Source organism: Coturnix japonica, chromosome 2 (assembly GCF_001577835.2).
Source record: "Coturnix japonica isolate 7356 chromosome 2, Coturnix japonica 2.1, whole genome shotgun sequence".
Lineage (NCBI taxonomy): Eukaryota > Metazoa > Chordata > Aves > Galliformes > Phasianidae > Coturnix > Coturnix japonica.
Genome location: NC_029517.1, coordinates 91,906,214 through 92,050,392, shown reverse-complemented (window position 1 = coordinate 92,050,392; position 144,179 = coordinate 91,906,214). Strand labels below are relative to the sequence as shown.

Sequence of the window (144,179 nt, the reverse complement as noted above, 5' to 3'; positions counted from 1 at the left end):
TTCTTTTCTCCTGCTGTTGCTTGTAGCCTGTGATCAAGGGTATGTTGTGGCTGAATATCTTTAACTGTTACATACACTGTCAGCAGCTGATGTCTAATGGCACATCCAAGCCTAGGCAGATGTGCAGACAGAGTAGGACCAGGGAGATCAAGGATCACAGATAAAGAGCTCCTGCATGGTCTGATGTGCTAACTATTCTGTGGGAATTAATTGGTCATGCAACCCATAGAATTGCCAATGTTTTTCTTGGCAAGAGTATACCGACATGGTTTGTATGTAATTACACAGTTTCACTTTGATTTCGACGTCCCAGTTATGCCAATGGGCAGCATTTTCGGCTATTAAGGAATCTATATATAATTTAACACCATATATAGTGATGATATATGAATTGTTATTGGAACAATGGCTGAATTCCTTCATGGTTTATTAATACCATTCCAAATTCAAGCAGTTTTGATTGAACGCTTGCTCAGACGCACGCTGTTTTATAGCCATGTGGTGCTTTTTGCAAAGAGGAATTTTCTTCTGACTTGTTTGTGCAAATACCAGTCCTGGTCAAAACATGGAATTTATGCATTTATGATTTATTTTTTTTTTCCATTGCAAATGTGTTTTTATTCTGAATCAAATGAGAGATTAACTTGAAACCTATTTTCTCAACATCCTGCGGCTGTTACAGAAATCAGAATGTTCATTTCGATTTTTAAGATATTTTCTGTGTTTTTTGTTTTATGTTTTCACTTTCTTATATTGATAATCCCATTTTTAGTACTTTGAAATCAGATTATGACTTCAGTGCTACTGTATCTTATTAAAAAGATTTTTTTAAATGGTTGGTATCAGCTCCTGTCTACCTTTCACTGAAGATTTTTATCTTGTAGACGTAGATATCTCCTATTTCTGTCATCTTGAAACAGTCTATCAGCCTGTTCAGTTCCAACACAAACAGGAAATGCTCGTAGGGACGTGACACGCCACTTCTCTGCCACAACAAGTAGACGCTGTGATCAAGGAGAAATGCTTAATTCAGTATTAAATGGCAGTTCACAATAATAATTCAAAAAGACGACATCACCCAATAATTGAATGTAATATCTCAACCAACCGCGATGTTCATTTCTACAGCATTGTATTTTGCTCTCCAGCCAACTGCAGCAGTGTATAACATGCCATACTTCAGAGAAACATTTAAAAATGAATGAAAGACAAATAGCATTATCATTTTGGAATGCCAAAATGAAGTTTGGTAATGTATGATGAATTTTATGTCCCTGAAATAGTGTTGGTGCTGAAAGCCTTTGTGTGTATGTGTGGTGGTGGGGGGGGAGTTCATTTATATCAACATGTTTTTAAATGTTTCCATTTTGATGAAAAATTCACTGCTGCAAAGGAAAACATTTCAATGGAAAAAACAGGGAATATTTTATGTACTGTTCGAAGACAGGATGGCAGTTTATTACAACCTGTGGATGAAGGGAACAAACTTATTTCAAAGATGTTTGCAGATGTAAGTACGGATACAGCTGCTTGTTTCCTGAGAGACAGAGCGAGCCACCATTAAAGTGAATGGAAAAGATACTACATATTTTTTTTGGTCTCTTATAGGACTTTGTGTTGTTTAGTCCTTTAAAAGCTATTAAATATTTAGTTCAGCTGCTCTTTGAAGAGGCCCTTTTAGAACGCTTTTACTACTTTTCCTCTTTCCGATGGTGGTTTGCCATCAGAAACCTCCTTGAGCTGTAGAGAGCTGTAGAGAGACCAGTAAGGCAGCATCTTTATGCTTTATCCTTTGCTTTAAACTTTCATGTTCAGCAGCTTCAAAGACAGAAGCCAAATCAAAATCCTGGACCTACTGAAGTCAATGGGATATTTGCCACTGGTTTTAGTGCAGCCAAGATTTCTCTGCGTGTTGAGAGGATTACCTGTTTTTTGTTTTGGTTTGGTGTGGGGTTTTTTTTGCATTTCACTGTCTAAAAGGAAAGCTGTGCAAATCCAATACAGTTAAACAAACATATGGTGGGTTTGGATATAGAACTCCTCCCTGTATCTGTATTTGAGGCAAGTTATGTTGGAACCTGCCTGTGTTCATTACAAACAGGTGGCAGAGTGATGCTGATTCATAGCATCATTGCAAATTTGTTCAAAAGTCAGAGTTTCCCACATATCTGCAGGAAATAAAGCTCCAACATTAGCAATGATATAGCAGAGATCAAAGCAAGACTACATAGAGGGAAAGTTGATTTTGTATGAAAGTTTGAATACATTTCAATTATACTCACACTTGAGTCCACTTACGCCTACAAACAGCAGGAGAGTATACACACTCAAATTGTCTGTCTAGCACACAAGCTTCCAAATGTGAGTATCTAGGTGGTCTGATCAGGACTCCCTGGCAGTTAGAACAAGGGATGTCACCTATGAAGTCTTTTCCATGTCTTGTGGCTTCTTTTTGGCTTAGTAACAGTGATCTGGTTTTCAGTGTGCCTCTGTCATACCGCCTAGGAGTTGAGAATAATTCATTACAACAGCCCTGCTCACTTTTGTGTCTCACTGTCTTGAGAAGCATCTTGGGATCCTCATGGATGGCTAATTCAGGCATGTTGTTCTTACAAACCTTGCCCTGTTGCTCCGCATATGGTCGCCCATCTTCACCTTCCCATTCCTTTCCTTTCAAACCACTTATACTGCCGTTCTCTACACACTGATGCAAAATTCAGCAGACTTCCTTTGTATGAAACATTTTGAAGCTCTATACAAATTCGAGCTGATTGTAAACAAATATAGCCCCCCCACCTCCACCCCCCACCTCTTATCCCTTTTTTAACTTTTCCTTCTCATGAAAAAAAAACAAACCAAAACAACAAAACATCATAATGAATAGTTTCTCACGATTGCAAAACTTCACAGAATAATTCCTGTGTTTATATATATTTTGTGTATTACATCATACTGAGAGGCCTCCACAAGACATATTTCTGCGTACTTATGTTAAAAAGAATCATCTTTTTCAGCTTAACTGTTCAGCTCTGTGATTAAGAGACATCCATTTGGTGGGGCCCTGGGTGCTAAGCCCCGTAAGATGCATAAAAGATCTGATTTTCCATCAAACTGTAAACATCGCATTCTTTTAAAAAGATCTTGGATTAAGAGACAAGAGAGCAAAGAGGTATATTAAATCTCTTGTTTAACAGTTAGTGCAGTTTTTGCTTTTTATAGATTATCGCATGTGAAGCACAGTGAAGTTGACCAAATTAGAAACAAAACATTGCTTACCATTGCAAAAATGAATCAAGGCTTTAAAATGAAATGAAAGAACAACCTTCCGCCCACAGAAACCAGTCCAAAAGTAAGATTTTGATTTATTTGATTCTACACATATTTTTGTCATTAAGCTTTGTAGCATATTCTAAACTTTTGCTGTACTGTTATGCATACTAAGCCACTGATTCCCACGTGGCAAGCTAACAGCAAAGAAAACACTTGTGTCACCACAGCTGTGGAAAAGAGAAAGTCCAAGGCAGAGACACAGATTTCAGTGCTCTGACAGACACTTTAACCTACAAGAAAACACCACTGTACAGGGCAGTTTTGCAAGAAATGAGTCAAAATTGCAGATGGCCATGAAAAAGAAGAAGCAAAGCTGTTGTTAGTAGCACTGAAGCTGCATCAGCAGAGTGTGCTTACAAGCAAATGTGGGGACTCCTAGAACAAGCACTCAGCCTGATATGCACCCATTCGCATCTAAGGGAGCCCCAGTGCTACTGGTGGCTGCCCCAGGACCTGGCCTTTGATGATGATGAGTTTCTTGGACTTTTCTTTCTTATAAACAAGGACAATAAATTGCTCACATGAACACCAAGCCATTCTCATTCTTTACGTGGGCCAAAAAAATGATTTTCAGAAAGATTTCTGTAGGTGTGTGCTTTACACAAATTAGGGATTGGGTATCTAAAATTTGTTTTATTCATTTGTTTGCCTGGGGCAGTTAGCTGCATAACAAACCAGGCAGATGCCAACTTCTGGAGGAGGATGCAAGGAGGATTGCAGTTCCCTCAAATCAAGACAAGGCCGCAGCTGCAGAGATGCCCATCGTTACTATCTAGTGGAGCTATAGTCACATGCATTTTCTTGCATGGCATTTCCAGAATGGTTGTCATTGCAGCCAAATACTAAGGCTAGACCACAAAAGCACCTTGATTAGCTTTGTTTTTCCTATTGCCTGCTCCCTTATTTGTATCTGTGGGAATATGTGTGTTCACATGTGTCTTAATTTTTCACAGTTGTTTTACAGTCTGCTTTCTGATGTCTTGAAGACCACACATTAAGGAACGCCGGGTGTAGATGAACTGTTAAGACTTTCCTAGTAGCACTAATTCAAGCTTGAAGTCCCTTCTGCTCTTTTCTTTTTCTTCCCAGAAGCAATATCAAAATACCAAGAGACAGAGAGGCATTTTTCATATGGGAACGTCTTTATTTTGCATCATCCAACGGCTCGCTTGCTGGAAGGGTCCGCTCATCAGGGACAGAGGAACAAGTTATTCTGAATAAATTAAAGGCATGAGCTTCTGGCATAGCCGCATCTAGATAATTGCAGTCCCCTTCCATCTCCTCTCTGTGTAAGGGATTTTACCTGCAGTCACAGCTGGGTGAACTCCCTGCTGCTGGCTGCAAGGTAGGAGCACACAGAGGGGTATTGCAAAATAAGGTCATGATTGTGAAACTTGGTTCACCTTTCTGATTATTTTAATGCTCTCCACTGCAGAGGGCAAGACAGGCATTGAAACCATGAAATGTCATGGAAACAAAAGGAAGAAATATGTGCTTCACTACCAAGATGTATGTAAGTGCTATGTGCCTTTTCGAAGTGAAGCAAATGAACACGCAACAGAAATAGTGCTTCATATTTCTTTTAGATGTGGGATGTTTGCTAATGTTGTTAGACCAACACAAAGCCAGATGGCTTCATTTTGGATTGTTATGGGGTGTTCTTTTTCCACTGTGCCTAACAAGAAATCATTTATGAAGCAAAAGAAAAAATACCACCAGACTCTTTATATTACGTAACTTCACAAGGAAAAAAAAAAGAAAAAGAAAAAAGAAGAAGTCTTTTGGGATTTTATAGAAATATGATTGGATTGTTGCTGAAACTTCATTGCTTAAGACAAACACTGGATTAAATGACAACTATTATGATGGTACCTTTGTGACCAGTACATGCATTCATGGCAGAGCGGTTAATGACCCCTGCAAAGCAGCTCAGCTTCTCTGAGAGGCAAAAAACCCATTACGTATCATTCAGAGGCAGTCAGAGCTCCCTGAACAATTGCACTGCTGGAGATGCCCAGGGGCTGAGGGTGCCTGCAGAAACCTCCTGCTGCTCGCACTTTTCTGATGGCCACCCGCACCCATGGCACGCATCATGGCCCGGGTCCCCAGATTGCTCTCCACATGTGCTGGGCAGGGACTGGAAACACCATTCCCTCAGTCTCCCTCACTAATATGGATACGAGCTACCACTGCAACAGCTGTGCAGTGTCCATGAGTGCCAGTGCTGCTGCATGGTGAAAGATGGAAATGAAGCCGAGAGGAGCCATGTGTCACATAGCGCAATGGTGATAAGTGCCAAGAATAGACCGAGACCTCCTGACACCATATCTTGTGATTTCACCACTAGACATCTTCCTGTTTGCCTTTGAAGATGTTGACAGCTTACTGGAGAGGAAAATCTACAAACATGACACATTCCTCCATCAAAAAAGGGCTTTGTTATTTGATATAGGAACTCTTTTAATTATTTTGGTAACTTCACAGCATGAGGTCAAAAGGGGCAGATTTGTTAGCAGCATTTATTAGTGATCTCTCCATGGGTAGCACACAAGTCCAGAAGAACTGTTGTGACACGCTGGAGTTTTTTTCCCCAGTCCCACCCAGGAATAGCTTAACGAGAAGCACCGTAACTTTTTGACTGGAAATAGTGAAATTGGTGCTGATCCAGAGAGAACTGACCTTATTTTTCATGCACCATTTGAATCTATACCAAAAGATGTTCCAGCTCCTGCTGCTTTGGGTATTACTTTCAGATTGAAACAGATGGACACAAATCCAAAGAGACTGTTTTTTCCCTGTACAAGCCAAATGTCTAAGCAAAACTTCATATACCTCCATCACTGCAACTGCACTTCAACAGTCTGAGTTCTTAGATGAGAGTAAACTTATTAGCAGGATTGATTACACATCTGGATAGGTGACTTCGATGCTTTCATTAGTCACAGAAGGTTTTTATTGTTTCTTGTGAATATTTTTAGCAGATTTGCTCACAATAATCCTTTTTTACACTTCTTTCTGATGACAATAAAGAGGTGAGAATGAAGAAATATCATAGGCAAAAACTCTCCCCTCTGCACAGTAAATGCATAGTGAAAGGGGAAAAAACCCACACTATTCAGTTATGTAAATTATGATATGGAAATTATATCCAAAATTGTTCTCAGTCTGAATTTGGCAGTAAAGTTCTGCTAGCTTTTTGCCTTATGCCTAATGGTACAAGGCAGCACTTTGGACTCAGCACTTGGCTAGGAGCTGAGAAAACCTGGCAAGCTTTCATCTTTTAAACAGCAACATGCCAGAGTACACGTAACAAGGCAAAGCACACGTATTTGGGAATTCTGCATCACTCGTAGAACACCTTGTCTGTGCCTGAAGTGGTGCACTGGTTTAATGGAGCACCTTGCTGGGGAACTCTGCTACAGGTTTATGTTCTTGCGTTACTGGAACTGATATAACTCTGGTTTACACTGGAGGGTACAGAGAAGGAAAGCTGTGACTCCTCAGTTGAGACAACTCTTCAGAGTAGGCATCCATCCTAGGTGGTGCTACAAATGCTACGGCATTAGGTTCAAGATCAGTGGGACTATCGGACCCTGAGTATGATCCCAGCTTGCCCTGAGAGCGGCCCAGAAACACAGTGGCGGATCATGCTTGGGCTATCTGCCCCAGACTTTTAGCCTCTCCATTTGAAAATCCAGGATGCTGGATGCTGGCAGCCTTAGGTTGTAGGTGGTCTGAAGGGCTCATGAAGCTCTTGACCTCTGACATAGCAGTGGCACCTGAATGTGGACCAAATGTCCTTTCCTGGAAACACAATCCACAGGGGTAGACCTTTATAATGAACCTTATGCATTCCCAAAGAAGCTCATGGCGCTATGAGTGAGCTGAAGGGTCTCAGCTTTAAATAGTTTACCCTGAACATCTTTGTGGCCCTGGTGGATATTTGTATGAGCTAACACCATGCCTTCAAAAGGGAGGTTTGTTTTCCGCCTCTACTGATCTTTACATGCAAAATACTTTGGATCATCCGTATCATATAGCGGGGTCAAGCATTTTAATTTATGGGGGGTCACAGTTGCTACTCCTCTTAAACACCAATGGAATTTTTCAATATCCTTGAAGTAAATCCCTTTTTTCAAAACAGTAAATGTTAGCATGACAGCATGTCAAACACGGATTTGTTTCAAGATTATTTACTTACAATTAGACAACTGTGCTGGCTCTCATAGAGAATAGTCAGCAAAACCAACATTATTTGAAAGAGCAGCGGGGATGGCTAGTGCTTTAGAATCCAAGGAATGTGGTTTTCATGAATTCCACAGCCTTATGAGATGCCACAGAGCTAACTAATTTGTTCTTTAAAGGTTTGTTTGGGCCTATTTTACATGCAGCTAAAGTTGATGGGTGTTATATTTCGGGAGGAAAAAGGAAACAGTGATTTCTCTGTACGAATACTTGCGAAAAGGACATTTTCACATTAACGTCAAAGTATTTTCCTTTTTTTTCTTCCTTTCTTCCTTTCTTCCTTTCTTTCTTTCTTTCTTTCTTTCTTTCTTTCTTTCTTTCTTTCTTTCTTTCTTTCTTTCTTTTTTTTTTTTCTTTTCTTTTCACTTTTACTTTGACATATGCATACACAGAAACCTATAGAGCCAGGCACTGAGATAGGCAAATACAACAAGGCAGCTGGTTCGGCCTATAACTGTGATGGGCTTAATGGCACCGTTAGCATTTCTGCATGCTGCAACCATGGCTCTTCTTGCAAACTGCTGTTCCATAATAAGCATTCCTTGTAAATCCTTCCTGCTTGGTTAGCTCTTTTCTAAGCAGAAAGCAAAAGGTAGAGCATGTAGTTATGTGCAGGGAGGCAGTTTTTAAGGGCACATTCTTCCTGATGTGTGTTTTCAATAAAATCTTAATTATCCTCTTCACTGAAGCTAAATTGACGTGTTTGTCTTTGTGGGCACGACGTGGCTCAGCCCATGCTTTTGAAACAGGGCAGGGACAGCTAAGGAGCAGCAGAGCCCTCTTGGGAGTTCAAAATGGGTGTTTGGCGCACATGGAGAGGCTGGGTTCTGGTTCAGTGTAATACACAGAGCAATGACAAATCAGACATACAAACACTGCCCAGACCAGGACAAGAAACAGGCAGCAAAGTAGAGAGACGCTGGGGCAGAGCAGCGTTATGGCCACAAAATGGTGGGCTGGGGGCCTACCTAACCTGGGCCATGGGTCTGGACAGGCAGATGTGCTGCTTCTCTGGCTTCAGCTGCTCTGAAACCCCTTGAAATCCCTGAAGTCTTTTGACAATAACCCAGTGAGTTAAACTTGCTCCTTCCAAAATTTCATATTTCTGTTTCACATCTTGTGATGCTTTGAGATGCTGAATTCCCTCTCCTCCTACATCCATCCCCTCCAGCTAGGACTGGGCTCTAAATGGACAGGCACAGATAAATGAGGTATCAGATAGCTATACTTCACATCAGAAGTGCCTGGCAAAAGAAGCAGGAAATCCTAAGTTTTTAATATGTGTAACAAGGCATTTTTCTAACTCAGTCTGAAGAGAAAACGAGTTGGTGAAAAAGATGATAGATCTGCTTACAGATTTACAGACTTTTACATACTTGATAAGCTAGGTAGAGTCTTGCTAGAACATTAAAGACGATTTCTGTAGTCAGAATTCACATAATGATGTGGAAACAGATGCCAAAAATGGTCTCAAGGGAGGAAAAAGAAACAGTGAACTAGGAAATGAGGTTCCTGTTAGGGCAGGTAATTAGAATATCTGAAGAGTGACAAAATTCAAATGCCAAAAGAGCTCCATTTCACATCAATAAGAAGGTGCCCAGAAGATGGAATACAACAAAGAGCCCAGAAAACTGCTAGTTTCTGTTAAGCTTCTGGTAGAGAGCCCGTGCATTCTGAAATTTGGCACACAGCAATACTCTCTGTTGTCCAGTCTGTGCTTTTGTTACTTTAGTACATACCTTTTATAAATTTAGAAGTAGCCTTTGGCTACCATGGAGATTAACCCACCTCGAGAAGAAGACGTTTGAGTCTCCAGAATAAGACCTAGACCCAGAACTACACCAGGACTGGCTATGAGATTCCATCTCTACTGCAACCTGTGTGAAACCCACTTGTTCAAGCTGCTGTGTTCTGTATCAGGGTCTTAGGGTACAGAAACCACCATGACTTACAACCCCATCAGGATAGCCAAAGACTGCCAGTGCAGGCACTCTTTTTTACCCAGGGTGTGTAAGGGAAAGGGGAGGAGGAGGCATCTGGCAGCAAGGAGCAAAAGAGCAGAGAACAAAGGGCATGCTTTACCCTGCTCCATCGGGTAGCCCTGCCCTGGTCCATTTGTTGTGCAATCCAAAACTGCCAGTCAGCAGCATTATTTATGGCAATGTACAGGCTGAGTCTAAGAATCAGGAAGCCAAATCCAGCTTCTGTGATGTCATTTCCTATCCAGGCTTTTAGATTTTTAGCCTAACTTGTCAAAAAAGTGACTGTTACGTGACTTCTGCAGCCTGCTTGTACCATGGTTTATCAGTCTTTTGAGAATCTTTATGGTTGGAAAAGATCTCTAAGGTCAACCATCCACCTGCCACCAATATTGCTCACTGAACAATGTCCCTCAGTACCACTCTTACACGTTTCTTGAACATCTTCAATGCTGGAGACTACAGAATCTCTTTGGCAAACTGTTCCAATGCTCAACCAATCTTTCAGATAAGTTTTTCCTAACATCCAACATGAGCCTCCCCTGGCAAAACCTGAAGCCAGAACTTTTCATCCTATTGTCCTCTTACCCTTTTCTTAATAAGTTCATAGTGCAGATCACCCATTTCAGACATTTGATAGAAGGTCACAAGACTCAGCATTGTCCAGTTCACAAATGTTTGACTGAGCCACTTGTCTGCATAGAAAAATGAGAGCTAGAAGAGCACCTGTTCCTCAAGGAAGGTGGGCAGAGCTCAGCCTTTATTCAGTCTGGAAGTTGCACCCTATGATGCAACCCAGCCATCGCAGGACTCCTGGGCTAAGAGCAACTTCTCTTAAGTCTGAGAGAAGAGGACATACAGCAAGAGCAAAACTGAGCACTCTTCATGATGCTCTGTACTTTGTGGCATGGACAAAGTATTGGAGACAAGCCAGATGGTGCATAAAGTCCCAGATCTTAGTTTAAAAGGGTTAAAGAAATAAAGCTTTTGACTTGAAAAAAAGTCCAAAGGAACCTTAAGGGTGGAAATGGGAACAGAAAAGGTCCAGGGACATGTTAGCAGCTGAGATGATTGCATCCCTAATCATAAACCAAGGGGCTCTGATTTGATCTATGGAATGACCAGACACAGAAGGAATTTGAGTGGAATTCTTGTGCCTGCAGAGAAGTGGATGTAGTATGCAGGTCAAATAATGCACTGAGAGGGGTATGAGGATTTTTAAAAAGTGTGGGCTGAGAAGCATTGTGGAGTTTATCTAGAAACTCAGGGAGGGGGAGTCTTAATGAGAAAGGACGCTCAGCTTCCTTCTGTACCGAAATGTCTCCCATTTGCTATTAGCAGCTCAGCAGGGGTGGTATGATACAATTACTCATTAGGTAAAGGAATGTCAAACCTTTGCCCTAAGAGGGGGCTAAACTCGTCACTCAGACTCAACCCTACATCTTTTCATAAGCCTAAGCAGTACTCAAACAAGGATCACCTTTTTGTTTTAGTTTGGTTTGGATTTTTTTGTTTGTTTTAGTGAGTGCTCTAATTCTGCAATGATGAGTTTGCTCCTGTTTCTCTGTGCTGAGCTGTAACACAGCTGTCGTGCACATACAGTCTTGCTTGTTACACAAAGCTGGGAGGGACTAGTTTCATCTGCGTAAGGTCATTTCCTCCATGAAAAGCATCATGTACAGCTTCTCTCTCTCCCAGTCTTTCTCTTCCCGACTCCAAATAAATCATTAGCTGTAAGGGTTATACCCAGCATTTTAATTCCGGGAAGAGGAGAGGAAGAAGACAATGAAGCAACAAGGCTCTGTGGCCACGTCTGCACCAATGATTCATATATTGCATTGTCATACTGCCATTGCTGAAGCTTTTGTGGTTTAAGGCTGCAAGAGAGGTACTTTTTTATCAGACAGAATGCCTTAATGGGAAAAAATGGGCAAGGCTTTTAGATTTGTGTCCTTTGTTTCAGCTGTGGTTGTCGGGCTAGTAGAAGATGTTTGCTCCCTCAACAAATCTTACTTTTCTGATTAAATCTCTACAGACTAAATGCTGCACTGACTTAACGGCGCATTCAACATTATTCCTGGGTTTCACTCTTTTCAATGAGTAATAAATAAAAATATCAAGTTTAGGTACATCAAAGGCATTTGGAATAAAATCTTCAAATTAAATGGGAACATATGTAGCTCACATATCTTTATTTGAATAAAGAATATGGAAAAACTAACAAAGTGTACTGTTTCAGCTGATCTATTTTCCTCAGAAAACTTTGCTGAGTAAGGCACTGAAATGTTAAACTTTGTTGCTTTTTCCATTTCTGTTGCTTAAGGAATTTTCTGCACAACTATTGCATGTGTGTTGGGAAAATAACACCGCTTTAGCATTATTTTTTTATATGTAAGTCTCTTTGATTCTCTTTTGTTATGCCAGAGATTTGATGTTTCTTTCGACATCGTAAGGGCTGTTTTTGCAAGGACTGCCTGGGATGGCAGCAAAGTGACCTCAGCAGCTCCTGTCCTCACACACAGAACACTAACAGGTACCAAGTAGTTCTGACGTACCATAGGTGGGTAAGCAAGAAACTAGTGAAATCCCACAAAATTCTCACTGAGAAAAGGAAGAAAAGTTATCCAGAAATAACACTGTTCAGTTTGGCACCAAAGCAAAGAGTAGCATCTCGGGTTTCTTTGGGAGGCCATCGCTTGGGATCAGGTGCTCTATGGGACGTGTGCTGCAGGCCAAGATTTTTTCCCAAGACTTTTGTGTGGGACTGACTTTGCTTTCCTCAGTGGAAATAGTGCCCAAAGGGCTGAACTTGCTTTTTCAAGGACACATGAGTGGGCAGGAGTGCTATTTCCCCTAAGAAAGTGGGTTATCTGTCAGCAACTGAACCATCTCTCTGCAAACAGTAGCTCTTTCATAGCAGAGCTACTTTGTGGAATCCTGTGGTTTCAGATGATTTCCACAGAAACCTCTAATGGTAAATTCAGCAGACAGTGCACTGATAATGTTCTTTGCTCAGAAATCCAAGCCTGAGCCTGGAGAACAGGTACTTTCCATTTCTCATTGCTTCCTTTTGTACTAGTTCTTACAGGGACATGAGGATTAAACACTCTTATGACTTCCTCATGAGGTTACTCTGGTTAGAGATATAAAGAAAAGTAGATTTTGCTTTTTGGAAAAGGAATTCAAAAGTTTTCAGCAAAAATGCATTACCTCCATCATCCAAACTGATAGAAAGAAAACACTTTTAGAAAATATGATGAAGAAAACAGAAAAGCAGGTGGCCTAAAAGTCAGGGTTATGGAAAATGTGACAATGGGCAGAAATACCTTTATTTCTGGCATAGTAGGCAGTGTAAATCTTCCAATCCTAGTTAACATGAATTGGATGTACTAAGCAGTTTTTGTTGCATGGCAGCTTACACTGCAGGCAAAAGCAGAGCAGGACAGGACACTGTATATATTCTGAGTTACTTGAAGAAGAGCTAACAAGAAACTAGACAGCACAGTGATAGCATGCAGCCACTGTGGTGTGCTAGCAACACCACACCAGCACTGAGAAGTAGAATGGAGAAGAAGACATCTTTGTGGATGAAGGAAACAAGAAGAGATGGGCAAGGGCAATATGCTTTCTCTAACTGCCAGCAATCTTTACCAACAGAAGTTAAGTTTATGTGTGTTCTTTCTGTGTGCTTGTGAAAAGCAACAGCTTTAAGCGCACACAGTAAAAGCAACACTTGGAGGACTGTTGATATAAATTTCCCTTTAACTTTGATTAGTGTTGAACTAAGTAGATTGTGAGTCTTTATCCTCTAATCTGGTCTTTGCTCTGACAACAGTAGCAAATTGAGATGAATGAAGGATAAGTGAGCACTTTGTATGGCTATCCCAGTCCTAAATTACCACAGGAGTGTCCTTCAGACAGGGTTTTATGTCTGAAGGTCCTCCAGGCACAGAAGATAAGTGCATGTTACTAGCTTACAGCCTTTGGGCAGAAGAAAAAGCATTTTATAGATGAAGTTTCTGTCATAATGTCTCTACATTCATTTCTCTGAACAAAGGAAGAAATATCTGTTAGTTCTGAAGATATGATGGAAGATCTTCCTTTAGCTGAAGGGAATGGAGAGAGAACTTTCCATTGTGGGTATAAAAGCATGAAGCTCTCTCTGACTGAAATATTTCAGCTTCATTCCTGAATGCTAAAAGCTACGGATGAACCTTGTCCCGGCACTCCAAGCATGTGTCAAAATGAGGCACAGAGCTTCCATTCCTAAAACCACCTCCTTCGTTCAAGAAAAAAGAAGGGGGTTCTGGACACAGTCTAACATCAAAACAGCTAAAATTTTCTAATATCACAGAGTGCGATTTTTTATGATGGATTCCTTGATAGATGTTCCATAATGAATTTCATGATTGTGTATGCTTCTTCAGTGACCAAAAAGCCTAAATTCACACCTGAGAATCGAAGCCTTACTTAGATAGCACAATGGTTGTCATGTGCAGTGAGAACAATGGTTAGAGGTGGTTTCAGTGGCACTAAGTCCTTTGTTATCATAATGACATACCTGTTAGGAAAGTGGGGAGCCTCTGCTACTTTCTGATGTGATAGTGCCTCGAGAACTGTGTTCAGTTTTGGGCCCCTCACTGCAAGAAAGACATTGAGGCCCTGGAACGCGTTCAGAGGAGGGCTACAAAGCTGGTGAGGGGTCTGGAGCACAGGCCTTACGAGGAGAGGCTGAGGGAGCTGGGATTGTTCCGCCTGGAGAAGAGAAGGCACAGGGGAGACCTTATAGCTCTCTATGACTTCCTGAAGGGAGGTTGTAGTGAGCTAGGGGTTGGCCTCTTCTCTCGTGTAATCAGTGATAGAACTAGAGGGAATGGTTTATAAGGTCTGCGCCACGGGGAGTTTTCAGCGCGTTGATGGACTCATTAGGAGAGTATTACTTCTTGGAAAGGGTAGTCAGGCATTGGAATGCACTGCCCAGGGAGGTGGTGGAGTCACCGACCATGGGAGTGTTCAAGAAACGTTTGGATGTTGTGTTAAGGAATATGATTTAGCTGGGAAGTATTGGTGATGGTAGGATTAGATGATCTTCTAGGTCTTTTACAACCTTGATAATTCTGTGACTCTGTAATAAACCACTGTGCCCTTAAACATGCATCTGTTTTAACACAAACACTTCAGACAGATGGGGCATTGTCATCAACTTTTTTTTTTCTGATTAAAGATCTTGTAAATTCTGTACATGTTACAGAAAAAATATGTATCTGATGTCCTCCAGGTCTTCAGCTGTGGAGATTTACAGCTGTAAGAAACAATTGTAATAAGAGATGATACTATCTGTATGGATGTTATACAAGCAGCCAAGGGCTATGGCTTTCCTGGTTTTGGCTGGAGCAGAGTTAACTTTTTGCTAGTAGGTGGTATGGTTCTGTATTGTGGACTTGGGTTGAGAATAATGTTGATAGCAAACTAAAAATTGAGTTGTTGCTGAGCGGTGCTTACACAGAGCCCACATACTTGAGACATACTTGGGATGCTTGTTACAGTCATATGAAAATGCAGCTCTCAGTTGCATTTTGTTTGTTGGCCAGTGGCTGAAAGTGATGTCTAAACATCAGTTCCTGTGTAAAGAGAAAAGGAGAAAGAACAATACTTATGTTGTGTTTTTCTGGGCTAATGGTCCAGAGATTTTCCTAGGAGAGATGGAAGGAGGGAAACTGCTGTGAGGTTCCCGAGGATTCAGCCCAGATTCTTCAGCACTGCAGCTGAACACTGAGAGAAGGTATGCACAGAAATATCCACATTTCAGCTCCTTCTGGGAGCCACAGATAACACTTGTCAGTTAGACCTGGAGAGGAATCTGTTACAGAAAGGAAAACTAAAGCCAAACGCTGTCAGTGGATGCCCATATCCTGACTTACTGTATCTACATGAGTCATTGTTGGAATAAATTATTTCTGTTATGAAATTGATGAATAGTGATGGAATGTGAGTTCCATATGATTGATTCTATTTTGAATGTAGCCAATTATTTGCATTTATTTAATCTGAAAATATAAACTTTGATTTTAGCTCCCTTTCAAGGTTTATCTTTCTCCTATGAGACTGACAGAAATATCTTTGTTTGCTGATAGTCATAATTTCATTAGATTGCATTTAATGTGCGAGCTGAGATCATAATTGTCCAGATAAGTACTTTATATAGGGTGAGCAGAGCACGTAGTTTGGATATATATATGATCACATTCCACGAGAACAACAGCATCACTTCAGGCTCTACCTGACCAAACTACAACAAAGCAGCTGACATAAAATCAGAGGATCCTTAGAGTTGGAAGGGATCTTTAAAGGTCATCTGGTCCAACTCCCTTTCATTGAACAGGGACACCACAGCTAGGTCAGATATATATATATATATATATCTGATATATATATATATATCAGTTTCATGTCTGCTTTGTTCAGCCCGGAAGAATGCTTCTCCCAAAATGAAGAAATATAAAATAAATGAAGATTACTGTATTTTCACTTTGGAAAGGTTCAGTATGCGTATGTGCCTACCCCTGATATGCCAGACAAAGATTAACGGAATAATGATGCTGCCTTCACTATTAATAGAAAGAGTTCAGGCTGATTAGTCAAGCTTAACCTACTTGTTTTGACAAGGTCTTTGAGTTTACTTCAGTTTAAACAAGAATAGAAAGCTCCTTAATGATGTTTATTAAGTGTGAAGCTATATTTTTCTGTATTGGCAGAGAAGAGAAATGAATAGCTCGAAGATGTCAAACAAACATTTTAAAGTATGTTCTGTAGAATAAGCGACCCGTCTGGTTTGTTTCCCCAGATTTAGTCAAAATACCCCATCCACATAATAACAGGAAGAGACTTCTGCATCAAATTCCGTTGGTAGAAGGTGAGCAAGAAATATTACTTTATGCATTTCATAGTCAAAAGGATTAGTCATAATTATTATTTACTGGAAGGATTGGCTTTACTATCAGAAAACTACAAGTTGCAATTCTGTATAGTGAATATAAATTAATGTTGCTTGATCTTTAAGAAAAGAAGCCAAAACCTTAAATGCAAGTCCAGGTCAGATTCACATAAGGTGCTTGAGAATTGCAAGCTCTTTTATCTTCTGAATTAAATGTACTGACCAGATACTTTGGTTTCCACCAAATTCCCTAAGACCCCTTCTCTGCTATATCTTCCTCCTTCAGACAGCAATAGATATGGAGACAATTAAGCCCTTAGAGGAGGAATGTCACTGACGCAGATCAGGACAGGAGCCCTTTTATTTGATAATGCAGAACAGTGGCTAATGGGGGGACACTCTCCCCTGGAGCTATGGCTTTTGAAATAAAACTACACGAGTTCCTGTGCAGTTTCTACAGCTGTTACTCATCTCCCCTAGGCTCATCACTCAATTAGTGAAAGTTTTTATGGTGAGTATCGTGATGCTATATTTCATTCCATGCTTCCTCATGTGTGCTGTAGCTTGTGTTGTCCCACATCCTAGAACCAGTCCTAGGCCGTGTAGAGTGTGCAGATATATCAAGGTTTGGTGGAATGGCAAGCTGATGCTCACCTGTATTTAATGTCAGTCTGGAAACAGATAACAGCCTGGTCCCAGAAACTGCAAGTGAAGACAGATCTCATAGCTTACATATTGCCCAAGCGTCCTCATCTGCAATGAAAACATTACTTATCAATCTGAGAAGACACATAGTTCCATAAATGATACAGTTCTCTTTCGACCACAGTCCTGAACTGCCATCCTGAAACTTACCTGCCCTGACTAATAACATCTGCCCTGTGGAGTGGCAATGAGGATCATGGAGGACTGGATTTGAGGTCTTATGTGATGGGCACAGGGCATAGGAGGAACTGCCTGTGCAACCAGTCACAGGCGATTCAGCTCCCGGGAGAAGCTTGCTGGAGGCAGTCTGTAACATCTGGGTTGAGAAACAGCTGTGATTTGCTGATACGCATAATTGAGATGCCTCCCTGGAATTAAGTGTCTCCAGAGGAAACTCAGCATCTGAGCAAACAAGACAACCAGGAAGGATGTGGGATTGAAACAGATGGCACTCAGGTCTCCCCTCTTTCTAGCTGAGCATTAAACGTTGTTCCTGGGTGCCTTGCTTCTTTGCAGGAGATTTATAACAGGCAGCATCAGTGCTGCAGCCTCCTGGGATCACCATGTGGGAGTTAGTAGCTTATGACTAATCTTGTGTCTCTGGTCATGGTATTTGGGCTGACAGACACACATCCATCTCCCTGTCAGTGCAGAATTCTTGCCCAGGAAGCATTTCCAGCCTTTTGCCCAGTCTCTGTCTTCAGACGTGGAGTTTTCCCTTTGGATTCTATTACAGTCCAACAGTGCCAGGATATTATCCCCTATGTTTTAAATAACTTTTTGTACTACCCCACACCACTCAGCTGCCCCCTCAGCTGCTGGCCCCCCATGGCACTATTCCAGCATTTCGCTGGAGTACACACTCCTCTATCAAATACTCATTTCTCCTGTTAAGACTTTTCTTGGAAAAGCCCATTTCTCTGATCTCTAATATATACCTTGAAGAGATTCTATATGAAAGCTTTATATATGTATTTCCAATAAATAACTTTATTGACCTAAATGCAGCTTTGGGTAGTGAGGGGAATAGGAGGCAGTGGAGAAAGGAAAGAAACAAGTGAAATATTTCACATTCTACAGGAATCATGAATCTGTGCCTATCATTTCACCATTAAAAGTGGGACATAGCTGCCTTACTCTATAGCATTTTGAAATGACAAGTGTAGTTTCTGCAGTACGGAGACTGCTAAGAATAAAATGCTATTTCTAAAATATACCATGTAGCAAAGGGATAATTTGCTGGATTTTTTTACAAAGACATTTTCATATGGCAGCTAATTGCTTATTAAAACAATCTTCATCAGTGACATTGACAGTGGGGTTGAGTGCACCCTCAACAAGTTTGCAGATGACACTGAGCTGTGGGGTGCAGTTGACAAACCAGAAAGATGGAATGCCATCCAAAGGGATCTAGAAAGGCTTGAGTAGTGGGTCCACATGAACCTAATGAGGTTCAACAGATCCAAGTGCAGGATCTTGCACCTGGGTCACGGTAATCCCCACTACAAATAAAGCTAGGGGATGAAAGGATCGAGCATAGCCCTGCCGAAAAACATATGCCACTGTGCCTCATTTATCATTTAAAATCNCAGCCTCAGCCGAAATTTGTAGATTCAGTGAAAAACCATGTATCCCCCTTACACCGATGCTGTAGTACTGAGAAGTCACAGAAGCACAGAATTATCAAGGTTGGAAAAGACCTAGAAGATCATCCAGTCCAACCATCACCAATACTTCCCAGCTAAATCATATTCATCAACACAACATCCAAACATTTCTTGAACACCCCCATGGTTGGCAACTCCACCACCTCCCTGGGCAGTGCATTCCAGTGCCTCACCACCCTTTCCAAGAAGTAATATTTCCTAATGTCCAGCCTGAATCTCCCCTGGTGCTGCTTGAAACCATTGCCTCTTGTTCTATCACTGATTACACGAGAGAAGAGGCCAACCCCCAGCTCACTACAATCCCCTTTCAGGAAGTTATAGAGAGTTATAAGGTCTCCCCTGAGCCTCCTCTTCTACAGGCTGAACAATCCCAACACCTTCAGCTGCTCCTTGTAAGGCCTGTGCTCCAAATCCCTCACTACCTTCGTAGCCCTCCTCTGAACATGTTCCAGGGCCTCAATGTCTTTCTTGCAGTGAGGGGCCCAGAACTGAACACAGTACTTGAGGTGTGGCCGCACCAATGCCGAGTACAGGGGGACAATTACCTCCCTGTTCCTGCTAGTAACACTGTTTTTGATGCAAGCCAGGATGCCGTTGGCCTTCTTGGCCACCCGGGCACACTGTCGGCTCATGTTCAGCCGAGCATCAATCAGTACCCCCAGGTCTGTTTCCTCCACACAACCCTCCAGCCACTCCACCCCAAGCCTATAGCGCTGCCTGGGGTTGTTGTGGCCAAAGTGCAGGACCTGGCATTTGGTCTTGTTGAACCTCATCCCATTGGCTTTGGCCCAGCTCTCCAGGTCAATCAGTAACAGCATACTCAGTGTGTACAGCTAAATGGTTTGATTCTACAAGATATCTGCAAAAGAGGAATTCCCCTGCATCTTCAGTCTTTCAACAGTAGGGGTACTGCTGGATGGCAAGCAGGACAAAAACCAGCAATGTGCCTTTGCAACCCAGAAAGCTAACAGTATCCTGGAGTGCATCAAAAGAAGTGTGATCCTGCCCCTCTGCTCTGTGCTGGTGAGGTCTCACCTGGAGAACTGCATCTAGATGTGGAGTCTTCAGTACAGGAGAGACATGAACCTGTTGGAGAGTGTCCAGTAGAGTGCCACAAAAATGATGCAAAGGATGGAACCATCCTCCTACAAGGACTGGCTGAGAGAGCTGGGGCTGTTCAGTCTGGAGGAAAGAAGGCTCTAGGGTGACCTGACAATGGCCTTTCAATATCTAAATGGGAGCAAGAGGAAAGAAGGAGACAGACTCTTTAGCAGTGTCTGTGGTGAGAGAACAAGANAGGGTGACCTGACAATGGCCTTTCAATATCTAAATGGGAGCAAGAGGAAAGAAGGAGACAGACTCTTTAGCAGTGTCTGTGGTGAGAGAACAAGAGGAAATGGTTTCAAGCTTAAGGAGAGAAGACATAGGTTGGATATAAGGAAAAGGCCTTTTACAATGGGGATGGTGAGGCACTAGAATCAGGGTTGCCACAGATATGGTAGATGCCCCATGCTTGGAGACTTTCAAGGACAGGCTGGACCAGAACCTGGGCAACCTGATCTAGCTGTGAATGGCCCATGTTCATTGCACAGAAGATGGACTAGGTGGCCTTTAAAGATTCCTTCCAACTTTAAGGAATCTATTAATTCACAATGCTAATCTTTGCGTGCTTTATCATTTTTGGACTTGCCTGTGGGAATTTTGAACTGCCAAGTAGAATAAAGTTGTATCTCAAGTTACCTTTGCCCCATGAAGTCCTGAGCATTTGAATTTCAAGGATGGAAAGTCCAGAATACAAATCTACTCACAAGGACACAAAACCATTACATGCAATTCTTCCCTCTTGTGGCTATGCCCAAAGACAATAATGTCAACGAGTTGTCTGGATGTTTCTCATATCAGTCTGTAAAAGGTGAAATATTCCTTATTGTTATATTAACACTCCTAAATATTTTACTTATATTGAAGTGTTAGCACTTACCTAATGACAAATGTGACTTTATAGGAAATTACTCATCGATTCCTCATAGACTCCATATCACTGCATATACAAGAGTAGGAGAATAGCACCTTAGTGCTTATCAAAAAGCCTTACATTTAAACTAGGATCATCTCAATGCCATGAAAAACACAGGAGTCTTAAACGGTGATATTTTTGGGAAAAGGGCATGGTTAATTACTCCAAGTGCTCTGTTACGTCTTGAGTCTAAAGCTGTCATACTGAAACTTGCAGGAGTTCTGGCTTAAAACTGCAGCAAAACATTTCTGCTATGAACTGGATCCTCAGGGTTATACCAGCTGTGCTTCTGGCCCAGAATGAGAGCCTTTTCTCATTTAAAACCCAGCCAATACTCATGTAAGTATGTGGGCTGATCTCAGTTTTGTTTTGGGAAATGGACAAACTGTGGTGAAATAGCTTTCCTCCAGTGGCCGAATTCTGCAGGGGCTTAGACCAATGCTAAACTTCTCTCCTACAAGCAACTTTCAAAGCTTTTCAGTTCAGTGAACCTTTAATAGCAAGTGATCATAAGAATATACCCTGAAGATATCTTTAATTGAGAGTTCATCTGCAAAGATGCTGTTGTTAGTCCTAGCTCTGACTGTGGTCACATAGGTACATGTATTTATCAGAAGCTGAGCTGCATTTTCTTTAACCTGCCATTGACTTGGGCTGAGGCTGTAGGCTTAGTTGAAGTCTTGTGCATGCACAGAGAATTCAACAGGATTATTTTCAGGGACTCTGATGGTCTTTGATGGCCCTGGCCCAGGACAAGAGTTTATAGTCTTTGCAGCCAGAAAAAAACTGAATGAGATCATCTGATCCAATCTCTGGTTAATCACAGGACAAGCAAGTTATACCCAGATATGCCAGTACTGCGAGAACATTCTTTTCCCCAGGATATTGGGAAGCCCTTAGCATGATGAAGAGGAGTGGAGGTGCCTTTCTCTCCATATTATTCTCACTCCACTGCCAGCCATGACTGCCAGAGAAGACTGCAAACACTGGCCAGTCTCCTCCTCTCACAACACGTGTGTGCTTCATGCAGTCTCAAAATAAGGCCAATTGTAGTAAGTTCAATCAAAAAGACATGTAGCTCAGCACTACATCCAAATGTAGCAGATGCTTTCAAGAAATGCAGAAAGCTGAGCAATATAAAATCATCCTTCATTTAATCAGTGGCTTAGGAATCTTTTGAACCAGAGCTTGGTGCTGGCTCATCATACTGGAATAATGTGGTGGAGGGATCTCTCCTCCAGGAACCACCTATTTTTTATCCCATTAATTTTGCTCTCAGAATCTATATTAATCCCTTTTTTTTCTTACAATATATTATATCTCCTTAGAAGAACTCTGAGGGTAAATCCACTTCCTTCATATAAGCTGTCTCAATATTTTCCTCACAGCTATTAGGAAATTTCTCATTTCAAGGCTGGATTTTTCCAATTCTAACTTCCCAGAGCTAGATCTTATCAGGCTTTCATCAGCACACTTGAAGCAGAGGATGGAAAACAGATTTTTCTCTTTCCCTTTCCCTATTGTACTGTATCTTTCTTTAAGTAATAGCCACTCTGAATTTTAAAATCCTGATCCAGAGGCGAGTGATTTACTTTAAGCACATAAGCAACCCCATTGACTTCGGTGTGACTACTCTTGGGCTAAAAGTTAAATATGTTTTTAAGTGCTCTGCTTGAATAGTATTTAAGTTCTCATTAATTTCTAATTCACTTTCATTCCTTGCTCTTGATACTTGATCCCTACAAAGAGCTGGAAGCCAGTGTTTAAGTAAATAGTTCAGTGTGGGATCACATAAGTAGCTCACAACACCGCAATTTCCATTGTAGGCTTTTGTCTAGTGCTAAAGGAATTCTGACTGACAGATACCAAGGGCTTTTCTGATGTTATTTTCTCTGAGGAGCTAATGCTCTTCATTCTTGTTAATTCCCTCTGCTGCCTGGTTTATTTGTTCAGCAGTGCCCTAAACAAGAAAGGTTCCTTTTGAACAATAGGCTGCTTTGCACTCTGTTCTCTGTGTGTGTGGTTTACTGAATCCAGTCCTAGAGAAAATGTGCTGGTCTTCATCTGGTATGAATCAAAGCTATTTGCAGAGATGAGGGAGATATGCTTATTTACATCAGCTAAGGTTCTGACCAGCTGTCTGTAGTATTAATATACAAATTGTGTGCATGCGTGCACACATTAAGACCTACGCAAATCAATAGACCTTCAGCAACCTGTACGTGGATATGAAATATCTTATAAGAAATGCAAACGCAAAAGAGAGAAATTAAGGCTTATTTCTTCTTGAGGTCAAGTAGGAGAATATACAGTATGACACCGTCTCCCAGTGCTGATAGCAAAATACTTTTGAGTAATGCTAGCAACAAAATCACATTGAGTAATGTTAACAACACAATCACCCCCTAAAGCTTTCTAGCGTTTAAGTTGTTTCAGATTAATCTGCTTTATTTCAGAATTTTTAATATTGGTTCATGACTATTCCTATGTCCTACATAGATGTGACTAGAGACTCTGGCTCCCTTTGTAGGCAACACGAAGCGGACACTTCAGCGAAATTAGAAAGTTAAATACTGCTTAGCTCATGGTATGGTGCACAGAATGTGTGGTGAGAGTACATCTGAATGTACAGTACTAGCCCAGCACTCCAGATTTCTGCCAATATTCTGGAATAAAATGTTTTTTAATAAAATTGCATGTTAGTAATTTGCATACACTAGCTATATTGCACATAAAGGTGTAGCTTTTAAAGAACTAAAAAACCTTGACTTGGGTGAACAATTGGTTATATTTTAGGGTACAGTTTCCAGCTGGAACCTAAACAAAGTTTTTACTACCTCTTCAAATCTTACAAAAAATCTCAGTGTAGAGGTACAAAATTGCCTTCACAGGCAGAGGAGTTACCTTAGTTACCTCAGCATTAGCACTTTTGTGAGAAAATAAGTATCTCCTGTGTAAATGCATAAATAAGAACCTACAATTAGCATCCTTCCAGCAGCACTAGAGACAGCATTTTCTACACTGTGCTGAAAACCACAATGAGTCTATGCCCCATGATTGTTTTTATGTTCTTTATATGTAGGAAATAAAGTAAAAACATAGACTCATAGACTCATAGACTCATAGACTCATAGACTCATAGAATCATAGAATCATAGAATCATAGAATCATAGAATGGCTTGGGTTGGAAGTGACCTCAAGGATCATTAAGTTCCAACCCCCCTGCCATAGGCAGGGTTACAGGCTGCTAGATCAAATTGCCCAGGGCCCCATGCAAGCTGGCCTTAAATACCTCCAGGGACAGGGCATCCACAACCTCTCCGGGCAACATGTCCCAGCATGAATCCAATGAATAGTCCATGCTTCAAATCCATATCTCTTCAATTTAGAGATAGGGATGCAGTGGGAGACCATGTCAAAGGCCTTGCAGAAGTCCAGGTAGATGACATACGTTACCTCAGTAACTGCATCAGGAATCACTACTGGCCATTGTCAAGAAATTAGGATGTCTGATACCATGCTGGATACTAATAAAATATCTGACCAAAATCTAAGTAAAAATCTAGCAAGACTTTCAACTGTTATGGTCTAATCCTGAAGCAAATTACTGTGTTAGATTATGCTCAAAATGAGTTTTCCTTTATCTTTTATTACTTTAACACTTTTATTTGAGTTTTGAGAAAGATGATGGTTTAGATATGGTAGCTGCCATCTCAGCTGACTGCAGATGGTGCTAGGAAATGGCAGACAGGAATTTGTACAGCTTGAAATAATTCCTAACATCATTATGCTCTAAGTGTGAATGCTCAGATCCTGCCAACTTCCATGTATGCCAGAAGTTACACATAGCAGAATATAAATCCAATTATGGCTTGTTTTATACAAATATAAACAGAAAAACAGAATAACTGAGGTTAGAAGGGACCACTTGAGATTATCTGGTCCAACCTGTACTCAAACTAGAGCTGGTTGCCCATGACCACATCTTATCAGATTTCAAATGCCTCTACAGAGGCTCTACAAATGCCTCTACAAATGCCTCCACAGCCTCTCTTTGAGCATTTGACTGCACTCATGGTAAAAAATCTGTTTTCTTGTGTTTGATTGCATTTCATGTGTTTACTTTATGCCCAGTGCCTCTTGTACTGTTGCTGGCATCACTGAGACTAGCTCTCTTATCTGCATTCCCTCCCATCAGGTATTTATCTATAATAGGATCCCCATGAGCCTTCTCCAGGTTGAGGAGTCCCAGTTCTCCTGACCTCTCCTCGTATAGAAGATGCTCCTGTCCCTTAATTATCATTATGGCCCTGCACTGGACTTACTCTAGGGTCTCCGTGTCTCTTGTACTGAGGAGCCTATAACTAGACCCTGCATTCCAGATGTGGCCTTGCTAGTGCCAGTTAGGGGGCAAAGATCAATACCCTCGGCCTGCTGGCAATCCTGTTCTTAATGCAGATCAGGATACCACTGGCAAAGACTTAGAGGCAAACCAGGTCAAGTTGACGCTTCATGTCCTGTCAATTAGATTAATCTGTCCCAGTTTCAGAGACCTACGTTTAGGTTAGTCTGCTACATCCACTTTCCACTCGGGACAAAAACAAGGTCTTCCAAAGTGTGACTCATCTAATTCTGAGGTGAAGATCTACAGCAGATCAGCTGAATAGTACTTACTATTACACAGCACATGCAAAAGTATTAAGAAAGTTGAAGCTCAGAGAGATCCTCATATTAGTGTGAATGGTTTCATAACGGAGAAGAAAATGACAGAGAAAGTATTTTAAGGGTTGTATGTTGATATGTATGTTGATATGTCCTGTTATATCACATGTGCTTGTCTTCATAAGCTTCATTTCTGCTAACTGCAAATAGTTATTTGTTGGTAGGGGATATAGAAATGTAATTAACTTCATGTATCTGTATTTAGAGAGACTGTATTCTTCAGTGTCTTCCCTGATGTTTTGGTACTTTGTTTTATTTTTTAATCTTTTGCCTCCATTTCCTTCCCTGCCTTTTCTGTCTCACTTCTAATTCTCATTTGCTCAGAACCCAGTGTTTCTTTTTTTATTCTCCTCCCATTTGTCAGGTCTCTGTAACTGATGTTGTTGTTTCTTTGCAGATCTTTAAAAGCTGTGAATACTGAGGCAGCTGCATGGGGCAGTGCACTAGTTATATAAAAAGACAGCTGTAAAAACATGTGCAGTGACAATTAAGCAAGAGCTGTTAGGAGCATGAAGCCATTAATTCTAATTGCAGCAATGCTCCTCTTAATATATCATTTCTAATATCAGAAATGGTGAAAAAGCACCTGGAAGCATTCCAGATTTACTTCCTCCAATTCTGTGCTACTGCAAGTAAGGGAGTTGTGTTTGCCTTGTTACTGGATGTATGGAGGAACTGTTATCTTCAGACATCCCTCTTTGGTCTTCTGATCTCTCAGGCACTTTGGCAGGCTCCACTTTAGATGCAGCAGAAGTAAAAGGCTGAGTTTCCAGCCAAAGGATTGTTTCTCACCAAAACAACTTCCACTTTCTTTATTGATTATAATAAAGGCCACACTGTGAATGCCTTCAGTAATCTTTTCAGGAAACCAGCAGACTGGGGTAGTCAGCATCATCTTCAAGAGTTCTTCAGCACCTCACAAACTACACACTGATTATTCAGTCATCTTAATGTCATTAAAATCCAGAGTAGTTTCCAACAAGCGGCCACTCTTTAACTAGATGATACGGAGCTGAATGACAAAGATATGCTTAAGCAAACCAGATGAAAACACACACGGAACCCTGCTCTTTTCAGTTGCAGGATGAAAGCTGATACATTACATGTCTGCATGCAATAAAACTTTTTTTGTTTTAATGTTCCTAGGGAAGCTTGAAACTAAATCCTTGCAAAACATCTGGTTGAAAACTTCAGCATTTTCATATTAAATGCTTCCTGAAATCTGTTTGTGTAACTGTAGCATGCAGATTTGCTTCACAGCTTTGTAATAAATTGGCTCTAACTCATTTTGTTATCCTTGCATTGACTTTGATATCTCCTGCTGATAACATAACACCAGTAATAGTGCTACTCCAAGTTCAATAGTTAACTGATATTCTATGCACAAATTGTAAAGACAACCATATAATTTCTAGGTTTCAGCTTCATACTGTCTTACATTCAGTTCCTAAAGCTTTCGTTCTCTGTTCCTTAAAAGTATTTAAATCCTGTTCCCCCATAGGTTTCTCTCTCCAAATGTGGTGTTCAGCATCATGTTACAACTTTGTTGGCACAATAGATCCCTTCTTTCTGTGTAGTATCTTTGAATAAGACATTAAGAAACTTTGCACACCTCTGTGAACAACAGATGGCACTTTACTGCTGGCATTTGGAGCTTTGTGTCAAAGTCCTGGAGGGCCTGGGAAAGCAATCAGCAGCAAAGTGGAAGGTTTTTCCACACCGAATAGTCTTCCTGAGTGACCAAGGATAGGCAACCAAAAGGAAATCCAAAGAGTCATACATTCGAGAAACGTTTGGACGCTGTCAGACGCTGAGTTTGGATTTTGGGTAGTCCTGTGTGGAGCGAGGAGTTGGACCTGATGATCCTCGTGGGTCCCTTGTAAGTTAGGATATTCTATGGTGCCATGATTTTAAAGCACACTAAACTCTCTGAGGATGATTCCTCTGATCTCAAAAGCACCTTGGTGCGCTATGAGCCCCTTCTGGGCTGAAACCATGGCACGGGGTGTTATGCAGTGCCAGCTCAAGTCATGGCTAAACGCAGCCCTGTGAACAGCAAAAAAGATGCAGCCATGCTTTACATTTTGATCAAGGAATTTGAGAATAAGTTTTAAGAATGCCCCCCCCCCAAAAATCAGTTCTTTGGTTTATTCATGACTTCATTTTCAGTTGAAATAAATACATTACACGTCAATTTTCATATGGAATGTACAGAACTGCAGGTTGAACCTTCCCACCAGTCTTCTGTTAGATGTTGTTGTTGTGTGACAGATGGCAGCAGAGGGGCAGTCTGACAGGATGGTGTCTGACATGGAAGTGTGTATGAAGCAAAGGCGTGTCAATGAATTCCTCCATGCTGCAAAAGTGGCACCTATTGACATTCATCAACACTTACTGAATGTTTCTAGAGACCAACCAATGGATGTGAGCACAGTGAGATGGTGGGTGGTGCATTTCAGCAGTGACAACAGCAACAGCGAATCACATCCGCTGGTACTGAAGGAGGACTCCAACCACCTCTGAAATACAGAGGGAAATGGAAACCACTCAAGGGCTCCTGAAGTACTGGGAAGGATTAAAAACAAAACAAAACAAAAATTTGAATTTCTATGGCCTATGAATTTCTATGGTTTTTAAACCATACTGACTTGTAAAAAAGTTTTGACTCTACTTTAGATTAGCCACATAATTAAGACAATAGGACTCCATTAAGATTTAATGTCAGTGGGAAGCGGTTAAACTAGTGGTGTGCTTACAAACAAAACTAGCTCAGATTTTGTACAACTGGAGACTACTTCATAAAAGTATCAAGTGATTTAGTGTAAATGTATAGCACACTGCATGACTCATAGAGTCTGTAAGTACGTCCACATATTCTCAGCCTGATTGACTGTCTCAGACACAGTAGAAAACAACTCTTCCAAACAGCAAATAATTGTATAAATATATAACTGGAACAAAACCCTACAGCTGAAGTATAACACAGGAAATTCCATTTCAACATATTTCTTGATTCTTAATCCTGCCAGGTGGAATGGATCAACAAAAAAGGGAGAAGTCACTGTACATTGCAAAAAACGTTATACATTTATGGAGGTCATCCAGTAGGACAGAAGGAAACTCCAGAAATCAGCTACAACTTGCACTGCTAGAGTTCAGTTAGGTTCAAGTTTAGTGTCTACGTGAATCACAATAATTCTTTCAGTTTGAATTTATCAGTGTCTTGCAAAAAGCCTATTTCTTTCCTGAAATCCCTTCTCAAGTTATTTTCTTGTTTGTTTCCCAATGTATACATGTTTATTTCAATAAAAATACAAGAGTACTGGAGTAATAGTTGGGCAGGAGAGAAAGATGTTCTATAATTTGCTCACAAGAGCTTCTTCATATTGTCTCCAGTATGAGTAGCTGTTACAAGGCTACTTCATAATGTGCAACCACATTATGTATTATATATATAATATATCAAATTATATATATATTATATATTGCATTATTGTAGTGCAAGTTGAGGACTTCCTGTTTCCATTAAGTGCTAATAGGTCATCTACTCTTCCTGATACATCTCTTGTCCAAGAAGAACAAACCATGTTGGATCTTGATCATCAACCATCTTATGAACTCTTATGAACTATGAGGGAAATTTAAAAAAGGGGGGGGGGGGTTGTTTTAAAACTGATGTTACAGACCATGAACTGTAGGCATTCCCTGTCTACTCTTTTGCTTTAATGGGGTAATACTGGTGAACATCACAGGTGGGATATGATCTGGTAACAATACTTGTACAAATTTTATATCAAGCATCTGCTAGTACTTAGGTATCTCATTTCAAAATATCTAAGACTTTGTGCAGGTCAGGTCCTAGACACATTTCACACACGTGGATTAACTGAAGAAAATCACTGAATGGCAAAACCTCACAACATGAGCAAGTATAATAATGTACAAAATGACAAAATTTGCTTATCTTATTTCTGAGCCTGCTTGCATGGGAGCCTGCACCTACGTCTCCCAATTCTTTTGATTCTGTACCTTCAGAAGTTATGTGAAGAAGGCCATGAATCCAGTGTTTCTTACAGCAAAATAAACTACACTGAAGATTAAATGTTGGAAGCTATTTTTGGCCAAACTAATTGGAATATTTTCACATAAGCTGCAAATGCCTCCTAAGGTAAAAGACAAGATGATGAAAGATCTGGAAAGACAGAAAGACTACCAAAATACAGCGTTTCATAACGTAATTCTATCCAACGCTCCCCCTAGTGGCTTTGCACACACATCTGAGCATGAAGTCCCGCATGCACAAATGCCCCAGCCTAATGACAGAATGTACCACTAATAGGATTAAATACCTTGTCATCAGATAAGTCGAACATGGCAAAATCCCCGTCACTCCAAGCAATTAGATCAGAGCACAGCCCCAGCCCTTCCCGACGCGCAAGCAGTTTTGAAGAAGAGGTGTTTCAGTATTAATGGTAAATATGTTGGGGCTTTTTTAAAATTTCTTTTGTAGGGGGTTTGTATTCCTTTGCAAAGTTAATCAGTCTTTTGCTGTAATTGTACAGTTACAATGTGCAAGTGACTAAATAAGTAAATCCAGGCTATAAATAAGTGCAGACTTTTAATTAACATACGCAGTTGCAGTTGCTATGTTCATCTTCTGGTTAGCAGAAAGGAACTTAAACACTGTGTTCACTTGATGAGATGTAAGCTATAAAGCGTAGTTAAATGGTTTCTAAAAAACAAGTCCTTCTCATTAAACTGTTTCTGGGTGGGAAATGAAATAAATGTCATTTTTTCCCCTTATTTTGCAGGTGTTTCTTTCAATTTCTGATGTGTTTATTTTTAAAACTGATCTTATTGCCAGTTTCTTAGCACACCTGTTAATGCCTTTGCTCTGTTAAGATTATCCTGAAGGACGAGGCATATTTGGAGATAAGGAGAGAAATAACACTCTAGAAACGTCCCGTTTAAAATCTGGCAGCAATGTTTAGCATGGAAACACTTGTAATATGAAATAACGATAAAAGAGAGTTAAAGGATTTTAGTAGAGTAGTTAGTGTGCTTTGCAAGGTAGGAAAGAGACTGTCTGAGCTCCATAAGCCTGCAGTTTTATATATCTGTGTCCTGGTTCTATTACACCTCTGTGTAAACTCAGTAGAATTAATCTATTTAGATCTATCTAGAATTAATCTATTAATAGATACACAATGAATGAGGCCAGCTTCTTACTTGTGTGTTTTCACTAAGGGTATCATTTAAGAGCAAGTTGTAGATCTCAGAAATTATAGTTAGAGAAAAAAATTAACAGAATTGTATTACACTTAGTAAAAACTGCACCTAAGCATTTGAACATCATGAAGATGCTTACATTTAATTATTTCAACTTGCTTCTTTAACAGAAAGAACATGAAGTCCCCTTGGTTAATTATAATATACTTGCTATGGCTGAATGGTCACCAGTGTGCACCGACCAGGCAGGAGGAAATAAATCTACGGGAAAACCTGAAGAGTATGTATGCAGGGATGTGCTGGAAGCCTTGAGGCCCGAGTCTCCACTTAGGCTTGCTCTGGTTTACTTTGCCTTTCGCACTCACTGGAGTCAAGAGGTTCTGCTTATAAGTGTGGACTGACTTTCACGGAAGTGAAGTATCCACGCACATGACTGGGAGATAACAACTGAAATGAGAAACAAGAGGGATTAACAGAGTCCACCTTATAGAAACTGCTTACAAAACTTTGATAGGTTATTTACTCCATCATAGGTCATTAGAGTATAAACCAAACCTAGCAATTAAATCAATCAGTTTCACATTTTATTATGCTCAGCTGTCAAATATAATCATTAGAAATAATTGCAATAAAATTACTTAATACAGAAAAAAAACAGCTGTTATGCATATACTCACCTCGAAGCATGGCTTTACTGTGTAGGTCAGAATCCCAGGAGGATCAGCCATGAAGTGTTCCTTAGCTTCAGTGTATTTTAAAAATATTTCTGTGACAAACAAAATGTTAGGAGAGGGGAAGAAGGCTAAAGCAGAAGGCCTAAATGACACATGTTTTTGGCATTCTCACAGAAATGTGCACTTTAGTTGTTTTTATAGCCCCAGTAATATTCAGAGCACTTTTGCAAAGAGAACAAATAAGGGATTTCCACACAGGCAGAGACTCGAGGTCTAATGTGGAAACCAACCTACCTTTCAGCAACAGTCTACGGCCATTACCTCATAGGAAGTCTAGAGATTATATTTTAGGAAAGTAGGCTGAAAATTCCTGTAATCCATATTTTCAAAATGTTACGTGAAACTGTCATTGACTGATTTCAGATTAAAAATACATATACAGGTTGTGTCATCAAGAAACTGGTGAGCAACCCTAGGAGATTCCCAAAACCCAGGATGAGGCCTTGAGCATCCTGCTCTCACTGACTCTGCTCTCATCAACCCTGCTCTAAGCAAGGAGTTGGACCTGGCCATCTCCAGAGTTGACTTCCAATCTCAACTATTCTGGGGTTCAGGGATCAGAAATGGGATAGCTAAATACATAGACTGAGCTACACACAGCTAAGCAATGGCAACAGCTCTGGGCCAAATTTTTATCTGATGGAAAATCAGATAGAAAGAGTCTTGGCTCTGTGTTATTCAGCATTCACTGTCCATGAGTTGGCTCTGCAGATGTAGGGAAACATAAAGCTGTTTCATTTTGTCATTAGAGAATAGCCATTTGTGCTAGTATTAAAACTGGATTAACTCACTGTATAACTTGGCTTTTTTAGCTTTATCTGAAGTTGGGGAGAAATATGTAGATGAAGAGGTAAAGAAAGCTTTGATTGGTATCAAGCACATGAAAATTATGATGGAAAGAAATGAAGATAAGCACATAGATCTGATGAAAACCTTGAAGAAGAGCAGTGAAGAAAAACAGGTAACAGTGCATCTGTTTTCATTTGTTTGTTTGTTTGCTTGTTCTTAAAGTTGAATCTATTTTTAATCTGAGATAAAGCATGTTGTACGTAGAGTTTAGTGAACATTGTTTTACTTTTTCCCCTTAAGAAAGAGCCTGCGTGTTTGCAGACACATGGCATTCTAAGGCTCCAGTTCTGACTGAAGCTTTCAGTCTGCACTGACTATTATTTCCAGTGAACTTAAGAGGAAAATTCCATCTTGGCCCAATTTAGAGATTAGTTTAAACTGTTTGTATTATCAAATCAAAAAGCACACAGTAACTTGTTAACTTTGGGAACACCGGTGCACTCCCATTATCCAGCCTGTTGTTGGTTCTTGCTGAATGAGTTCATTTATCCAGAACTTATCCCCACAGTAAGAGTTTATGAAACACTGAATAAGTATATTTAGAAAGATGAGAAATAATTAAACACAGCACATGAATATCACGATTACCTGCTCTACCAAGAACATACTGACCAAAGTTTTCTGTGAGACTTTCCTCTAATGAAATGCTGCTGATGAATTAAAGGGTTTCTGCCATGGTTGGAAACAACTTGGAGTATTGTTTGGAAATGAAAATTGTTAAAATATATTGCACTGGAAGAAAGAAATGAATGATGTACAATCTACTTTTACTAGAAAGTTTTCTGTCTTTCCATTGTCCAGCCTATTCTAAAATGCTTATTGCAATTGTTGCTCATGCTTCTGCAGCAGAGGAAAGAAATACCCTCACTATAACCTTTCCATTAGAATAGTCACCCAAAGGGGATTATGTACTTTGGAATATTTCTGCATTAAAGGAGGAATTTATGTATGGCAAGGACCTACCTTTGTGAAGTATCATAGGCCCTTGCAGAACAGAGCAGAGTAACAAAAAAGGACTGTTTGGGGAACAGATGAATACTCAGGGTGGAGATGAAAGACTTGTGTTGACTCCTGACTTTGTGAGAGCTTGAATGGTTTTTGCATAGAAAGCCTCATAACAGCCGTGAAGACAATTATGAGATAAAGTCCATTGTGTAATTGTATCTTGTTATTGTCTTTCCTTTGGATACATGACAGCAAGCACAGAATTACCATTAACACTGACTTTACTGAGACCAAGTGGTTTACAAGCCAGGCTAACCCTGTGCTGCAAAGGCCAAATGGCAAAGAGCTTCACTGCTCAAATTCCAAAGGAAAAAGAGCTTCACAGCATCAAAAATGCATGTAGGCCATAGAGATCTGTCTGGTTATGTAGGCCGCACTATATTGCTGAGAGAACAACATCAGGAAAACTGTAAGGAAAAGCTTTTCAGTTTTCAGTTCCTCCACATGTGATTGCAGCTGAGAAAACATCCTACCCCAGTAGTGAAGGATTAGAAAAAAAGAACTCTAAATAACAAAAACGAGCAATCAGCTCTGGGGATTAATGTTCACAATATCAACCTGAAAAGTGCAATCAGCAGAATCTTTTTTCTTATTCAGGAAGCCTTGCGACTTATGGATGAAGTAAAGGAAAGATTAGAAGAAGAAGAAAGACAATGCCAAGTATCTTTGAAAAATCTATGGGATGAATGTGAATCTTGTTTAGAAAGTACCTGCATGCGATTCTATACAACTTGCAGACGTGGTTTATCAACATTTAGAAGCAAGGTAAGAAGAAATTTTGTATCTGGCAAGTATTCTTGAATTTAGCTACCAGTTTTAGAGAGAACACAGCTTGTTTTCTCAGTGGCCAGCTCTGTCAGTGACACTGACTTAGTAAAAGTGATTTGACTTGGAAGGTCTGGAAATGCGAAGTTACAAGACACAGACCATAGTCAATTATATTCATTGAACACAGAGCTAAAACTAGGTCTGGGGCACCCTGGTGTGACACCATGGACACTGATCAATCCCCTTCTGTGGAGTCTTGCCAGATATACTGTGATGTATCTCACAGCAGGAGCTGCACTACAATGCTCAGTAGCTGTTTGTGAAAAATAATGTGTAGATTATTTATGTTCCACAAGAAAATCAGTGGAGTTAAAACTGTAGATTCAGTTAGGAATACTTAATGGGGGGGCGGAAATCGCTAACTTACACATCATACTTTCCTATTTCCTATTTTTATATTATTTTATTTCTACTCTTCAAGTAACAAAATGAGTTCAAATGTTTTGCTGTTTTCAACAGGGGAAACCATTAGCAAAGATTTCCCTGGTTCTACTAGAAAGTATGCTTTCCTGGCTGGTACATTACTGTTAAAAGATTTAACTGCCTTTGACACTTTTGCTAACTTCCTCTGTGAGCAATATGTACAGGTATACATGCACACCTGTACGTGGTGTGGTGTTTCTTAACCCTTACTGGTTTACTTAAGGCCATAAGGTGTGGCTCCACACAGCACTGCACCTGCTCTGTCAAAGGCTCTGTGTCACACAGCATGAAGCAGGGATGAGCAGCTGAGGTGTAGGGAACAGGAACTTCCCAGAACAGAATTGTTCTTCAGTATCTTCCATTGTCAAATCATGGACTCAGAGCCACTGTTTTATTGCTTTTAATGGGTTTCGGCTTGCAGAGGAATTTGAGCACTTGGCCATTGGTGAGACGCAAGGGCATTTATAGGTCACAGTGAGAACAATTGCCTTCTGTTCTCTACATGACACAAAACTACCACAGAAATGTTTCCAAGATAAAGTCCAAACTGTTTGTTGGATAAAACCCAGAAGCCAGTACTGACTTTGAACCTCAACAGACTGAACTGATTTTTCTCCAGATCTGATTTGTATCTAATGATTTAGACTAAATGAACTTTCACTAGCATCTTAAATTACTTCGGAGAATATACTGTGATTTTGATTATTGAAAGAATCCCTTGTTTCTATAGGTACTTGAAAAAAAGTTTAGAGCTACTTCTCTGAGAGAAGAAAAACTGATAAGTCTGAGGGAGCTGGCCTTGTTCAGCCTGGAGAAGAGAAGGTTGTGGGGCGACCTAATTGCAGCCTTTTAGTACCAAAAGGGAGCCTATAAACAGGAGGGGAGTCAACTCTTTGAAAGAGTAGGAAAGGGCAGCAGGACAAGGGGAAATGGTTTTAAGTAGAGGGAGGGAAGATTTAGGTTGGATGTCAGGGGAAAGTTCTTTACTATGAGTGGGAAGGTGCTGGAACAGGCTGCCCAGAGAGGCTGTGGATGCCCCATCCCTGGAAGTGTTCAAGGCCAGGTTGGATGGGGCCCTGGACATCCTGGGCCTTAACGTGGCAGGGGAGGTCTTGATCCTTGAGGTCCCTTCCAACCTGGGCCATTCTGTGAGTCTATAACTCCATGATTCTATAATTCTGTGATTCCATAAACTGTCAAGCAGCTGATCTATCTCTTTCTTATATGCAGGTTGAAGATTTTTTGAGGAAGATACCTCCACTTATTTTCCCTTTTCATGAAGATCGAGGAAAAGATATCCAGTTTAAAGAAAAGCCTGAGAAAGAGGATACTCAGCTAGTAAAAATGGAAGATCTATTTAGCCAGCTGTTATCAGACATGGGCTCGGTGTTTGACAAAAGTTTCATGTTTTTCAAGAAGATGCAAAAAGAATTTGACCAATCCTTTCAAACATATTTCATGTCTGATCTGGATTTGAGTGAATCTCCCAGCCTGCCTGCTTTACCCGAGGCCACTACCAGAAATGATGGCTTACAGAAAGACTGGGGTATACCAGCCTTCCTGCAGACAGTCTTTGATTTCAGCAAGACAGTGTTTGAAGGTGTCAGTGAGGTGATCACTGAGGTATTCAATGAATACAAAGATAACAGAAGAGATTTGCCAGAACAAGCCAAAGGCAAGTGTTGGAAATAAAAATCAACTGCACTGTCAATGATATCAAACCTCTCAGGACAGCTAACCCACAGCTGATGTTTCAGTTTTTAGCACATTAATTTTACATGTGGTAAGGGAGTTCTGTGGGTTTTCTTGGTTAAACAGACATGGGTTAAGTATAAATTCATTGGTTACATTAAAAGGTAGAAATCACCTAGAAAACTCATAGAAATACTGCAGCGTGACTTGGGTGTCCTACACAGTCTGATTTTCATGGCATTATTCTGCAGGAGTGTGTCTGCAGGAGTTTCTCAGGAGCTCTTGAATTCATAGCAGATGCAGGTTTTCAAAAGGTTGACTGACAGGTCTGATATCAGCGTGTGTCAGGAAGACTTGTATATCATATCATACTGATATGTCTCCAACTCTAAAAATTCTGTGAGATGTCATGGCATATCCCTGCCCTTGCCAGACAGCTGCAAGCCTTCCCTAAAGCTCCTGCTACAGTGTCATGTACCAGTCACATACAAACCAGCCAAGTGATTTTCCAGCAACCAGGAAAATTCTGTGCATAACTTCAGGGTCAGGTGATAATACTCAATGTGGGAAACAACCCTCGGTCAACATTTAGAATGCAAATAAGCTTTATCTTTCCTATCTTATTAATAAAAATAGAAATAAATAATTGGCTGTCAGCGGGGAATACGCTACCATTTATAAGGGAATTATACAGGGGCATGAATTCTTTGTAAGAAAACATGGTTTGCATCTTCTCCCAACTTCTATTTTGCTTGGCACACATAGTAAGTAACAAACATGTATTTGTCAAGATGTTCAACTTCGTGGCAGTCTAAAAATACTGTAATTTCCTCCTAGGTTCTGACAGGGGTGGCATGTTCTCAAAAATCGTGTCAGGATGTCAAAGGACTCTGTGCAAAGAGCTTCGAGAGAATTCCTCTGGATGCACACAGTTTCAGGAGAGATGTCAGAAATGTCAAGACAATCTTTTGCACGGTAAATAGATATTTCCTGATGTATTTCTGCAACGTGTTGGCCATTGGTTTGTACGCCTTGAGGCTGTCACCTACTACTGTGCTCTTTCTATATTTATGGAATTAACATTCAGTCACAGACTTTTCACTGTAATTATTAATTCAAACACTATTAGTCCATCCAGATTTCAATTACCTTTTCCCACTGTCTCCACACAGTGTCAGTATAACTCAGTTGTTAACTTACGGCTGGAGATCTGAAGTTGTATACGCTATAATAGAATACCTGTGGGCATTGTTAGAGCAAGAGGTGAGGCAGCAATTGATCCTGCTTGGTGCAAAAGCATTCCTGATGCTGGTTTCTTCTGCAGACAACAAGACAAAATGTCAGGTAGCATTAGCTTCTCACAAGGAAAGCAAGTACTTCAGAGTTTGTAAGTGTTCTTTGTTGGACCACATCGGCAAGCAGGGCTGACATGGAGAACAAAAAAGGGAAGTGCTTGTTGGTACATAAGATAGCAGATCTCTGGCATGCATTCTCTATGGGTAGCTGGAAAAGCTGGGAAGTATTGGTAATGGTTGGACTAGATGATCTTCTAGGTCTTTTCCAACCTTGATAATTCTGTGATTCTGTAAACTAAAAGAGGGGAGATTGACATTAGATGTCAGGAGGAAATTTTTCACTGAGAGGGTGGTGAGATGCAGACACGGGCTGCCCAGAGAGGCTGTGGGCATCCCATCCATGGAGGAGTTCAAGACCAGGTTATGAGGGGCCATGGGCAACCTGATCTAGTGCCTGATTTAGTGAGTGGCAACCCTGCTTGTGGCAGGGGGTTGGAACTAGATGATCTTAGAGATCCCTTCCAACCCAAGCTATTCTATGATTCATCAGCCTGCTTGAAGGTCTATTGCCAAGCAACATAGTATAACCTTAAAGAACTTAGCAAGTTGTAATGCAGCAAATAGGATAATTAATCCATTCAGTCATTGTAAGCCTAAACTAAACCTACCAAAATAGGTCAGCAAGAATTTGTTTGTTTTGTTTAAGATAGCTTAAATACCAACTCAAAAATATGCCCCATCGCTAGACCTTTGTTGTAGTTTTCCTTTATTTCTGTACTTCAGGTAGAGAAGAGCACATACAAGACACCTTGTTTTCCTATATCTTCACACTGGCTGTGTTTTTAAACAGATTGCCCAAATGTTCCTGAACTGCATATGAAGTTTGACGAAGCCTTTAAGCTGGTTAATCTCTCTGGTGAGCAGTATGAGCAGATTCTCCAGATGGTTCAGCGTCATACAGAAGACACTTCCTACTTGCTGAACAAAATGAAAGAAAGATTTGGATGGGTGTCCGAGTTATCCAATATGACCATCGGACCAGAAAATATTTTCAATATAATCAAGGTAAGGGTTACCTACTAAGGGGACCTATTGCACAGTACTGTCTTCCACCTACTCCTTGCTCATAGGTGTGTTCTTGGGGATTGTGGATGTTTGTATACATGTACATTTTGGTCTTTACAACATGAAGTCTCTACTCATCCCAACCTAAATATACATTAATAATGTATTAGTAATCCCTCAATGAATTTAATAATCCTTCAGTGAGCTGAATCTACAGAGATTAGAAACTATTTTCCTCTAAATCCTTTTAGTCAGGTGGATGGCTGACAGGCTAACCCAAATCATTGCAGACAAGAGTAAATTGACGCTAGCAGCTTTGACAGGCCCACGATTACCTTCCTGGATAAATGTCACTATAGTGGCCAGCAATACATCCTTACTGGATCACTGAATATATAGCTACGTGTCTCTGTCTGTACCTATCTGTCACAAAGCTCAAAGAAAGCAAATGCTATGCAGGTTATTGCAGTGGAAGCTGCATATAATAAGCAGCAGCTGTCAATATGACTTGAAATACATCATGATTATCTACATCTCACACACATGAAGACATCCAAAGTAAATTAAGTTGATTTTACTGGGCTGGGGATAAATTCTGTTCTCCCTTTCAACTCAGAAATCCAGTGTACTACTGTTACTACAAGACCTTTATGAAAATCATTATGCAATCCACAAAGCAAAAGAAAACAAAACACAACATCAGGAACTAGGGAATAGCTCATATTTAAGCTCACTTTCCCAACCAAGTCTAAGCTATCTGTTCAGGAAAATAAAGCTGCAGAACTAAGTCTGGTTTAGAAAAACAAATAGGGCTGAGCAGCTTCAGTCAAGCAAAACTCCTCTTGAAATCAGTGAGAACAACTCACACACAGGTTTTCAGTATGTGATTGGAAGCTCTTTGTAAGTGTAGTTTGTGGATTAAATACTAACTTATGATTCTTAAATGTGGTCTTGCAGTGTCGTGTCACATCTTCCCACCACTTACAATAGGCTTTGGCATAAATTCAAGGCATCCAGTTTCTTTTAATAAGAAAGTGATTTCAAGAAGGCAGACAAGATTAAAATATTTTTTCTATTTAATTTTCCCTTATTAAATATGGAAGTAGCTATAAATGAAACCAATAGCATACAGCTATTTGTAGTGCTAAAGTACTGATTTTCTCTCATCAAGGTGGTACCTGGGGATGTTTCTGGTACAAATGAAACTGTGGTAGACATGAATATATTGACTTCGCCTACTTTCACCATTAAAGTTCCTCCCCACTTAGACCCAAAGAGTGCTGAATTCATCGAGTACATAGCTGGAAAAGCACTGCAACTATATAAGCAGAATTTTTAAGTGGTAAGTTCATCTCTCTCTCGCTTCTCAGAGAATGCAGCTCTTCATAAGAAATGTTTGCATTGCAATAAACATTAGTTGGAACAGGATTCTGTCATGCTATATTCAAGACTGTCTCTTTGGAAACAACACTTTGATTGAAAGACAAGCACAAGTGTTACAGAAAACAAAAATGAATGCTCAGTGTTCTAGCCTGCAAAGCACAGACATTATGATATTAAAAGACTACACTTATTTAACTGTGAAAACCCTCCATCTTTAAGTAACATCTGGGATGAGGTAATTTAATAACAAATATTCCATCAGAAAAGAATTGCCTCACAACCACAGTCTGGAGCTTTGGCATCAGATTCAATGTCTTTGCATTCGTTAATCAAGTATAAAATGGAATTACCGCTGCTCATCTTTTTTCTTCTTTAATTTTAGGTTGTGTTTAATAGCATGTTCCATATTATTTTTGACAAAACTGTGCTGCAATGTTAGAATCAACATCACAATTTGAAAAAGCTGTTTTGCCATAACATTTTCACATTATCAGTGTTCTACTCAGAGTAACAGGGCTAACACTGTTTACAGAATCTGCAAATTGACTTGTAGGAGTGTTTGCAGAAAGATCTTTCCTGTGGCCTTCTAAATATTTTTGTAGGAAGGGCTTAAGAAACTGGGGAAGGGAAGAAATAGGCTGCAAGAATGAAGAAACAGTGTTTCATGTTCTCTAACCTCATGGAAAAACTCCAGGAGAGGTAGCATAGTTTTTAAGTGTTGCTACTGGTATCACACCATCATGGAGCTAGTCACAAAATCCCAAGGAAGCCAATCCCAATATGCGCAGCTCTGGTGGGCTCTTCTAGGTTCTTCTAGGAAGCATTCCTGTCATTTTGATCATTCTTTAGATGAGAGGTTCACAATTTTTAAACAGATGAGATAAATCTCTTCCATCAGGGAGAATGAGGTGGCCTACAGAATTTAGACAGAAAGTAATAAGCCTCACCATGAGCTCTGATTTAGGCTTATGTTGGTGAAATTATATGTATTATACTCAAAATGCGTATTTTCCAATAGTTACTTACATATAAAATGAAATCTTCAGCACCATTTATACACTGTTTTTCTTCAAAATTCTCTCCAATTTATACATAGTTATTGATAACATATACTCTTTCAGGTAATTCTTTCGAAGACAGGCTGAAGGAGCTGGGCTTGTTCAGCCTGGAGAAAAGAAGGCTGCGGGGTGACCTCATTGCAGCCTTTCAATACCTGAAGGGAACCTATATCCAGGAGGGGAGTAAACTCTTTGAAAGGGCTGACAATAGCAGGACAAGGGGAAATGGATTTAAGTTGAAAGAAGGAAGATTTAGGTTGGATGCTAGTGGGAAGTTCTTCACTAGGAGAGTGGTTAGGCCCTGGAACAGGCTGCCCAGGGAGGTTGTGGATGCCCCGTCCTTGGAGGTGTTCAAGGCCACGTTGGACGGGGCCCTGGGCAACCTGATCTAGTAAAGGTGTATGTTTGGTGGCCCTGCCAGGCAGGGGGGTTGGAACTACATGATCCTTGAGGTCCCTTCCAACCCAGGTCATTCTGTGATTCTGTGATAATGTAAGGCTAAACTTCATGGTCTAATGGTGACAATCTAAATTTCCATAGTGTGATTATGGTTTTTAGCCTCAGTCTCCTGTGCAACACAACTTGTGTAGCCATCTCATAGCTGAGAAAAGGTGGTATTTCCAAATCGCAGTACCATGTTATGTTCTGTTTGTGCAGCAGTTTCGGGGTACATGAAAGTATGACAAAAAGAAAGAATGGGAACTCCACAAGAAAAGGAAGGGAAAAAAGAAAAAGCAAATTGTTTCAGTCTTTCTTATGTATCAGATGTGTTTCATTTCACATTTGTTCATTCAGTTCACATTTGTACATTCCCCATATACAGATCTTTCCAAATCTTTCTATCATATAATAAAAAGTTTGATCATTTATTTTCTTTTCTCCTAGGAATGAAGATGTGGGAAAACTCAGTCCCAGAAACCCGTGTACTCTCCTTAGGTGAAATACTCCTAAGCACAATGTTCAGCTATTTGTTAAATGACTATGGTTAAAATAGTTGCATATAAATAAAATTCTGCTTAATAAATACTGTGACATATGAGCTAGCAACTGATGACTGTAGCAGTCCTTCATTGAAATACATATTCAAGCCCACTTCGAGAGACATTTGTTTAAATAAAATGTTGTTTATGTTGTAAATTAGGTGATCTTTGAGGAACCACCTATAGCTCCGGTTATGCAAAGATTTAAGGAAATAATTAGCTGTAAACATGCAAATAACTTCTATTTGCATACTTAAATTCAGGCACATTTTTAAGCCTTTTCAAAATTGTTCCCTACAGATATTGTGCATTCAGCTAAGCCTGAAACAAGCAGATTACCATATGCGTATTGCATATTATTTTCCAATGAAAATGTTCCATTTCTTCTTCCAGTCGCTTTTGATGTTTGTAACGCACATTAAATTACTTTTCTGAATATGCATCAATGAGTAAGTCTTCTGCCCTTAGCACTTTGTACTTGTAGTTTGCCTTTGGAGCCATAATTAACAGGGAACCCTTTATCAAAAAAAGATGTTTGCCTTTTCCTACATTGTTGTTGTTAGCTTGCATGGTATTTGCAAATTATATTAACTAAGAACAGATACAACTCTCAGAAGCAAAGCTCTAGGTGTTTTGGTTTTCTTGGCTGTGGTTGAACATTTTTGCATGCATTTACACGCACCATTTGCAACTTTATCTTTGCAAAATAAAATGTATGCATTTCAAAATGCACACAGGAGACAAAAGGAAAATGGCAATTTAATTGTTTTAAGTAGTGGAAATGATACGTTTTCCTGTCTGCAGTATGGAAAAATTAACATTTTCTAGCCTACAGTTCCTGTTCCATTCAACTTCCTTTATAACAGAGCACTAATCTTGAAAGATTAAGCAGCCATAACTCCTGGAATCAAACCAATTGTTGGAAAGCTGAGCTTTATCTGAGAGATATGTACCTCTTACTCTACTACGCTTCTGAGAGATACTTAGCACTTAACTACTAAGTTGTACTGTACTATAACAAGGAAATATTCAGAGAAGAGCTGGTCTGTTTTGGCCAACAGACAGAATATACCTTGAAAATCTTCAGATGATATTGTATCAGGAGCTGTGCAGAAGGCAAAGTGCAGAACACAAAACTATGCTGAAAAACAGAGGAGTAGATACCAGCAAGGTGAAACACAACCACAGCCAGCACTAAGTGTTGCCCTTAGAGAGAAGGTACAGCATAAAAAGTGCACAGCTGTAAAAGCCCAGGAGGAGAGACACTGTAGGCCAACTTGAATGGGAACCTGGGCTCCTCAGTTCAAGACAGGGAAGTTCTGAAGAGGGCCCAGTGGAGGGCTACAAAGATGATGAGTGGTCTGAAGCATCTGCCTTATGAGGAAAGGCTGAGAGACCTGGGGATGCCCAGCCTGGAAAAGAGAAGACAAAGAGGAACCTTATCACTGTTTATAAGTAAATAATGGGTGGGATTCAAGTGAATGGGGCCAGGCTCTTTTCAGTGATGTGCAGTGACAGGACAAGGGGCAATGGACACGGGCTGGAACACAATTAAGTTCCATGAAAACATGAAGAAGAACCTCTCTACTTTGTGGGTGACAGAGCACTGGAACAGGCTGCCCAGAGAAGCTGCAGAGTCTCCTTTGGAGATACTCAAGACCCCACTCGATGCTTTCCTGCGCAACCCACCGTGGGGACGCTGCTTTAGCAGAGGGTTGGATTGGATGATCCCTTCCACCCCTACAACACTGATTGTGTGACTGATGAAGTAACACCCAGAAGCCCAGCCATCCTCGCAGCCCTCACACTTCGTTTAACGTGACGAGGAGCACACAAGTATCCGCCTGGCTCCCTCCATGAGCAGGAGGCGGCGCTCACGGGGCGTCCCTGAGGGGGCGGGGAGAAGAGGGAGGCGGCAGCCCGGCCCTGCGTGCCACTGCGCGGGAAGGAAGACTTCTGGCGGGCTCGGCGGGCTGCCACAGCGCATCCAGCCAAGGGGATCGCTTGTGTAGCTCCTTGCCCGCCATGCCGGCCGCGGAGGAGCCGTCGAGCGGCGAGCCGCAGTACCTGCAGCAGGTCCGGCACATCCTGCAGCACGGCCACCGAAAGGAGGACCGCACGGGCACCGGCACCATCTCCGTCTTCGGCATGCAGGCGCGGTATAGTCTGAGAGGTCGGCACCGCGGGACCCGCGGCCATTCTGGCTGCAGGCTGCACCGGGAGCTGCCCCCTGTCCCCGCTGTCCCTGCTGTCCCCTCAGTCCCTCCCGTGGTCGCCCCCGTTGTTTCCAGGGGCCGTCTTCCCGCTCTGGGGCTCGGCCGCCATCTTCTGCCGCCCCGCTGCAGGCCCCCTCCCTTCCCAATAGCAAACTTCTGTGTCAGGCAGAAGTGGGCTTTGCCTTCTGTATGTGTAAAAGGTTATTTAGGCAGATGGGATCAGGCTTTTAGCAGCAGTGCCCGGTGACAAAACAAGGGGCAGTGGGCACAAACTGGAACACAGGAAGTTCCATCTGAACGTGAAAAAGAAAATGTATTAGACTGAGGTTGGCAGAGTACTGGAAAAGGCTGCCCAGAGGAGCTGCAGTGTCTTCTCGAGGTGTTCAAACCCGGTCTGGGTGCTTTCCTGTGTAATCTACCATAGGAAGCCTTCGTTAGCTTGGGGTTGGAATAGGTGATATTCCAGAGTTCCCTTCTAACCTCTACAATTATCTGTTTTCATCACAACAAATCTGATCACATCTGATGCCATGTAACTGTTTTTCAGATCAGTTCCCACTGCTGACAACAAAGAGAGTGTTCTGGAAAGGAGTGCTGGAGGAGCTGCTGTGGTTTATCAAGGTGCCGTATCTGGATGGCTCTATCAGTAGTAGGCCTGAGAATGGCATCAGTCTGATGAAGTGGTGTGAAGTGGGCTGACAGTAGCAGGACACGGGGAAATGGTTTTAAGTTGAAAGAGGGAAGATTTAGGTTGGATGTTAGGGGGAAATTCTTCACTAGGAGAGTGGTTAGGCCCTGGAACAGGCTGCCCAGGGAGGTTGTGGATGCCCCGTCCTTGGAGGTGTTCAAGGCCAGGTTGGACGGNTTCTTCACTAGGAGAGTGGTTAGGCCCTGGAACAGGCTGCCCAGGGAGGTTGTGGATGCCCCGTCCTTGGAGGTGTTCAAGGCCAGGTTGGACGGGGCCCTGGGCAAGCTGATCTAGTAAATGTGTATGTTTGGTGGCCCTGCCAGGCAGGGGGGTTGGAGCTACATGATCCTTGAGGTCCCTTCCAACCTGGGTCATTCTGTGATTCTGTGAAATGGGTTAAGGAATTTGGTGTGAATGCAGGCTCTTCTTTCTGTACAGCAGAGCAGCCCACACGTACAAGACTGCTGTTTTCAAAACATTCTATGTATTTCAGTGAATGCTGTTGCACTGTTACAGATCAGAATGTTTTTTTCTTCTTTTCCTTTTTAAGGGAAATAGTCTGGTACAGGGAGAGCTTTTGCTGCTTTAATGATACCCTGCAGTTAAAAAGCCTAGTGGAGTCTTTTGTTGGTGTTTACATAAGAAATAATATTGTAATTTATAAACAATCTAATGATATGCTTTTCAGTAGGTAGGTAGCTTGTATTGATTTGAACAGAAGCAGGCAGTGAGGAACTACAGGCGCAGTAAGACTGATGTAAACACTAGGCTATTAAGTAGTAAAAAATGACACCCAATAGGGCTAATTGCTGCAGTTAAGAGTACTAAAATTCTGTAGATAATATGTTGCAGAACAAGTGTTCCTTGAAATGCTGTGACAATGTGCTGATGTGGGAAAACCTGGCCAACAGTTTGTTAGATAGCAGGACTCACATACACAGATAGTTTTTTCAAGTATCTTTTTTTCAATGATAAAAGGCTGCTCACTGCTCCAAACAGAATGCTTGTTATGTTGGATTTTTGAGTCAGCTGATTGGCACTCAACGCAGAATTCAGTGAGACTTTTCCAGTTCATTTTGTCTTGTTTTTCATTTTTGTCATGTTAACAAAAGGGACTTTAAGACTTTAACTTCATTAGAGGTGGCTTGGAAAAGACGCTGTCTAGGCCATACTTTATTGCCTGCTTTTATTCATCTGAAGAATAAAATCTTGTTTTCTTCATGTGAAATGATATACAGCAGGTGACCTTGAGACTGTACTTTTTGTGAGTTAAACAACAGCAGCTTGGCTCCTCAGGCTGAAGTCTTGTAAGGTACTTAAAAGATTTGTTCTGCCCAAGTGCAAGAACAGCATCTAGTACGTTAATCAGACTGGCCATCCTTTATGTTAAAAATGGAGAAGTACTGCTGACTACAAAAGCTTAATGCTTCTGTGTCAAATCATGTTCTCTGTTCTGGAATTACGAGGTAAACTTCATACTCTCTTTATTTTGTAGGGTTCTACAAATGCCAAAGAGCTCTCTGCAAAGGGTGTGAAGATTTGGGATGCCAATGGGTCACGTGAGTTCCTGGATAAACAGGGGTTTTGCACCAGAGAAGAGGGGGACTTGGGACCAGTTTATGGTTTTCAGTGGAGGCATTTTGGAGCAGAATACAAAGACATGCACACAGGTAATCATGTTAAAAAGCAGCCTTGATTGCTTGGTGGGATGACTGGAACCTCACTTACAGAAGTCTGTGGGTGGGTTGGGCTGTTGTTAAAAGGACTGTGCACACTGCGGAATGAAAACAAGAATGAATAATCTGTCTGAGAGGGTGATTTTTGCTTTATTTTTATTTTTTTTTTTTTTAATGAGTTGAATCTAATTATCCTGAAAGATTTAGTTTTGTATGTGATAGTTTGGTATTTATAGAACAGTGGAATCATACATAATATATACAGTATTTTTGCTTTAACATAGAGATGGTATGGTCACAGGTAGATAGAGGGATGCGTATCTGTATTGCAGTCCGGAACCATGAGGTAGCTCAGTGACAGCAGTGGAATAAAGACTGCGCTCTCTGAATGCTGACAAAGGATGCTAATTCCATGATGAAGTAATGCTTATTCCATGTTGCACTTGTGCTGGCAGGAAATGTTGTTAGTTCTGTATGTTCATGGGACACTGCAGAAAAGGAATCACAGAATGGCCTGGGTTGAAAAGGACAACAATGATCATCCAGTTTCAACCCCCCTGCTATGTGCAGGGTCACCAACCACCAGACCAGGCTGCCCAGAGCCACATCCATCCTGGCCTTGAATGCCTCCAGGGATGGGGCATCCACAGCCTCCTTGGGCAACCTGTTCCAGTGCGTCACCACCCTCTGTGTGAAAAATTTCAATATTGGCATATTGACTACTGGCAGAGTACAGGTTTACCCTAATATGGGTGGTGCAAACAGTGAACTAACATCTAAAAACTTGTTAAAGTGTTTTAGCTTTCCTGACTTGAAAGATCTGAGTTACTGTGTAGAACAGAAAAATGAATGAGGTAAATGTCCATTGCTAATGGATTTTATTAAGGTGCATCACTAGTAGATAGGTAATTAGCTTCAGGATCTAACAAAACAATTTGAAAAAGCTTCAGGCACAGAGCTGCTGGTATATTACTATATTGTTTGCCAACCAGCTTGAGTCTCTCTCCCTATAACATAGTTTGGTGTTGGGTTGCAAGAAGAGTTATTAGAAAAAAATAGTTTTCAGTCATGCTAATTCACTGGCATGACTCAGAATAATGAGTAACAACTAATGACTCTTCCTATTCTGGTATCCATTCTGCTTTTAATTCCAATGAATTTCCATATAATCGAGCCTAAAATCAGTCAGCGAGGGTCACTGGATGAACTGTAATATCCTGTGCCTTCTGGCTCTTGAGTGTTTCGGAAATCTAGTTTTCATAAATGACCTTGGTGAGTGCTAGATAGATGTATGTATTTACTTGTCAAAAGCTTTCCTCTTTTAAGCATCCAGAGAATGCGTGGCATTCTGTGTTACTGGCCTGGATGTGATTTTTAATTTTTATTTTGAATAGGAATACTATAGCATATAAATATCAGCTGCAGACAAAGGCAAGTACTATAGAAACAGAACGGGAGAATTACTTTAAGAAACATGAATGTGAGATGTTAATATCTGTTGCTCATTCAAATACAGCTTAGTCCTTTTTAAGTATCGTGAATGTAATCGTTCATTGTCCTAAATGATAAAGTAACATGTTATGTGCAATTAACATATTGGTATTGCAACCTTTGTTTCCTGGGATGTAGTATTAGTGCAGACTTCTAGTTTTTGATGCTTGAAAGAAAACTTTTTAGATAGGAATGGTCCAGTTTCAGTGGGTGCTACAGGTACTGGAAGCACTCAAAGAGGTAGTTGGACATATTCTGATACAGTAATGAGAGCTTCACAAGCCTTAGAGCACCTGAAGCAAGACCAAGCATAACCTACACTTCGCGAGCGCCAACAGATACATTTATGTTGTCTTCAAAGTTTCAATAATATCTTCAGAGACTGTCATTTGAGTATTGCTTTTCAGCAAAGTGTGGGCTGGGCTTTAAAAATAGATAACAATTTGAATCTGACTTAGGTCATATTTGGTATCTTTCTTCAGATTATTCCAACCAAGGAGTTGATCAGTTACAAAAAGTGATTGAGATGATCAAAACCAATCCAGATGACAGAAGAATCATCATGTGTGCTTGGAATCCCAAAGGTACTGAACCATGTACTCTAAGGGAATGTTGTTGCGTATGAAAATACATAGACTGTATTCTAAGTACCATGTCAACATCAGTTCTGTGTTACTGCCTTTCCTTGTTCTTTATAAAACTACCAGAAGTGCAGGTCACTGAGTGCAGTAAAAGTGGTCAGGGGTTGTCAGTTCTGCTTAATTCTCATGAACAAACCTCAAAATTTTTCAACTATTTTCGACTATTACTTCCAAGTTTTTCTCTCCAGGTTAAAGTGAGGGATATACATGGCTATCAGTGCCTTTTGACATACAGTCTCTGTTCAGAGATAAAGTTCTTATGTTAACAAGGTTAAAAAACAACAAGAATAAAGTATACCAAAGCAATGTGGTGGTTGGTTTTTTGTTTGTTTGTTTTATTTTTTAGCCATACATTAAATTGTAAACTTAGAAAAAAGTATAGGACTAGAGAACAAAAGTGTTGTTCTTATTGCAGTCATTAATCCCCCAATGTTTTCCTTTAGTGTCTCTGAAAGGGGATTTCACATGCTGCTGCTGTAATTATTTCTAAGGCTAGACATTCTTATGTATCAGGAGTGAGTTAAGTTTTACTTAAGTAAGTTTACTCTCTTCACTTTAGGTATAAATACTCGTATTTTATTTTCTGAATTTATTTATCAATGATTAGTCAGTTTTAATTCTCAACAAGCAATGGTTACATTGCAGTGAGAAGTGAGATAAAGCAACTTTAAGTTGCTTTAGGGTACATCCTTAATTTAGCTCTCTTAAATCATCCTTTAGAGAAATAAATTGGCTCCCCTAGGTGAGTAGAGCTAAACTGCTGTGCAGCATTATGGCACAAATCTGTTCTATAGAATACCTGTTTATGACTTTTCTGATTGTACAGCCCAGGAGACAGCTTGTCATGACTCAGTCTTAATTGCTTAGGCAGCAGGTACTCTCATGTTTCAAGAGAAGAAACAACAGAATCATAACAATAGCAAACTGTACTACCTGCTGTATCTCTCACTGTGCTTGTTTAGTTTTTGCATTTTCTAAGATTATGACACTAATGCAGTTCTGTTTTCTCCACCCCTCCTCTTCTTCCTGTATTGTAATTCACAGATATTTCTCTGATGGCTTTGCCACCTTGCCACGCTCTTTGCCAGTTCTATGTTGTAAATGGTGAACTGTCTTGCCAACTGTATCAGAGGTCTGGAGATATGGGACTAGGAGTGCCTTTCAATATTGCCAGCTATTCGCTGCTCACATACATGATTGCCCATGTCACAGGGCTGAAGGTAGGCTATTTTATCATTTTATATGATGCTGACTGAAGAGTGAGGGTCTTAAAGACTGGTGTCATGTTCAGAAGAAACTGGAATTTGTGTACTGTTCAGGATCTTGCTTATATATATACATGTATATCTATAAGCTAGTTTGTTTAGGAGTCGCCAAGTCACAGAACATGCAAGCCTGCAAAAGGTATTTGAATGCTCTAGAAGTGCTTTGGGGTTTGTCTTGTGACTGCCACCTCTGCTTCCACAAACTGCGTTGTTTAACAGTGGCTGAAGTTGCTAGTTTGAAACAACTTGAGCAAGCAATACATATGAGATGTGAAGCAAAGCTGGATGCCACTGTCGCATGTGTTTCCAGCGGATGAGCAGATCAGCAGTGTTTGTTCAGTCACTGAAGCTATCATGTGTTCTCCTTTCTCTTCAGCCTGGAGAATTCATACACACCTTAGGAGATGCTCACATATATCTGAATCATGTGGAGCCTCTAAAAGTTCAAGTAAGTACTCATTCTGTGTTCTTGTGCACTTTTTATCTTGCACAGTGCTCAGCAAATACCACATTGTCTCAGTATTGTACGTGCTGTTTTCCAGATACTAATTTGCATGGCTTTTCTTCACGTTTCTGCCCTAAAAATTCTATTACCTGAGCTGGATATTATAGAATCATAGAATTACTCATGTCTCTCTTTCCAACATAGGTTGGAAAAGACCTTGAAGATCATCAAGTCAAACCGCAGCCTAACCAGAACCCTAACTCTAAAAACCCTACACTAAATCATATCCCTGAGCACCACATCCAAACGGCTCTTAAACACAACCAGGGATGGCGATTCAACCACCTCCCTGTCGGCCTATTCCAGTACCTAACTACCCTTTCTGTAAAGAAGTTTTTCCTAACATCCAACCTAAACTTGCCCTGGCGCAACTTGAGGCCATTTCCCCTCGTCCTGTCACTTGTCACTAGTGAGAAGAGACCTAACCCACTCTCACGATAGTGAACTGGTTTTTAACCTATGTAAAACTTGTTACAAACAGGAATAAATACAGAGGTGACTGAAATGAATGTCTGTATGCTATTCCAGATCAAAATGTCCTATTGTAGAACTGTTAAAGATTGAGAGCCCGTACCCCTACTTTTGACTTCATCATTACAGAGCTTTAGAAAATCATGCTGCCCAAGAGGATAAACACAATTGAGCGTGTTTTTGGTATATCAGGAAAAGATAGCTCGTCAATTCAAGTTAGTTAATCAGTGTTACTGTTTACCTGGATAAGGCTGTATTTTCTTCAGGAGGTAATTTAGTGCGGGAGAAGAGAATAAGAATTTTATTTCACAGAATCACAGAGTGAGCCAGGTTGGAAGGGACCTCAAGGATCATGAAGCTCTAACCCCCCTGCCTGGCAGGGCCACCAAACTTCCATTTACTAAATCAGGTTGCCCAGGGTTCCCATCCAACCTGGCCTTGAACACCTCCAGGGATGGGGCATCCACAACCTCCCTGGGCAGCCTGTTCCAGTTATTTGGAGTGAATATCCTTACCATTCATAGGGCTCAGAACTACCCAGAGAACTACCTATCGGATTGGGCCCTAGTGTTCTTGTGAGAAACTGCAGCACATGGGATGCGCATCTTCATCAGAATTTCCAATCTTGTTTAGTCTGCAAGGAATCTAATTTGCATCCACTACTCTGCAAACAGAGACTGCTCACAGTGTGTTCAGATGCTGCTGCACCTAATCAAAATACTAAAGTCAATTATGTTAAACATCTATTGTAATTATTTTTCTTTATGCCTTCTTGGGGAAGAAGGTGAATCTACAATGGGGTAATCTGCATTTAGATTAATGGGATCTGATTTATAACACAAAGTCTCCATCTCTTAAGTATTTATTAGTTTTATATCATTAACCTAGGATGTACTTTTATTTTAGCTTCAAAGGGAGCCCAGACCTTTACCCAAACTCAAAATTCTTCGTAAGGTTGACGACATCAGTGACTTTAAGGCAGAAGACTTTCAGATTGAAGATTATAACCCTCATCCACCTATTAAGATGGAGATGGCTGTTTAATGCTATCAAACACCTTTTATTAATATGGAAATCTACCTAAGCTACTCAGCTTCCTCTGTACTCGAAGTTACAGTGGGTTTTTTTAATATAATTCTAAAGGTAGATGCTTTGTTATTGAAAAATCAGCCAGCATTGCCTCCAGTTGTTATTACAGAACAAATGTGTAGGGGTGGAATTTACTGCTGTTTCTTCCCAGCTGTTATGAAGCAGAGTAGAATTCCTGGCTTCTGTGTATCGGAAGGTGAGTTTGGATTATTTATTCCTTTCTAAATAATGCATTTAGTTTGCAAATGTTATCCCATTTTTATGTTGCTTTTCTACTGATTATTTCATTTGATTTTGGCCATTTCATTTACTATTCAGCAGTTATTTCTGAGTTGTGTTTGCTTACGTGCTTTGTTTAGTACTGAAAATAAGAACCTTTATGTACAACAGAGGATTTTTTCAAGGTTATAGAGGTCTTTAAAATACATATGTTTAATAAAACTTTGTTTTTTAAAAAACCTTCAGGAATGCATGTTTAATTTTCATATGCCTGCAGTAAATGAGAGTTGGAAAGCAAAGTGGGGCTACAGGAGAGCTGGGGAGGTACTTAGTATAATGGCATGGAGAGACAGGATGAATTAGACTTGAAGTAGAAGGTAGTAAATTTGGGGTATATATTAAGAAGATCTTTACTGTGAGGGTGATGAGACACTGGAACAGGTTGCCCAGTGATGTTGTGGATGCCCCATCCTTGAATGGGGCTGTGAGCAACCCGGTCTAGAGGGTGGTGTCCCTGCAGGGGGGGTTGGAACTAGATGATCTTAAAAGGGTCCCTTCCAACTCAAACCATTCTGATTCTAAGATTATGTTTTAGCAGTCCAGTATATGCTACCATGGGCAATAATGTCCTGTATCTCAGGAACTAGTTGTATCTTTCTACCCTTATTTACTACTGAAACTACGTTCAGGATGTTAATACTAATAATTGTGTTCTGATTTCCAACCAATAGGACTACCTAAACCTAAATTATTGCTTTCTTCCTCTGATGTAGCCCAACCAAACAGTATTCCAGAAAGAGGATATCATTGCCTTTCTTAAGTGCATCAGATGGAAGCAAGCCGCTGCTTTTCAGAGAGGTTCTTCTTATTTCTTCGTCTTCCTTGACAGAAATGAACAGACCATATGTGTTATTCCAGCAGCTGGTCATGCTAATAACATGGAAGGATCAAACAGATTTTTTCGTAAGGCTCCATTATTGTGTGCCCCGGTGGCGCAGTGGTAGAAGTGCCGCTTGCAACACCAGAGGCCCGGGTTTGGATCCCCCCCTGTGGCACAACTGGTAGAAGTGCCGCTCTGCTACACAGAGGCTCGAATCCCAGGGGTTGGACTCGATGATCTCTAAGGTCCCTTCCAACCCGCACGAGACTGTGATACTGTGATTATATGAACGCTCAGTAGCCAACTTATAGTTAGATTTGGGCCTTTGCCTTCTTTTAAATTGCTGAACTCAGATTCATTCAAGCAGTGTTCTTGTTGCTAGGCCTAAAAGCCACATCACACGCTCTTCCCTGTAAATTTCATTCCAACCCTATTGTCTAACATTTTAAAGTGATCTAGTTAGGCTATTCAAGACCACCTTTATTAGTTAGGCTGTCATCAACTTTGTATCATGACCGTACTTTTGTAAGTTAACAGTCGTCGAGTATATTTACAGTCTCCTAACATATAGGGAAACAGTGTAGGTTGCATGTTCACTTAACCGTGCTGCCTGCACTTAGCAAGTTAAGTTTCTTTTGCTGGAAACCAATTTATGCAGCGCTTCAGTTAAGATAGAATCTACAGGGTGTTCCGGCAAGTGTAGCCAGAGGGAATGTGTAACAAAACAGCCTAATGGCTCGAGTGGATGAATGAGTCTCAGTGAAATGAACCAGTACAGGAGAAGAAAGAATTAAGGAGAAGTTAGTCCAACTGGAAAGAGAAAAAGAAATTAATCTTTTAAGTACTACCTTTGTTAAAAATGGTCCATTCTTGTGTATGTGTGTATATATACACACAGCGTGCTTTAACATAGTAACAGACCAGTATACATCTGGAAGGGCTACAGCTTTTCCATGCAGGAATTAACTAAAATGCCACTTTTATCAGTACAGTTTACTACTGGTAGCAGTTGTTGAAATGACTCATGTACCTTTAAGTCCAAGATAGTTTATGCTGCTCCAGAGATGAAAAATATATGAGGTAGAAATGTTTTACTATACAGCAGGCTTTAATGGGAATAAAAATGCAAACACGCTTTAAATTAATAAGCGTTAGACTTTTATATTTTCAGGCCAAGAAAATGAATATTCAAAGAATCTGAATATGTGGATTTAAGCATGAGGTACTCAAAGGATTTACAGAGCATGAAGATCATTCACTGCTGACACAGAGGACTGGTGTGACTGAAGGCTAAATTCAGAGCACTGGTATAGACGAAACAGGATGCTGCTAGATCTTTTGGGAATCCCTGAAAGGAACCCATAGGCATTAGGAGAGAAGGATGTGTTCTAACACTTAATTCCTGATAAATAAGCTTCCTATCCCTCATGCATTCCAGCTGCTGGCTGAAAGAGTTCTACAGGTGGCACTGAAGGTCTTTATTACAAGCTTTGCATATCCACAGCATTTCTGAGTCTTTGTCACTTGCCCTGTTGACTGCTACTCATTCCTGCCTCAGAATCTGGCCCTTTAAGTTTATTTTTCCATTCTTGTCATTCATTCTCTGAATGCATCCTTCTGTCATTTCTCCTTTCTTGGCCTTACAATAATAGCAGCAAGAATGTTTATGTTCTAGTCAGATGAGGGGGTCAAAAAAGAAGAAACCCTCTTGTCAGCCATCAGAATCCACACTTCCCTTTGGAGCCCACAGTGACAGCAAGACATGCATAATGGGAACACCAAGTAGCAGCATCTTTTTAAGAGGGTACAAACCAGCCACCTCAGAGTCAGTACTTAGAGGAGTGTTTTGTATAGCTAAGATGCTTTCAGGATTTCTGGATGCTGAGATAAATACCAAGTGTCATCAATTGCTGGACTAATTCATGGAGATCGACGCGCTCAGCGTGAGGGTGAAGAGGAGCTGAAAACAAAACACAGCAATGTGTGGATTTACTTAAGCAAAGAACATGAGATGAAGGACTAAAGGGGAAAGATTAAAAGCTTTCCTATTCTTTCATATTTCAACACAACTCCTGACAAACTGTCACAGCAATTTCTGCTGGAGAAAAAGTGTCCATGAGGTCAGAAGTCTTTTAGTGCAGCCCTATAGCATGACATGAAACAAACAAACATTACCACACTGCATACAAGCTTATGCTTACAAAGCACAGGACTGACAGCCGAAGAAACCAAAGAGGCCAACCTGGAAAGCAGGGAGAAACTGATTTTCTTCCTACTGCTGCATTTTAAGAGCCTTATTCTGGAACTTCTTGGCCATCAGTGGCATTGACTGATAGGTTTCATTCACTCTTCCCTGCCTGCAGCTGACAGTTTGAAGACATCTGAGGGCTCTGGCTTGTAGAAGATGTTTAAATATCGCTCTGCTGTAGCACTGCAAGGGATAAAATAATGAGGCCTGAAGTCTCCCAAATTAACATATTACAAGAGCTGCTAAAAGAGCTGCTGGCAACTGATAACAAAACATGTGTACGGTATCCCTTCTGTGTTTTATTTTAATTTAATAAGCCAAATTATTTTAATTACTCAATTTAAATGGAAGATCGTGTGAGTATTTGGATGAAACAGTGTTCAAGGATGTTATCAGTCCTTGGAAGAACCAGATTATGCTTGTAAGCAATTAAGAAGGCTGTAAGTGACACAAGTGGATGAGATGAGCTAGTTATACATAAAAACATATATCTGTGTGTGTGGGCATAGTCTCATTGGAGACTATTACTGGATGTCGAACTGCACAAGTAAAAAGTGAAGTGGAAATGGTTCTACCATGCAAGGACTGAGGACTAAGCCTAAGAAATTAAGACTGACTTTGACTTAAGATACTTGCTTTCAGTATCTTATATCACTGGGTCTGGAGCAGCAAGTATCTAACCAGGGATGTGCAAACTTGCATCCGGGGGTGACTAAGATTATTGATGAAAACTTACTTAAAGAAGCTTAAAATAACAGAGTAGGTACTTGGTAGATTGCTAAGTTAATTAGTATACTTGTATGTATATGTGTATTTATGCATAAGAAAGAATTGCAGATGTAAATTAAGAGAGGAAAAAGCCTTATTGCCAGGTCACAGTTTTGAGGGTTATCATCTGATGGCTTGGAGGTTTATGACATATGCAGCAGTGTCAGTGAAACACCAGACTGAGCAGCAAAGCAGGAATTGCTCATTCCATGGTCTGAAGCACCCACTTCTGCTTCAGAAGTGCAGCTGCAAACAGGGCAGGGAACGAACAACTGCCTGGAGGAAGAGCTCTGTATAAACAAGGTTGATGCTTATGTAAGCAAGAACACTCAGTATTTAGAAAACCCATTCAACTCTGATTGCACTTAAATGGCTGGTGCTATTCTGACAACAGTGGCGCACAGGATTATACTTAGCCTATTAGCGGTCTAATTACTATAATCTTCAAGTCACTGTAGCTAATGAACTTTAGTATCAAATGAAAAAAAAAAACAACAACCAAAAGTCTCTAGCCCCAACAGGCTCCAGGAGACTTTCTTTGTTTAAGGCCCTTTCTAAGGCTGGTGTTCAGCAATAAGAGCTTGTCACAGGCCCAGCGAGATGGCAGTTGAGCGGTTGCAAGTATAAGAACACATCGGGTTCTTTTCATAACGCTTTATACTAAAATAGGGAAGTATTTTATCCGAACAGTAGGATCATACACACTTTTATGTTTGGAAGTTTACTCAGAAATAGGAAAATATTCTGAAAATGCTACAGACTGAAAGAATGAATGACACAAACAACCTGCAGGCCTGTCACAAAGAGCAGACATGGTAATGGTGGGATGGACAACAGGGAGATTACCAGAAATTACACAGTTGTTACCATCAAAAATAGAAAACATTAATTACATTACAGGACATACTTAAAATATACAGTAAATGTTGCAGGTCACAGAATCGGTATAAATGTTCTTAGTGCTCTGTTATGAGTCATTACTGAAACGAAACCAGCTGCTGACAGCACCAGCTGCCTCATCTATGGTGGCACTGCACGTGAACTTCAGGATCTGTGATCCAAGTTGTACTGGCCTATGAGACAGATAACATTCAATGAAATTGAGATGAAACACCAGCTACCACAAGAACAGACTTATAAAATTCCCTGAAAGAATTGCGCAGGAGCCACCAGAGGCTGCCAACAGCAGATAAAGGAGGGGGGAGAGGCCCCTACCCCACAGCCCAGCTGCCAGTTGGGAGCCCACTTTGGAAGTTCTCTCCCGAGAACCCCAAGCCTGCCTGTCCATCCAGCTGTTATATGAGACTTAAAATACGTCCAAACAAAATTGTTCTGGCCAATTCCTGCCAAGGACTTCTGAACTGTACTAGAAAATATCTCCCATTTGACACCAATAGTTCATAACACATCGCAAAGTCAGCATCTTTTAAAGTATACTAGAACAGTTGACAGAGGTTAAAAATACATCCCAAAGTCATCGAGACAGCTACAGCTTCTAAGTTCAGCGTCCCCTTTTATCCCACTCCTTTCCCCTCAATAAGAAGACCACTCTGCTTCTGTTCCCCCCCTCTTGATGTCTCCTCCCCTCCCAAATAAGCAGATGCAATCAAGGAGAAATTTATTTCGAACCAATTCTGCAAAACAGTTCAACAATGCCATACTTTATAAAAATACTTAGTTACATAATTAGACTTATTACTATTTTTTATATAAAAAGTGTGAACGTGAGTTTTAAATTCTGTTAGGGTTAAGAACCACATCATCAAGATCTTCAGGTGAAACAAATAAGTTTTCATAAACATACAAACTCTTTTGGAGAAGCCTTATAATACACAACCATTTACAATGAACGCGTTCATTAAGTTAGTGTTTTATTCCTTTACTATACAAGTGTTATTACAAGGAACTGTTCCATTCTGTAATTAAAATCCAAACAACGCCAGTGTCATTCCTGGCATTTTTGTTATCGCTGTATTAATACATAAACTCACATAATTGTGTTATTTATTTTAAAATACTTAGAAAAATTAAAATTCCATCATATATATATATATTTAATTTTTTGTTGGTTTTCGTGGTTTGTTTTTTTTTGTTTCTTTGTTTTGTTTTTCTTACATAAAGCCCTTTTAAAACGTGATAACCACAGATGTGCAGGTGACGAGCGATGACGATGGAGAATGAAAAACGATGGCACCGTTCTTACACAGATCTGTTTGGTAGCTGGATTCAACTGAGTATAAACTCATTTAGTACCAGAACTACATCACCAGCTTCTCTGAAGATCATTTTTTGTTGGATAGCTTTATAATGCTAATATAAATTCAAACCTGACTGTTACGTATGAGTTTAGTGTTTCAAAATTAAAGGATATAAGCTCGACAAGAAATTCAAAAACGTCATGCAAGTCGCTGGATAAAAGACATGATGTTATTGCTTGATATGTCAGTAGCCAAAGAAAATGAATTTGGATGTAGTGTGGAGCTGGGCCGACTGCCAGCAGATTTCAATGTCGCTATATTCGGACAATATTAAATACATTTTCTCCCTTTAGCTTTTAAGTTTTCACATTTTCTTTTGTTTATTTTTAGTTAAATAATTCGGCAGGAAGGGCGCTAAGAGGGAAGAGCAACTGTGTCTAGGGTGTCTTAATAGTCGAGAAAAGCAAAAGTGCAATCAAATCCCTGAACTAGTGACAACTAACATTTGTGGCACCCACCCTTACTAAGACACATAAGCCACATACAACAGTACCAAATCTGTCTCTGCAAAAAGGACTAAGAAGTGTCCATTTACCAGCTCCAGCCTAGCTCTCGCAGTGAGCTTTGTTCAGGTAGTCTTTCCACTTAGGAGCTCACTGTAGGATTGGAACTTCCAATTTTTAAAGGATTTTCTTCCCCGATTGTATCACATAATTTCAAGTCCAAATATCTCCACTTTATCACATATTTTTATAAAATATGACCTCATTTTCTAGTTACCTTCATTATTCTTAATTAGCTATGCAGAAAGAAAAAAAGAATCTCTCATGCTACTTTCCAGTTATAATAATACAAGTATTAGCACAGTGCGTTATGCTAATTTCACTATTGAGGTGTACCATTCAGATCAAGTTTGTCACTCACTGTTCCAATTTCTCTTTTAAACTGCCTACCCTCATTCAGTCCATGCAAGAGGAAGCTTGAAGATCAAGACTAAGCATCAAATATGGTTGTCCCATATTTGGTGGGGGGGCACATAATTTTGGACACAGGAAGTTTGATAGAACTGGAATGGAATTGCTTGGTCCCACAAAGTTCTTCTGCTTTAAAAACGTCCTCCCTCGAGATCACTTTAATTCCAGACAATTCCCTCTTTCATCAGATGATTAAATGTTGGACAAATAAAGGATATGAAACGTTGTTTTTTTCTGCTACCGTTCACACCAACACTCATTTTACTACCTCACGTTTTCAGTAAGCTTCCTTTTGGACCCTGAAACAAGTTGGGAAATAGGAAATAAAATACAGACATGTCATTGGTAAATTAGATTATAACACCTGAAAAGTGGTTTTGTGCAACTGTATTATGAAATTCCAGTTTGTCATTAAGAGCATGCAAAGTAGCGAAGATTTTCTTTCCTTTGATTCCTTACAGACCTCCGGAATTCTTTGCAAGTCTTTTACATTTGGCAGATTTGTGCATGTTATATAGACTTCTGGCTTATAAATTGTCCCCAGGCTGGTACTGTGGTTCTGTAGCAGTAAAGTAGTCCTCCAGGAAAGACTGTATATATTCAAATGTTGGTCTCTCATCAGGGTCCTTCTTCCAACATAGTTTCATTAACTCATGGAGAGATTCCGGGCAGCCCTGTGGGCAAGGCATCCTATATCCACGTTCCACTTGTTCCAGAACTTCCCGATTCACCATTCCTAATAAAAAGAAAGCATCTTAACTTTGAATGACATTATACAAAGAACAGATAGACAAGGTTTTTCAAGGGTACCGCAATATTGTTCACCATGCGCATATGAATCTATTATATCAGCACTTGAATGAATTTTTTTAAATCTTGGATTAAATACATTTCCTAATAAATATTTCACTGCACTGGATAATTCCTCACTACTTGGTTCTCCAGTTTTATAGTTACTTGTCTGTTTTGTTATAGAACATTTACCAGCATCTTGGGCTCGTTCTTTCAAAAAGAAAGACTTAAGCACAAATACCTTCTGCCTCCCTTGGGTTCTATTCCATTTGGAATAAGGCCAAGAAAAAGGCATTATATGCCTAGCATGACTGCCTTACAATTCTACTCATGGCAAAATATCCAGTAGGGCACGTTACATACGTTTAGGTTTGAAAAATTGGTCTGGTACTTTCTCTCTAGGATGTTTACTGGGAAACTGTATAAAGTGGAAAGATAGGTAGGAAAACATAAGAACACCCACTAATCTGAAAAGAACTATCAGTCACATTCACAAATGCTATCACTTTAAAATACTTCAAAAATCATATAACAGTCACCCTGTAAATAAAACAAGTATCTTTGTGAACAAAGGAACCAGTGAAGCGTGACCAGGTTTTTATCTCTGCTTATCTACTGTGGGCTCTGGATGGAAGTAAGAAAAGTCCAAAAAGGTAATTTGAGAAGCACAGAATACCACAAAGAGAAGAAATCATTTTCCTCTTACCTGGATACGGCACTCTCCCCTTTGTTACCAGCTCCGTCAGTAAAATTCCAAACGACCACACGTCTGACTTGATTGTAAACCGACCATACAACGCTGCTTCTGGAGCGGTCCATTTAATTGGAAACTTAGCTCCTGCAAACATTAAAAAGACAGATATCTGACTTCCCTTTTCTTCACGCATCATTTGCTTACACTTTAAAATATTTTATATACAAGAGTACTGCTCTCAAGTATTTTTTACAGTTTGCTTTGTTGGCCAAATTCAACGCGGTTAAGTGAAGGGTAGTTAAACACTGGAATAGGCTCCCCAGGGAGGTTGTTGAGTCGCCATCCCTGGATGTGTTTAAGAGCCGTTTGGATGTGGTGCTCAGAGATATGATTTAGCAGAGGGTTGTTAGTTAGGGTACTATGGTTAGGCTGCGGTTGGACTTGATGATCTTTGAGGTCTTTTCCAACCTGAGTAATTCTATGATTTCAAATGGGAAATCAAACTGGAGCAGTCTATAACTTTTGGAAGCAGGTAAAACCTCTGAGATTCGTAAATACGGTTCAAAATGTGGGGTAATTTTCAGAAAGCAAAAACCTGCACTTAGGCAGAATGACATCCAAAAATAGCTGCAAAAGGACACATGATCTTTATTCATAGAGACAGAATATAATGACCTTCTGCTAAATGTAATAGTTCTAAATAATCTTAAGGTAACTGGACTTACTTATTCAGTAAATAAATCAGACTTACCTTGCCTCGCAGTGTATTCATTGTCCTCTATTAACCTTGCTAGACCAAAGTCTGCTATTTTACATACAAGATTGTCTCCTACAAGAATGTTGGCTGCCCGGAGATCCCTGTGGATGTAGTTCATTCTTTCAATGTAAGCCATGCCATCAGCAATCTTAAAAATAAAGTTTTATTAAAGTTACTTCTCAGGACTGCGTACATTTATCCCAAGCATTAAACTATATCCTGTTATTTAGTTCCATTCTCACTGTGTAAGTACAGGAAGCAGAGCATAACAAGAACTTGCTGCACTGGTAAGCACCTGCCTGGATCTCCATTATCTAATTTCTAACTTCGGTGATTTCTTTTCAATAAATTGTAAAGTTACAACAGGAAAATCTAAGACAGAACAGCATACAATAGCTGGAGTGTTGAATATTTATACTTAGTTGGTATCTGATATAGCTTTAAGTCTCCTCTCTAAATACAAAAGACAGTTTTCTTGTCTTATATGAAGTACCTGAGCAGCCATGTCCACCAGCTGTGGGAGTTTTAAGAACTTCCCTTCTCCTTCTTTCAGGAAGTCTAGTAAGCTGCCTGTAAAAGACAACACAATTCAGTGAAGAACTACAGAAAAGCACACGTTAACCTGACCTGAAAACACGGACATGAGGCTTTTTTCTCCCCTAGGCGTTAGTTAATGCATTCAGCTCCTAGTACCTGAGTTTGAAAAGCCCTCATTTCCCAGAACACAACTCAATGAGTATGTCTCCAGTTTACTGTGCCCTGGTACTCACTGCAAGTTATGGCCAAGCATTTTGATATTTATTTTAGTAATACTGCCATTTGAGGACTATATGCCTAAGGATTTTTGCCTGATATTCCTGGTATCCTGCTTCTTCTTACTTCTAATATGCTTATAGTGCTTATTTCCACACTCAGCCTGAATCTCTAAGTCTTCATATTAGGAGCAGGGGAAAGGGAAAAAGAGCAAGGGAAGAAGGATGAAGGACTGAAATCAAAGAGATATAAAAATTCTAAATTTCTAATTCTAATCATAATATATAAATTTCTAATTATAATATATAAAGATATAAAAAATCTAAAATTCTGCTATTTTAAAAAGCCAACCTTAAAAACATATATATTATTATAGAAAAGAAAACAAAAATGAATAAACAAAATTAAACAAAAAACAAATAAACAAACAAAAAACCAAAAACAAACAAAAACCCACAGAAAACAAGTGATTCTGCGGTCATTCATGAGCACAACCTATCTACAAGGCAAGCATGTTAGTTAAAGCGGTACTCCCAGCTACCACACCCAATTTAAATGTACCAGGCACTACTCACTAAAAATAAAGGGAAAAAAACTATCAACCATGTACTTGGAAGATGAGCAAGGGTGACACAGATGTGCAGAAAAATCATGTCTCCACCCATGATCTAAATCAGAACTGCTTCAAGTAGGTCAACCGTTGCTCATTTTAATTTAATCAGAATTATCATTTATACTTCAGCTTCTTTAAACCTAACATTAATTAAACATATCATTTGTTGCTGCGATCTTAAATAATCTTCTAAATGTACCGTATTTGGACCACTCTGTCACACACCTTTTGTCATGAATTCAGTGACTATGTAGATTGGTTCCTCAGAAACAACAGCATACAGTGGAACAAGCTTGTCATGTCGTAATTTCTTCATGATCTGAGCCTCCTGAAGGAAAGCTTCGGGCATCATTGTACCAGGTTTAAGTGTCTTGATTGCTACTTTTGTGGTTCCATTCCAGGTTCCTAGAGAAGCGAATAAAACATTACTCCCCACTACAAAATTAGGGATTTTCTCCTAGAAGTTTTGGTTCTCTTCTTCTGTTTTTTTTTATGTAACAGAATAATCAAAATAATTAACTGCATCGAACATTATTCTTAACTTTTTGTGTCTAAATTTAATTGGCATCTTTTTTCTTCGGTTATTTATGATATCATATTTAAAGATTCTGAAAATGACTTGAAATACTACTAAAACATTCACAGAGATAACTGAAAGGTATCACGTTAAGCTCTTACCCATCCATACTTCACCAAAACATCCTTGGCCCAACTTAACTTCCAGCCTCAAAGACTCTCTAGGAATTTCCCAGGCATCTTTTGCTAGTCCCTGTGTTTGTGGTTTCACTGTGGGACACACAGTTGTTAGCTTATGACACAGTCCATCAGCATGCTCTGGAAAATGGAAAAAATAAGCTTCAGAGATAAGCAGTCGTAATGCTACAGTAAATGGAACATCCTCATGTTGACAAAAGAACTATTACATTTACTGTTAATTTGAAAAATGGGCTACATGTGAAGTTTTTCTTCCTCATCATATGTCCAAGGCAGAATTTAGGCTTACCTCTGTAGTGCTTCACCAGCTTCTGTAGAGATTCAAATTGTGCTCTGGTTGTGATGTAGTATCCACCATTGTCAAGTTTTCTGATTTTGTAGTGTTTCACATTATCACCTCTGACCTCATCCCAGTCACGTATGGAAAGGGAGTAAGCACCTAGAAAATAAGTCATGTGCTGCTTCACCAAAAATGTAAAAGCACGGAATCATACACCCATAGAATAGGCTGGGTTGGAAGGCACCTCAAAGCCCACCCAGTTGCACCCCACGCCATGGGCAGGGCCACCCCCCACCATCTCAGCTGCCCAGGGCCCCATCCAACCTGGCCTTGAGCACCTCCAGGGATGGGGCACCACAGCTTCTATGGGCAGCTGTGCCAGCACCTCACCTCCACAAAGCACAAGCAACACATCTCCCCCGGTGTTGTTACATAATTATGAGTGTGCACATGTGTATGTATAACAGATATAAATATGGCCATCCTGCACACCTTTGCAGGGGTGGGAGAAGAAGAAGAGACAGACAGTGATACACATACCTTTAGTGGTTTCGCTCTCTCTTACTAAGAAAATACCACGCTGGTTCCCAGGATTTAAAAGTAGTCTTTCTGCATCCTTTCTGCCCATTTTACCAAAATACCACCTAGAAGTCAAAGGAAATATGTCTAAATAAAATCTGCCCATACTTCAATAGTCATAAGGTCTGGAAATCTCAAGCACTGACCAGACTACTAATAATACAAAGCAGTTACAGATGAACAAAAGTAATGATATCCATATAATCAGAAGATTAAAATGACCTATTTCTACACGACTAATTTCTGTTGTTAGCAAAATACTTAAGAGGCTTCTGTCTGAAAATATTTTGTATGGTTCAACAATAGGTATAAACAACATTAATCACTGGAAGGAATACACTCCTTATGGTAAAGAAGTTCATAGGTCAAACTAAATCAGATGGCAGTGAAATTGTTGGTAGTATTCTCAAAACATTGCAGCAACCCCATATGTTTTCTTTAAGAAATTTCAGCCATATGTTAAAGAACAGCATTTAACACAGAGGAGGTGTGTGGCAATATCATGGGATTACAGGTTCATTCAGACTGGAAGAGTCTCTGAGGAGTCTCTGGTCCAGCCTCTCACTGCAGACAGGGAATCTGTGAGATCCGACCTGGATGCTGGGAGTTGTCCAGTCCCCTTGAAAACCCTAAAAGACGGATACTACACAGTGTCCAGGCCCTGTGACTCTGCTAGGCTGCCCATCCTCAGGGTGAAAGGCTTTATCTTACTTTCAGTTGGAACCTCCCCATTGTACCTTCAGTTGTGACTCATCCTTCAGTAGAGGGAGCACTTTTTTCTGACATTCATGTAGAAACACTCCTGCGGTACTGAACGTACTTCCCTCCATCTTTGTTGTGACCTTCTAATATTGACAAATATACAGATGTTTTAACACACCTGCTGTTTTTCTTGCCTAAATTCTTTCAGAAAAGGGATTTCTTCTACACCCCAAAGAGTTGACCAACAGACAGCATAGACCATTTTCATGTCTAGACTTCGCAATAAAACATTTCCTAAATATATTTTGATTATGTGTCTTGGAAGTCATAGAATGGTGTAAAGTGTAAATTTCCAACATTTTAATATGGGACTGTTGTAGCATCAAACAGATCCAGCATTATAAGTGTTGGAAGTTGGCAAAAATGTAGGTAAGAAGGGATCATTTTGCTGACACGCAATCAGAATGGCCTGGGTGATCACTTAGGGATTTAAAACATATCTTTACATTTTATTGTGTTTTCAATTTGACTGCTGAAGTTGACATGCAAATTTAGAATTGATCAAGAGACTATACATACACCTGAGACAACCTGGATGTAAAAAGCAAACCTGAATCCCACTAATTACTTCACATGAAAATGCCTCTTCCCAGCACTATGTAAATTTACAAATTATACTCTAAAGTGTTATTTTATAAAATAATAGTGGGATTAACTTGTTCTTTTATGTGCTTTAAACGTTTATAGTATAGCAGCATTCAAAAGCCACAAGGATAATATAGACCCTATCTCAAGCCGCTTGCAATATCAAAGTCTTCAGGCTTAGGAAAGACCACTTAAAGAAAATCCTTCAATTCTAAGAGCAGATGAAATGCAAGGGCCTGCATTGTATATAACAGCAGGCCTTTTTTAAATAGCAAAGGCCCAGGTGAGAGCAGCAGCAACATGCCATGTTCTCAGCTTGAAATTCAGGAAACATCCTGGAAATTGGGCAGTTTTCCCAGAAGTGCAGTAGGAAATACAAAAGAGCCCAGATAACGTATCAGGGAATTGCTTATTGGCAGAACTATGCCAGTGTAGCACATGAAAGGCCTAGAGTAGAGGATGTGCAAACCCTTAATTAAAGACCATGCATTTTTGCTCTTTATGAAATACAGAGCATATCTTCCAGTTCTCATCTTCATTGCTGCACTGTTCCATCCTTTCTCCCTTAGCTACACATAGCAAGCAAGCATAAAGCATTTGCAGAAGCAGCCACCTCACATCTACTAACACTTATACCTTTGACAACACCCACACAGCATTCCTATCCTTTAATTAGTGGTATAATTCTACTTCACCCTTAAATGCTACATGCAGTAACTGAAGTGAACGTTATTACAGGGCACTAAATGCAGAATAGATAATAAGAACAGATTGACAGGATGCAATGTCTTACTCTTCCGCTTGAATGGAGTCTGCAGGAGCTACATAATTGCTTGGGATGTAGCCTGTTTTTCCTGTAGCAATGGATCTTGCTTCCCACCAGTCGCCTTCCCTGCAATGTAAGATCGATTACCTCTTCCACACATGAGCAATACATCAGTCCCAAACTGCTGAAGCATCTTCACATAATATTGCATTCTAATTGAGAAGGCAACAACTATAATTTGCGCTGCAGCTGAACATATTTCTTCTTTTCACTATAAACAATATGAGTGCCTTGCCTTTTAGAGGAAATTTTAAAGGTTTTTTTTTGTTGTTTAAAGTAAGGAATTTATATATACAAAATGCAAACTTGCAACAAAACATTTTACAGTGGAGATGTATGACAGACTTCCCAGTTCTCCAGTCTTAATCTGCCTCAGTCCTATCATTTTCCCTGTATGATGACTGTAATCAACACACAAAGCTAATAAAGTGAGCTAATAAAATTAGAGACCTGGATGAGTGAAAACTGCTCTGTCTATGTATTAGAGTATTTACATCAGCTTTTGGCTGTTCTAAGAAGTCTTCAAGGTGAAAAAATAGTTTCCCCTTTTCCAGGCTTCTATAAATCAAGGCATAAGATCAGAATAGTGCTGCAACTAAACCAGAAAATCAAACATGTATCCCGGATGGATGTGGAAACCAGTAACACTCAGAGCATGACAGACTGTGCTTTCCCCCCTCTGCTATTCTTCACTGTAGAAGGGAATGAAAGGATGCAGCTTTGGGATTCCCCAGACACTACATCTTGACATCTGCCCCCAACATGACCTCAGCCCCAAAGCATCATCTAACCAGTATCACTATTTCAGTCCCCATCTGTGTCGAGTCTCTTATTCAAGAAAAAAAATTCCAACCACTCTTTATTGAAACACAACACTTAGATTTCAAGGAGTGCTGAGGATCTATTTATTCCCAGCAACACCCCAGAGAAGCTTGTGAACAAGAACACTTACGTGTTGTTTATTATCTGGAACCGTTCACCTTTCTTAAATGAAAGGTCATCTGTAGTTCTAGCTTCATAATCATATAAGGCCACGAATACAGTAACACCACCTTGAAAAAGAAAATAAAAACAAAAAGATACAGCTTTAATGCTGCAGAACTTGATTTAAGTACTGCCCTTTGAAAACAACTCATCAATTTTAATTCAGAAACAACTGAAGGCTTCGGGTTCAAACTGCTGGGAGTCTCCAAAAACTTCAAAACAAACTGCACAATATCTGGAAAGATACTAATATAGAAACAAGAGAAATATCCATTTCTCCTGAAAGTGTAACACTAATTAGAATAATGAACCAAAGCATTCAGGTGCAAGTCATTAAATAAGAAAACCATCATTGATTATCAGTGTTTGTGCATTCCTTACTATTTTTCAAGAAACAATTGATAAAACTCGCATACAATCCTTCCCAAAATTTGATTTCAACACTTTGGGTACCATACAAACCATTTTCACTCAGAAGTGTGATTTATTCTGTAGTTCAGAACAGTAAAATGCTTCAGGTGAACAGCACCAGCACAGGATATTTTAAACAAGGAGACACAACTCAAATGAATTTTGAAGTCTCTTGTTGATGTTTTCTTAGTGAATCACCAACTCACTTGTTCAAGTTTCGTGAATCACCAACTCAAGCTACCTGGGGTCAAAACACTTCTCCTTCAAGAGGATCCTCTCATTAGAGCAGAGTTTTCACTCTCTAATCAAGGACTGGCTCTGGAGAGAACTTTCCTTTGCTGTTCAGTAGGAGAACTAGAGGGCAGGAGTGCAAACACAGCTTCAAATACGTCCATTTTCTGTTCTCAGTTTCACTGCAGTTCTGTGAATTTGTAATGTCTGATGACAATAGAATGGATAGTACAGGAGCAGAGTGGATTTAACTCAGATTTCTTTTCCAGTTCTGCTCCAGAGGACTAAAGATGGTCCAACTCTTTTTCAGCATCACTACAGCTATGCTGACAACAGTATCATCTTTTTATAAGACATCACTGACGGACTGGGTAAGGACTATGGACACTTACGACATGTTTGACATGTTTTCTTTCCCAAAACAAAGGGCCTCAGATCCTGACTCAGTGTTTATTTGTGACAAACACTGAAAGCTTACAGCCAGATGAAGTTTCCCATTTAATCCATTAAAAAAAACACGCAATTCTCATTGATCTAAAAATGAGAAGTGGATTTATTGAACAACTGCTGGTGCATTTTTGTTTAAAAAGTGTTTGTGTTTGAGGATGAACAGCTTCCTGGTTTTACAGAGCAAGGAGGAACAGTTATATAAACAGTATCTTTTTACCTGACCATAAAATGATGGGGGCAAGTCAACCTGCCCAAATCCACACCTATGAGGTTCAAGACCTATTTTTCATGAGAAATCTCTCCTATTGAATCTGAGCCAAGACATGACATGCTTAATGACTAGGATCAACAGGGACAGGCAAGAGATCAGCCCTTCTGATCTTGGCAGAAAAGGATTTACAGTAGCTGAGGGGGTAACATTCCTGGTGTCTGCTAATACCCAGGAGGGCCTGCACATAGTGCAAGAGATTCCAACGTGAACAAAGAACCCGGTCAAATGAGAGGCAATACACAGATCTTTCTTAAAAAAGAGAAAGATTTCTGTAAGCACACAAAACTTTACTTGGTAGAGCTAATGAACAAAAAGAAAGGCTGCCATCACTTCACTTTTGCATGTGCTCATCCAACACCGGGTTTCAGATGGGCTTAAAAAATCTGAGATGGGATGGTTACTCATTTTCACTATTTGTTTTTTACTGAATTTCCAAAAAGGAACATGAGGTAATCAGCACCTGACAGTTCACATTTGCTTTTCTGAATTTCTTAATGTCGAAGCCACAGCAGATTTTTATAGACCTCAAATTAGTTGTGTTTAAAAGCTTTCAAATTCCACTGTAGTGAAGTAAATATTTAAGCAGTGTAATTGTGCTAACACTAGAGTTTTGTGGGAAAACTAGAAGGCTGATACAGTATGATTTGCCACATTTTGTGAAGTGCCCATACAAGGTTTCTTCTCCTCTTTTCTGAACCTCCCAAATAAAAGAAAATCAGTTTCCTCTCAAAAAGATCCAGCAAAACTAAGTGAACTACTGGGATCAGCCACGTGCACAAGAACAATCTTTTTTTATGTTTTAGGGTTTTTATAGAAAGGCACATTTGTGACATCAAATATGTATATTGCTTTAAAATGCTGCATCTTCAGAGACTATATGTCAGCCAAGACAGCCTCTGCATCTTGTAAATTCTACTTTTTTTCAACTTAGACTTTAATATGTCCATCAACAGAAAGAATTCTGCTTTTATTTAACACATCTTGTTTGTCTATCAGATTACACAGCACATACTGATAACCTGATTATCTTTGTAATTGAACAGATTCCACACTGCCTTGATGCAAATAACTCACAGTTAATAAAAATAGTCTGAAAGTCAGTTTAAATCACAGTATGAGTTTTCTAAATTTGAGATGCTTTTCATTTTGCCTCTTTCTCTAAATGTGTACAGCCATTATTCCATGCACATCCCATCAAGAACAATGAATGTCTAATAATTTTATCACCTATTTCCATTATCTCCTTTAACACGTCAAACACCTCTGTGTTACGGTCCTAAAAAACACAAAAGCCAAAAAACCCAGCCCCCAAGCTCCATTCTCTAGTAGGTATGGGCTGAATTATTATCTCAGTAGAAAAGATAATGAAAACCAAAAGGCAATTTATTTTAAATTCCCACTTCTGTGTGGCAAGGGGTAGTGACATTCTTTTCATCTTCTTATTTTTAAATATGACTGTGAAGCTTACAAATGAATAATAGTACGAGAAGAATTGTATGTAATACTCACCTGTTAAAGTACTAGGATATGGACTTGGCACAGCTGAAAATGAAGACGATGCTCCTCCAAAGGGTGTCATTCCTGAGGGCCCTCCAAAAGGAGTCATGGAATGACTGTTAAAATTAACTGCTGATCCCTTTATTGCCGGTGACTGTGTTGCTTGGCTGGAGTCTGACCCGTAATGGCTGACGTGGGAACTAATAGGTTCTGGAGTGTTATCAGTCCTGTATTTCATGGCTGGACCTTTATCTTCTTTGCTTTTAATGCACCCCATGGTTGCTTCTGTGAAAATGAGAGGAAAAAATGAGTTCATCTGGATGCTTCATCTTTTGATAGCTAAACACAGAAGATTCCCTACCACAATTGCTGAGAATGCTCATTTACTGTAAAAAAAAAAACCAACACCAACAAAACAATAAAAACCTCCACCAATTGCTACTGCCTGCAGATTACAGATTCCAATGAAAAAGGTTTCTGGAATAAGATCTAAGCTATTCCCAGACTAGAGAGGATGCTATTATTTTTTCCTACCACAACACAGACAAACAACGCATTCGGATTTTTCTTCCACTCATCCCATCTCCATCTCCTTGCCGGACACGGTAAACAAACAAACAGGCAAAAACCAAACAGCCGGGAAACAGAGTAGGAAGACATTGAAAACTCCACCAGGGAAATTGGGAAAGACTAGAAATTCTGAACAGAGGTGACAAGTACAGAGCCATGTAAGACATGATGTGAAGGAAACAAGTGGTGCGTCTCTGCTTGCTTTTTTAAGCAATAAAGACCTGTGCTGCGGGTGGCTTTACAACTAAGAATATCTTTAAAGACAGATGTAGGGAAGCCTCCATCCATTTTCAGCTCCCCTAATGCAATTCACAAATGAACCGTTACAATCATTGCTGCAGGACAGGATTAAGTTCCAGAGTTGAAACAGAATTAGAAGAATGTTTACAATAGTAATTACAACATCCAGCAGCTTGGAAACTGAACTGCACCCTGAATGGTGCCATCTTATGGCCCTGAGAGCCCAAGATGGCCACAAACTTCCATTACAGGCAGACTATGAGAGCTGTTTACTGCAGGAACACCTCTTACCTGCTGACAACCATCAGAGAGGAGAGAGTCACAAGCAATTATAATTACCACATCTTAAGAAGTCACCACCTGTCACTTATCAGGTGGTGACAACTGATAACAGGCATTTTCTAGCTTGCTCCAGCTGGGAAACAAATCAGAACAAGTAGAGGAGCCCGTTTCAGATGTAACACTAGCCCGATGTGAAAATTCCTAAGTTCTTAAGGGGAAAATAGCACCATAACACCCCAAAAACCTACTTTAACTTCAGCATCTCCATACTAATTCAATAATTGCATTGATTCTTTAACTATAAGTTAGGAAAACTGTTTCCAATTGCAAATCAATCCACCCCTCCTTGCCCCCCCTCCTTTCAGTCCTCTCTTATCTTGTTAACTATTAGATATAGAAATCTAGGACAAATTAAATCTCACAAAATGAATACTACCTTAATATAGCCACAAGGAAAAAACTTAGTTTTTCAATTTGAAAGTTACCTAATTTTCCCTTTTTAACAATTACAATATTAAAGATGCTATAATTTCCTTAAGAGTCTCAAATCAGAGTTCTTGGAAAGAAAAACATCCACAGCTATTGATGTACCATACAATAGTTAAAATTAACAATATTCACTTGTCATTTCAGTCCCGAGTACTATAATGCCCGACAGACAATTACTGGTGTAGAAACAAGAAGCAAGAAAATTAAGTAACTGTATTTTTACAAATCTCATCTCAGAGAAGGCACACCTTATTCCATCATTTACTACATCTCATGTTATTTCTGGCATCAATCTCATGTTATTCTATCAACAACTCATCACTATCAATAGGATTCAAATACACATGTGAGGAATGCACCCTGCCAACAAAGAATCATTAAGGTTGGAAAATACCTCTAAGATCATCCAGCCCAACCATCAACCCACCACCACCGATATCACCCAACAACCACATCCCTCAGTGCCACATCCACACGGTTCCTGAACACCTCCAGGGTTGGTGACTCCACCACCGCCCTGGGCAGCCTGTGCCAATGCTTCCAAAATCCTTTGGAAAAGAGGTTTTTCCTAATATCCAGCCTAAACCTCCCCTGGTACGACTTGAGGCCATTACCTCTTGACCTATTACTGTATTACTGTGTACCTGAGAGAAAAAGCCTTCAATCTATAGTAGAAATGCTAATTATTGACAGTGCAAGTGGACCAAACACACAAAACACATCCTTTTCCACTGCAAAACAGACGCTGTAACTTGAAGCACAATTTTCTGGCCACTTTGTTGCTTTTTGTGAACTCCTGCCTTACTCAGAGGCCTATTTCTTTGATTCTCTTTAAACAAGTGTAGTCAAAGTTTTGTTATGAACAGTGAATACAAGTCCAAAAACCCTTGTGGAAATAAGTTTGTTAACAGCAGCGATTCCCTACCTTTGGTTAAAAATTAAGCATCATGAGTGATTCAAAAGTACTTATGTTAATAAGTAGATTAGAACGAAAAAGTAAGAACATTCAACCACTTCCATCACAAACGTTTCCTCTGTCATTTCTGGTATTTGGTTAACTTGTAACAGACTGATAAGACTTCAAGATAGAAGCAGTTTTACCAGTCCCGTGGTAATTGACAATGCCACCAGATGACGCAATTATAACTAATATCACCTGTTATGTGGCTAGCAGCAAAAAGTTTCCATTGGTGAACTTCACTGCAGTAAAAATTCTTATTGAAGATGATGAATTCATTCTAGAGAAATATAGTGTGCATCTCTTAACGTAATCTTCTTTCTGGGGTTAAAGAGATTAACAGCAGAGATTCAATCGGCTCTTCAAGGAGGCATTCAGAAATAGGCAGACAAAAACTTAAACATTCTTCTACTCTGATAATTGCATACCCACAAAACAAAATTGCAGAAGCACAACACTTAGCTTTTGAAAGTCGAAAGCATAGGCGGAAAATTCCAATAAAGACTGTGTTTGAATTTAAGAGTAGAAAAGACAAGGAAGATAACGTAAGGGTGAGCAGCAGGGAAGAGAAAAATGACTGCCCACACCATGGGAAGGGAAAAAAAAGGGGGGTTATTACTGCTTAGTCCTGCAATATATTACTGGATCAAAGAAAAAATCCTAAGCAGCTGGTAGCGATGCTGGATTTGGTTATTGTGGTACTGCATTTGTTATTAAAAATTCTCATAACTCAAATAACTTACAACTATTTTCATCACCCTTTGATCAGCAACAAAACGTTCAAGAACAACTTTCTGCCCTAACATTCATGGATCTTTCCGAAGCACCAAACTCATTTTAGAAACGGACATAAAGATGAGAAGTTCTTGTTGGCTTTGCAGAAGTCAGTCCACCGACTGAAACAAGTGCTGATCGAAGTAAGTCATTCAGAATCCACAGATCCATTCCCATTAGTTAAGTGATTGTAGATCATAGAGCAACTTTGGTAGCTTGTTCTTCCTTTGAAACAAATACTTTCCTGTTGTATGTGATTAGTGCGCTAGCGTTTGGTGGGGTGGTTAGGAGTCAGCTTGTTGGAGGACTATCAGGAAGCCATGCTCCGAATGGCATGGAGTAAAACCACAGATGTCTTTCCCTGCTTTCTAGATAGAAGCTATCCTGTAGCAGAACATTTCCAAGAGGTAGTAGCTAAAATGATTACTGGAAGGATGGATGAAAGTTAGCAGGACGACCACAAGAATCAAGAGAACAATAAGCATACTCAAGAAAGAAACTGTCATCAAACAAGTGATTAGGGACATTATCTTGATTTGTGACATTTGGAGAAGTCATAGAAAAGGGCCAAAGTTCATCATGGTTCAGTACTCTACAAACCCTGCAGACAATGATACAGGCACCTTCAGAAGCCCTCTGTCAAACAGAGCTACAAGAGTCAGTGCTGCCCTCTTATTCTTCCAACTCAGTTTTAGAGCAGAGCACTAGATCATGTGGAGAACACTATTCAAAGCATCAAAAACTATGGCTTCTAAGGTGTTTTTTTTTTCTGCTTTCATTTCAGAAGGATGACTTACCCAGCCTAAGAAAAGCGAGTTTTCCCTCAAGAGACACAATATCTTATGGTACTGACAAACTGTTCCCTTGGGGTATATGTAGCCTGGTCCATCCTTTCCAGTGACTTCGGTACAATATATGAATCTGCTCCTTTGTCAAATGTCTTTGCTCTTTAAGGTTGATAGATATGGAAGTTACTTATTCAGTGGTTCCTTGTGACACTGCTTCTCAAAGTACTTCATGGAGGGTCTCTTAATGGCATGAAGGAACATCATATGGATAATGAACCAACAATGCAACATGCCTCAGAACTGTGTAGTCTTCCCGCTCTTCCATATTCTACCCATTGGAATCAGAAGTTTGAAGGACAGAGGTTGGGCTCAGGAACCCTGGAGGACCTTATGCTGGGATAGCCTCATGGTTCTTTCACTTACTGTCACTGATTTAATAATAAAAACTCCACCAGGGAAAAAAAAACCAAACAACACCCAAACCAATAAAACAACAACAAAAAACCAATTTTTCCTCTCGGAGCAAAACTGAAGGCATTCTGATCGCTTTTATTATGATCCATCACTTACTTCCTCAGATATCCTCTGGAGATTTCACCACAGTGTAAGGCAGCTGCACAGAGAGGTTCCAATCTGCCCCAAAGGAAAAGATGCTCTAGGGAGTTGTTCTTTCTAGGTACTAAATCCAAGTAAAATCTCTTTCTAGAGGAATAAAGCAAGACTGTAAATATCTTTACGCCTAAAATAGAGAAACAAACAACCCTATGCTATGTAATCTGTAAAAGAATTTGAGATTCCCAAACTGTCAATACCAGAAAAATGAAGATTCCCACTGCTACTTTATTTTTCAGCATTAGCAACAAAGTTTCTACTGATTAAACTAGCATGTTCACTACCGAAATGTGAAAAATGCTTTGCAAAGAAGGGTCCTCTTATATTTCAAACAGTTCTGATTTGAAATTATTAAAATTTCATGCAGTAATGATTACAAGATATTCTGCAGAAAGTTCACTAATGGATCTATTAGCTAACAGCTGACTATTTGCTTAAACAAGTGCAGAGCTGACTCCGTATGTCACTGGAGACACTCAACCAGTGCTGGTTCTTTGTATACCAGGCAAACAATGCAGGGCATTCAACAGACAGGTGGTTTCAGATGGTAGTATCTAAAACTCATTAATTAGAAATGACATAGACCAAAAGAAAGGAAGATGACCAGAAAAGAAGCTTCTGGTCAACACTGTGGGGGAGTTGGACTAGATGACCTTTAAAGGTCCCTTCCAACTCTATGGATTCTATGATTCTATGATTCTACTATAACATCTAACTAATTAATTCCCTTCATCTTTAAAAAGATGCTCCGGTACGAAAATATGTCGATGATTTGTTTTATTTTTTAATACAAAGCAATTCACCAGGTTGGTAAAGGAAAATGAACTAAAGAATGACCCCAACTCTCTTGTGTTCTTTGCACAGCATACACAATTTTCATTCTTAAATTATGTACTTCTTACCGTGCAATAGTTTATCTTTTATGGGCTGTCATAACTTGCAACATTTCCTTATTTCACAACCTATGACATTTAAAAAGATGATGTTCCACTGGATTCAGTTTTATAATTAGCAATAACATTAGCATAACGAGACCTTAGAGAGTCTGTATGATTATGCATTTAAAGTGCAACTGACATGACCTTGTAATTAATGATCTAATAAGAAGCGAAAAGTGAAGATAAAGAAAGAAGTATAAAAAAAAAGGCACTGAAGCAACGACTTAGGTTATTTGAAATTCAATGTTTGCTAAGCTTCTAAGTGTAATTCTACCCAGAAAAATAACTATTAGACCTTAGGCGGCTCACATGCTATAATATGTTTAAAGAAATACAGTCCTGTATAGTCATTATAATTTATTTATTTTTTTTAAATCCTAATGCTTCTACAGATCAAATCCTGTTTTCAGTGGTGACTATAAATATGTATCTATACTGGGTTAGATGTGGGAGACTTAACCAGATGTATCAGACTTCCAAGATACTATCAGTGAAGGACACTGAGGGTTTCATAGAAACATAGAATCACCAAGGTTGGAAAAGACCTAAAAGATCATCCAGTCCAACCATTCACCTATCACCAATAGCTCCCACTAAACCATGTCCCTCAACACAACATCCAGTCATTCCTTGAACACCCCCATGGCCGGTGACTCCACCACCTCCCTGGGCAGTCCATTCCACTGCCTCACTACCCTTTCTGAGAAGTAATATTTCCTAATGTCCAGCCTGAATCTCCCCTCCCACAGTTTGAAACCATTCCATCTAGTCCTATCACTAACGACACGAGAGAAGAGGCCAACCCCCAGCTCACTACAACCTCCCTTCAGGAAGTTATAGAGAGCAATAAGGTCTCCCCTGAGCCTCCTCTTCTCCAGGCTGAATATTCCCAGGGTTTCCAGTCGTCCTATTTGAATGGTCTCAGACAAAGGTTTCTTTTAACACCTACTGTTGTTCCTGAACACAGAGGCAGGAGGTGGAGCTGCTCCAAAGGGCAGTACTACCCTTATCTCAAACCATACCATGCTCTGTCATCCAACTACAGGGCCTCATTCGGTGCTTGGCTTACAGAGGTAAAACAAATAAACAAAAAATAACTGCAATGAAAATTTCTAGTAAACAAAATGGAAATAAGGATTGTCAGTGATGTAATGCCCAGAAAGACATAAGCAGTCTCAATTTTCTCTCTTGTCACACCTGTTTTGTCTGGATTAAACATGTAGGATATCCTCTCACTCCCTGCATACTTGGGACGGTGAAATCTGTAGAGGTGGTCTCTCCTTTTAAGGAAAGGCAAAAGTTTCAGGAGCATAGAGGATAAAACGATTGAATCATGCATGACACATAGCCTGCTCTGCAAAACATATACTCATAAAATGATGTTTACTTATAATTATTGTTTTGCCTACATTAGCTGAGATAGACTGTGTTTACTTTGACCACCTGTTGTACAACAATACAGAAAAGAAAGATGGCTTCTCCAATCAAACCAGTACATGCTCAAGAAAAGCAGACTGGAGATGGAAGACAACAAGCATGCGTAACTTTTAATGACTCCTCTAACCAAGGATGATTTAGTTCAGTATCCTGTCTTCAGCACTGGCCTCAGCCTTAAATCAAGAGCTCCTCATTCACCACAGGCCTGGGCAAAGACTCTTCTGACAACAAATCTGGCTGTCTTTCTGAGCAACCAGTGCCAGATGCTTTGGAAGAAGACAGCAGCAGGATAAGCACAGTCTGAAACACCCCAGCCTACAATGACCCACTCAGGAATTCCAGTCAGAGACTAAAAGTCCTGCAGGTGCGAACCAGATAACAAATCTAACCTAATATATGTTATGTTGATGAAAAACATGGATAAGATTTCCATTCCAGCATGTCTTTGCTTGAAATACTTTAAATTGCCTGGTTAAACAGGAATAACCATATCCAAGAAAACATTATTACAATAACAATACAGATTTAAACATCACAACTTTCTGTTTTGGACAAGGTTTCTGAATCCTTGTGTGCCATAGCTAAGAGCTGGACTTGAGGGTAGCACCCCTTTAGTTTGAAGAACCTCAGCACGGCTTCTCATCTAAGTTGCTCATGCACCTGATGAAGCACAAATCCATCACCAGCCTTCTTGCCCTCCAGCTGCCTTGTATGCAAAGTAACTGCATAAACGAAAGGAGATGCTGGGAGGAAAACCAAACAGCCCAAACCCACGTTCACTGGGCACACAGTCTAGCTGGAGCACCTGAACAAGTCAGAAAAAGCCATTCAGAAACTACAGAGCAGAGGAAAAAAAAAAGTCATATTTAAGTGTTTAAACTTAAATTTAAAAACCTACAAATTGCTGAACGTAACTATTATTTTAGGAAAGTTTATAATTCTATTTTACCCTCAATTTTTACTGAAGTCAGCATAGTTCATATCCAGGAAGAGTGAAAAATAAGTATATTTCAGTACATCCAACAAAACAAATCTGCCAACAAACCTAAGGCAGATGATGCAAAATGGATACACAGCACTGACAGATTAATTTTCTTTATTCCAATGGTCCAGATCACGAGGGAGAGATTAACTAAAATATCAGAACTGCAAAAGCAATTTTACGTGCTGAAATATATAATACGTGCACGTAAAGCTATATTTAAACGTAGAGCTATAATGTCAAGCATTACAATCTGAAGCCTTTACCACACAAAGAAATTTTCTCTGACAACAGACGGTACCAGACTAAACAACCGATACATTGTCTAGACAGCATTATTGCTGCTCCATTGTCTCGAACATTTAAGTGTACAGTCAATAAATAAAGCAGAAAAGGACAATTCAGTGCAATAGCTATTTATACTTTGCGATTTGTAACTAATTAGAATTATCTTGAAAACAGGAAGCCCGATATACTCAAAGAAGTGTGCCCAAAAGATTGTGTCAGATTACAGAGCGATGCATGTCACAACTTGTCAAGCTATCTGTTCTATTTCAGACAGGATTTCTGAACTGCTTTATAAATAGATTTTCATTGAGTCTTATTTGGAAAAGAACAAAAAGAATGCCTGGTATCACGTAATGCTTCTAGATATACCATTTGCAACCATTTTATCCCTGCGTATTATTTCTACTAAAGATGCCTCCAGAAGGTATTTCAAATGTAACGTTTAAATATTGTTTACTAACAGAATGGTTCTGTTCTCAGCATGAAGCAGGCAAACTGCCTTCCCAAGGGACATCTGCTTTGGAGAACAAGCAAAGAAAAGCTTATGAAATACAACTCTTTGCAGTGCTTTTGTTCTGACAAGTTCTATGGAAATATAAATGTCCTTTTTTTTCCAGAGATTAATTATGAAATACATATGAAAAAACAGGCCACAAAATTCGCAAGCTCACAGAAATTCAGAGATCCTGAAGTTCATGTGAATCTATAGCATTTTTTTATATCAGCTGGTCATGCAGTTGAAGTGACAATTACGTTTTAAGATGAACAAACAGAGGAATTCAGTATTAGTAAGAGTCCAGCTGCAATTGCAGCTCCTTTAGTGACTCCTTAGTCACTGTTAGTCAGCTTAAGATATTAAAGAAAAGAACAGTCATGGCAATGTAAAACCGAAGAACAACAACAAAAAAAAATGCTATAACACATGACCATAACATCTATCTATATTATAACACAGAAATTGTGCTAAGGAATCACATGGAACAGATTTAGGTGATTTGGTGCGTGTTTCAGACACACCTGCTTTGCAGAGATGATTTTTCACAACTACCATTTGCCAAACGTCACTCTAAGATGAAAGTAAATTCCCCTTTATTCTCAGGCTTTTTTTATCCTCTAACACAATTGACACAATTAGCATCTTAACAAAAATCAGTAATTAGAGTATTTCAATCCAATTACTGATAAAATGTTGCAGCTCACTTATTGAAAAACCATATGCCCAGATCTCCTTCAGCAATTAGTTCTTTGCTCAATGCCAGGAATCTCAGTAAGCCAGCTGGAAAACATCAACCTTTTGACTAAAACAAAAAGTCAAAGCATGTATAAACAGTTAAAACCATACACTTACACTGCTCTTAATGGTTCAATAACTTCTGTTTTCCTTTGCGCATAAAATACAAGTGAAGAATACAATTATACCATAGAGGAATTCAAAATTAAACAACAAAAAACATAAGCTGACACCTGCTAAATAATACCCTCATATAAAGGGAAGAGCTGCATGATGTTTTAACTAAACAAGAATTACAACTCTAATAGCTATCACTACTGCTGTTCTATTACTTTCTATACTGACAGATATAATAGTCGTCATAGGAAAGAAGACCAGAAGAAATTATTTTAATTAGCTAGTCAGGCATCTTGCAAAATAGAGGCCATAGGGCTGTCCTAAATCAATTCCTCTCTTTCTGTCTTTTTGAAAGTATACACATGCTCAAATTCATTCCATTTCAAAATGACTTGCTGGTCAAAGTCCACCCACACTGGACAAGCCCTAAATTTTAAATACAGTAACCACTAAAATAGATGCCTCCTATTTGCCCTGCATTCGACTCAAGGCGCAACTTTTACTGAAAGCCCCATCGCCATCGAGTTCTCTTTGTATGTATGGACCTGGACGCCTTGCTCTGGGTGGCCCTGCTGGAGCAGTGGTTGGAGCAAACGGATCCTGAGGTCCCTTCTCAGCCCAGCCATGGCTGTGTGTAGTCCACAGATCTAACCTTTCCTCTGCTAAGTGCAATGCAGTCTCACCTGAATGCACTCACTCATCAATCTCATCCTCTCTGAGTCCCTGCATTTATTTCAGTATCTCCCTTAACAGGGATCACCAGGCATGGAGATAGCACTCTAGGTAGGAAATATTCTTCTTCATTCTTCAGTGAGATTGGAGTATTTATTTCAGCTGCAGTAACTGTCCCTTACGATTCCCAGGGACTCCTCAGCATTACTCTACAACAGAAACTCCCTCATCTTGAGAAGAGCCCTCATCCCTCTTACCAGAGGCATATCGTACTTTGCTGGATTAAACAGCCACAGACTCTTAACTAATCCAGATTATTCTAATCATGGGGCTGTGAGGCAGATTTAGAAAAATCATTCACTCATCCAAAGGCAAAGACAACAGGACATGGTAGAGTGGAGCTTTACCATCGCCCTACCCAGGGCTCCTTACGCGTACCTACAATAATATTTAACTGCCCCAATCAGAACCCATTCTACAAGAGGTTGGCACTGTTTTACAACATGCTTGGAGCTAAGGCACACAGCAGCTCTAATTCCTGAGCTTCTGCAGGAGGAAGACAGCTCTGCTGCACCTCAATACCTTTTGTTCTGAAGGTGGGCGCTCCAAAAATGATGAGGACTGCTCTGAAAGTAATGCTTCTTATTTTATGATGTCGGTCCATGACATCAGCAGCAGATGCTGGTTGTATGGCAGTAGAGGTTGGACCTTCTGCCAATATTCCATTACATTTTGTTCCGTGTTACAGAAGGTAGAAGAGAAGCAGTCTGACAAAATAGCGTCTGTCATGGAAGTGCACATGAAGCAAAGGTGTGTCACTGAATTTCCCCAGGAGGAAAAAATTTCACCCTCTGACATTCATTGACACTGTATGTTTGTAGAGAACAACCAGTGGATGTGAGCACAGTGAGGCAGTGAGTGGTGCATTCAGCAGTGGTGACAGCAACACTGGGTCACCTCTGCTGGTACAGGTTCTTATGAGTGCAGCATGCAGGCTCCTGTTTGTTGCTGGCAAAAATGTAGAGCTCATGGTAGCAACCATAGAAAAATAGTGTTTTGCAGCAGAGAATTTTCTCTACCAAACAGTGTTATTGTGCTCTTTGTATTGTTTGTATTTTCCATGGAAATAAACGGTAGACATTACCTTTGGAGTCTCCTACATATTTGTGAGCCTGCTCCAAAATGATCTTAATTCTTTGCTTCCAAAAGCAATGTGATGTTTTCCTCTCATTTCATGCTGATCCTATTAACTAAGGAATCAAAATACTCAACTCTTTCCAGCTCCAGAGTAGCAATTAGAGTGGCATCTATGGGATTTACCAAGCCTGCAATGACGGCGTGTAATGAAAAACCACAGAGCATTCATTTCCCATTTCTTGTTGGCTTTCCTTTAGATGCCTCTTCTGCTGATTTCTCCCTTGTAAGCTCATAAAGTGACTTAGAAAAAAAAAAAAAAAAAGAAAAAAGAAAAAAAAAAAGAAAAAAGGAGGGCAAACATTTTCTGAGGAGCATCTCCTATGATGGGAAATTTTATCAAAATGTAACTAAAAAAACCCCAAACACCTGCTGAAGTCTTCAGGCGTACTCTAAGGATACATTAAACAATACATACAAATACATACATATTTTCTGTTGATCCCTTTAAAGAGTTTTCCACACTAGGCCAGAGGTGTGCCCTCTAATTTAGCATTTTCCAGCTCAGATTGCTCACCAAGCTGACAACAAAATCCAAGCGTGAGCTGCCCAGCAACACGTACTACACATTATCAGTCACTGGTTTCCTAAGCGAACGAAACTGATAACTTGGTAAGTCAGCTAAGGTACAAAAGAAAAGAGGAATAGATGAGAGAGTGATGAGGACAGTGAAGAGGTACAACTGGAGTGAGATGGGTTCTCATTAGAAAAGGAACCAGAAAGTATATTAGTAAGCAACAAACAAAGAAAAGAGGAAAATAAAAGGTTTATTTAAAGGTATTTCACATGGGTGAATACCGTTCACCTACAATAAGGTACACTGAAGCACAAGGATATCCTTGAATTTTTATCAGTAGATTCAGACAGGTAACACTGATCTAAACAAGCAACCAAATACCTTCACCATTTGGTATTTTCAATCATAACTTGTTTTTAGAAGTACACAATGTATATGTTAACATTAACTTCTGCTTAAATAACTGTTATTCGGTAGCAAATTTTCTCACTCCTAACCAGTAAATAGAGCTTCTAGTAATACCCTTTTGACTCAAAGAGTATAACCAGAAGAATGGCCAACTTCCATTTTAATGAAATGCTATGTGTGGAAACATTGATGGGTGAGGGGAAAATGACCAGGATTCAGTACAAATATGTAATACAAGTATACATGCCAAACAACCTATTCCTAGTAACTTCCAGCAGTTATTTACATTTTGGTCTAAAATTTGGTTTAAATTCTGAGTAACAATAAAGGAAACGAACAACATTTAAAAAGAATGAATGCTGCCTAAAGTAGAACGATTGCGATGACAGAACTCTTAATCTTCATACAAAAGCAGCATGCTGGAAAGAGCTGTAATATGCATCCCCACAGCAGTTGAGAAGCTCCCACTGAAAATTTCAGTAAAAGCAAGTGTTTATTAAAATCAAGTTAAAAAAAAACACAAACATTTAAAATAACTTTTCATGTTCACAGAAAACATGAGGTAGAGATGGAGACTTTGTTTAATGTCTTACCTCGAGGTGGGGAGAATGGTATTTTAAGTCCTTTTATGTGGTTTTCCTACCCATTTCAGTGTTCCAGTACTTACACTGATGTAAACTAGTGGTTTACAAATACTCAAATCTTCTAAACATCAGAAATGCCTCAAGTCCTTACCCAGTTTTATAAGCTCCAGGCTTCTCTGCAATCTCTCAAGCAGAGTGAACGCAATGCTATCATCCCACAGGTTAGCTGTAATAATTAATTCTGAATATTTTTTAACAGCTTTTTCTAGTCTGAACAATAAATGAGTCTGCTGAAAAGCAAGTTTTGTTGTTTGGTGAACAGTGCCAGAATCCACTGCTACTCACTTAGCATAATAGCAACATTGATAACCCTGCAGCTGAGCAGAAGTAGAACCTTCAGCCACCAGAGGAAGGTTGGCATAGATCAGTGGCAAAGACTGTAAGATTGATGCAGCACAGCACTGAACCCCAAACACTCCATAACAAAATGAACAAACAAACGAGAACAACCCTGAAGGGAATAATTTCCTTGAAACTGTCTAAGAAGAAGCAACAAGTAGCGCTTCCTGTTTCTACAAAATGCTGGTTGTAACCCAGCATGAGGAACGAATATTGCCCCCAGGTAAAAGTCCCAGTCGATATTAGGTGGAAATCTCAGTAGTTGCTCCTTATTTCACAAGGAGTCTATGTAAAATCTGTACATCCCCCAGCTTCCCTATTCCCTATAACCTTTCAGATCTGTTTTCATCTGAGCTGTCTCCCCCGTGTTTGTATCTGTTGCTTTAAAATCCAGATAAAGGAAGCTGAGGAATACACATGTATCTAGGTGTACGTAACTTGAGATTATATTCTGAGTTGTCTTCTTCTACCAAACTGCTATTCTAGAACATTAAGGCTGATAGAGAAAATGAAAAATAGTAACTTTAATGGAAGGACAAAACCAAGAAAACAACCTTGACATAACTCTATCAGCCTTCGATATAACTGAATATAAGTGTAATAAATATAATACAAGAGCAGAAGCATACAGTAACAAGATTGTAATAATTCTCCTCCATAGATGTAATGATAGCAACTAGCAGTAGGATTTGATCACTGTGATCAAGAAGATAAAGTTGCCACAAATTATGACATAAAAAGAATTCCCTAAAAGAGATAAAAATAAAAGGAGATAGCTGCCAAAAGGCATCATGACCTATAAATAAGAAAAAAGAATGGGGTGGGGAAGAAGAGACATGAGGGGATTGAGAGTTTTCAAGCATGACAGAGCAAGTAAGCACTGCAAAGCATTAGAAGTTCTTTAAAAGGATGTAAGCTTTTCTGAGTGTCAATCTCATACAAACAGAAACAAAACTTACGGAAGGTATCTTCATGCCTATCTTTCAGTAATGAAACTCTGCAGGCTACAACACCTGTACAAGGGCTTCCTGTGCAACCAGCACAGAGACATGGGCTGCTCCGGAAGAGGAACTCCCTTAAGGACATCTAAAGATTCTTTTCTTTCCATACTTAATAAAGTTTTCAGTGTTAAAAAAATTGTCTCCTATGCCTTGCTCTTGTCATTATGCTGGTCAAAATAATTCAGAAAAACAACCAAACCAGTTGGTAGCAAGACTGCTCAGATTGCCTAATTGTAGGTACCTAACTCTGCAAAGCTGTGTGAATATACCCCGCTCCTCAACTTTCAAATCTGCAATAAAAGCACAACAGATCTTATTTCTCTCCAATCCAAAGAGATCCCACAGAAGGAGCTCACACTCAGGCAGCTAAAGCTGGCATGCACCAACCAAACTGCCACCTGACAGCTAATGCTGAAGTTCATAGTATCATCATAGTCATAGTATCACAGTCTCGTGCGGGTTGGAAGGGACCTTAGAGATCATCGAGTCCAACCCCCGGGATTCGAGCCTCTGTGTAGCAGAGCGGCACTTCTACCACTTGCGCCACAGGGGATTCGAACCCGGGCCTCCGGGTTCGAATGTTGCAACGTGGCATTCCTACCACTGCGCCACCAGGGCACACAAGTTCATGTTGCATTGTATGCTTAATGGGTACCATCTACTACTGAATCAAAGAATTAGGCTAGAAAACATTCCTTTCAAAAAGGTGAGAAGCAGCACTACTCTAAATCGGCACATGGGATTAGCATTAGCTTAAGTTATATGTAAACCTTAGAAATCACTATTTTCCCTTTACACAATGGGACGAGAACTATTCATAGAAAAAATAAGCATTTCTTTCAAATAAAACCCCCATACATCTGGTACAAACATCTGCTGAATACATAGTAATTATTTGAAGATACTGTATTCACATACAGAAACCTATTCAGAAGACTGCGTCTTTATAAAAATACACATAACTGGAAGAATATGCATTACGAAGGTTATTAACTATCTAAAGTCTGCCTGAATTTCAAGACTTTTTCTAAGTCAAACAGGGACCTGAGATTCAAAATCACTAATGTAGCAAGGTACACTATCAAACCAAAATAATGTATTAAGACTGTGCAGCTGCCGCATTAACAAAAGGAAGAGGACAGCTATTTTAAATAGCAATCTCTAGTTTCAAATAGCACAAATCTTCTCAAACACAGTACTTCTATCCAGCATATAGTATGTTTTAATATTATTCCTCCATTTACAAGTAGAGAGCTCTCTCTAGCCACTGCAGAAACAAAGAAGTATATTTTTTCATCAATAAACTGGTCACATACAACACAGAGACACAAGGGTGCTGAGTATGTCTGTGGGAAGGAACAGAAATACAAAAACACTGCAAAGGAGTCTGCAAGGAAAGCAGGAACAGCCAGCCTACAGACAGCCCAGGCCATGCATCTGTTTTACCAGTACCCACTCAGAAATGCCTCTTTCCTAAAACACCTCTTTCCCTAAAGGGCCCCTACTGCATGGAATACAAGACAGATGTGACTAGAAGAACATCCCTTAAATGACCTAAAAAAATTCCATGCAATAGTAACAGGACAAAGTCATACAAAATTAATCCTTGATCTGACAAGTACTGCCCTGCCCTGAGATTGAATATTTTGACAGCAAATACAAGGTGACACAAAGCGAAGTACATGTAGCCTGTGGCCCTAGAACACCTCATAAAGGTAAGTGCCCCATTTTTTGAGCTAAAGTTTGTGTGCTACTAATAGAAAAGGATTCAGTAAACAGAAATTTAATAATAATAAATGAATTCTTTTTAAAAGTAATATTACAAGATCAAGCTTTACAACAAAGGAATGCTTGTACTGAGCAAGAGAAAAAGGTCCATTCAAATACTCAGTCAAAGCAACCAATACGGATACCTAGAGAAGCATGTAAAAACACAATAAATACATAACAGTACCTCCCTGCAATACTCCTTGAGCTTCCAATAGTTTTCAGAAGTAGGATTTCCTAAACAAGAAGCAGGTATTTGCATTTGATGATTTTCCTTCCTTGAAATGGCAGTTTCCCTTGATACTGATTTTCATTGTTTAGCCTCCTGAAATTCCTGAGGCAAGAAATTCTATAGCTTAATTACACGTTCTTTCGAGAACCACCTCCTTTTGTCTGTTTTCAATTCATCAGCTGCTAGTTTCATTAGATACCTCTTAGTGTGAGTGCATTAAAAAAGATGGTGAATAAACACTCCCCATTTATGCCTCCTTTGCTACCGATCATTTTACAGCATTCTGCCACACCATTTTTCAGCCACCACTTCACCCAAAAGAATTCCCACTGCTCCTCTTACAGAAATTGCTTCCAATTGGTTTCATATTTGCTCTTCATTAAAACTTCAACCGTGTTCTTTCTGAAATTATGTTTGATTTCAGTTTTAGCTTTTTTTCTTCTCTTTTCTTTTTTAAGTCCTTGCAGTCCGCCCATTTCACGCAGCACTCTATGCTCACAGTATGCTATGATGGAAGGGATCACTGGAGAACAAGAAGCAGAAGGGACAAAGTCCATCAGCGATACCTCTCCAATTCTAACAGGAGTGTCTGTCAAGGCAGGGAAACAAGGAAGCAAACAGTGGTCCCTACTCTCTAAGTAAGTGACCACACAGCAGTCTCTGTATCTACCCATCAATAAACTGTGAGCTCAGCTTTTTTCCATATCCTTTATCAACGCGAACACTCTCTGTTAGCATAATCACGGAGAATTGTTTTCCGTGATTCCTCTCTATTTACTCCAACTTGCCATTTTTTTATACTTTAGTCATTAATTTAAATGTATGAAGTTCCTTTCCCATGGCTGCCTGGTTTCTTCAAAGCTCTCTGGAGGAGGATACTTGCCAAGTAACTGTTGGAAACCCAAATAAACTATTACTGTCAGTTTTTACTTCTTCATGTTTTTGCTGACACCTTCAAAAAACACTGAAGAGATAGCAAAGCAACATCCTTTCATAGCAGGCTCTTTGCTCTTTCTCAATAAATCATGTTTATCCACATTATCTTCACTATTATTTCTACTGATTTTCTTGGCACAGGTTTCAACCTTCGCAATTCTTAGTTCCTCACATTTCTCCTGAAGCCTGTTTAAACTAACCAAACAAAAAAATCAGTGTTAAATACAGATTAAGACAGAACAGATCATGCATAAAGGAATTTGTATCTTAACTAGATTATACCTAACACAGGTTAGGGTATGACGTGCTGGAGAGGAGCTCTACAAGTAGGGTCTGGCTATGCTGATGGACGTCAGGGCGGTCACGAGACAGCAGTGCGCCCTTGTGACCAAGAAGGCCAACAATATCCTGGGGTAAATAGAATAGAGCATAGCCAGCAGGTCAAGGGAGGTGATCCTCCCCCTCTGCTCTGCCCTGCTGAGGCCACATCTGGAGTGCTGTGTCCAGTTCTGGGCTCCCTAGTTCAAGAAAGACAGAGAGCTCCTGAATGAGTCCAGTGGAGGCCCACAAAGGTGTTTAGGGGCCTGGAGCACCTCCCTTATGAGGAAAGGCTGAGAGAAGACCCGACTGACGTGGGTTGTTAGCAATGCTTACAAATACCTCAAGGGTGGGGGTCAAGTGGATGGGGCCAGGCACTTACCAGTGGTTTCTAGAAGCTCCCTTTGGAACAAGGGGCAATGCCATAAACTAGAACAAAGGATGCTTCATGCGAATGGGAGAAAACTTTACTTTGAGGGCAATAAAGCATGGGAACAGGCTACCTAGAGAGGCTGTGGAGTCTCCTTCTTCAGAGACATTCAAGATCCACCTGGATGTTTTCCTGTGTAATCTACACTAGGGAACCTGCTCTTGCAGGCAGGTTGGAGTAGATGATTCCCAGAGGTCCCTTCCAACTCCTAAGATTCTGTGATTGTGTGACTCTTTGTTGCTTCCTGTGTACAGCACAATGGCTTCTGGTTTGTTTGCAGTTCTGAAAGAGAGATTTCTAGGGTGCTAAGTGTAAATGCAAGCCACTAGAAACAGATGTGAATGCTTTTATTTTCCTTAGCCAGTTCAAGCAGTATCCTTCAAAAGACTGGTACGTGGTAAAGATTTATTTCAACAGTAATACTACAAAGATTTAATTGCATCAAAAGGATTCTCTTATCTTCTCAGTCTGCAAATTATAGTTCCACAAATATGTCCTGCTGTGCAGTAGTAGCTATTCAACTGTTTAACAGTTGTTGTAATTAACAGAAAATGCAAATGAGCTAGTGAAAATGCAGTTATTCATTTGTAAATGAGATACTGTTCAAAGGGAAGTTTAACATCTTGCTGGAAGACTGGAATTGAGACCTTCTGCAAGAAACTATAACCAAAGACGAGGCATGAGAGAAGGACTATACCAAGCCAGCTTTTAATGTACACAAGTAAAGTATTTTTATCCTCACTGATTTTACAAGGTGTCTAAATTTCCCTCTAAATTTCATGTTGAATTTCACTTAAGTTTTCTTCAGCTTAGCACTGACCATCATTTTCTACTCACAAGTCCAAAAAGAGTTGAAAATGAGTCCCATCATACTGAACTGATCAGTTGCCTTTCCTTGATGCAAGCTCTAAGGCTTCACCGGGTTTGCCTGTGGCAAGCTTCATTGTGATCATGTTTCTACTGATAAATACAATGATGCATATAAATCCACATGCGGCCATTTCAGTCTGACTTTGCCCTCAGTCTCTGTATTTTTCATTATTGAACAGAAGTTTGCAGTTCTAGCACCAACGGAACTGTATGGATTCAGGATGTTTAGTCAAGCATATGGAAGAAAACAGACAAACAAAACCCTTTTTCACCACGGTAAAGAGATAATTGGAACAAGTGCACTGTTCACATTCCAAGTTTTTAAAGCATTTTGAAAAGAGACCCTATCACAGATGTTGAAATATCATCTTTCCAAACATAAGATGAAAATATTTCCCTGACCTGTGCCAACATGGATTCATGAGGGAAAACTCCTTTTTAATGAACTTAATTTCCTTTAATGACAACGTTACCAATATAGTTGACCAAATGGGCAAATGGGGTTATGTTAGGCTGGCAGCAGGTCACTAGTGGAGTTCCACAAGTTCTCGTTACCATTTTCATCAGTGACCTGGATGCAAGCCTTGAAGGAATTTTGCAGACAATAATAAATTGAGAGGGACTATTGATTCCCTCAAAGGTAGGGAGACCTCGCAGAGTGATCTTGACACATTAAAGCACATCACCAATTGCAGGACTGCTTAACAAGAACAAGTGCTAGATTCTATACCTATCACAAAGCAACCCTGGACTGACTGGAGGATGAAAGGTTGGACAGCAGCCCAGCAGAAAGAGATTTGGATTTAGGGTTGACAGCAAGTTGAACCTGAGTCAGTAGTGTACTCAGGCAGCCAAAAGGTCTAACTGCACCCCAAGATTCATCAGGTCCAGCACTGCTACCAGGTGATGGGAGGAGTTGCCCCATTGTTTTCTGTGCTATGCGGCCTCATCTTGATCACTGCATGAAGGTCCGGGTGCCACAATATAAGAAGGACATAAAACTAACAGACTGTTTAAAGGAGAGCTAAAAAGACAGTAAAGGATCAAAAGGACAGAGCATGCACAGTGTGGCTGAAGTCCCAGGGTTTGCTCAGCCCAGAGTAAAGGAGGCTGGGGGGGCCTCACAGGGAGCAGAGGGGCAGCACTGAGTTCTGCTCTCTGGTGACAGTGACAGGACCACAGGGAACACCATGAAGCTGCACCAGGGGAGGGTCACATTGTGCGTTAGGAAGAGGTTTTTAACTAGAGGACAGTGAGCATGGAACAGGCTGCCCAGAGCTGTGGTCATGGTCCCTGGCTGCTGGAGTTCAAGGAGCATTAGACAGTGCTCTCAGATATAGGGTTTGAATGGTCCTGCATGGAGCTAGAGGCTGAACTCCATAATCCCTGTGGGCCCCTTTTGATACAGGGCATTCTATGATTTTATGCCTTAAAAGCCTCTGGTGCTGCTCAGCCTTTCATGCAGCTCCAGCTGTGGTCTCATGAATACAGAGAAAAGGGGAAGGACCACCTCTATAAATCTGCACTCAATCATTTGCCTAATGCAGCCAAGAATAGCCTTCTTTGCTGCAAGGGCATGGTGCTTACTCATGTTGCACATCTAATAACTGGGATGTACTTGAAGCAACTAAGAATCTCAAGTCACTCCTTAAACAAACTACTTATTCCAGCTACACATTGAAATAAACAAGGCTTCCTTTTTCTCTGACAAACAGATCTAAATTTGCAGTAATGTTGTTGCAGCTGTAGTGGCTGAATGAACTCAGAGAAGCAAGAAAAATACTCTCCACAAACCCCCAAACATTACAGATTGTTGGGAACAATCAGCTGATGTTGGTACATCAGCTCTGCAAGTCTTGCAGTAATGTGCAGGTGTCCAACTTCTTGACTTGCCTGGACCACACTGAGTGAAGAGGAATCGTCTTGGGTTGCATATACGTAGGTTGTTCCAGAAGTAATGCCTCCCATTTATTCCCAAGGGAAATACAATCAATACAAAGAGCACGATAACACTATTTGATTGAGCAAATTCTCTGTCTCAAAACACTGTTCTTCCACACTGTCACCACCATTAGCTCTGCATTTTCACTAGTGATGAACAAGAGTCTGCATGCTGTGCTCATAAAAATCTGTGCCAGTGGAGGTGATCCACTGCTGTGGAAGGAGCTTGCAGCACACCAAGGTTCAGTTGGTGCTGAGGGCTGGGCCGCAGCTGGTTGGACATGCCTGCAGTAATGGCAGCCTGCAGTTGTGGTTTTATACCATATTACACAACTGACTAAGTGCTTCAAACACAAGCTGTGGCATTACACTGAACTAGAAGAGCAGATTACAACATGAATCCTGACTTCTTTCAACAATTTAGTGATGTATTGCCAAAAAAACAAAAAAACAACAACTCCATTTTAAAAGCCATGTTGTACACTTGGCCAGGGCATGTCTACTATGCTTCTGATAGACCAAGAACGATTACCTAACAATAGTTTCTAGGATATTAATAGTCACTGCAGTGAACTGGTTGACTAAAATACTTTAAACAAATTTGGACACATTCCCAATAAGATTATACCAATTTCCAGGCAGCTGAAACCTTAGGCCAACACTAGTTGACAGCATCCATTTAAAAACTCTTTCACACTTGTGCAAAGTTAAATCAACTTGGCACTCTTTCTGGTAGCCAATTGTCTCCTTAAAGTATGAGCCCTATTCATTCCATTGAATTGCTGCATTAAGGGGACAGTTGGCTGGCATGGGGAGGTTTGGGCTGACTGACAATGTGCTTTAGTCACAAAGAAGTTGCAGCAAGAGTTTCTAAAAACCAAAAAAAGCAGTTTAAGACTGTGAATAAACGAAGCTAGCTGAAGACAACAAAAGTACAGGATGTTTCCGGGAAGAAGTTCGCGGTTGAATAAACTTCCTATCTATGACTAATCCTAAAACCCCTTTTCTGTTTTGCTTTGTATACTTAGTACCTCAAACACTCTGCTGAATCTTAGTTTATCGCTTAACTCCACACCAGCTAAATACTGCAACAGGGGTTAGGATTTGTGGAATTTTTATTTTTGCAGAGCTGCAGAAGCTTAAATAGGTAAGATCTGCATTCTTCCCATTGAGGGGATTTTATTTTGCTTGTGAAATGTTAATAAAAGAATGTTGAAAAGCATTTAAGCACTCATTCTACAATTATTCTAAGGAGATTACAATGTTCCAACCACTCTTCCTTTTGTGAAACTTCAATGATACAATACAAGAAAGCCACGGAGTGCTCAGGTCAAAAGAGTCCTGGAGACTGTTGAATTTATTCATGATCCCAACAGATACTAAAAGCATTGAAAGAAAAATTTGATACACTACATTGACATATGATATATTTTACAACAAGTGTAACACGGATTACATAAGTAATCACTGTACTTGAGTTGAATTTTCAACCGATGATACTTCCCTCTTTGTGTACACAGTGCAGATACTATTGTGTAGAGCACACACACACACACAAAAAGATGCCAAAGAAGCTACTGTGTACTGTAGAAGTCAACGAATTAAGTCAAGTCAACGAATTAAGAGTGGCTTAAACATTTGCTAACAGATTGGGAAGTGGTCAAGTTTTCCCCTCTTGATTCCCATGTCATAAACACAAAATAGTTCATAAACAGGTTCTGGCTTTCAGGTGGTAGAAGAATTAGTGCTGTAAAGTATTGGAAGTCAAAAGTAAGTGACATCTTAAACTACTCAATGTAGTGAAAAAGTACCAACCTTACTATCTAACCAGAAAAAGGTAAAAGCTTCTATGATTCAACTGCTAAATCAGCCTAGCTGTATGGGACAGCAGATCCTGTTTCACTGCTTGTAAAGGACGGCCACACTTCTTTGTCTTCATTTTATACTCCAGCAAAGTCTACCCTCAGAACAGTTGCCAGAACTCATCCCTGTGGACCTTCTATGTAAAGCTAATCCAGCTCCCCCCAAAGTCAAGAGGAATCCTGAAATTCAGGAAAAACAGCAGAACTAAAATATCCGTGGATGAAAACACACTGAATCACAAGGTTGGAAAGGACCTATAAGATCATCTAGTCCAACCGTCCTTCCTTTACCATACCTACAGGAAACCCCTAAACCATATCTCTTAGCTCTCTACCCAGATGCTGATTCACATTTTTCTACTTCCTAAATATCTGGAAAAAACAAAAACAAAAAAACAACAAATGATTCAATGAACAATTCAACAGTGGAAAAAAAAGTCATATTTCTATTTCAGTTTAAAGCACATAGAGTTACTTAACACTGCAAAGTTTAAAAAAATAATCATCTCATTTGAATTTCTGACAGTACAACTGTATCATTTAATGCATCCTGCCTTGTCTTTCTAGTTTCACAAGAACTGATTTAAAAAAAACAATAAAAAACAGAAAACCCATCAAGTCTAGGCACTAGATTAAGAGAAGCAACTGATTAACCACAGGGTTTCCAAGCTGCAATAACTCATGCAGCAAGAACACTTAGAACCTTCCCCACTTTCCATCAGTACAGTTAGGGTTTCCTTAGAAATCTCCACGCTGTCGTTATCTCACTAGCCCAAACATTTTGGCAGCTTACTTAATGATGAGTCTTACAGAATTATGAGTCTGAATGATTTGACTCAGATAACTGAATTACTTGGTCACTTGTGTATACTATACAACATCTAATGCAGTAACGTTAACTTTTGAGTATTCACATAAGACCAAAAGGAAAGTACAATAGATCTGTACAGACGAATTCAGCCATATACTAGCTGACTACATGCCGTGTTATAGTGAAAAGTTACCTCTCTCGCGGCATTTTTTGCAACCATCACCTTCTACAACCTTATCTGAAAGTTAACATACTTATAACTTGCACATTAAAATATAACACAGGTTATTTACAAGAGTTTCAAGCACAATTTGTTTCCTTAAAACACTGTTTTGAGGGTAGACTTTGCTGGAATGAAGGCAAAGAAGCGTGGCCTTCCTTTACAAGCCATTGAACATAATATCTGGGGAAAAAAACAAACCCAAACAACCTACCTTGTGAGTAAATTGGGATTTCATTGTTTAACAAATGTATACATACCTTAAAGGAGCCACGAGAACACTTTATTATTGCATTAAACAACACACACAAAATCCATGCCACTGGCAAAAAGCGAGCAAGATTTGCACCAACTCTAGCATGTAGTTCCAGTCTACATATTTCACTGACTAGGAAGACTCAACCTCATTCTCTTGGAAAAGAACTAAGAAGCAGAAGTCCACAACTAAGCTAATGTAATTACTTAAAACAACAACATACAATCAAGATGTCATGTTTGTTAACATAAGTCAGTTTACAGAGTGCCCTGTTTCAATATGGTTTTCCGGGTAGACACCGGTTGTAAATAGTAAGGTACTATGGTTAGGCTGCGGTTGGACTTGATGATCTTCAAGGTCCTTTCCAACCTGGGTAATTCTATGATTCTATTCAGACAGTATAACAGATTTACACCAAAGGTAGAACAAATGTAATCCAAAAAGTACAAGCTTTGTAATAACAAGTCTCACATTCCTCAGGAAGTAAGTTTTCATCTACAAACTACCATTCCTCTCTTTTTTTGTGTATCATGATAGCCTGAATCAATCAGTTCTACGGGTGTCTACAGCATGAGCTAAGAAATACTTCCTAAAATGAAAAAAGGAGCTTGATATCTTTAGCAAATTATATAATATATAAAAATAGCTTGCTGAATAATTATAAAGTGATAAGAGTAACCTGAATCACTATGATTTATGAATAGTGTTCTAACCTGCAAAGCTGTATTTAAAATACAGTATGGAACTGTACTTAAAAAAGAAATGCATGCATAACCATATTACTATTGCATCTTAGCCTCCATTGCTCTAAACACAAGTCAGTGTTTTATTTGTCTTATTTCAGGAGTTAAAAACAGTGTCCTTGCACCTTGCTCATTCATTTAAAAAACTCAGAACGAAAAAAGAAAATCCATACCCTTATTTTTCCCACCCCTTGGAATATTAATACAATTCCCACTTACATTTCAGGCTTGAAAAAATGTGGCCGCTGCAAAAAGCAATTTCACTCAGGACAATTTCCAGTGACAAGCAGTAACAGCTCAGAAATTGTCTTGGTTTTTCCTAATCTTCTCTTTCCTTCATCTATAATCTACTTTTTTTTTTTTTTTTTTTTTTTTTTTTTTTTTTTTTTTTTTTTTTTTTTTACCCCAGAAGTAACAGTATTTTACCCTATACCACATACATTCTAAATTAGAGTATTTAATTTTACCAGGAGGAAAGAATTAAATACGGGTGTAATACGGGTGTTCACAACGAGAGTAAAATATTTCTCTTTCTCTGTCCAATACGTGTTTTTCAGTTAGGTACAGATAATCTGATCTGAACAGCACCATCATAATCTTCAATAATCTTTTAAAGAAATCTTGAGCAATCAACATCAAAGTCAGCTAGACAAATCCCTTTCTCTCTTTGCTATCAGGACTTTCTAATTACATTAATACACAGTCTACCTAGAATGTATAGGGGGGATGGAGAGAAACAAAAAACCAAACAAGCGGAAAGCATACATCACATACTTCAGAAACCAAAAAGCACTGGTGTGCTTTAAGATACCACTGCTGGAAGAAAACCTGAATACTCTGTATTTGAAACAGAATCTGAACCATCATCTGGTGTTGAAAGAACCTTCTGAAATTTCCTCCCTTAATTGAAGTTCCAAAACTTTTACTTGAGACATTATTATTTCTCAAGTCAAGATAAAATCTCAATAATAATAACAATGATGATATTTTTGGTTTAATTAGTCTTCTGGTCTGATTCACAACAGCTGTTCTTTCAGTAGGCTTTACTGAGTATGAGCATCAAAGAGGAAAAGCACTGTTAAGATTTAAGGTAAAAACAAACCAAAACAAAAGCCAACAAATCCAAGCTTTCCATTCTTACGCAGTACAAAACAGCCTTCTTATAGTCGTGATGGAGAACTCACCTTGGTTGGTCATCACTCAAATAATGGCCTTCATCACACGGATGTTGCGTAAGCCTTACATAAATTTGCATTAGGAAACAAAATAACCTGTATTTTCACTTGTCACTTAAACACTGCAAGACTTTCTGTTTAGTGAAACTACCCAGAGGCACATAAGTTACACTGTTACTTACGCTTTCAGCTTTGTTACAGGTGCAGACTTATGTTGGTTATGGTTAGGTGCAGCTTATATTTGGCTATGAAGAAACATGAGCTACTTCAACTGAAATCAGAGCTAAGCAGTAAAAATGAATGCTGTATACTGTTAAAAACATGTAAACAAACAAAAATTCAACCAGAAGTAGTAAAACATTTTGCCCAAACATTCTCTTTTCTGCTAAAAAAAAAAAAAATAAGGGAAAAGCGACATGAAGCATTCGCTACTACATGCCTTCTTTCCATTCCCTCTCACCTTTACTTAGTCCTTATATTAATACAAAAACCATGTCTTTAAGGAATTTTAGAATTCAAAGTTTATTACAAGGTATGGTGCAGACTTTTCATTTTTAAGTTGTATAAAACAGCAGTTTGGAGATCAGCCTGAACATATTTCAGACCTACAACATGACCCTTAATTCTGCTTCTCACAAACTAACCTTGAGAAACTTTGTTCTGAAGCACAGTAATTTTTGTCTGTTGACTAAGCATTTAGATAAGGTTTTAATCACAAACTGCAGACATTCAGAAAAATAGTAATTAGAATCAAAGTAAAGAAAGGAGACACAAGAAAACTGAAAGATATTATTATATCTACTACTACTATTACTATTTGGAATAGGCTCCCCAGGGAGGTGGTTGAATCGCCATCCCTGAATGTGTTTAAGAGCTGTTTGGATGTGGTGCTCAGGGATATGATTTAGCTGACGGTTTTTAGTGTTAGGGTACTGGTTAGGCTGCGGTTTGACTTGATGATCTTAAAGGTCTTTTCCAACCTGAGTAATTCTGTGATTCCATATCTGATTTAAAATACTTCATAGTAAACTACAGACCTTGTTGATATTCAGATCTCCTTTCTCAATTACACAACAGCCTTTTCAAACTAACTTTTCTTTTGGCTAATCTATGGAAAAAAAAAAAACAACTAACCAAACAACAGTAAACAGGCAAATGTATATTCTGAATACCAGAACATTGCCTATACATTAATTTTGTATTTATTTTACAGTGAAGCTTGTTTTGAGCAAAGTATTACGTGTTTCGCCATTCTGATAGTAAATAACATCTACTGAAAGAACACCTGCTAGGAATCAGTCCAAAAGACCACCTAAACCAAATAATCCTAAGTCCATCACCAGCTTCCAGAGTCCAAGACAGGAAACAATATAGGCCATAAGAATCAAGAAGGCCTGCACCACAGAAAGCACTGCCAGCAACTTCCAGTTTCTGGACTTTGAGGACAAAAGAGAAATTTCTAGTTTCTGGACATTCCTGACAAAAGAGAATTGTTGTTGAACCTGGTTTAAGGTTGGTTCGACACAAGGCAAACAGAAATATGAAGAGTACAGAAAGGTAGAGAAATTTGTACACAAGAGCTTGTGAGGCTTCTTATTCGTTATTACTCTGTGGCTACAAGAGTAGGTCATGATTTTAATTTCCAATAAAATGTTCTTGAAAAGCAAGAGAATGCTACACATAATTCAGGCTTATTTTTTCTTTGTCAATCTTCAAGCATAAACATTAATTTTGTTATCTAACCATGCTTAAAAATAATTTATTAACAAAGAATTGTTCAGTATTAATTTATGTCTTCACCTGGCTGACTGCCAAAGCAGTATAATGCTGCACAATTGCAATACACAAGAGATTCATAACACCCTCTAATTAGTCTTTAAATTCCCTCACATAAACACCGTCTTTTCCTACAATTGCAAGGATATGGGGGAAAATATCAAAACCTTTAGCACAGGTCTGTATTTCATTTCTGATACTGCACTTCACAGCGTAGAAGCATCAGAAGGTCTATTGAACTAAAGGAAAGCATTCAGAGCTTGACTGAACACAAACATGTCCTCTTCTACTACCACTGTTTTGCTGTGGGTCCATCGATCCTGGTAAGCATACCTGAGACCTGAGTGTATTCATGCTCTGCCATTCACACCACGAGTAAAACACTTGCACTGTCTCATTTTTACAACATCAGAAGATGCTTTGGGCATTTACGAACAAAGGAAATGAACCTCACTGAAGTCTTCCAATAGAAAGACTGACTTTAAACATCACATTAACACTACAAAACACCTCTGGAAGTTTCCCCAGAAACACGATAAAGGCCCTGACCTACACAGATTGACTCACACAAGTGTATTTACTCAACAACTTCACTGTCAATGAAAGCAAATGAAGTAATCTACTTTTCTAAGCCTAGTTTACCTCAATCGAAAATCTGAACAGAGTGGCTCAAAGCTTTTGAAGAGTTTTATCACTTCTTCAGATTTCTCTAGACTTCTGGTGTGAAGAAAACCACAGAAACATGCATCTTAAGCCACAGAAGTTTCACTTCCTCCTGAAGTACCCATTTGAACGGCAACCTATTTCAAGTTCAGTAGCACCATCCGAATTCACGACTTACATCAACATTTGAGACACTAATAGGTATCAGTATCGATTACATCTTACACAATACTACTAAAATAGCATTAGTCCCACAAAACTAAGAAGACAAAATAGAGTCAAGACCTGCCAAATACATCATCTAATTCCATATGCAGCAACCTAGAGTACTCAAGGAGCTAAAAAAGAGATAATGTCAGTCTGAGGTTTTAGCGGTCATTACTTCCTCTGCACTCTTGTGCTATATCCTGTAACATTATCTAAGACTAGGGTCTAGAAAAAATCATAACAAAACCCCAGCCTCAGTGCTAATGGTCAAACAGCTGATCCTCTACTCATTGAGGATCTCTACTGCAGCACCCAGCTTAGCTGCAGGGCTCAGATAAAAGCCAAGGGGGAAAGTCCTCAGCTCAGGCACATATTGTAGCTGAGCACAGCTTTGGTTTATCAACCTTCAAACAGTGAGATCCAGTGCATCACATAGGTGTCTGCCTGAAGTGACAACAGAAAGGGATGGCTGGTATTTTCATTCTTATTTCCAGCTATTCTTCTCATTTAAAGAATGTGTACTTAAATCTGGAGAGAAGAAAACTCACACACAAGCAATAACTTTTGCTCACTCTAGCCCTACCATTACTATCATTTCTATCTCCAATCTTGCAATCAGCCACGTGTGTTAACTTTACCCAAGGGTGCAGTCCCTCTCGCTTCTGTAACTTGCCTTGGTGCTGATTTCTGCTTTGATGCATTGGTGCTTCTAAGAACAAATCCTGATCCCTTGGGTAGAAAAGGCAGTAAGAATGACCTCCTAAAAACTAAAATTAAACCTGTCCTACAGTTCATTGACCGCATCTTCTCAGCGATACTTTTTCCCTTCAGCATAAAAAGGCAACTTGACCAGTTTGCTACAAAAATCTGGAAACTGATAACATGATTTGGAATACTACAACTCTAAATCATTGCTCTGAACACAGCCCAGAATCGTAGCAACTGAGAGAAGTTGCCATATGGTAACTGTAAAGCAGTTTGTATTCAAAAAGTATTATTTTCTTTAAAAAAGTGGTTGCTACATCATAAAATCCATCACTGTAAAACAGCACCCTATTTGTTCTTCAAGAACAGGTATGTTGGGCCAGGGTAGGTTTAGGCTGGACATTAGGAAACATTTATTTACAGAAAGGGTAGTTAAACACTGGAATAGGCTCCCCAGGGAGGTGGTTGAATCACCATCCCTGGATGTGTTTAAGAGCTGTTTGGATGTGGTGCTCAGGGATATGATTTAGCAGAGGGTTGTTAGAGTTAGGGTACTATGGTTAGGCTGCGGTTGGACTTGATGATCTTTGAGGTCTTTTCCAACCTGGGTAATTCTATGATTCTCTGATTCTAAGAACAAAACCACAATAAATACAGAGAATGAGCTATCTTCTCACAGCCCAAGGTTGGTCCTCCAGGTCAAAAATTAAGCCCTATTTTTTAGTTTCAGAAGCCACATTTCTCTCTCAGCACTGAGTCTATTCTGTCAACTAATAGAGGACTTCGGTGCTAGAAGCACAACACCTTTCAGAAGTGCTTCTCAGAAGCCTGACTATGCATGGAAGGTGTCCCGTTCACAGAAGGTTGTTAAATATGACACAGCACAATAAGTTCTGGAAGTATTATTTGTGCTAATACTGACATCAGTTTTAAAATTAACATAAAGGTAGCTTACTCAAACTGTGTTCAAAGAAGGAAGGAAAACAGCTTGATCCGCATAGCGGATAAAGATGAAAGAATGTGTTTCTTTTAACTAAAGGTCTGAACATGAGGAATTATCTGCTGAAAACATATCGCTTTTGTCCATGGGCGGAGCACACAGGAAAGTAAAACTGTGCAGCTCACATGTTCCTAAAGCAAACTTTGGCCACATGAACCAACACGGATGTGCACATCCCTGTCATGTGACAACAGGCATTTATCAGCGAACACAGCAGCAAAGATTAAGTATGATTTTATGATATTTCTCTATTTCAAACAAACTGGCAATCCCGATACACTTCTAATATCATTCCATTGTTTCATTTACTACCTAACAGTTCCCTGGATACATTAGAAACAAATCAATCAATCAAAAACCCTCTTCATATTATGAAATACAGATCAAAGCTAATCTAGGGCTCACTTTCATTCCAAATAGCAATACCAAGGTCCAAAAATTAAGAGTTTTTAATAACTGCACAAGTAGCCCTGAGAGCAGGCAAAACCAGGGAAGTCTGATTTCCTGCATCGGTTTCCAGCTTAAGAGAAATGATTATGTGAACTCTGTGGCGTGCGGGTTAAAAGCTCTTTCCTACCTACCTTCCTTAATTCCAATAGAATTCCATAGAAATATTCCAACCTGGGAGACCTCTGCTGCCAAATGTGTTTGAGATTGGCTGACAGCTGGAAGACTTACATACAAGAGGGAGCGACAGGCACGCAGATGTTGTGGTTGCACTTGAGCTGCTCTTCCTGAGGAAATAAAGCTAACAAAACCTGTGGAATAAAATAATCATAGGGAAGCAATGCTACCAACCATAGCCACAGTCTCACGTTCAGTATCGTGTTTTTTTGTCCTCTGAAATCCAGCACAGACCCTCTCAGCACTGCTCCCTCTGTTCATCACACAACGGGTACCTTATTCTGAGATTAACCCTCAAGCCCCGGCTGTACAGAGCACCCAGATCCATGCGCATGTTCAGTAGGAACATCCTAGAGCTAAATTCACAAACATGCATTGGAAAAACAGGCGCGAGTGTGAGGCTTTCCTGCTCGACCTACTATAGGGAACCTGCTTTAGCAGGGGGTTGGGCCCAATGATTTTCAGAGGTCCCTTCCAACCCTATGATTCTGTATTCTGTTTTGTCAGCTGGAAAGGAACAATTCTTACTCTTCTATCAAATCTGCAGTAACACTGAATTATGGCAATGTTGTACTTCACACACTGCAAACGTAACTGACAACACAACTTAATGGTAAACCCCTCTTCCCAGTTATACCTTTCAAAAATGAAAGAGAAGGCTCCAAAGTAAACTTTTGTATCTCATTTCCTTGACTAAAGGTCAACTTTGCTTGCAAAACTTGCCTGAAATTTCATTCAGTTGTCTATGAACTATGAAGAGAAATACAACACACTTCCCTTGGCTACACGCTCTATGTTCTAAACCACTTGGGGACCATCCTGCCCATTTTGGTACATTCAAATATCTGTTTGTAACTAATGCTACCCTCTGTCTTGGCTTAAATGCAGCAGGTAGGCCTGGAGAAACCTCCTCAGCCTCTGAGAGGATCAGATACATTTACACCCCAGTTATTCCCGATACAAAGTGGCACATACGTGCCACATCAGACGTCTGGAAGGTCCCATCTTGAAACACATGCAATAAACCAACGTACTTAATGCCATGTAAGAGAGAGGGGAAAAAAATAATGCGCCAGCCGTTCTCCTGCACATAACTTCACACGGAGAAAGAAAGTAGCACTACAGGAATGGGACTTTCCTTCCCTCCCCTCCCCACCTAAACCGCCAGGAACACGAGGGGGATTGACGAAGTGTTATGATGGCATATTTAAATTAATGACTCAGAAATTTAAAGCAGTCGCCTTGCTGCTAGGTGGAGCGATACAGAGCCGAGAACCGAGCGAAAAAAACAGCACATAACGACACACATACGGCCGAGCGAGAGCCGAAGGGGGAACGCGTTTCCTGCGCTGTTCCAGCAGCGCCCGGAGCCGGAGCGGCCATGGCCGAGCCCCCCGCGGGGAGAGGCCGGGGGCGGGCAGAAAGTTGCCGAGAAACTTTGTGCGAAGGGACCGAGGTCCCCTCCCCGGGGTGGGGGCGAAGCGGGCGGCCCCGCGGGGAGAGGCCGAGGGCGGGCGCGGGCGGCCGGGGCCTAGCGCTCAGCCGGGCGCCGCCGCCGCCGCCGCCATCGCGGCCGCCTCTCCCGCGGGGCGGGGGGGGGACGGGGCCGCGGCCGGGTGCTCACCTGCCCGTCCTCGCCGGCGCGGGTGGGAGAAGGAGGGGGAGAGGAAAGGAAGCGGGGCCCCCCCCGCTCCTCCCGGAGCCGCGGCGACCCGGGGAGGGAAGGGGGGGAGGAGGGGAAGGGAGGAGGGAAAAGGAGCAGGAGGAGGGAGCCGGGCGCTCCGGTGCGTGCGAGGAGCCGGAGCCTGGCGGCGGGAGGAGGAGACTCCCCGCCCCTACGGCCGGGCTCTCCGGCGGGCACCTCCGGCCCCTCCTCCACCGCTCCCCGCCTCTCTCCGCTGCCCGCGGGCGCCCGGGTGAGGCTTGGCGAAGCTCCCCGCCCGATCAGAGGCCGCGGGGAGGAGCCGGGCGGACCCCTCCTCGGCGGCGCCGCGCACCGAGACAACATGGTGGCGGCCGCGAGATGAGGGGCAGCTCCACATCGGGGCGGCCTTCGGGCTGCCTTCCCCCTGCTTGACGCCGTTCAGGTGTGTGGCTTCAGCTCTAAGCTCTTCTGCCTGCCGTGGGAAAGGCGTGGAGAAATTATAACCACGCAGGCTTGGTGTGTGTTATAGGTTTGAGTCAGACAGGGACATCCCGCTGGTCTCAGTGGCAGAGGTCAGCGTCGGGTGTTTGAAAAAGGAAAGTTGGGTTTGTGTCACGATGGACTTCAAGATAAAGGCTCTTCAAGTGTCTTCTGAGGCCATCTTTCAGAAGTCAGGCCAGTTAATCAAAATATCCAGGCTGAATCACCTGGCCTTGGGCATCTGAGGTTGCATAGTAGGAAATTTTTCTGCTCCGAAACAGTGGTGAGGCATTGGAACAGGCTGTCCAGGGAGGTGGTGGAGTCACTGTGCCTGGAGATGGTTGAGAAATGTGTAAAGGTGGCATTGAGTGACATGGTTAGTGGGCATGGTGGGGATGGGGTCACGGTTAGATGTTCTTAGTGTTCTGTTCTAGCCTTAATGATACTGAGTGACTACAGGAAGGACTGAGAGAAAAACACCCCGAGGAACCCAGATTATTAAAGTTTACACAGTCAGATTGGTGGCTGTCATTCAGGATTAGCTTAGTTTTCAGCTCATTAATAGCTAGATTTATGTCTCTTGCACCTTTATTTGGTGTGAAGGCTGACTGATAATTGTATTGGTCCATAATGAGAATCTAATACAATGTACACTTACTCTTTAAAACAATCAAGCAGGAGGTTCCATTTCTAGGCAATGATGGAGAGTAAAACCATTTGTCTTTTAGCTGAAGTCAAATACAAGTATTTGCTTTTACAAGACCATAAATACACTAGGCAGTTAACAGTTTTATATATAAAAAATAATATAAAATAATAACACAAAAGTGTTTCAGGTTGTGATGCTCCTTACCATAAATAATACTCATGTAACCCTGTTAGAGTGGTGGAGTTTATCATTTTCCTGTCCTGTTAGGAGCCTAAATCACATTATTGCGGAATTGATTTTTAATTTAGAAATCAACAACGAGTCTTACAAATTGCTCTGGGTGATGAATTATTTAACCAAGGAGCAGTCAGAGCTCTAGGTCTGGTCACTGCTTCCCAGCACAGTCAGGGCTTGCAGCAGTTCTCCAAGCTTATATGGCTGACCTCCACTATTGCTTGTGTTTTCCTTTCCTGTACATGGGCAAACACTGTCGGACAGTTAAGTTTATGGCAGAAAGTAAAACTTGGGTATCTGAAAAGCAGACTAAGCCTTAAGCACATTATTCTCATTGTGTTTCACGGCTACTCATTGTTCTTTAAGAAATGTATCAGCTTTGGGCTAAAGCTGTATGGTTAGAAGCATATTGGCTCTTGCCAGCTGTCAGTGTAACTCAATGCCTAGGTTTCAGGCCTGAAGTGAATGGGATTTTTCTTGGCATCTGGCTGTACCCACGTGATGCCAAAAGGATCCTTGGGATTCTCAGTCCATTCTACCCCTCTGATTGTTTTATTTCCCAGACACCAATATAGGGAGTGTGCGTTGGACTTCTGAAAGACTCAGCAGTTATCTGTGGCCTTCTCTGTGCATTTATGCTATTGACTGTCCAGATGTACCACCAGAAACAGTACTAAGACTCCACTGGTGATCAACTTCTATTGTTAGTGAATCACAGAATTGTATGGGTTGGGTGACATCTAGAGATCATCTATTCCAACCCCTCTGCTAAAGCAGGTTCCTTGGAGTAGATGATTACACAAGAAAGGATCCAACTGGGTCTTGAATATCTCCAGAGAAGGAGACTCCACAACCTCTTCTGGCAGCTTTGTTCCAGTGCTGTCACCCCCACAGTAAAGAAATTCCTCCTGTTTGCTTGTGTTCCAGTTTGTGCTTGTTGCCCCTTGTTCCGAAGGGAGTGGCATGCTTAATTTCAAGCCCCATGTGATTAAAATAGTACATCAATTTGGGAGAAGGTGCAATGACCGGTCTACTGGCTGGCAACAATCTCAGCCCCACACCATATCACGTGGATGGGAAAGAATGGATTCGGGCCTTGAGTTGTGAAGGCCAGGCATGCTTTCCCTGTAGTGGAAAAACTGGCCACTTCTTAAGTTGTCTTGCACTTGTTCCTGACAGTCTCAGCCTTCCTTGTTTTTATAATGCCACGTCAAACAGGTGATTTAAACCTATCAAGCTGCTGGTTTCTCGTTCCCTTTATTTCTGTGCTGAAGAGGACTTGGGATTGTCATTGCCACCTTCTGCCTGTGAGTCAGCCTGTAGCCTGCTGCTACATTTCACCTAGGTAAAGCTCTGTTATGCTACTGCTCTGCTGCTATTGAGTGGGTTCTAAGATCTGCTGCAGTGCTGCATGTGCCATAAGCCATAAGTTGGGCTTAGCCCCTTAATGTTCATTCAAGGGAGCAGCTGTATTTGAATTGATTCCTAAAGAAGGTGATCATTTCGAATCCCCCCTGTGGTGCAAGTGGTAGAAGTGCTGCTCTGCTACACAGGAGGCTTGAATCCCGGGGGTTGGACTCAATGATCTCTAAGGTCCCTTCCAACCTGCACCAGACTGTGATACTGTGATACTGTGATCATTTATATTTATTCAGTTCTAAATGCACTTTTGTTTTTGGTTCAAATTACCCAGTGCTTGGTAGGATAAAGATCTTAATATGCCAAAGAAAGTATTTTTAGTGGGAACAAAGTTATAAGAGCAGAATGAAGGAAGGAACAGGAATAGAGGTGTAGGCAATCTGGGGTATTTCAGGCACTGATATGGGTGCAGAGATTTGTGATTGAGGAACTCAGGTCTTGTATCCTGAGACTTGAGGAAAGCAGGACTTGTATCCTGAGATTTTACAGGAGGTGGACAGGGATTTTCTGCAGGGCTTTAACAGTGTGTGCTGACAGTTAATGTATGGTACACATAGTAAGCCTGTAGAAACTTGGAAACATTGAGACATTCTTGAAAATAATTGGGATTGCTTTCCCCTAAATCAGAATAAAAAATAAAATGTTGGAATGGCTCATGGGCCTCTGCAAAGAACTTTAAAAAGATACCTTTACCTACACCCATCCTTTCTTTATGAGAAATAAGTGGTAGTCAAGGCCTCACCTTATTTTCAGAAGTGTGGAAAATACTGGCCTTTTAGGAAGGTGTCTTCCAAAACTCATGGGCAAAGTTGCCATTGCTTATTGTACACTGTGATCAAATTATACAAAGCAGTTCTTCTTGGCTTAGTATTTGTTATGTGCTTATTTTTTAAGTGCTTTGATAAATATTTTTGTTTTGTCATGTTAATTTATTTGAGTAAAGCAATTAATAAAGCCACTGATTTTTAAAAGTCAAACATTTTACTTGGGTGTGAAGCAAATGATGTATGAATCCATTAGTTCAGTGAAGAAGCAGTGTTAAGTCACTGGGTGGTGAATCTCATTTTTTTCTTATTATGAAGCAAGAATTCTATTTAAACTTTATGTTAAGCTTCTATAGGTTTTCTTCAGAAATGCCCTATTTTGCCATACAATGTTTCTACTCATCATGGCTGGGATCCATGTATTTGGTGCTCACTTCTATCTGAAAGATTAAGTATTCCATTCGTACTCAAATGCAAATAGCATTTCCCTGTGATCATGTGAAACATGACTAACTACTTGCACGTTATACTTTTAGCAAGTGTGTGGAGGCTTTGAAAAACAAACAGCAACTAACACAACATTGATTCAGACATTATTTGGGAAATCATTTAAAGTTACTTCTGATTTCATGTTATACTCTGTCTTGGAAAATGCCACGCTTCTAAACTTGTTGCTATTTACATTTGTGTCACATCCACTTATATCAGACACGCTGGATTACACTGTATAATGAAAGCCGTATTGCTGTACTCTAATCTTTATCTCTTTATATCCGATCTGCTTTGAATTGCACATGAGTATTGTTTATGGTTACTTAAAATAACTACTGCTTTTATTTCAAGGGCAGTGTTATGTATGGTGAACAGTTAACACTCAGCCCTACTTTGGCAGCAGCTACAAATCCTGTATCCTCGGTTCCTGCATAAAAGCTTCAGAGATTCAGATCTTTCATTTAAGTTTCTCATTTGAAAAAATCTGAAGCCTGTGAAATTGTTGATGTGAAGAAAACTGTAATGCGTTTTTTGAACCACTGTTCTCTTCTGAGGGATCTGGAACTTACACTCTACCTCACAAAGCAGGTCGTGTGCTCTTGCTCAGAAGGGAAAGGAACAAACAGCAAGAGAAAAAGAAATACGTGTTAAAGCTGACCTGAACTACTTTTAGTTTTGACATCATTGCTTGAGTCATTCAGAGCCTTTTAAAGACTTCTCACTTCACTTACCAGCCTGTGTAACAGAACAGTTTCTACTGACTTTGGGAGATTTGCACATCTCCGTATTGGCTACACTTATTAAGTTGTTGTTGTACATTGTGCTGACTGCCTAAGATATTACTGTGGAAGAAACTCTTAATATTATCAGATATGAAATCCAAGTGAATACAACATTTAGAGAATCCCTCTTAGGGGATTCCACTCCAAATTAAGTTATCTCCCAGCACACAGCAACATTTAGCTGTTGGATATACATGCTATCACAGAGCTTTTAATGTGACTTCATAAGTGAAGTGAAGCAGAATCCAGCAACTTCCTTTTTACAAAGACATGGCAATTATGTGCATTGTCTTATTATAGCTGGACCAGCTTTCCTAAGGAGCCTCTCCCCCACCATCCCATCATCCCTGCTGTTTCTCTTCTTCCTCATTACTGGCTGGTACTTCCTCTATTCTTAGTGTGTTCTGTTCTGAGCTTCTCCCCAGCTGAAGATGCTCAACTTCTTCAGACCTGTAGCAGAATCACAGAACTGTAGGGGTTGGAAGGGACCTCTAGAGATCATCGAGTCCAACCCCCCTGCCAAAGCAGGCTCCCTACACCACATCACACAGGAAGGCGTACAGGCGGGTCTTGAATATCTCCAGAGAAGGAGACTCCACCACCTCCCTGGGCAGCCTGTTCCAGTGCCCTTTGTTGTGTGTTAATCCCTAGTAGATGCGAATTTTCCATGCTAGATAGTTATTATGGCCCCAGTGTTTTGAGGATAATTGTCTGGGCACCAGAAAGCTTTCCCTCTTCATTTCAATGAATGTGTTGATGTTTATTAAATTGGGAATAGTTCCAGGAACAAAATTATTCTACAATCTGGGATGCCAGACAAATCCTTAGAGTGGAGCTTCAGTCAGGATGGGGCTGCTCACTGTTGTCTTCAGCATTACAGGTGAACACAAACGTTATGTGCTATCTAGAGATCTCAGAAAACTGGGCAGCCATCAGATGTGTTTTTTCTTTTCTTGGCAAGCCCTGCACCTTTGTTGTTTATCCTCCATCTTCTGTTTTCTAGTCACTGTTCCTTCAGCTGGAGGTTGCAGTCCCCTCAGGTCTGTCAGCATAACTACAACTATCATTTTTTTTTTTTTCCCTGTACTTTTACAGTTCTGCCAACATAATCGCAGCCAGTTTGAGTCTCTTAACAGTTTTCTAAAAACTGAGATTTGGTCGGTACGACTTTGCTAGGGAATGGCATATATACGGTAGTGCTCACTGCTCTGAGGAAAGAGGTTACCACATGTGGAGGAGACTGATGTCACCTTACTTAACCTCAGCTGCAGCCAGAACTTTCTGAATTTTCCTACAGTTCAGGTGTTAGAAAAGCCCAGTGTGACTGCAGTAATATAGAAGAGACAGCAGTGGTGGGAAGGAGGGAGAAAACAATGGCTATGATTTCCTGACCTGTGTCACTTGGCCCTGCATGGATCTTTTCCAGCCTTGCTTCAGATAAATACCCCTTTGTTCTTTTCTTTCTACCTGCTCAGCTCCACTGAAGCAGCTGCAGCCTCTTTTTTTCTCCCCTAAGGGTGAACAGAGCGTCAGGAGTGAGCCAGCCCAGGTAACAAAAGCAGAGAGGAGGCACTTGTGGAAAACTCACTGTTAAAATGTAAACAAAAAAAAACCCCTAATACAGTAAGAGGTGGAAGAAACCTGGATTTAATGAAAGCAGTCTTGCCACTAGATAATGCTTTTAAATATTACTAGTAAGAGTTCTTCTTCAATTTCTTGTGCTGAGGTTGTTCTTGGCAATCATCTGCTTCACTGCTGGGACACTTGCACTGTGAAATCTGCTGTTCTCTCATGTTAAAATAAAGTAACTTTGCCAGCGAATCTACAGAGAGGCACCTCGACCTCCAGACTAGGAGCAATCATTTGAGATTTAGCAAGTCTCCCATGCTGATGTCAAGGATTTGTCTTTTGTGGTATCTCTTAATAATACGCCCACATTTGACCTGGTGGTGAGTAAGTCTCTGCACAGCCTCACTTTGCATGTAGGGGCTTAGCTCATCTAAGCTGAGTTCTCCCCAAACTATCTGCATATCCTCCCACAAGCCCTGCTTGCCAAGCAGCCTGGAGATGCTCCGCTCCAAGGCTTCAAAGGAGAAGCCAGCATTTCTTTGCAATTAGGTAGAAATGTACAGCTGGGATGGACCTCCCACTGTGCAGCAATCATTGTGGGAAAGTATCAGTGGCCTTTCCCTTCTCCACGCATGGCTTAAAAAGAACAGAAAAGTACAAGGATGAATAAATGAGGAAGACTCTCTTTCCATGTTGCTCTTCTCTTGTTCTGCAGGCTGCTGCTTTGTCCTGCTCTGTCATTAGCACACTTCTTGAAGAGCTGGCTCTCAAGTGGGGAAACAAGCAGAGCAAAACCCAGCCTGAGCCCCCTGCACAGATGTTTATGCTGGGGATACATCATAGCTTTTTGGAACTTCTAATGCTTGTATTCTTCAAAAGGCAAGAAAAAACTGCTACATTTAGCAGAAAACTCTCTATATACCATGAACGTAAAACTGAAAGCTATAAAAATGCCAAACTTTATTTATTTGTTTTTTATTTTATTTTATTTTATTTTATTTTATTTTATTTTATTTTATTTTATTTTATTTTATTTTATTTTATTTTATTTTATTTTATTTTANTTTATTTTATTTTATTTTATTTTATTTTATTTTATTTTATTTTATTTTATTTTATTTTATTTTATTTTATTTTATTTTATTTTATTTTATTTTATTTTTTAATGGAGAGCTTGTATCAACATGTGTTTCTCTGAATTTGGAGTTTCTCTTCAAAAATGGAGCTGACAGATATTCCTTTATTTCCCTTAAGTACATAATTAATTGATCCTGTTGGTTTGGAGAACTGCAAAACTGTGATGGGAATATAAAAATCTTCAATCTTTTAAAAAATAGTATCTTACTTCACTATTTCCTCTTAGTCCCCCTGTTTCTTTAAATAGTCTGTAACAGCCCGATAATGTTATGTGAGATATTTCGTTGTTCATAGAATAAACTAATTGTATGATAAAAGAATGCATTTGTCATTCTCATAATGGGATAAAATTAATGACATGGAGACAAATACAGGTAAAGAAAATAAGAGAAATACTAAATCAGAAATATGTAGCATGAAAGGTTACATTAATGTTGCTTCCTTCTGCTTGTTTTTCCTTTCACTTTTGGTTAGAAAGGGATCTTCCAAAGCATAGGAATTTGCTTATACTATTCCCAGTTCTTTGAAAACAGAGTGTGTGAAAATCAGCCTGTTCCACACTGTCCCGTATTTTTGCTTTTGTTTTCTAGTGGGGAAGAAAAATAAAATACAGAAAGCTCAAAAATCTTTGGGTTTTGAAATGTGGGCTTGGGACATCTTTGGTGGATCATCCTAACACAGCTAGAAGGGACTCTATTGTTCTTTATGGAAAATATAATCCATCCAGGGACCCCAGATGACAGGGCAAATGAGGGGCCTAAACCGTGACAAACTCCTGATGAGTAATGACAAACCATCCTGAAGCAAAACATTTTGATTTCCTTGGACAGTTCAAAACATTTTGAATTCTCTTTTGTTTTCCCACAGGGACATTACATTGTTTTGGCATAACCAACTTTTTCCTGTGGAAAAATAAAATAAAATAAAATAAATTTTGCAGAAACCACTTTTCTACTAAAAAACATGAACAGAAAATTCTGGAGCAGCAATAAAGAGAAGATGTCAAGCCAGAACCACGCACATTTGAAAGTATTCTCCCTAGAGAACATTAGGAATACTTCAACCTGGCAATGGGAATTTTATATCAACTCCATATTTTACACTAGTATAAAGGTAAATATATATTTCATAGACGGTGAATGTAACATGATGAAATCCATGTGACACGGCTTGATACGTTTCAACACATTTAAAATATGATGTTTCACAGAGGCCTTCAAAAGCTGTTCTCTTTTTTCTTCAAAAAAGTCAAAGTCTTGTGGAAAACTTAGGCCTTTGAAATGAAAAACTACACTTGAGATTTCACAACTGTGAACTTTTTAACAAACTGACTGGTGCTTGTGAGAAAAATAACAGTCTATAGAGCAGAGGGCTTGAGCACTTTCCCTATAGGGACAGGCTGAGAGAAATGGGGCTTTTCAGACTGGAGAAGGGCCCAGGAGGCCCTTATAGCAGCCTTCTAGTATCTGAAGGGGGCCTACAGGAAAGCTGGAAAAGCACTTTTTATAAGGGTACGTAGCAAAAGGATTAGGGGAAATGGCTTTAAACTGCAAGAGGGTAGGTTTAGAGCAGATATTAGGAAGTAATTCTTTACTGTGAGGGAGGTGAGACACTGAACCAGGCTACCAAGTGAGGTTGTGGATGCCCCCTCTCTGGAAGCATTCAAGGCCAGGCTGGATGGGGCTGTGAGCAACCTGGTCTAGAGGAAGGTGTACCTGCCTATAGCAGGGGGGTGGAATGAGGTGATCTTAAATGTTCCTTCCAACACAAACCATTCTATGAAGTTTTTAGAAAAAAAAAAAACTTTGCTATTTCTTAATCGGAAACATACTGCTACTTTCAGTTCTATAAAAAAGGGACACAGAACTTTTTAAAAGCTAAGCATGATGTATCTTCCTGAAGTCTTAGGTCAGTGGTAGTTAGCTAACCTGCCAGGCCCTTGCATAGCTTTGAGTCCCTGTTGGCACCTAGAGGAAGCAAAATCAAAGAGAAAGCCTTCTGCTTTCTAGAATTGGCAGCCAGCTTGATGTCTGTGTTTCAGGGCAACTTCTTTGCTAAATGTAGCAAAGTTTGCCCTGGCTTCTTCTGTATTATGGCAGGCTTCATCTGGACAGTGGTAAGCAGAGGACGAGGCCTGTTGACTCCCATAACCCCAGTTAATCTTGTGCTTTGCCTAGGGTAATAAACAGATAACTCGCTGAGTTTAAAAACAGAACTGACCATCAGAGCAGCCTGTTGAGCTCAGAATATCGTCACCACTCAGATTTCACCAATGTGTGAATCCTGACCCAAGCATCCCATGCAGATCACAACACCCTGAGAGTTGGGGAGTCCTCAGCTTTGGGTGGTGTAGGCTGAAGGGAATGGCAGGTCCAAAGAGCAGAGCAACAAACTGGATCAGGAATCTGCCTGGTATTTGTCAATAACCGCCTGTCGGCACATGGATCATGTATCAGCTGTACTGTACAATCACTTGTCTGGTTCTTGCAGGCATAAATCTTTTCTTTTGTTCTTTGTGTGCATAGTTTTCAAACTGGGCATATAGTCTCCATGGCGAGTCTGTTGGGTGCCTTCATTCCAGGAGCCATTGTAACATAAACAAGCCTTGCTAATCAGACATGAAAGACAATCCTGACAATTCTGGGCTTCATCACATCCAGCTGTTGAAGCCCATGGTCACTGCAGACTCATGCTGGTGAATGCAGAAAATGCTCTACTTGGTTTGTGATGTTTCTGACAATGACTGTGAAGTCCAATTAAAAAGGATGAGTGCATTTCATAGCTGAGTGCTTCAGTTTGGAGCACTCACAAGTCTTCACTCGGCCAGAGAAAACAATTTACAAATGATTTCAGAGGTACTTTAAGTATATTAGTTTTTTTAAGCCAGCATCACCTGACCAACAAGTGTTGTTTATTAATACATTCAGTGTGTTTCAATACAACTTTCCTCGCCTTTTGCTGTTCTCGAGGAGATTTATTTTTTCTATGATTGCTTTTATTAGTCATTTCTGTAGGCAGCCGGGCAGCTGCTGCAGTCACCCATTTGTTACTTGCGGTCGGCTCTAGACTTAACAAAATGCAACTGCACCCTCTTGTGGTAGCCGATAAGTGGATTATTTGGGTTTCATAGTTTATTTTGTTCTGAACTAGAGAAATAAAAACAAATAGCAGAAGTGTCCTGAGGCCACACAGCAACAAAGCTTCCTGGAGGACTTCAAAAACGAAGCTTCATTGTAGGAATGTTGGAGCTCCGTCAGGCTTTGAAGACAAACTCCTGTGGGGAAGAGCTTCAAAGGCACTGTGGGAGACCTTTGTGCTCTTCGTTTTTGAGGGGATTCCTATCGTAATATATTCTTCAAGAAAAGCAGAGTTGGTATGGCTATATGCATAGGAATGGTACATTTACAACTAAGCATAAGGACAATAATTCAGCATTAGTATCAAGCATTGACATGAAAACTAGCTTATGTTCATTATCTGCACGTGAAAATCCACAAACTATCTGTTCCTCTCATATGCTCTAATGGAAGTAAAGTTCTTGCATGCAAATATGCTTGTGAAGAGCATAGGTTAGACTGTACATTAAAGGTTCAATTTTGAATACTTGTAAATCACAGAATCACAGAATTGTAGGGATTGGAAGGGACCTCTAGAGATCATCGAGTCCAACCCAATCTCAACATGTCTTTGTGACTCTTGTGAGTACTTAAAATGAATGCTTTTAAATCTGTGAATGCATTTATATACTGATCTCAGAGGTGCAGAGGCAAGAACTCCTTCAACTCATGAAGCAAGTGCATTGGCATGTCTGTCTTCCACCCTGCAGTACAGGGAATCAGAGAGATGTGTTCAATACTTCCCTTGCTTAAGGGTTTTAAACGTTGTATACACACTGGAATGTGAGTCTTATGGGGAGCAGTTGAGGGAACTGGAATTGTTCAATTCGGAAATGAGGAGGCCCAGGGGAGACCTTACTGCTCTATACAACTCTGAAAGGAAGCTGTGGTGAGATGGAGGTTGACCTCTTCTCCTTTGTAGCTAGTGGTAGAACAAGAGGGAATGGCCTGAAGTTGTACCAGGGGAGGTTCAGGTTGGATATTAGGGAAAAATTATTCTCAGAAAGAGTAGTGATGCATTGGCACAGGCTGCCCAGGGAGGTGGTGGAGTCACTGTCCCTGGAGGTGTTTAAGAACTGTATAGATGTGGCACTGAGGAACATGGGTTAGTGGGCATGGTGGGAGTGGGGGTTATGGTTGGACTGGATGACCTTAGTGGCTTTTCCAAATTTAATGATTCAGTGATTCATTTTCCTGCCAAAGAACTCCAAACACACACACACACACTCTTTTATTCCTTTTTATTTGTTGCACTGTAAATGTGAAAACAAGGAGCTTTTCCATGAGATAAAATAAAAGAAATATAGGAATACATTTTTTGGAATAATTCTTCATGTCCTCCATGAGCAGAGACAGTCACTAAGAATAAGGGAAATTATACCAATAAAACAGCCAAGTATTTGCGGAAACATCACTTTCTGCAAATAAATGTTAAATAAAGAATAGCAAAAAAATAGTATAATTTAAACTGAGTAAGTATCCAAATGAATTATGCTCCCCATAATGTGGTTTTAATGAAGCACAGCAAGGGTAGTCTTTCTCAGAGCACGGAATTAACATAGAGCCTGCTGTAGTGCCAGTTACAAGTCTGGAACAATTTGTCTTAGTCTCTGCCAATAGTTTATGTGTATATACATACATATATATATATACATAAAAGAGAGCTATTACACAGCAGTGTGACTCTCTATGTAGAATGTCGTGAGGTGAGGGGAGCTGGTTTGCCTCTTTATGCCTGGACTTGTTCATTGTATACCACAGATCTCTGCACACGGCTGGGCCAGGTGGTAGCCTTTAAGATGCTGGTCTGGAAGTCACATTTAGGGAGATGTGGGCAGATATTCATGTTGCCTTGCCCTTGAAGGAGTTGCTGAAACTCTCTGGAACCATTATGTTATTAAAAATTCATGTTTCTCCTAGTTTCTGTCATGTTCTTCTCTGTACCTTAAAGGGCCCTCCCCCATCTTCAGTTAGTATTCATTTCTGCTGTCAGCAATATGGGAGTTTACAACATTTTTATGCCTCCCAGCTGTCTGCCCTTTCCCTGCATGGTGTCCTTCTGTGTGCTCAGGACAGACAGCTATTGCTGTAGGTCTTGCACCACAGCCAGCTCTGTTCAACTTGAGCTGTCACCAAACAAACAAACAGGCCCAGTGCTCTCATGACTGTTGACGTTATCATTTCCCTATGTCTTTCCACAGGGCATGCAAGAGTGTGCAGGAGGATGGGCAAAAAGAGGAGCAAGGGCCTCCTGTATGTGAAGGCTGTCTCCTGGATCTCAAGGTGGATTGCTCTTTGTCTCCAAAAGCAGCAGGGCTCCCAGTCATGTGAGCTTATTCTTTCTCCAGGATGAGTGTGGATGTGAAGCTTATACGGGTACATCCTTCTTTCAAGCTAATTACATCACAACAAGTGCTTTGGCTCCAATCCTACACAGCCCTGCCCAGAGCCTGAACCAGCCTGCTGCTTCTCCTGGGAGCCTGCCACAGAGGTTACCTCCCTGTGAGATCCTGGCATGCTCCCAGTCCTCTGCAGTCCAGGCTTCTTCCAAGTTCACATACCCAGAACTCACTGCTGTGGCTGTGCCTGATGTCTCTACATTAGTTCACCTGGTTTTTGCCTTGGGGAAAGGAGCATGTCCAGTCTCTTTTAAAATAAACATTGCTGAAATCCAAGATTCAACTACATATTACAACTCCTTTGTGGCTAATAAATAATGAAAACCTGTGTTCAACTCCTACTATCGATCCCTCCACTTGATAATCCTGAGCATTTATTCAATATAGTCCCCCATCACCGGCCCACACTCATCACATACTCTAAACCTAATGCACTTTCTAAAACAGCTTGAATCAGAAGTTTTAAGATGCACTGAGGTTGGGAAATGCAGGAAGCAGAAATGTTCAGTCTTTTCCACTCAGAACACACAACCTGAGTTCTAGAATAGTTACAGAGCAATGGCCTGCATTTCTCCCCACTTATCATAAAAAAAACACTGTGCCTTTGCCGTTCTTCCTCATAAACCTTCTGGCCTTGGAAAATCATAAAGGAAAACAGATTATCCCTTTTACTTGAATCTTACCAATCCAGCTTTAACATTAATTTTAGATCCCCACTCGTGCTGCAATTAACTGTGGGTCATTGGGTGCTCAGCACTGGGCTTTGCAGTATGCAATAGTCAAAAGATCTAGCTTTCAGCTCATATATCCTGAAACTCTAAGCTGAATATTAATTATTTTCATCTAGAGGTATCTTTCCCAGATCTTATGTGAGTCTCTCAGCTCTCCAAGAAGGTCCAACATAACATGGTTCCTTCCAGAGACTGGGAGTGAATGTGACTCACTGGTTCCTTCACTGCTAGAAATTTTAGCCCTAATTGTAATTCCAACTGCATCACAAGCCCTATATCACCATCTCTATTCTTCTAAACACTCTCCCACTGTAACTCCAGCATTTCTCATAGATGCTACAGGACCCTGATAAATCTATTAATTACTTGCTATCACAGAAATGGGACAATTGACGAAGAACAACACTACGAAAGGTTTGTGGTAGCAGAACAGAGTAAGTTCTGAGGATAGTGTTAGTTTGGTATAAAGAACTGGATTCAGAAAAAGGAGGCATGAAAATCAGAATAGCATAGGATATGGGCCTTGCAACAAAGTTTGGAGTTACAGCTATAGGTCTAGGTAGAAAAGGTTGATCTAGAAAGGTAACAGAGGATAAAGGTGCTAGTCACAACTGCTGGTTAAACTCTGAGCTGTGATTAAATCTAGGATGGGAATATGGAGCAATTCAGGGCTCAGGAGAGCTGGAGAGTCTGATGATTGCTGGATCCAAGGGGCACCCAGTGTGAGGATGTGGACTGACACTGATGAGGGAAAAAAAATATCCCACTGTTTCCAACAGCTCACGTTGGGATGAACTGGTGGGATATACATAAGTTCTGGTTTTGGATTAGGGTTAAGACTAGAGTTCAGTTCATGGGAATCTGAAGAATTCAGGAAAATCCAGGTCTTCCAAGACTTCTAAGGCTTTGGTGAGTAATGAAACAAAAGTAGGTTGAATTTATTTTCAGGTTAGCAAAAGCTTGATAGAAAAAAATTGGACTTATATCAAGGGTTTGAAATTAGGTTGGATTCCAGAGAAATGGGAACTGAAGGGTTCAACTTACTGCTGAATTCTGCAAGACATACAGGAAAACATGATCAGTGCTGGCAAATAATTTATGGCTCATTCAGGGCATGATGGTTAAGTGTAAGAACTAGTCAACTGAGAGCTAAATCTCTCAGTTTACTTCAATTTAAGTACAGAGGCTGATTTCAAGCAAAGAAATGGTTCATGCACAGTTTCACATTTATGTTTAAGATTAAATACAGCAGGACTCAACTTCTTGCTTCTTTGGTAGCAAAAGAGTTTGGTTTCTTGATGAATATGATAACTTTAGATGCTAAGCTGTAAGGAGTATTAGAATTGTTGAAGAATATTTTGTTTAGTCTAGTGTTCGTTTCCTTCTGTATCAGCTCTAACAAGGCAGGAGTTTCCTCATGGGTGTTCTGATACATTATTTTTTGCAGCTGGAGGGAAGAGATTAGATTGGACAAAGCCAATTTTGATGAGTTTAAAGCAATGCTCTGAGCGGGCATATTTTGTGACCCCATAGATAAATAATACTTGTGTTCTAAGATTTTGGCCAGATTTCTGGTAAGCTGGCTAAGACTAGTAGAACAAACAATGCACTTAGAATCATTAAGTTTGGAAAAGACCACTAAGATCATCTACTTCAGCTATCAGCCCATCATCACCATGACCACTGACCCATGTCCTTCAATGCCACATCTATTATGGTTCTTGAACATTTACAAGGATGATGATACCACCCTGAGCAACCTGCTCCAGTGCTTCACTACTCTTTCAGAGAATAAATTCTTCCTAACATCCAACCTGAACTTCCCCTGGCACAACTAGAGGCTATTGCCTCTTGTCCCATTGCTAGTTACACAAGAGAGGAGGCTGACTCCCACCTCACCACAACCTCCTTTCAGGGAGCTGTAGAGAGTGATAAGGTCTTCCCAGAGCCTCCTCTTCTCCAGACTGAATAATCCCAGTTCCCTCAGCTACTTCTCATAAGACCTGTGCTCCACTTATGCCTGTTTAAAAGTGTTTGTGGAGATCAAGTATCAACAAGCATTTTCAGGATCCCATACAGGAAGGATGTACACACACAGACATATATTTGTGTATATGTACACACACACAAACACATACATTCAATTGTTTTGGCTCTCAGAAAATCAAGGAATTAAGGTTTCGCTGTGGGAAGATTTCAGAAAACTGGAATACTTCAGCAACCAGTTTTGGCAGACAGTGGTTACCAGTCCATTGAGTTCTAACTAATTCCAGTAGTTACATCACAGAACTCAGACAGTAGGACTTAGCAATTTATTTATATGTTTTCCAAAGTTAATGGGAAATTGAAATGCATTTGCCCATCTTTCCAAGCATTCCATGTTACATTTCCTTTTAACAATGATTCATGATTGATAAGTATCATACATAAATAATAAATTGCATAATGCATGTTGCATAGAGGAATGCAGTCATCCATGCACTTATACAACATTTTGCTGACTTGGTTTGGTATTTATAGAAAATGTAAGAGGCCATTCCGAGTTGTTTAATCAACATTTCAAGAATAGAAAACTACAAAACTGTTTTGAGCAATTATAATACTTAACAGTAAACTTCAGAGGTATGTATTCAATTTCACCTGAAAACTACAAACCTGTGTATTACACTACAGAATAGCCCCTGGTTTCACTCAGCCTTCTTGTGTATCTTTTTTCAGCAGCCACTACACTTTTTTTTTTTTCACTTGCCTTCACCAGGTGACCCAAGTGCTGGGTCCTGCACTTTGGTCACAACAACCCCAGGCAACCCTACAGGCTTGGGGAGGTGTGGCTGGAAAGCTGTCAAATGGAATGTCATCGGTGTGCCAATGGACAGTTGGCTGAATATGAGCCAGCAGTGTGCCCAGGTAGCCAAGAAGGCCAATGGCATCCTGGCTTGTATCAAGAATGGTGTGGTGAGCAGGACTAGGGAAGTCATCCTGCCCCTGTACTCAGCATTGGTGAGGCCTCACCTTGAGTACTGTGTTCAGTTTTGGGCACCTCAGCACAGGAAAGACACGGAAGTACTGGAGCAGGTCCAGAGAAGGGCAACAAGGCTTGTGAAGGCCTTGGAGAATCAGCCCTATGAGGAGAGGCTGAGAGAGCAGTTTAGTCTGGGGAAAAGGAGGCTGAGGGGAGACCTTATTGCTCTCTTCCAGTACCTGAAAGGTGCTTACAGTGAGAGTGGGGCAGGTCTCTTCTCACTGGTGACAGGTGACAGGATGAGGGGAAATGGCCTTAAGTTGCACCAAGGTAAGATTAGGCTGGATGTTAGGAAACACTTCTTTAAAGAAAGGGTAATTAAACACTGGAATAGGCTCCCCAGGGAGGTGGTTGAATCACCATCCCTGAATGTGATTAGTTTGGATGTGGTGCTCAGAGGGTTTAGCAGAGGGTTGTTAGAGTTAGGGTACTGTGGTTAGGCTGCAGTTGGACTTGATGATCTTTGAGGTCTTTTCCAACATGGCTAATTCTACGATTCTATGACTTTATCCAGCAGCAGCTGATCATGCAGATTACACAGCTGTCTCACCTACCCCAGTGGAACTGCTCAGGAAACACTGCTGAAGAAAGAGTAACTTTCCATAACAAGGAATGTAACCTGCAAAGGGCCTTTCTGCAGTTATACTCTTCTCCTTTTCATCTCAGGAGGCACTTTTGCCTTATCATTACCTGTCCATGATGTAGTTGACTTACAGAGCTAAACAGCAGACAGACACATAGAAGAGAGGGGACCCTTTGGTATCTTTAAATTAGGAGTCAGAAAATTATTACTGGGATATGTGCTCTGAGAAGTACCACAGTAAGGGGCTTGTGAAGGAGAAGCAACAGTTTCAACTCCAGCCTTGACATTTACACAGCAGGACACAACTCCTATCAGCTGCCCATTTTTCAAGACTCCTTCTCAAAACTTGCTGGCTGGGGAAGCACTAAAGGTAACAGCTTTGACACTGGTTTCAGGAGGAAATTTCAGATATGTCTGCAGTCCAGTTGATCTGGTATGGTGCTGGTAGTGCAGGGACCAGCTTTTTCTCCCTTCCTCTCTCTCTGGTTTCCTTCAGCCCTATGATTTCACCTGTCAATGTGTAGGATTCGATTAGCACTACTAATTAGCATCACTTTTTTTTTTTTTTTTTGCATGCTTCTTTGCTTCACGAGCTGGAAATCCAAATTATAAATATCAATCGGACAAGGCACTTAAAAAAGTGCATCTTTTAATAAAATACACTTTCCATTTTAAAAACTCGTTTCGATTCTAGTTTCTTTCACAGTAGGCAAATTGATGAGAACAAAAATAAATGTTTTGTCAGGAGATTTCTAAAGATTTATCCGTTTTCTTTTAAAAAATCCCCCAAACATCAAGCTGCAAAACTATCAGCATATGTGAAGGTATTCATTTTTTAAACTAAAGTGCACTAAATTATTGAATACAAGATTGTTTAGATGGAAAGTTGAAGAAACAAGTATTCTCATGTGTGCTGACTAGCCTTAGCGTCAAAGTAGTCAATTCAGTTACAAGTTACAGTCAATTACTTTCCTGAAGGGAGAAACTATGCTAGAAACAAAGCAGACCAAGCACAAGCCTGTTCGTTAATGCAGCATTAGCACATGGATGAAGAAACATATTAGCTGAAACACTGGCTACATGCTGAGGGCCTGGTTGCATGCAAAAGCAAGCAATGAGAGCAGACTGCATTCAGCGCCCAGCCACCATGGGCACAAACAATGGCGAGTACTGGGCTGGGGCAAAAACAACTAATAAAAGAAGAGCTGAATGCTCTCTGTGTTCTCACAAACTTACTCAGGCCTGCTCTTGAAATTTCTGTCAGTGTTCAAAATGCTGTGGTTCAAGGAAATTCTTGTGTCTGTGCAAATTTTCTTTTGCACAGGGGTGAATCAGTTATTTTTACTGGGCACTTGTAAAAGGAGCTGAACCTTGGTGCCGGGTTTGTGCACTGTGCAATGCATACCCCTTCTTCAGAATGCAGTCATTTGCTATTTCCGTGGTTTTCATGAGACATCTAGTGGTGAAAAAGCAAAATCACAGAGCATGCAGAGACCTGCCTGTGTGAGGAATGGGCTCTTTCTCCTGTGACGTCTGTGAAGGCTAGTGAATAGAATTAAATCCAGATAGCAGCCGATCAATGAGTGGTGTTCCCCAGGGATGCGCCGATCTTGTTTAAGGGCTTTACTGGTCACCTGGAAGAGAAGGTTGAGTGCACATTCATTAAGTGTGCAGATGACGCCAAGTTTGGGGGAAGTGTCAATCTTAGACTGAAGTATATTCATGAAGTAGGGCAGACTACCTGCATTGGGCCAGGAAGAAGTTTTGAGGCTATGGAGACAGTAAAGGGACTTTTTCAGCCTCCTGTGTAGGGAGGAGCTCTACTCAGATGCTTCCCGGATGAGGTGATGCCTCACTCATGCCATGTTGCATTCTCCCTTCAGCATGGGGTACAAATGCAGTGCACTGCAGAGCATGGGAAGTGAAGCACAATGAAAGAGCGTGCATTCATATTTCATTTCATTACTGTGTGGTTTTTCATGTAACACTTCCCTCCTGAAGATGGACACCACTCAGCCAATTCTCCTGAATCTCATGAAATACTATTTTTATAGTGCCAGTACTGGATACAGTAGGGCACTGAGAAAGCCCATTTAAAAACAGAAAACAGATAATCTATTCTTTAAATAGATTAAACAATAGGTTAACAGAACATAGGAGAAAGCAAGAAGGAGGGTATGAACACCACAGGGAAGCAGAAAGACAGAGTGGTTTTAAGCATTTTTATGACTAGCTATAGGCATCTGTCTCTTTGATTATAATTACAATCATTACTAAATTATATAATAGCATTTCTCAGCTGGCCTGGCCTTCCGCTGTGGCAGGTGCCATTGAGATACACACAGAAAATGACAGTACTTGTTTCAAAGAGACTATCAGCTAGGAGACAAAAATAAATGAGAAAAATAAGTGGATTGTGGAGGGGTGATGGGAGACACTGCAACAGTAATATGAGGATGGGTGCAATTCTAAACTTGTCACCATATACCATGTTGTGCTATTAAAAAACCTTGTGAGAAATGGGAGAAATAATGAGTGTCCATGCTAGATGCATTGGGAACAAAACAAGTAGTAAAAGGTAAATCCTAGAAAATAGGTAACAAAGTATTAGCTGACTACAGAAGCCATTCAATAGAAGCTATCTCAGGCAAAGCATTCTGGTAATGAGACCTTATAGCAACCATTTGCCCCCAAGCTCCTGTTATCTACCTGATAATCTGATTCTTGCAAGTGTGCGATGAGAAAAATTATGGCCTTCCAGACCCTTTAAAGTCACACTTTATTAACAGAGCCTTGCAAAAGATGGAAATTCCATCTGGCAATGCAGTGGGCACTTATTAGCAACGGCAGCAGCAGAAACTTCACAAGTTCTATGCAGACAGTATTTCATAAATGATTAGTGTCAGGTCGACCTGAATATTTCATTTTGAAATGTGACCATTTTAGATTTTACAGTCAATTATAAAATTAAATGAAAGCTCTTTAAAAATGAACAAACAAACAAACAAAAGTATGCATAAGAATGTTTCCACGTGTCAACATTTCTTTCTGTTCCCCTTTGTTGAAGGAAATTACTGAAAAAAATAGGCCATTTTGCATATGTGTCAATGGTAATGAATGTGGATTCTCTATTCCAACATTGTTTTCCTAACAAGCTCTATTAACTGTCTCTCACTGGACTTCTAGAGCTAAATTTTGTCCCCTTCCTTGAAAATTGAAACAATTAATTCTTGGCCCAGCAGTATACAGTTGTAACACACTGGCTCAAAAGAGCAAAAGAGAGCAGCCCCTCCACAGTTGAATGCAAAATACTCATGTGGGAGCCAGTGCTTCTCTGGCAAGGTCTCCTGTTGGAGTGAGGCTGGGGAAATGGCACAAATATGGATGAGTTCATCTAATTTCCTTGGAGCATGCCGTGCTAGATAAATCTGATGATATAAAACTTTACTGTATTTGCCTCTATTGCTTGCTGAAACAGCTGGGAATGGCTGATTTAATAGGAAAACCCTTACAAATGAAAATTTGGTTCTTTTGTAGTTTTCTTGGGGATATGGGCTCCAGCAGAGAATGAACCAAGGCCTGAAGGCATTTCTTAACATGTTGGCCATGGTTAGTTTTTCTTCTGACCATAGATATAGATGACTTAATACATCAGGAAGGCATTTTCAGCCTTCATTTTTATCTACCCCATCAGACAGATCCACATAAACACTGACTCTTCTAAGGATTACTTATAAACCATTAGAAGGGTATTCCCGTGTATCAGCAATGCCTGCTTGTGCTCTAAAATGTCACACTCATCAGCACAGAGCAGACACAGTATGTTATTCTGATGTAAAAACTGAGGATTATCTCTTTGCCATTGCTGTTGCTGCTAGTTGGGGATTGAACACAGGAAGAATGTGGAAATGGCAGGTCCTGACAGTACAAAATGCTTTCTTTCCTTCCTTTTCCTGGCTTTGTTTCTGTAGAACGTGTATAATTTTTCAGTACATAATTTTCTTTGTAAAGAGAAATAGTCCCTGTAGCAGTGAAATTGTCCCTTAATCTTCTATAGGAAACCATATGAATAGAGCAAACAATGATGCATAAAATCCATATTCCATTTGCAAAAATAATGTTTCATTTAAAGAAAAATACTTGGTTTGTGACACAGGCAAAATGAATAGAGAAAAACAACACTTCACATAAAATGGTAATATAACCTGTGCGATTTAGGTATTCATACTGCAGTTAATTTTGCAATGCAGATATATGGATGTAAGTTGAGTATTTAAGACAAATATCGCAGAGTAATTAAGTGAGATAACATCCCACCTTTTTATGGTAGTAATTAACACATAACTTAGTACTGTGTAAATATTTCTATGTAAATATTACAGACTACAATGCTGACTGAATTTTGCTTCTGAGCAGGCATCAGTAAGAATGCTAATCCTAATCAGACAACATGCTCATCTCTTCCTCTTGCCTATAAGGGGAGTGTAGCCAAGATCAGCGTGGAAGACTTGGACACTGTCTGCTCTGTTATTTCCCATCCTCCTTGGTAACAACACTGTAGTTTAAGTTTAATCTGCTTGGCAATTGATTCTGAGCATATCTGCCTTCAGGCCTCTGCAGGAAGTTTGGCATCAGCTTTTGCGTTATCCAGCCTTCAAGTTGCACTGTGGGCTCTGGTTAGAACTGAGTGATAAGCCAGTAATGCTAATAATATGCAGATGAAGAATTTAGTTGTCATCCACAGAGGGCAATTATGTATTGCCCCGTATACCAGATCATCACAGCAAAGGGATGGAACAGGCAGCCATTCCGGTTTGAGAAAAGTGTTGAACTTTGAAATTCCAGTCACACTAAAGATCCCTTTGAAATAAGATGAAGAGGGGTAAAAAAAAAAGCTCATAGACCAGCCTAGAATAGACACTTGATTAGGCACAACTTTTAATTAAGCTGTGGAACTTGTTTCACATATCTAATGGAAGTCAAAGGTATAAATCTGCTCAAAATGCAATTAGACACATTCACAGGGAAAAGTCAAACGAGGACAGAACATCAGAATAAGGATACACTTATTATCTCAATAATTCCTTAAGACACAGACACCCAGAAGCTATAAGTAGATGAGGAGAAAGCATCAATATAGATGTGCCGTGTTCTGTCATTCTTTCTCAAGCTTCTGCTAGCACCTGCTGGTAGAGGTAGGCAAGCAGGTTTAACAGAACACTGCTCTGAGACAGTACAGCAATTGTATACTCATACATCCCCATCTCTGTTTTTTTACAACACTGAGGCCCTGTAGTCCCAGGAACTTCAGTCTGGATATCCTGTGCTTTATGTGGGTACAGAAAAGATCCAAGTTAATTATTGATATTTTGTCTGAAAAATAGACTATTGAAAGACTAGCTTCTGGTAACATTAAACATGGTTTAAGTACATTTGACCCCCACAGATCAATTGCTGTTTTCAGGAATCAAATACCACATGTGACATAAAAGCATTCCCACAGGAAATCTATTCTTCTCTACCCGAATGTCATTATCTAAAAGTGGATAAAGATTATTTGCATAGAGAACTTGAAGTAGATATTTTTTCAGCTATTAGAATGCCACTGGGATTAGCACATTCAGAAGAGATGAATTCTTCTTCCTTTTATTTTTCTCTTAAATGGCTGAAAAATTCATCCTATCACTCTGGATTTTATTTCATTTTTTCCTTTTTTTTTTTTTTTTTTTGCAGGTAAGAGTCAGCAAAATTTTCTGTTTTTCACAGTTTTGTTATAATGCAAAAGTATCAAAGCCAATCATTCTTTTAGGAGTGGGAAAAAGAAAACATGTTTTTGTTCCTTTTGTTTTTGTTTTTGTTGTTGTTTTGGACTGATGCTGGGAGTCATGCTGAAGAAAACATATATGTTTTGATACTATGTAAGAAATATGGATATCATTAATAACTCTAAGGTGCAAAAATATACCTTTCTCTTAGCAGTAATAGAAACAAAAATCATTGAAATCAAATGTGATAAGGACCTCAATAAATCATCTAATCTAATTTTTTTGGTGAAAGGCATCAAGTGTGTCTCAGCCAACGGCAAAGATGTTTGTCAAATGATTCCTAAATGCCTCAAAAGGAGATCCCTCAGCATTTCTTTGCATCTTGACCAATCCTCTGCATACCTCACTTTGCTAATCCTTGGTGGCCAGTTCTGCTGCAGCCTTGCTGGGACAGGTGGTAGTGGCCCCATGGCTGACATGAGGGCCTGGGATCTGAGCAGGTTGAGGGGACCCCCAGTGTCTGAGGCAGGGATAGACAGTGCTGGTGGTGCAGGGCTGGGAGACTTCAAGCCTTCCCACCTCTACAGCTGTGCTTCTGGTCTAAAAGATGGTGGATGAACTAGGTTTGCCCTGAGATTTTTAAGACTGAGATGGTCCTCAGTCACAAATAACACTCTTTTATCTTAGTTTTGTGAGATGGAAGGTCCAGTTTTGTCAAGAGAGGAAATGCAGTCCCTTTTGGTGCAGTTATCAATGAATCAATGTGTCATGGTTTTGCAACCCTGAAGGTCATTAGGATCACTTGTTCAAAAGCTCTTTGTATGGGTCTCAAGATATGGAAAGGTGAAAAATGTTGTGCTGGTAGGATGTACTTATAGCCATGTTTTGTCTGAGGAGAGTCAACATCCAGTAGCACGAAAAGCCAAAGCAGCTTTTGGAAATGGGTTGACATCGTATATCACAAGCACACTTATAAGCATGATACGTCATTGTTTGAAAACTCTCATACACAACCTCCTCCCAGTGTATTTTCATGAAAAACTGATGAAATTAAGGTTGAATGGTCTTCGGATGGAAAGGAGTAAGCTCATCAAATGTTTCTCCATTGCCTGGATATATATATATTTTTGTTGTACCAGACTTCTTTCAAGGTTTTTTTTTTTGTATATTTGGGATATGCCACAAGAAAGAAAAAAGAAGTTTTCTGTTCCAGAATATTTTCAGACCAAACCCAGTGGCTTATCTGTTTCTTTGTCAAAACAAAGTGAAATTTGGTCAGACCGTAACTAATTTGGTTTGATATTTGGTAAAAAATGCTGGAAAAGTGAAATTTGAACAACTGAATTTTCCCTTTTGGTGTGAAAGAACAAAAATTTAAAAATATGGATCAAAATGGCCAAAAAAAGAAGCATGGTTCTTCCTTGCCCTCTGACATGGGTCTGAATCACAGTCCTTCGTCTGCTATTAAGACAGGCGGATGGAAGTCATTGTGACTGCACTGATACAACTCCTCGGATGAAAGCAGAACCAAAAACTTGGTTCTGAAATTTCCAAAAAGGTACAAATCAGGGTGAAGCACTGTACACTGTCAGCTGATAATTACTATTTCTTTTTTTTTTTTTTTTTTTGCTTTCATCTCTGCCTTCTTTAATCAAAATGAACCGGGAATTGTCTAAACTCCAAGCTTGTTGTTCACATTTACTTGAAAATAAATATCTTGCCTTTAGAGACTATTATATGTCTGCAAAGAAGATGGGTTGTTTTTTTGTTTTTTTTCTGTTTGTTTTTTTTTCCTCACAACACAAAAGCAATTTACCAGAATAAGATTATTATTATTTCTTTTATTTTTTTTTTTCCTGGAACTGTGGTACTTAATCATTTCTAAGCCAATGTGGGAAAGAACTGTCGTATGTCCTCTGCTTTGTAAAGAACCATTAAGCTTTGGACCTATTAGCTTGTGTTTGGAGGTTTCGTTTATTGCTTTTTGTAGTTATATAATGAAATATTTATTGAAAAAGAAGCAACCGTTAAATCTCTTCCATCAGTAAACAAGCATCTCTTCCACCTTGTGAAAATGGAGGATGGACTGATCTGCAGTTAGGCAACAGTGGATACATGTGTTTGCTGAACACATTTTGTCTTAAGAGTGAGACATCTGCTCTTCCTCTCAGATTTCCTCAAGGAATTCCTCTTTTAAGCTATCACAGTTTTATTTTCTGCCAAGGATTTTATTTATCGCTCTGACATGTTCAAAATTGCTAACCTGTGGTTCATCCAAGCTGTATGAAAGTTACTGTGGGATCTGAAAGATTCTGTACATGGTTTTCAGTCTTAAAGATTGCAAGCATCTGTTTTCCCATCAGTATGTGCACAACTTGCATAAGGAGCTCTCTTGTGTCTTTTCTTGTTTGGTACGTGAAGAATTAATTTGCTCATAGTTTCTGGTTTCCTTTTAGGCACTTTTATTTCAAGATTCTTTACAATTTTATATGTTACTTTCATTCTTACAATACCTGATGGTGCAACAATATTTTATAGGGTTTTACAGTTTAATTAATATAAACCAGTTAGATTTAGAATAATACTGACTTCTGGCAGTTCAGATGCTTAGGAGAGTCCCAGAGGCTTTCTGTGCATGCCAACATCAAATTATTTCTATAATAATGGGTAATGATTTATCTTTTCTACATGCTGTTTTTTCTTTAGGTTGTTGAACAAATTGGTTTCCAGCGAGTTATTATGAGAGTGATTATCAAAAGGATTCAGTTCCCACCTACAAGAAGATAATGATTTTCAAGACCTTAGGAACTCGCCTCTGCAATACGTTGTACCAGATTTTCAAGCAAACTCAACATCTGATGCCGGGTCCTCAAAAACTTGAATAGCTTTTCTGATGCCTAAATTGGAAGTGGGTATTGCTATGAGTCTATCCATATGCACCTTTTCTGTGACATTAGGTTCTCAAATTACAATGTGTACTCACGGATGAAAGATAATATACAATGTTAACTTAAACACATTCAAAATAAATACAAATATATTTTTCCCATACATGGGAATCACCTACAGCTCTGAGAGTCTAAGTCTGTATTTCATCTGATGGGTTTCTCACACAAAAATTAATAGACTTGGAAAGGCAACATACCTGCTTCAACCTGATCTCTAAAAGAACTGTCCTTTCTGTTGTAGCTTCTTCGCAGTGTTATTGCCAGTCTCAGTGTTTTTCTTCTTTGGGAAAGTACAGGAAATGAAAATTTAGGATAAAAATTTAGGGAGAGGTGAAAAGAAGCATAAAACTGCATTTATTTGGTGAGCCATTCCACCACATGAGTTCATGATTCTTTCAATAATTAACAACTGTAACTTCTTACATGTTCCTCTTTACTGATTTCAAAGGAAAGATGACCTTCAGAAGCCAAGGAACTAAACTTCTCTATTAAGAATGTCAGGTCTTGGTTTTGTGTTTAAACTTTTCCCCAGCAACTGGGGCAATCTCTATCATTAAAGATATTTAAAAGAAATAATAAAAAAGCCCCTCAAAAATTCAGCAACAAATTCTATTTAAATGCTTTCCAATAATTAATCAAATTTTCTGTAACTCAGTCTGTATTAGTATGTCAAAAGCCAGTATCGTTGCAGCTTCAGGGTCCCAAACTTGTCTACCAAAGGGAATATCCAAACATTCAGACATGTTTTTTCCACCCTAATTGTAGAAGCCTGTATGCACATCACTACTGGAGGTTTCACAGTGCTGCTCTTTTGTGAGACGCTGAAAGCACTATCTATGGGATTAAAACCAGAAAGCTTAGATTCAGTTGCAGTAAAAAAGCAATAACGTTATGCATAGTCTGGAACTCGCCATCAGTAGTTTAGTTGGACAAACCTGGTTAATTAATGGATTAAATGCATTGAGAGCATGACCTTCTCTGTCTTCACCCATCATAGAATCATGGAATCATAGAATTGTTTGAGTTGGAAGGGACCATTAAAGATCACCTAGTCCAACTCCCCTGCAAAGAAGGAAGAAACATCTTAATTTCAAAACATTTGTTGTTTGGGAGAAACGGGGAATGGAAGTTGAGGCAATGATGGATCGAAGCATCTGAACCAGAGAACCTCCTCTGTAGGGAAGCACAGCGCAACAGCACCAAGCTTCTCTCCCCTCTGTGCCTACACAGAAAACTGCCACCACTGCTGCATCTGGTATCTAAGAACTTTGTATGGACTTTTAATTAATACACCTTGGCTGAACATTAAGAGCATGAAATATAAAAAGACAATCCAACTTGTTAATCTTTTCTCCTTTTTAATGTTTTAGAACTCCAGAGCAGATTTCAGATTGCCTAAAAGTGAAAACTGGGATTGTTTCATGTATAAATGAGTCTTCAGTAAAACACTGATGTGCTCAGTTCTCATGCTGAACAGAGAAATCTGCTTTCTGAGTTGTTTCCTTTTCCCCTCTACACCTGTCACTAATGAAATTAGATGCAAAGGGAAATGATGTTTCTGATCTCTGAAGCACAGTATACAGAGGAAAACCTTTTAAAGGAGAGCCTTCTACACTGTCAACTCTTCCTTCTCTCCTGTCGTGTTTAGAAACAGCTGATTTCAAACTGAATCTTCAGTCTCTAAACAATCACTTAACCAGGAGAACAGGAAAATGGTGACTTGCATAATGACATTCATTGTTTTGTCTGCATTCGTTAAATAAGATTCCTGTAAATGTTCTCATTCATCAGAACTTTGCAAATTGAGAGGAAGAACCAGTTATACTGCAGCTTCATAAAAGTTATTTAATTTCCTGATCTGCTCACTGCTGAGTCTGATCTCTCATTTTACTCACCACCCACCACCTGTGCTCCGGGTACAGCCACCCAGGAGAAAGGCCATTCAGCTCCCAAACCTGGCTTCGTAAGTCAATTAACTGTATTTTGTTTTGTCTTGGCCAGAACACCACATGGTGCAGCTCTGAAATGAATGATGAGGAGCTGGGCAAAAGTAATTTGGAATAGCATTCATCCACCTGTACTTAGTGAGGGACCTCTGGAATTTCCAAGAATAAATGATCAGATTGTGGAGTGATATCAAGCATTTATAATGGCGTGAAGGCAAACGTTGAGAAGAAATTGTTGATGCTGTCATTCATGCATCTGCAAATGTGTTTTCTTCCTAATTTTACCCATACGCAGCTGCATATTCTCCCTAATTAATGAATTGCCCTCAGGTTACTCACCCAGACAGATCTAATCTGTCTCTGTCCAAAATGACTACACTCTGTCCTGTATTAAAGATGCAAAAGGCCACAAATTACTTTCTTCGTCCTCCCAATGAGAAAATAGCTGCTTACTGGATAGCATTTTCTCCGTGTGGTGTTCAGGATGATTTCATCAGTTCATGGCTCTGAAGCTTTCTGTACAAGTGAAGTAAAACACCTACTGCTAAAAGTTTCTCAGTTCAGATCCCTGTTGAACAGGAGAAATATTCACTTGAGGTTTAAGCTTAAAATAAAGCCATGAATGCAATGAAATGTCTAAGTATACAGTTCTTTCATCTTTAAAGCACTTTATATTAACCTATCTTTCCTGGGAATAGTTTCCAAGTGAAGTCACATGAGTAAGATGAAAGTTCAACATAATGTAACAAAATGGTATTTTTTCCAAACCTTATAATGAAATACGGCCTGCAATTAGCATACAAGGTGAAATATAGTTAAGTATGTGTAATCTTTAATGCTAATTGACCTCCACTGCTGCTACAAGAATAAGGATGTAAGTAAATTTAATGTGAATTTTACCACTTCCTTCTTACATAAATCGATACTGTTACCTCCTTAAGGCCTCCAGGGGGATTTACAAGCTGGTAGATAAAAGACAAAATCACCTTATGCTCTGCTGTCTGGTATGAAATAGAGCATCAACAGTGCTCAGTACTCAGAGGAATTGGAACTGATAGTGCTGAATGTGAATTCCCTACAGAAGTGCAAGCAACAGAAATACTTACTTATTGAAGCTGAAGGGAAAAAATGGCCATACAGCTTGAGCTCTGGTTCCAGTGTAAACACTGCAAGTAGCCAACACCACACTAATACAGTCTGGAAAGCACCAATTTGGCTGGAGATTTTGGACTTGCATTTTCACAGAAAACATTCCCTATAATCTCTAGTTGGAATTTACCAGTGAGAACAATTCTTATTAAGCCCCAGATCACCTTACATATGTATCAAAATAAATAGAAACAAACAAACATACAAAAACCAGGTGGGTACTGCAGAGCTCTACGATAAATAGACAGAAGGCAGAAGTAGAGATGTCACGTTCGTCTTCCAATTTGAGACCAATTTTACTGCATTTTTTTTTCTCCCTTGTACAGATCCAGCAATCTCTCTTGCGCCTACAGTTTCCCATTCATCTCTATCCTCCCTGTTCACATTGTGAAGTCTTTGGATGACAGCCGCTTCAAGCAGGTGCACAAAGTGCCTGGTACAATACACTGCCTGTACTAGCCAGTACGCTGTGGTTTGATCATAATGTGAATAAAACAGTGAGGGGAACACTGAGAAACTCTATGTCAGTGCTATAAGCTAATATTGGAAAAGCATTTTCTGTTCATCCTTAATTTTAGAGTAAAATAAGTGAGAAATGTGAATGAAACAAACTCCTCACCTAACTATTTAGAATGCATAAAAGCTCTTCTGGTTTCAGAAGTTTGCTTTTCAAGTATCCTTTGATCAAATCATGTATGCAAGATTAAACTAGAACCTCTTAAAAATAGAACAGAAGAGAATGAGTTCTGGTGAACGGTACTTTGAGAATACATGTGGCTTTTGCATTAGAAATAACAACAAAAATTGCCTGCTTGGGAGAAACAGAGGTAACTGCAGTTTTCCAGTTTCCCACTGTTTTCCTACTATCTTTTTGTACTAGTTTCCTTGAAAATCACAAACTCCACAGCTGTCATGCTGACAGCTTTGCTTTTTTATCCAGCTTGATTGGCAATTCTTAACTGTCATGACTGTATGCCATCCTGTACACTGGCTACCAATGTATATTTCTGCTTTTCTAATTATGTTTGGATTTCTGAGAAATAGCTACCGTGTAAAGAATTTTGGACATCAAGCAGTCACCCACATTTAGGACAGTGCAATCAACCCCCTGTGAAGATAATACAGGAAAGCCTGATTGCTGGTGGCAATAGGGTTTTTTTTTCCAGGTCACTGCACAGGGTGAGGCCTAGAAGGTGGATATCTTCCATTTTGCTTCTTTTTCTAGTCATTAAAGAGGCCAGCTTAGTCATGTCCTTATTTTAGACTTTTCCACATGATCCAGATTTAATGCTCCTCAGATTCAGAAAGTTCCATATGGATCCTTTATATTACTCAAAGATTAGTACTCTGCAGTTCCAGTATAGTTCTTCAGGGTTTTCACTGCACTACGATAAAGGAATTTTGCTTCTTTTTTGGACACATTATTTTAATCCTTTACAAGGAAAAAAAAAAAAAACCCAAAAAATCACACAACAAAAAACAAACAAACAAAAAAAAGGAACTGATTTTTTTTATTATGGATTTTGAGTTTTTTAAGACTATGTTTTATGGGAGAGTGTCAAGAGGAGGGCCATGAAGATGATCCAAGGGCTGGAGCACCTCTCCTATGAAGAGAAGTTGAAAGAACTGGGCTTGTTCAGACTGAAAAACAGAAGGTGGAAGGGAGACCTCATTGTGACCTTCCAATATTAAAAGGGAGTTTATAAACAGGAGGGAAATCAAGATTTTGCAAGAATAGACAGTGATAGGATAAGGGGGGACGGTTTTAAAGTAAAGGAGGGGAGATTTAATTTGGTTGTCAGGGGGAAGTTCTACACTGAGTGGAGAGGTGCTGGGACAGGTTGCCCAGAGAGGCTGAGGATGCCCCATCCCTGGATGGGGCCCTGTGCAATCTGATCTAGTACTTCATCTAGTGGCTGGCAACCATGCCTGTGCCAGGGGGGATGGAACTTGATGATCCTCGAGGTCCCTTCCCAAGCCAAAAAGAAAAGAAAAAAAGAAAAAAGAAAAAAGAAAAAAAGAAAAAAAGAAAACATAGCTAGGGGTATGTTCTTCAGTGACTGCCTTTGAGTTTATAATATCAGGTCAGAACATTAAAACCCTTTTGGGATCAGTTCCTGTGTACCATTGCAAAGTAATCGTTATTGACCAGTGTCAGAGTTGACTGTCAACTTGAGCTCCAAAACCTTTATGAATTGAATTGGTTCTCAACATCTGAAATTTTGCTTTCAGAAGGTATCCCAGCAGGATTGTTACCTTCGACTGCCAAGGTACTGACGCAAGCTGTAGATTGCCCTCTTGTTAGAGATTAAAAACTCTTTGCAAAGCATCAGCTGACCCAAGTTTTATCACTTGCATGATTATTTCTGGAAGCAGGATATTTTGGTGCAGAGTGACTAATTTTTAGGTACTAACATCTTTGATACTTCCCATCAAATGATTGTAAAAAACTTCTTAAATACATAAAAAAAAAAAAAAAAGCTGCTGGTTGGAACTATTCCAAACCAGTGGGCCCTTCTTGCTGTAAAACCAGTTTCTCCCGGTACAAACCCTGTAACACACAACTCATCAGTAGTAGCAGAAACAACATCTTCTAGATTTTTCATTCTTAAATGCATGCTGCAGTGGCCAGAGCTGTAAGTCATCTCCAAACTACGGAAATCTGGTAATTTATAGACTAATTGGCTATTTTGACTTGCAAATTCCTGTGCAGAAATTGCTCTATAGGAAGCATTTATACAAGCTTTACATTAATAAGATGATAAGGATGAGAGCCAAGGGAGATGTTTCAGAAGTCAGAGCTGAGTGCCCACTCCTAAGAAAAATGACTTACCTAATTGCTGAGAGATGAAAGAGGTGAAATTAGTACCTTGTCTGTATGTTCTCCAAGAGATGGCAGTGACAGCAGTGTACTTGAAGTATATGAGAGGGACAGGTTCCTCTGTGCGTGGCAACTTGCCTCTAGTATTCTCAAAAGTGGAGGAATATCAGAGAAAAAATCAGCTTTGTGCATCCTATCAGCCAGTGACATACAATGACACCTGCAGATAAAGGGTAAAGGAGAAGAGGAAGAAAATATTGGAGAGAGATGTGAACCCTTGGTGGTGTGACCTGGGCCATGAGAACTGTGTGCCAATGGGACTTGCACTCCTCTTGATATCTCTGGTAAATTTTCCCTATGGCAATTTCATATCAGTACTGAGGCAAAGGCCTATTTGAATGTCCATTTTCTGAAGGATATGTTTACAAATTGCCTTGAAATTGTTAAGGGAATAAAACTCATGACATGTTTTCTTATTCATGCAATTACAGAGTACATCTCTTCAAAGCCTGAGAGTAGACCACATTTGGAAAATCAAAAAAAAAAATAAAACTAAGAGGTGTCTTCCAGAGTTTGAAGCCTCAAGTACTTTTAAAGTCAAGGGCTGTCAATGTTTGCTTTTGCGTTGACAGAATCCTTTTAAAAGGTTTTGCGGTGCAAAAAGCTGCTTTCTGTGGGTTTTCATAATGCACCAGGACAGAACAAGAAAATGTTTTTCTCACCATGGGCAGCCATGGAGCTGACTGGGAACAATATGTACTTGATCTGGGAGGTGATTTCCCGCATGGGCATAGGGCAGAGCTGCAGGATGGGAGCTTGTAGATGTGCCCTCATGTGGAGATTAGACAGTTTGAAGTTCTCCCCTGGGTGACTCAGATCCCTTAGTGTGCTGAAGGAGGTACCTGGGGAGAGGGCTTGCTCCTGACATGAAGTGAGGGGTAGGCAGTCCCATTGCTTGCAAGAGGCAAAGTGATTTTATTCTGCAGGCCTGGAGCAGAAGCAGGGATGGCATAGCCCTGTGCCAGCTGTAATCTAGCAGCCACAAGGTGGCACGAAGGCTTTGTGCTTTCTTGATGAAGTATGAACCGTCAGGTAGCAGCTGGCTGCCTGCTCCCACTGCTTGCCAATCCCCCTAGTCTGCAGAACTGCTAGCAGGTGTTCTGAGGGCTTCCATTCCTTACAGGAAAGCAGCCTCTTTCTGTCTTATAGGGTCAGTGGTGTCTGAAGAGTAAACACGGTACAACACCTAAGGCAAACACTCATCTGGCTGCAGCAGGTCTTGTGCAGCAGGGATGCCAGGGCCCAGATGAACAGCAGACATTCCCTCTGCAGCTTTCTTAATATTGTTGCTCTCTACCTAATGTATAGTAGATAAAACAGCTCACAAAATGTGAAAAAGCATTTGCATGGGAAGCTGCAGCTGCCTTTTGGAACTGGTTGCCCAGAGAGGTGGTGGGTGCCCTATCCCTGGAAACACCGAGGGTCAGGGTGGATTGGGCTCTGAGCTATCTGGTAGAACTATAGGTGTCCCTGTTCATTACAGGGGAGTTGGACTGGATGGCCCTTAAGTGCCCCTTCTGACTCAAATGATTCTATGATACTGCACGGAAACATAGGTGAGGCTTTGGTGGGAAATACTTGGCAAATCCATCCTTGGTGCATGTGTCATACTCGGGTCATACGTGATGACTGTGACACCCAGCAGGTTACGGCTGCTGGGGGTGGACAGGACAGGATGAAATGGGGTGGATGGATGGATGCATCTTGTTCTGATGCTGCAGAGTCTGCTGAGGTGAAACTGAGTCATGAGGATGTGGTAAAGAGAGAGGGAATCCAAGGCTGGGTTATTAAAAAGTGTATCATGGGGCTTCTTTGAAATGCATTTGTGCGAACTTTACTGTTCTCTGTATAATACTGCTCCTGTTGAAGCCAGAGTTTTCCCTGTAATATACTTCTCAGTGTGTTGTTTGAACACTGTTTAGAGGTCTCCATCAGATATGCAGTTTCTGCTGTCCCCCTGACAGAAGAGTTCTTCTCCCTACGTAGTTTTCCTGAAGGTCGCGTGAGGGTGTAAGACAATGTGAAGCAAATAGTTCCTGCACCTGGTGATATGCAGATTCCATTAACAGCTAAGTCTTGAGGAAGTCAAGAATCCAGCAGTTATATTTGCATATTTACAACTTGCTGCATTTCTAGCCAGGACCTGAGGCCATGCAAGGATGTTAGCAGTAAGCAACAGCCTGGAGACGCAGAACTGAGAGGCTGTGAGTCAAAGCAACTGCAAATGCTTCTTTGCTCACAGGTCTCCGAGGAATTGGACAGCAGCACCCGGCTTCACATTGCTCCTTTCATAAGGACTTCAAAAGAAAGAAACCCACATTTTCCCCATTTCGTTAGTTAAAAAAAAAGAAAAAAAAAAGGAAAAAAAAAAAGAGTTTTAATATCTCTGTGACCTTTCAGTTTTATATTGTCTACCTGGAGCAGAGAAGCTATTTTCTTCTTCACGATGAGCTTCCCTTTCACTGCAAGCTCATTTAGGCTTAGGACTAATGTAGCACAGCACAGAATACCACAAGGATTTGAGGTTTTGCAGTGCTGTTACTTGTTAACCATTCCTAAGTTTTCATGACCACGAATCATATATTCTTGGGTGTTATTTGTAGAAACAGAAAGGAATGATTGCAAGAAAGTGTTAACTTAAACCAAATGCAAGCTCTGAAAGCAGGAGGAATCAATGGATGTTTCTCTTCACTTCCTAATAGCAAGTTTATGCTTTTAGTCTGTGAATCCATGCTCGGGAGCTTTTGTCATCTTTCTAATATGCTGACATTACCTGGTGCTGTGTTCCAGAACAGCAGTGCAAATGATTTTTCATTAAGAAAAATATGAGGAAAACTCGTGATTCAGCTCTCCCTACTGCTTCTTCTTCCCCCAGGAAAATCAAGGAAGGACACCAACTATATTGAGTGTAATGACTAATAGTGCTGTTCACTAATCAACACTGGAAGATGGGGAAAGATTCCTTCTGAAGGACAGCTTTTGCTCAGTTGCAAAGTCCCCTTTGATTACCTTGTTCTCTGAGGATGAGTAATGTGGAGTTAATTATTTTTAGTTTAGTTCAAGGTTATTAATCATCTTCAAGCTAACAACAACTACAGAAATTCACCAGTGTTTTCTGTCATTCACCACAGATTTTCTGGTTTGGATGTATAGTTTTCTTTGCCATTGTAATTGATGCTGCTTTCTACCCAGACTGGTAGAAAGACAACAATTTTGGAGGGTGGAATTGAATTCATTTTGACTAAAATCACTGTAACAGAGGCTGAATTCATACTTCTCTGAATCCATGGCAGAACCCATCAGTGGATTTTTACCTTACAGATTAGTGGTACTGAGTGTTTGGAGGCAAGAGGAGATGTAACTCCTGAGTAGCAAACTCACACTGCTGTCAAAAACGTGGAGTTCTCTAATCTCACTGAAGTCATAGGAGTGTTGCCTTTGACGTCATTGGGGTCAGGTATTTATTTTAGAGCCATTCTGCTGTTTAGCTATGTGCTCCCAAGAAGGCACTGAACTTGCTCTATTTCATGCTGTCCTGGGTAAAATAAATAGATTATGTTTATAAATGCGTGCCTTTTAAGAGCATTGTGAAATTAGTAGTAATGCTTTTGGATGAAAGTTACAATGTAATTGTAGAATACTTTATAATGATGTAGAACCCATAGAATTTGTATGTGTACGTCATCAGCAAATTGCAGATGGCCTTTTCTCCAAACTCTGTGATGTGGAGATATTTTCCCCTTTCATAAACAGAATTTTAAACCTACATTCCTGTATTTACCTTGTATTTCAAGCTTTTAAGCTAATATAAAAACATTCTACGCTGAGAATGTGAAGAAAGAAATGAAAGACATGGAAGTGAGCAATACAGAAAAAGCAATCCCTGGTCCAGAACAGAACTGGCAGAACTGATCTGAGGACTTACAGACAGTAGATATAGTCAGAACAGAGATATTTGCTTCCCATATATTAGAAGTTTGAATAAATCATGTTATTGACAACAGCTTTATTTTGTCTGGGATGAATATATATCCTTTTTCCCAATAAGACAAGTGAAACATATCCCCTTGGAGTCCTTAGTAAAAACACAGCAAAACTAAAATCTAAACCATCTTAAATAGTTATCATTTGGTAATGAGAGAAGGCTACTTCTATAATTCTGTGCTCATACTTGTCTTTTGTGTCTCAGAGCAAATTCTTGTCACTCCTACATTTTAAATCAGAGAAGCCAAAAAAAGATGCTTATCCAGTGGTAAAACATTCACTTTGTACCACTGAAACAAGTACAATGCATATATTTTAGGGCAATCTCAAATCTTGCTGAGGCTCAGAAGAGAGTTGTTTTCACTGTAGAGTGAAATATCTCAGAGAAACACCCCAAAATATATTAAATTAACTCCTTTTACTAAAAGCCCATAGGATTCAAATGCGAAGTCAATAATATACTTACACTTGGTAGCAAGAAAGCCCCAGGAAAAGGAATTACACTAGAGTGCAAAAATCATATTAAAGTTTCAGGATTTTAAACATATCCAGAGAGTAATGCAGTTTATTATTTCAGCCGCAGTGGTTACTGTGGACAAATCCCATTTCCTCTGGAGAGTCAAAACAGATTGGAGGGTTGAAAGAGAAAGTTCAGTCCTGCAATGTCCGGGCAGCCTCCGGTTGTGTTGAGCTCTGTAATCTGCTGTGAAATTCAAACAGGACCAAAAGCAACAGTATTTGCATAATGAGCCCAACAGACATACAGAGAGCTAAGAAATCACACAGGAGTTTCTGCAGACAGCCCTCACTCCTAATGAGAAAGGTCAATAAATCTCTCCCAGTTCTGTCTGAAGTCAGTGAGAGCCTTTCCTGTGGCATTACAAGGGTCAGAGACTGATTTTTGACATTACAAGAGGCCATTACTAACATCTCATCTGACCTTTGCATAAGGCAGGCCAAGGAATTTTGCTCAATAGCTCAAGATATTTCAGAAAGCCTGACTTGAAAGATTTTTTGAGTAATGGAGATTGTAATCCAATTTTGTATAAGTGATTAATTGCTTCAGTATTACAGAAATGCATTTTATTAGAGGATAGAGATGGATCAAGGCTGTAATGACACACAAAAGAACATCTTGATGCTTTCTTTAAGTTTAAAAGATAAGAATCACGTATTTTTCCTTAGACTAAGTAGAATGAATTACTTTACTAATGTTAGATGAATATAAATAACCTTAAAGACCATGATGCTGCCTTGTAATGACAGTTCTTGGCCCCTAACCATCCCCCAGTACATTGTGGGGTTGTGGCGGTGTTCCTGCTGTTTGGGATCTGGGAAGCCCAGAAATCAAGGCTAAAGGCAAATGGGTGCTGAGATAACCACCAATGTTCCATGGACAGAGTTGTGGCCATCGGTGCAAGGCACAAGGAGAGCTGCATAAGGAGGAACTCAGCCTGCAGCCTAGCAAGATGCAGCACTGTGTGGGTGTCCTGATGCTTCCTACAGGCTCAGCTGCAGCAGCAGCACAAGCACGTGTTGGCTGCGGGCCCTGGTGTCCGTCTATCAGGCCTGGGCACTGTGGGGTGCACAGAGTGCCTAGGGAGGTCTTGTATTCCCTTCTCACTCTCCTTAATGAGACAGCCTTTGTGATTCTGTCAGTGCAATATGCTACTCTGACATCAGGCTCAGTGTCACCAGCCTCTGCTGTCTTCAGAGAGGTTAACTGGAATTACTAAGTAGTGCTTGGCCCACCAGGGCTGAGGTCCACTGCAGTGGGATCAGCCCTCACCCTTACCCCTATGAATTCAGCCCTCCTCTGCCACCCCAGGCTGCCTCACACAGTCCCTATATGGATGAAGGTCTCCTCCTGGGGCTGCGTTGCCAGGACCCGACACTCTTCTAGCACCAACACCGCCAAACTGGTGTTTTGTAATAGGCAGCATGCTGTTTTGTAATAGGAAAATATAGATGATTCTATTTATTCTCCCTGGCTCCCGCAATGATAAGAAATGTTCTAATTCATTATTAATTTGTTCCAACTATTTCTGGTAATTCTAAACTATGAATAACCTCAGTGATGCCATTAGCGATACCTCAAAACTACAGATGTGTTTTAGTTTCTGGACATGGGTGTGAGGCAGCCTCTCTGACTGTAAAGGTGTTCCCTAAACCCTGTCACATTTGGGTGCATAACTGGTACTCGTCATTCACCCTGGGTTACAGTGTTGTGACAAACAACCTGGAGCACAGAGAAATTGTGGCTAGTATTTGTCTGGTGTAAATGACTGTAGATCAGCAGCACTCTGTGAAACTTTGCTTATTCCATTTGTTTATGGATATTCTCTCCCCTGGACACAAATGGAAATGGGGGTGGGAGCAGGCCTGGGTCTGCTGCCAGCACCAGAGGCTGTTGTTCCTCCCATGGGCTGTCAAGGGCTGCAGTGACATTCTGCAGGCTGTTGGTGTTAGCGTAGAGGAGGGGCCCATGGAACATTACATCTCTGAAAGGTGACTTTTTGGTCTTGTTTGCCTTTCATAATTTATTTCTCTACTGTTCAAATGATCGATTGAAGAACAGTTGTTATAAAGGATCGGGGGAAGTGATATTTTTATTCTTCTGTAAAATATGAATTTATCCAGCTGAAAAATGGGAGATTATAAATATATCTATTGGTCTTCCAAGGAAATTAGTTGCCACATGTGTGGTATGGCAGCACCTCCTTGTGCAGCCAAGCCTTCTGTAAGGTTTTCCATTTACCTCTAGAAAGTGCTCTCCTTTCCTTTGTGTTTTGATAGGAATGAATCCTCCTTTGCATCTCTTTTTTCACTGTATGGGGTTAAGAACACCCGTCATGCTGGGCTGAGCTCCTGTGTGGGCAGGCTGGCAGGGCACTGCCAAGATGCTGCCTTTGTCTGTCAACACGAGCTCTGAGTGGGGACAAGAGCAGGGTGGCTGCACCTTGTACGCCCACACTGCCGGCACGGGGAATGCTGCAGTGCCTCATCACTTCAGAAAGGGAGAAAAAAAATCAGTCCTTTTTCTCTGAAAGTGCTTGAGAATGGCCTTCAAGCATTTGCTTGGAAATAGAGTTAAGGTCATAAAAGACAGCAAGGAATTATTGGAAAAGTCCTCCAAAAGAGTTTGTTGTAGGGTGCAACTATCTGAGAGCCATCTGTAAAGAATGGTACGGAACCAGCCTGCAAGAAAGGTCTCTGGGTCAGGCCAATGCATCTCACAGAATCAGTAAGCTTGAAAAAGACCTCTAAGAACATTTGCTCTAATAGTCTACCTACCACCAATACTGCCCACTAAACCATGTCCTTCAGTGCCACATCTGCACATTCCTTTCCCTCCAGGGATTTTAGGGTACCTTTGTACCTCAGATCCTTCCTTGTACAACAGGTCTCCAGAGCTGCAGCCCAAATGCTGATCCTGTTTGTTGCTCTCTGCTTTTCTGTAGCTTGTACCTCCACTCCAGAATGTCCCCAAATGGATGAAAACTCTCAGTAACAGCTTTGCTCTTTGATCAGATGGAAACATATACAGAGCCCATCAACAGAGCCATGGGCTTCCCAGCCATGTCTAAGGTTGGAAGCCTGGGGAAAGGCTGTTAACGAGGGTGGATAGTGACAGGACAACGGGAAATAGTCTTAAACTGAGATAGGGGAGGTTTAGGTTAGATACTAGGAAGAAGTTTTTCACACAGAGGGTGTGTGACGCACTGGAACAGGTTGCCCAAGGAGGCTGTGTGGCCCCATCCCTGGAGGCATTCTCAAGGCCAGCATGGATGTGGCTCTGGGCAGCCTGGTCTGTGGTGGGCAGACACTGCACATAGCAGGGGGTTGAAACCAAATGATATTATTGGTCCTTCAGAACAAGATTATCTGTAGTATCGAAGACACCCGACCGCTCACAGGCCAAGAGACACAAGCCAATTCAACCCAGGCCATTCTGTGATTCTATGATTCTATGATTCTATGATTCTATGATTCTATGATTCTATGATTCTATGATTCTATGATTCTATGATTCTATGATTCTATGATTCTATGGAAGGTAAAAACAAGAAGTTGATAAATCCATAAAGGTGTGCCTGAGAGTGAGAGCAGTGTTGGTACAGCTGTTTGTTTTAGAGAAAGAAATACTTATTCCTTTATACACTGGAGGAAAAATGTATAACCTTTCATGATAAGATACACAGCCTAGTTCCATCAGTCTTCCATGTTCCTTACAGAATGCCCGGGAAAACTGAGATGTATGTGAGCAGAGTGGCTACACCTCCAACAGGTGTGTGTGAGATATCATCTGCCTTTATGGATCAATATAGTTCCTGACAGTTTGATAGACTGCACTTGGATTTTCTTTTTTAATATGCATAAATATGAAAGAAAAAAGAAAAGAGGTATTCTGAAGAGCAGAAAAGGTGCTCATCATGGTAGGTGATGCAACGTTGCATCATACGCTTTAGATCAGTTAGTCCCAGTCAGGCTTAACAAGGCTCAGAGGCTGCGAGCACCACCAGAAATACCTTCAGAATGTTAATGCTCTAGTTAATAAAACAGATCTTTAAAACAGTGTAGTCAGGTAAATTAGAAGGCCCAATTTAAGCTAATGGGAATAAGATTAAGGAAATTCTGCCACTAAAAAAAAAAACCAAAACACCTACTTTTCTTTGGATTCTACCTTAGGAGTCTGCTGCCAGTAAAAAACAAACAAACAAACTCCTTTTCTTTGGATTCTGCCTTGCTTTGGAGGCAAGCATTAGGAATGTGAAATCTCTCCCAGCCTTGAATTACA

General features: G+C 40.2%; 3 protein-coding genes and 1 long non-coding RNA gene across 4 annotated transcripts; 3 read left to right on the top strand and 1 right to left on the bottom strand.

Annotated features, from left to right (window-relative positions):
- Window positions 1-29,261: 29,261 nt before the first annotated feature.
- Window positions 29,262-42,196, top strand: CLUL1 (clusterin like 1). The gene is made up of 9 exons (XM_015855387.2): window positions 29,262-30,072; window positions 31,000-31,109; window positions 32,376-32,524; window positions 34,015-34,182; window positions 35,899-36,343; window positions 37,198-37,335; window positions 38,506-38,720; window positions 39,892-40,062; window positions 42,047-42,196. Exons 2-8 carry the CDS (start codon window positions 31,007-31,009, stop codon window positions 40,057-40,059), a joined length of 1,386 nt encoding a protein of 461 aa, XP_015710873.1. The 5' UTR covers window positions 29,262-30,072; window positions 31,000-31,006; the 3' UTR covers window positions 40,060-40,062; window positions 42,047-42,196.
- Window positions 42,197-44,026: 1,830 nt separating this feature from the next.
- Window positions 44,027-52,647, top strand: TYMS (thymidylate synthetase). The gene is made up of 7 exons (XM_015855384.2): window positions 44,027-44,314; window positions 44,905-44,978; window positions 46,541-46,715; window positions 48,695-48,796; window positions 49,898-50,073; window positions 50,495-50,566; window positions 52,001-52,647. The coding sequence occupies exons 1-7, from the start codon at window positions 44,167-44,169 to the stop codon at window positions 52,136-52,138; spliced, it is 885 nt and encodes a 294-aa protein (XP_015710870.1). The 5' UTR covers window positions 44,027-44,166; the 3' UTR covers window positions 52,139-52,647.
- Window positions 52,648-57,899: 5,252 nt separating this feature from the next.
- On the bottom strand, window positions 57,900-103,447 carry YES1 (YES proto-oncogene 1, Src family tyrosine kinase). Its single transcript, XM_015855336.2, has 12 exons — window positions 103,311-103,447; window positions 70,682-70,954; window positions 67,778-67,877; window positions 66,793-66,891; window positions 64,614-64,717; window positions 64,083-64,232; window positions 63,758-63,913; window positions 63,305-63,484; window positions 62,207-62,283; window positions 61,708-61,861; window positions 60,969-61,100; window positions 57,900-60,206 (listed from the first exon to the last, which is right to left on the bottom strand). Exons 2-12 carry the CDS (start codon window positions 70,944-70,946, stop codon window positions 59,998-60,000), a joined length of 1,626 nt encoding a protein of 541 aa, XP_015710822.1. The 5' UTR covers window positions 70,947-70,954; window positions 103,311-103,447; the 3' UTR covers window positions 57,900-59,997.
- A 116-nt stretch (window positions 103,448-103,563) lies between these two features.
- Window positions 103,564-116,713, top strand: LOC107310043. Its single transcript, XR_001553446.2, has 2 exons — window positions 103,564-103,773; window positions 116,175-116,713. It is a non-coding gene; the product is annotated as an uncharacterized LOC107310043 (long non-coding RNA).
- Window positions 116,714-144,179: the final 27,466 nt, after the last annotated feature.

Excerpts from the sequence above, each read along its gene's own strand:
- CLUL1 (XM_015855387.2), top strand. The coding sequence starts at position 31,007 with ATGAAGTCCCCTTGGTTAATTATAATATACTTGCTATGGCTGAATGGT. Across the intron at positions 37,336-38,505 it reads TCAAGACAATCTTTTGCACG|ATTGCCCAAATGTTCCTGAA; the intron begins GTAAATAGATAT and ends GTTTTTAAACAG. Across the intron at positions 38,721-39,891 it reads ATATTTTCAATATAATCAAG|GTGGTACCTGGGGATGTTTC; the intron begins GTAAGGGTTACC and ends TCTCTCATCAAG.
- TYMS (XM_015855384.2), top strand. The coding sequence starts at position 44,167 with ATGCCGGCCGCGGAGGAGCCGTCGAGCGGCGAGCCGCAGTACCTGCAG. Across the intron at positions 48,797-49,897 it reads GTGTGCTTGGAATCCCAAAG|ATATTTCTCTGATGGCTTTG; the intron begins GTACTGAACCAT and ends TGTAATTCACAG. Across the intron at positions 50,567-52,000 it reads TGGAGCCTCTAAAAGTTCAA|CTTCAAAGGGAGCCCAGACC; the intron begins GTAAGTACTCAT and ends CTTTTATTTTAG.
- YES1 (XM_015855336.2), bottom strand. The coding sequence starts at position 70,946 with ATGGGGTGCATTAAAAGCAAAGAAGATAAAGGTCCAGCCATGAAATAC. Across the intron at positions 61,101-61,707 it reads TGAATACACTGCGAGGCAAG|GAGCTAAGTTTCCAATTAAA; the intron begins GTAAGTCTGATT and ends TAATGTTTGCAG. Across the intron at positions 60,207-60,968 it reads GGGGAGAGTGCCGTATCCAG|GAATGGTGAATCGGGAAGTT; the intron begins GTAAGAGGAAAA and ends TCTTTTTATTAG.